Source organism: Zeus faber, assembly GCF_960531495.2.
Source record: "Zeus faber genome assembly, chromosome: 9".
Lineage (NCBI taxonomy): Eukaryota > Metazoa > Chordata > Actinopteri > Zeiformes > Zeidae > Zeus > Zeus faber.
This window is the reverse complement of record NC_137197.1, coordinates 17979584-18114583: the sequence shown is the minus strand read 5'-3', so window position 1 is coordinate 18114583 and position 135000 is coordinate 17979584. Positions and strand designations below refer to the sequence as shown.

Genomic DNA, 135000 nt, shown 5'->3' with positions numbered 1-135000 from the left:
ACAGTTGATATTAGGTCAACATTGTGCCGGGGGCGATGCAGCAAAGAGAATGAGATGTGGGTGGGAGAGCTTTTCACTCTCTGCTTTTATTCCTTGCCCAACAGTTGAAAGGGTCTACTGTGCATTTAAGCAACACAATAGAACACTACTTCTCCAGCTTTTATCCTGTCTTAAACCACATACAATGTGTGTGTGTGGCGCAGACATGCGCGCACACTCACACGCACATGCTTTCGCACCAATGTAAGGGTCAGAGAGCCAACAAGCCAGAAAAGCTCGTAATGACGAGCGCTGAAGGGTAGTAATGCAGCCCAAATGCACCGCTGCTCCGGCTCCAAATGTGATCATTTAATCAAAGTACAGATGTACAAAGTCGTCTTAAATAACCTTTGGATTTGGCTGTATTTGGGAATTATAAAGGCAAAGCTAGGGGCCATGTGCCAAAGCAGATCACAGGCTAGGGATTTTCTACATAGCCTGATACAGTTAGAGCAGCAGCGCTTTATGGCCAGAGGAAGCACCCTGTAGAATTATGTTATTAACCAATCCACAGCAAAGAGCTGCTGCTGCGCACAAAAGGTAAATCCTTGCATTTTGCCATCGTGGACGAGCGCCACAAAGCCCAACAGAGCGCAGCCACAGGGAGGAGCCAGAGAGCATGCGCACACACAGCGTACAAACAGGACCCACACACACACACACACACACACACACACACACACACACACACACACACACACACACACACACACACACACACACACACACACACACACACACACACACACACACACACACACACGTTCCTTTGTATCTGGAAAAGCGACGGGTGCACACAGTGACATCAGTGAGGACTGCAGGACTTCTGAAACAAGCCCACGGCCTCTGAGCCCCTACTGTACTTCCTCCACTCCAGACAGTCCTTTTCATCTCTTATCATCTTCTCTCGCACTCCTTGCCCCTTTTCTTCTCGAACCTCTCTCTCTCTCTCTCCGACACAGTCCCTCTCCCCTCAACACCCCTTTCTCCCCCATCTCCACTTTCCTCCTTTCATCTCTCTTCCTTCCACCTCCCCCCACCCCACCTCCTCCTCTCATCTCTCTCCCTCTGTCCTTCGTGCCAGCAGGATATTCCCCCGATTTAGATTTTCATTTTCCTCTTCTATCACACTCTTATCCCCTCCTTCCTCACTCCAGCCAGCGCTCTGCCCTCTAGCTTTCTGCACTCCATTCCTCTTTCTTTCCATGGCTTTTTTGACATTGTGGCTTACCTCCAGGATTTCAAGGAGGTTTAGAATACAAGCTATGTGTTTGTTGCACAATCAATCGCTCAAAGTATATTAAACAATTGGGAACAAACTCTTTATCAATTCCTCAGAAATCTTGTCCTAAATAAACACGTTTTCCCCCAAAGTAACATCACACTTTTGTGCACAAAAATCACGCACACACACACACACACACACACACACACACACACACACACACACACACACACACACACAAATGCACACAGGCAGCTTCCTGTGAGGTTGGGGATCAATATATCATTAATCTTTAACAGTGACTAAACGGGCTAAATGCAGCCAGCCAGACCCTGACAGCGCCAGCACAGAGAGGGGGCTACGCTACATCTGCAGGCCCACCCCCTCTGAAGCTCACACATCCCCGACACTGCAACATCGGCCAAATTCTCTGTGTGTAAGTGTGTGTGTGTGTGTGTGTGTGTGTGTGTGTGTGTGTGTGTGTGTGTGTGTGTGTGTGTTTTAAAAGGCAGATTACCCAAATGCAGAAAGAGGTTGGGGGATTTGTCACGCAATGTCCTCCTTAGTGAAAACCGAAGTTCTCTCAGTGTGTGTGTGTGTGTGTGTGTGTGTGTGTGCGCGCGCTTGTGTGTGTGTGTGTGTGTGTGTGTGTGTGTCTGTGTGTATTTTCGCGAGTGTGTGAGTGTACATACCAAAGTGGATGACATGCACGTATGTGTGTTTTGTACCACCAAAATATATGCATTCAAAGGGTTAAAGTGGTGTTCAGCCGAACTCTGGCGATCTGCTCAGCCAAGCAGTAAACGGGGGAAGGACTCAGAGGACTGGGAGGGTGCAGGGTTAGGGAGGGTTTGTGTGTGCTTTAAAGCGTTGCATTAAAATTTCAGATCACAGCACGCCACATAGTCAAGGACCCTGACTGCCTCAGGCTCATGATTGAGTGAAAGAGAGTTTCTGTGTGCGCGTGTGTGCGTTTGCGTGTGTGTGTGTGTGTGTGTGTGTGTGTGTGTGTGGGCGGCCATGTGTTTATTAGCCCCTGTAAAGGAATGGGGCCTGCTATATGTGTCTTTTCCAAACACGTTCATTTCTCTGTGACACAAAAGGAATAGACAAGGAAGGAAGGAAGGAAGTGATGGGGGGGGGGATGAGCGCAAAGTAAAAGAGGAGAAGGCACTAAAATAAAAAAGGGGTAATGTAACGGGCACTGGGCACACAGAGAACTGGGAGGGAGCCTCAGACTATGAAACCAATTGATTAGTGACGTTACACCGTGTGAAGGATCTTCCTGTGGCCTTTCTTCCGTCACTCTTTTTCAACCCCCCCCCCGCTTCCACGCACGCACGCACGCACGCACGCACGCACGCACGCACGCACGCACGCACGCACGCACGCACGCACGCACGCACGCACGCACACACGCACACACGCACACACGCACACACACACACACACACACACACACACACACACACAAAATAGACAAGCGCAGCAAGACAGGTGACATATATTACAGCGCTACATGGGATGAAAACAAGGAGGGGAAAAAAAGAAGAAAAAAAAAAAAGCAGGGATTTTAAGAAGGAGAGAACATGGATCGATCTGTTTTTAACAGCCAATCAATCTGACAACGCTGTTAATGGAGACAGTCCGTTAAGAAGACAGTGAATGAGAAAGGGGGGGGGGGGGAGGCTTGAGAGCCAAGGTGACACTTAACCATGATTTGTGTACCATGTGCAGGCAAAGCAGACTACACCAAACTAGACTATAGATCACAAACTAGACCATAGATCACAAAAAAAGACGATAGATCACAAACCAGACTAAACCAAACCACAGATTCCGAGCACATTCCAGATATTGTCAGAGGTTGCACGAACCTTTAAGAAAAAGAAAAAATACCATTCTTCACAGTTGAGAGAAAAACGCGTTCCCTTTCTGTAGTTAAGTACGCCTATTCACGGTTAAGGTCCAAGGAGGGCCTTGGCTTCCTATTCAGAAATCTGAATAGGTCTCTGTTGTGATTGTAGACACAAGCATGATTTTGCTTTTCTCTGCCGGCCTTGGGGATACGAGGAGAGGCGTGTGATTGTGGCTAAGTGCCACTTTACGGTGTGGAGTGGCGACATGGAAATGCTTCTGTTCTCATCCTCGCAGGCCACCGTAGATCAATAGTCATGGGTGCGCCTCTGGCGAAAGTATTTTAAGATACTTAATCTCGGAGGTCCAGTCTGTCACCGACGTGGCCTTGCGAGTCTCAAATCTCAAAGTAGCCCCCGTCAGCCCATCTCCCCCTGTCGCGTTGTCGAAAAAAAATGAGACTTTTACGTGCGCCAGGAAAAGAAAGTTTTGAGAGTTTTATTTTGACTGCAGAATTCAGTGAGGTGTCTGCGAGGCTCTGCGGCGCGTTGTGGTGAACGTTGTGGTGAACGTTGCTGGGATTTAGAGGTAGTTCAGCGCCTTGAGAGTTGACCCAGCTGTGTGTTTGTGTGTGTGTTTGTGTGTGTGTCTGTGCGTGCGTGCGTGCGTGCGTGCGTGCGTGAGTCAGTTGATCTGAACAGGCCGGAAAAGAGATGCCTCACACACAGTCAAAAGGAATGGAAGACACGTACTTTGCTGTGGACTCCTCGTCATACTTGGTCTTCAAATCAAAAAGCTCTGCCTGAGTTGTTTCAAGTGCTGAGGAAAAAGAGAAAGTGAGTAATGCTTGAACAAAAGTAGGACAAATGATAAAAAAATAATAAATAAATAAATAAATAAATAAATAAATAAATAAAAATACGAGCAAAGCCCGAAAAAATACCGGGGGCGGGCTTTTAAGGATTTATTCAAACAGGTACCTGTCTGTAAGGATTGGGACTTGTGTTCAGCCTCTTCCAACCTTGTGGACATGGAGTCCTGGCTCTCCTGAAGTTTCCTACGGAGACGGACGGACAGCAAGGAGCGAGAGACGGCAAGAGCGGAGAGGAGAAGAGCAGAGAGATCGAGAAATTCGGTCAATACATCTTGGTTTCGCATTCACCGGCGGCCGTAACAATTCCATTTTCCCACCATTTTCTAAAGTGTTTTCTCTCCGAAATCCCTCCAAACACAACCCACTTCTCATTAAGCAGGCCTATTAGGCAGGAATGTCTGGCCACTGGGGCAAACTGCACTCAGAGAGGAGGGGCGAGGGGGAGGAGGCAGGAGGGGATAGAGAGAGAGAGAGAGAGAGAGAGAGAGAGAGAGAGAGAGAGAGAGAGAGAGAGAGAGAGAGAGCGTTAAAGAGCAAAGGACACTGGGAGAGAACGAGGGGGAGCGAAGGAAAGGAGGGGGGGCAAGCGAAAAAAAACCACGAGGAGAAAACAGATTCATTGTCGGCGTTGGAAAAAAGTTGGGCTCTGCTGAGAAATTGTCACTGTGTATGAAAACATCAATAATCCGCCACAAAGAGGGTCTTAAAGACACCCTTTTGAAGCCCCCCCGCGCCACCCCCCCCTCCTCCCCCACACCCCTCCCTCTCCAACAATCTGTCGCCCCTGTCATCTCTGTTTTTCTGCCCGTTGCTTCATTCTTACTCCCGCGTTTCGCTCTCTCCGGGATCAAATGAAGCAGAGGTGCCATCTATTTACTGCCCTCTCTCATTACAGGAAGTCGGTTCTCAGCAGACAGGAAAGGGGCCTATGAAACTCTGACGTACAGGAAATACAGCGAGACAATTGATCTTCTACTTTATATCTACAGCGGGCAGCGCACTTTGGCGCGGATGGATATTACGCGACGATCGGACGAAGCGGAGGGGAGACTGCTGCGATTGTGAGCGCGCACTTTGGCGCGGATGGATATTACGCGACGATCGGACGAAGCGGAGGGGAGACTGCTGCGATTGTGAGCGCAAATGCCATCGGATCAATGTCAAGAGTGGGTTCAACTTAGAAGTCTTCCTTGTCATGCAGTAAACTGGGCTACTTTATATATCCTTAAAAGCCAAAAAAAAGGGCAGCACCGTATGTCGTTGCTGCCAATGGTAAAACAAGCCATTTAAATAAACACAAATGACAGAGAGAAAATATGTGAAATTGCTGTAGAACTCTTTTTTTTTGTCCAGACTTCTGAAAGACTATCTTAGGTTGTGATAAATTACAAAGATATAAGGTTCGTAAAAAATAATAAAATAAATAAGTTTAGGATTTTTAAAAGCTATATGTTTCAGTGGCTTATAGACCTGCCGTCTCCAGGAAAACTAATCAGATTACTGTCACTGCGTGTCGGTAGCTTAGCCGATCAGCTGCCGCCGCTCCGGCACGGCGGCACGTGCAGGTTTGTCATGCAGAAAACCATGTATCTTCAGGTCGGAATCACTTTTTTGACACGTGCCTCTCGTGCCACGTCTACCTGGACAGCTGTTCCTGAAATTAACCTGAGCTCGACAGCCGACGTGGCTAGTCGGTTCCAGATGGACGAGCAATCCATATTTGTTACTCGTCAATGTTTGTCTAATACATTTTTAATAGAGTCATATAAAAAGCACAGTATATAAGTGTATGTCTGTCATTTCTGCCTTGTTTTCTTGCCCATGTGGACCCCATACACATTTTCTTTTTTTTATATACTGTATATATATTTAAATATTTTTTAGAATTATAGATATCATATATAATAAATATAATATAAAATACATATAGTATAGGTTTTATTTGTGAGCCTTTACTTAGTAGTTCAATTTGTCTGTTGACGGTTAGACCTAACTGCACAGCTTTCTGTTAACAATATGCCCAATTCCCATTCCTTGTGTTCTTCTCTGTAATATGAAATATTCAGAGTAATCACTCATCAGTGTTGGTGGAGCCATGCTTCACACTCAAACAAGATTCACAAACCTCAGCCGCCAAAAAGGCAGGTGGAATCAGGAGTCACAACTGATTATTGGTCGAATTGGGTGGGCGTTCACTTCAAGCCCGGCTGGATGTGTTACAGCTCTGCAATGTAAAGGTACCTCAGGCCGCGGGGGAGTTCATATGGGTGGGACGTTGTCGCGGTTTTGAGAAATGTCCATTCAGACAAAATGATATCGCTCCTTCCAATCATTCCTGATGCTACAAACTGCATGTGGAATATTTCTAAAATAAAGGGTTAGGGGATCCTTAGGGGAGCCTTAAAGGTGCAGTGTGTAGAATTTATGGAACTGACTTGGCAGAAATGGAATATAATATTCATAAGTAGGTTTTAACTAGTGTAAAATCCCATGAAAATGAGAATTGAAATTGTTGTGTTTTCGTTACCTTAGAATGATGCATTATTTTCTACACAGGGAGCGGGTACACTTCAGAGGCCGCCATGTTGCACCGCCATGTTTCCTCTACAGTACACTGTACCTTTAATTACTGCGTGGCAACTCTTGACCCTATTTAACTCTGGTAAGACTATGCACAATTTAGGTTCTACAGCTACTACTGAATTTGCTTGGCTGATGTTATCTCAAATTACTGTATAATAATAAAAAAAAGGCACAAAAAAAATGTATGGTATGCTTTTTCTAAACTACAAAGCAGTATAATAGGAAACCCTAAAAAGATATCTCCTGAAAGTGGTGCTAAACCTATCTGATGCTTCATTGATTGAAGTTTATTTAATTCTGTTCAACAGTTCTAAAAAAAAACGAAACTGTTGTGAATTGAACGAAACATTGGGGAAATCAGGTGGCCACTTGAACGGTTTATGGACATGTATGATGCCACTGCCTGAGATACTCTCCTTTAGCGTAGGGACAGTGTGTGAAGTTTTTGGCTCGATTGGGCTTCTGTGTGTAGCCCCACTAAGGATCAGTACAAGGGATTCAACATCAGATCTTATGTATAGAGGTTTATTGGCTCAAGGCAACATATCAATGGGGACTGTGGGGCATGGCCTGTCCCGTTTGGTGTTGCCGTAAACACCGCTTCAAGTTCCAATCAAAAGAGCAGAAGTTAAAATAATTATTTCCATCAGATTTGGGGACAAACCAGCCTGGGAACCAGACGAATCGGCAGGCTCATGTTTTATTTGCTCTGGCACCCTCCCGTTCAGACAAATTTCCAGCCGACCTTCCCAGGGTCGGGGCCACTCACAACCTTTGATCTAATGTGGGGCGGGTTTGATACGATGACGATGCAGAGGAGCATCGTTGATTGGTTGTTTTGTAAACAGCCAAGATGGCAGCCGCTGATGTGGTACAGTCTGTTGAATCCGCCATCACGCAAGTATTAAACAAACTGGACAGTATATTTTCTCTGAGGCCTATCCAATGCTCTGATTGGTTGTAGGCCTATCCAATGCTCTGATTGGTTGTAGGTCTATAAATTTGGGTCCAGAGATATTTTGGTTTGCGCCTGTTGATAAGGGCCCTTGGAAATCAAAAATGAACGGTGAGAGGTTTCACACTTATAGGGATTTGCGAATTGGTCTGGCGATGTCAGGCGAGGACAAACCCTTGAAGAGCTACACAATGAATTTATACCGCAAAAAACGCCTGCTTTCAAATGTTTTTTGTAAGCCTAGTACATCAGTATATCTAAAGATGTAAAAGCTAAAAGTTCTAATCAAAATTACAAGTACTACTACTAATAGCATACAAATACTCTGTGTTGTATGCCCAGCATGCTGAGAGCACAGGTTTGAAAATAATAAAGAAACATTTTTTTATATATATATATACATACATATTATAAGTGCTACAAACTAACGAAGGGAGATGGCCGGCAATAACAATCCAAGATATTAAGTCAAACAAATACAGACCAGTACAATGGTGCTGATTATTCAAGTATATTCTTCTCTTTATGTACTCACAAAACAAGGTTTAATTTTTAATAATTACTTATCTGATAATGATTCTTATTATCCTTCGAACTAATCGTAGAACAAATATTTGAGTCAGTCATACAAGTCAGGATAATCCCTGCCTCATCACGTATTAAAATCCGAATCAATATTAAGATGTATTAATGTCACACAAATTTGCAAAAGTAATTCTAGTTATTCCTCGACTTAAAAGAGAAACACCTGTCACACGGCGGACGTACCTCTCCTTCTCTGCATAGTCGTTGTGTAGCTGCAGCTGTTTCTCCTGCGCCAGGTTCTCCGCCTGGTTCTTCAGAGATTGCTCGTACTCCCGAATCTTCTCCTTCAAGGATTTGATGGTGACCTCTGGAGAAAGGGAGAGGGAGAGGGAGAACAAAAAAAAAAAAAAAGGGGGGGTGATCGAGTGACCCAAGTGACCCGAAGTTGATCAACGTTAATGATGGTGGTATTACTTGGAACGTGTCATCAGGAGACTACGTTTTTGCTGTCCCATGCTCTCTCTCTCTCTCTCTCGGTGCAGATGGAAGTCAGAATATAATTTTCAACGTTCTCTCTCGGGTAGATACGCTGTATGTATTGGGGGGTGCATTAGCGCTGAAACTCCATAACCTGCTGACGGCCAAGCTCCATATGGGGCAGCCTGAAATAAATCTAACACATAACTGGGGTAATAAATAGGCCTGTGTGCGTCGGTGAGAAAGATATAAGTGAGTGAGACAAAGATAAAGAGCGCTGCTTGTTTGCCGCCTTTGACTGAGAGCTCTTAGCACTTTGTGTGTGTGTGTGTCTGCGCGCGTGCGCGCGTGTGCACGTGCTTGCAAGATTTAAACTCTAGTCTCACTGCTCTGACACATAATCAATAGAGAAGAGTCCCCTCAGAGCCCTCTTACCCCTTAACTGCTTAACTGAACTTTAAACATTTAGGTTGCAGGGATCAATGGCCCCTGCACTGTGTGTGTGTGTGTGTGTGTGTGTGTGTGTGTGTGTGTGTGTGTGTGTGTGAGGGTGCGTGCGTGCAAGCGTGTGTGTGTGTGTGTAGCAGAAGTGGGAGTTCCACGTGTGTTTTGGGGTTTAAATATCCCCCATCTATTGAGGCCGGAAGGAGGGATAAAGGATGGGGGAACAGAAAAATCAATGGCAGAATAGAACCCTGCCGGTATCGAGCTGTTCCAATTAACTCTCGCCGAGAGGGGGGGGATTCCACGACACTCCCTGCTGGCTCACTCCCCCCCTTCCTCCTCCTCTGATATTACACCGGTTTTATTACTGCTTCTCACTCATCTCTCGGCCTTTTGTCACTTTTGTTCCATCTCTCTCTGCACTCAAGTCTGTCATTTTCTATTTGTAAAACAATGCCTCACAGATGGGCTTTTATTTTTCACAACACTATGACAAAACTTTCTCCATGCACTCATTTGACAAGGATATTACAAGATTATCTTCTCACAGAGCATGATATACACATACACACACACACACACACACACACACACACACACACACACACACACACACACACACACACACACACACACACACACACACACACACACACACACACACACACTATGTGTAGACATAATTGGCTGTCTGTCACCAACCTTGGTTCTTGACATCAGCAAACTCCTTGTTGTAGTCCTCCAGTGTCTCGCGGAGTTTGGCGTTCTCCGTCTCAATGTCGTGCATCCTCTGGAGCTTCAGCTGCAGCTGCTGTGCCAGCTCCAACACCGGTACCGGGTCTAGGAGACGAGGGACACACCACGTTCACACTCAGCGCCAGCTACACAAAACCCAGGCTGCTGACTCTGGTATCGATTAGAGAGGCTGAGCTCCAACTAAGGAGCTGTGACAGCAGGCACCCACCCTGGCAAAGTGTCTTTGAGCAGGGCTTAAAACCGTACAAGGTCTATTGTCCATTTCAGCATTTCTTTTTTTTGCACGCGATGCCGAGTGGGCCAGTTCTGAAAAGGGAAATCTCTCCGACACCTTGTCACGATGTCTTCCTCCTTCTCTGTAGATTTTTTTTCCCCCTCACCTGTCTGAGGGTTAGGGTTAGGGGACGTAGTCAAACTACCCCTTTAATGTGGGCTTGTAAAGATATTTGAGACTATAACTATGATAAGTGGCCATATAAATAAACTTGTCTTCCCAGACACTAGGATGTAATGCTGTCGCTGTGTTCTGACCTCAGCCCCAGCAATAGGATGTGTTACAGCATCACGTTCCACATTGTAGTATCATTGTAATAATAATTTTTAAAAAAAGTGTAAAGTGTAGTCTATGGGTCTCCGTGAAGGGGATCTCTTCTGCCGACACCAAAAGACAAAGGCTTGTATCAATAGAAAACGGATCATGAGAGGAAACTACAGGAACGAGTCTATTTTATTTTAGATTAAAAAAAAAAACGACACTGTCACTGAGCTGGCTTTGCAGTAGTGCTGTGTACAAACCACTGGTGCAAAGGCAGCTGAGTGACTTAAGGAAACGTGACAAAGCCACAATTAGCTTCGGTATGACATCAGCAGTGAGCACCACAGTAGCTCTGCTGGGATGGTAAAAGCACAGAGAGAGAGGGGGGTGAGGGAGAGCGGGAGGGAGAGAGAGATCACATGGAGACAGAGAAGAAAGAGGAAAGAAAAGAAATAAAACATACTACAGACATAAACGGATCATCGGACCACGATTAATAAAATGGTTTATTGATATCAAACAGCCCCAACAAGAAGAGAAGCGAAACACAGAGACAGAGGGGGCGGGGGTGTTGAACAGACATCTGAAGAATTAAAAGGGGGGTATTAAAGAGCACCGCGACAGACAGAAGCGGTAACTTTCTACAGCTGTTTGCAGCGGCATCCGAGAACACACACACAGCAGGGTTAACTGTCACTGTGATGAAGAGCGCCCCGTCAGTCAGTCCAATCACATCTGATTGGTGCTCATGGGTGGCAGACTGGTGACAGGCAGCCAAGAGACGCGGGCGATGCTCATCAGCATGCCAGCTAAAAGAGCAGTTTGTGTGTGTGTGTGGGTGTGTGTGTCTGTGTGTCTGTGTGTGTGTGTGTGTGCATGTGTTGTATAGATAAGGGGAACTGACAGCTTACAGCTGGGGGTGAGGGCTGTGTGTGTTTGTGTATTTGTCATTTCTGACGCAGTTAGATATCTTAACTATGCTAATGACAGATCAGCAGAGAACGATTGGGGAATTTCATGCTGATTTTGTGTTGTCAAGGTGACACAAAAAAGCGCAAGCTCCAGACTGAACAGAAACTTAGGATACACAAATATGCATTCCTCACCCCCCTCCCGCCACACGCACAGACACACACAGACACACACACACACACACACTAGGGCTGCACAATATTGGGAAAAAAACATTGCCATCATTTTTGTTCTCTCTGCGTTATATATTGCGATAATGAAAAAATACAGGAATTTTCACCGGATGACTTGAACAGCTCTATTTGGAAAGAATGATTCATTCTCGAATGATTAGGGTGATTTTGTAGGGGGGTGCTTCTATATAGAGAAAAAAAATAATAATATCTTTGTGACAGGAAGGTTTCTTTTTGCCGTTCTATATATATATATATATAAAATAAATATTACTCTTTTTTATAAGGAATGATCAACAAAAAAAATTACAAACAAAAACTATTTAAATAAATAATTGAAAAATATTTTTAAATAAACAAAAAAAATTTATGAAGCTTAGCCAAACCTTTAAGCGTTTGCTGCGGTCAGCCATAGTCCAGGAAGTGTGCGCGCACCCCGATACCATAGCATTCAGTTGTGTAAAATGCCACCATCCAAATGATTTTCACATGAGTACATTTTGAAAGTGTTGCAAGTATTGAGGTATGTGACCCACCGCATACATTTTTGTTTTTTCACATAAAATTAAAGTGTAGAATGAGAGCTTCAAAACAAGATGAACACCGTGTTTATATTGACATTTTGGAAGCTATGGCTTAAAAAAGATTAAGGTTTTGGACCATGCTGTCCTGGGGAACCAGGTCCCCAGGAAGGGGACAAGTTCTGTTTTTTTGGGACTTTTTTGTTGGTTTAAGTTATGAGAGCCTTGTTTCAGAGTCCAGTGTTTTATTTATTTTAGGTATAGTAACCCTGTGTCAGAGTCTGTATATTAGGCACTATCTTTCTTTTTTTTTTTTCTCTGCTTGGTTTGCGGGGGGTTTGGTCAGGTATTCTATACCTGGCCTCAGTTTGGTGTCAGGGGTATATGCTGTGGGGATGAGTGTGGTTTGAGCATCAACCTGTCCTGGGTCCAGGTAATTGGGGCCCAGGATCAGAGTGGCTGCATACCTGTTGCTCATTGGTTGATCTAACAAGCAACAGGTAAAACCCCCATCCCCATACTCACTCAGGAGAGGAGCCCTTGTCATGGCAGGTGTCCATCTGCTCCTGGCTTATTCCATATAGCCCACTCTCTACAATTAACTGTGTCTGAAACCCCGTTGTCTATGTCTCTGTGTCGGAGGTCCCTGAAATCGCCACTTGGATGGCGTGTTGTAGGAAAAACTGCAACAGTGAGCCAATCACACGACGCAATAAATCTAAAAACGCTTGCTGCGATTGGCTGTGGCCATACAAAGTCTTTTTTTTTTTAGACATCTTGGTACAAAAAGGATTGAATGCAGGAATTGTTTGACTGGAGAAGTTTCGACACGACTTTGTATTGGGTTATTTTGGTCGATACCTTAAAAGGTATTGAATACCAATACCCAGCCCTAAACATGGCGTGTCGGGAAGCTACTCATTGGATGGATTTTTACAACATTTGCCCGTCTGCTACCGTGCCATGACAAGATAAGGTGAGGTGAGCGAGTTGCTAGCGCGACTGAAATACGCAAAAGTTAGGAACCAATAAGCAGAATCAAAATGCACGTGTCTTATCGAATCAAGGGTTCTTGGAAACTAGGAACCAGTTCTTGATACCCAACCCTCCCAAGAACCCTTAAAACGGAGTAAGTTGTGTTATATCAGACAAACCTTTGTTGTAGATTAGTCATGGGAAATGAAAACCGTATGTGTTAATTTGCCTTACTTGACATGGCACGACGACACAGCACACATCGCAATGATGATGCTGAAACGATATATTGCGCAGCACTCTCTCACACACACACACACACACACACACACACACACACACACACACACACACACACACACACACACACACACACACACACACACACACACACACACACACACACACACACACACCTATGTGCCCTAGATTTGGGCCCCTATCTGCCTCAGTGCCCTTGGAAATCAACATTCTCTCTTATCAAACCTTTGTCCTTCACATCGGCCCCTCCAAATCAACTGTACAGCCTGTTAAAAGCAGTTTGAATCGTGGGCCAGCCGTGCTGAACACTCCAGCCAGACACGTTTAATCTGAAGCAGAGCCCAGTCGGCTGACTAACCAGGCCCTGTGCTGATATAAGACAGAACAAAACACACTGTTTCCTCTTTCAAGACTGCTGCATTAGTCAGGCCGGTGTGTGTCTGCGTGTGCATCAGGCATTACATCATTGTCTCGCTGAGAGTTAAGAATAGCCCCGTCAGGGCTGGCGCTGACTTATTGGGAGCAGTACAATCCAAAGATATTACTGTAGGTCTATTCGCATGGGAATACGACGACCTCCTTACGCTATAGATGAACTCAACTCCACTCTCATTTCTACATATACAGCCCTCCAGGGCTCAAACTCTGCTGAAAATCTCAAACCAGTATCAATGTGACTGTGTCTTCCGTACTTTTGTGTGCTGCGAGTCCCCCTTCCCCAACCCACCCAATGTGCTCAACATGACTGCTCATGTGCGCACTTGTGCTCCATAGCAAGACGCACCCTTCTGCTCAGACCCTCGGAAGGCTACACCGGCAGGCATGAGGTCTCGTGGGGACATATTAAGGCGTTACACACGCCTGGATGCACAGTGAAGGAGCACCAGAGGGATGGTGTCACGCTTTCTCTCTTCTCCCTGTCGGTGCTGTCCGCATAGATAAGGAAGCCTTCTGATCATGAACTTGAATCTATGGAGTAGGAATGTATTCTCACACAAGCGCGCACACACACACACACACACACACACACACACACACACACACACACACACACACACACACACACACACACACACACACACACACACACACACACACACACACACACACACACACACACACACACCCCCCTTACCTGGAACATCGATTAATTTCTTGTACACGTTCAAGAAGGCAGCCTCAGCTTCTTTACTTCTTTTACTCAAGGCGTCGATCTAAGGGGAGAAAGGAGGAGACAGAGAGGGGGAGGGGAGGGGTTGTAAGATAAATCCACCTCACATCTGAATGTCACATCCATACCTTCTCAGAGTAAGCAACACATCCATCTCTCCTCACTACGTGTCAGTGCGTTGCATGTGTTCGGGGCTCCGTGATGACGGTGGCTGAGTTGGTGTTTCCTTCCCGTGAAGTCTGTTCAGCTGTTCAGCTGATGACGGACGTGTATCGTTTGGCGTGTGCCTGTGCATGCCTGTGTACATGTGCAAATGCTGGTCTGTGCACATCTGGGTGTTTTTGGCTCTGTCAGACTGTATGCTTGCGTGCGTGCTTGCGTGCGTGCTTGCTTGCGTGCGTGCGTGCGTGCGTGCGCGTTTTTCCCTCGGAGCGCTGACATCATTAAACAGCTGGCTCGGCCTTTCCAGTCACAGCAGGCGCAGATTATTCAGTCAGCTCTTAGCAGCAATACAGCGTGTGGATCCATTACTGGATGTGGTCATTAACACAAGAGGGCAAGGCACGCATTCCATCACTAATATTATTGAAATGGACAGCATTAGAATGGATCTATAAGAGATTAATTTCCTGAAACCTTACTGGGGAAACTTTAAGAGGGGTTGTTGATGCTTAACCATCAGGCACCGCAAAAGCAACGCAGGGCCCTCATTCTCTCACTGTCACACAAACACATGCTGCGGATGAAAGAGAGCGGGCTTAAATGCTATTGAAATAAAATCTACATCGGGAGAACCAGATGCTGAATGAAGACATTCAGATGGTGCTACTGAACTGGGCAGGGTTACAGCCTCGCGTTTCCCTTCCAACTCCTCCAGCACTGGCTGAGCGAAAGAGGGGGAAAAAGACAAAAGCCTATAAAACTCCAAATATAAAGTCTTCACATTCCTAGCCAAGCCAGTAGTGGAGTTGATGGGTGGTTTGAGGGGTTCTTGCCACTGTAAACAGAGCAGGCTACATGTAATACTGCCTGGGCTCCTATGGGAACCTAATAAAATCTTCACATGGCTTTGATTCCTCTACAGTTTTTTAACCGCAAAACATCTGGCCTAGAGTAGGCTGGTGCCAGCACCCCCCAGTCCAGCCCACCCCGCCCTCCTCCCCCTCCTCCCCCACCCCGCCGCTACCCCACCCTCTCCGAAAATCCTTTTCCCCTCTCTTTATTCTCCCCCCCACAGCCCCGCTTCATTTTCCTCCACCTACAGTCTCTTACACGGTCTTCTTGCCGGAGACGCATGTTTCTCTGTCGTGCACACATTCAGTTCACATGTCACTGGTATGCACAAGGGATTTACTTATGCTCAAATACACGCACCCATACAGACAGGGACACACACACACACGGACACACACGGACACCCACACACACGGACACCCACACACACCTCTCATTCTCACATCATATTGTACTGCATGGACACAGTGTGCACTGCACCCTTGTCCTGTACTGTGATACAAAGCGGTCAAGACCCCCAACTGCAAGGCCACTAATGGGGGATAACTGATTGTGCCTACTAATACCTCTAACACACCAGCAAACCTATCTCTCCATGGATGTGTATGGTTGTGCGTGTTATGGCAAGGCCATATTCACAAAATCCAATGTGATAATATTTATTGAACAATACCTTGATGCTGATATTTCGGGGATATATTGGTGCTTTCATAAAGACATTTACACGCAAGACATTTTTGAACTGGTCATAACATCCACATTGGTAGTTAGGATACTGTGACCAATCAGGTAGACGCGTTGATTAGAACAGCCTAAGAAGTTCAGAAAGTTGCATTACTTTACAATATCTTTTACAATATAAATATTATATGTTATATCAATATACCAACTCTAGTGTGTGTGTGTGTGTATGTGTGTGTGTTTGTGTGTTGAAACTAGAGGACGAGGCAGGATATACAGCGATCAGCATGCGACCATTAATAACCGTAACACAACACGCTTAACACAGAGATCAAGTACGCATACACGCAAACACACATGTGCCACGCGCACCCAGTCCCACACAAAGGCATTGAGGAGAGCCAGCGGTGTGACTGCAGAACGTCTGGGCCAAGGTCAGTGGTACAGCAGCTTTATATAGCCCAACATGGGAGGCAGGAAATAGACATTTAATGTAGGACACACCCTACAGTTAAAAGGCAGGTTAACTGAAGGACCAGAGCCATTAGAAGACCACCCAGTATCTTCAACTGTGCCATGCCAAGTGCGGCTTTCTAAACAAACACCATTGGGTTGCCATCCGCACATACACATAGGCGGAGTGATACAAATGAATAGACAGAAATGATACCTCACCAGTATCAGTACGCATCCAAAGAGAAGTGCTTGCAATTGCAAACTGTATTCTTGCCCTCCCTTGCTCTAACACACACACACACACACACACACACACACACACACACACACACACACACACACACACACACACACACACACACACACACACACACACACACACACACACACGTCAGCACCTTGTGCCACCATCACTCAGCACCGCCTGGCTCCCCTATCTACCCATGGTGTGTGAAGGGCATCAGGCTGACCTGTGTGCGTGCGTGCATGCATGTGTGTGGCCCCAGTGGAGGCTGATAAGGCGAGGCTATGGGAAGCAGAGACTGAAGCCCGGGATAATGGAAAAGCTTATCTGATCGATGGACCAACAAGGAACACTGAACGAGAAACATGCGTGCACGCGCGCACACACACACACACACACACACACACACACACAAATTGCAACATACGTGCACTCACAAACAGAAGTGCACGCTCACGTGCGCAAAACTCCTTTCCTTAAGTCAGGGTCTCATGGGAGTTGCGCAGTTATTGGAAATTATTATAACTGGAGCACAACCACTTTTCAATGACAACGTTTCAACTGGCTTCGAGACTTTCTGGGCATCGCTGGGCAAAACAACTTGGCCGGCATCCATCTCCACTAAACTCAAACTCAAGCAACTGGTTGGAATGATCCTGGTGGATGAGTTAGCCTCTGGCTTCATTGGGGGAGATTGAGGTTTACAGTTCTATCTTGTCCTTGATCAAAGGATTTGAGGGGTAAGCAAACAAAACCAGGCTATAATTACATCTTGTCTGACTCGTTCGTGTTACAGCATGCCAACACACAGAACAGGGGCCTATGGTGGTCGGCGGCCTCAGACAACGGAGCGGGTATGTGGCGCTATCTCAAAAACCATAGCAGTTTCTCGCCGAGCCTCTTCAGTCTTTCAGAGAGACCACCCACAGCGGCGTGGGTTCGCCGTGCCCGGGTGCGCGCATGTGTTGAGGTGTGTCAACATAAGAACAGTGGAAACAGCTGACACAGCCTTAATTATATCACAACCGTTTCTATTCTCCAAATAGACTCTGGATCATCAGCAGAACATGGCGGAACCACAATAAATTACAGAATTTTCAAATAACCACTGGCTGTGGTCGCCACGATAACACGGAAACGTGGAACTTACCCAGTGTTAAACTGTAATATTCTAAGGCTAGTGGCAAAGCAGGCCTGGCACTATCCATCGGGCTGATTGTGTGTGTGTGTGTGTGTGTGTGTGTGTGTGTGTGTGTGTGGGGGTGTGTGTCGTGGAGGCGAAATTGCTGGGTTGAATGTCCACATTCTCCACCCTCAAATAACACCCCAGTCTAAGCTGGCCGTTTCCATTCCTGCCCTTTGACTTTCACATATGGGAGGGAGTCAACTGGGGAGTGTGTGGCTGCCAGACAGCGGGAGTCGTGGTGAAAATAGGCCCAAATGATGAAGGAGGAGATATAGTGAGAGGGCAGAGTATAATATAATTCAAACACACACAGGCACAGGCACAGACACACACACACAGAGGAAAGAAATCCTCATCAAGGTCAAGCGACATAAAAATTCAGCACACAATATTCACTTCGACCTGAATAAATGTGCCAGCGATAAACAATAAAGGCGTGTGAGTCATCCTACCGAAAATAAATAAATAAATAAACGACAACAAAAAAATACATGCAACCCCACCGAGTCATACAGACAAGTCAAATCAGAGGAAATAGCATTTGATACGTTGTGATTGGCTACAGCCAGGGTTTTTAGGTGGCATTATTATTTATTTTTTTTCGCAGGATGCAATTTAAACACATCCCCAGGCTACAGGACATCATGAATAGGACGGGGGGAAAAAAACAAGAGCAGAGCAGAAGAGAGCAGAGAGGAGCAGAGGACAGCACAGAACAAGAATGAGGAAAGAGGGAGTGAATTGGATAGTGGTGAGAGCCAAAGCAGGGGACACGGGAGTGGAAGAAATAAGAAGAGAACATGATTTAGGAGGAAGAATAAAAAGGGAGAGCGTACAGAAAGGGTGTAGAGAGGGGAAGCATCAACGGTCAATGAATGCCAAGTAGTCTGTGGAGGTCCATTGTTTGAATGCTGTGTTTGAGCTCGAGTTCAGTCTATCACTGTGTCAACACACACACACACACACACACACACACACACACACACACACACACACACACACACACACTACACACTACACACTACACACACACTACACTTACCTCTCCCTGGAAGCTCTTCAGCAAGGGGGCTACCTGTTTCCTCAGATCCTGAAAAAAAACAAAGAGTGTAGAGGTTAGAGGAAATAAACAGCAAATATGGAGGAAATGGAGGTGATGTAAAAATGGGTGGAAAACCTGTGAGCCGACACACTTCTGCCGAGTGCGGAAAGCCTATTTTACAGTGTTAAAAAAAAGAAAAAACTGAAAACTACAGCGAGCAGCCATATATTATTTTTCCAATGAATAATGAGCGGTGCGTGAGCCGGGGACAAACAGGAGGGCAGGAGAGGAGAAGCAGGTTTGTACCCCAAGGTGCTCGGAGAGACCATGTTCCTCATATGAACAGGTGCAGCACCACCTGGGCTACCCAGAGGCACCGCTCATGCATGTGAGAGGTGGAGAGCGACGGGGTGGGGAGGGGAGGCGAGGGGAGGGGGGGAGGGAAGAGGAGGATGAAGGGGAAGAGTGAGAAAACAAAACAAAAAAAAGAGGCTAAAGAGGAGGCTCACTTAAGATGCACGTTTTTGGTTTTTTTTGTAACGGAAAAAGCAAACGCTTTCCATCCCTGAAGTCCCATTGCATGACTTTCCAGTGCGAGTCAGCGCTTTCAGATTAGATAGCTGGCCGAGTTTGTATCTGGGGAACATGCAAATCACCACACTGTGTGAACTGAACCCGCGTCTATACTAACTGAACTGGAGCATATTGTAAAAGCAGAATAGGACATTCTGTACAAGCGTGCCTGCTCTGCACGGCAACTGGAGATATATACGCGCGCGCGCACCCTAATGAAGATGTGAACTAGGGCAATGACAGATGTGTGGTGGCGAGGCTGCGCGCCCATTGAAAACCATCATTTGAAAGCCTTTTAGTCTAAATCCCGGGCCGCGTTTATAGAGCACATGCAGCCTTAACTGACCCGCGAGCAGCGTCTAGGGGAGCAGCCTAATCCCAGGCCGGTCCAGACAGGCCACTTGTCTGAGGCCCAGGACAGGTCGTGACCTTGCGGACCCCCTCTCCATTGTCACCTCATCAGGGGTCGCTGTGGCCGTTTGTCTAGGCCAATTCAATATCCCCCCCGCTAGAGATAATGACCTGAACTCCCCCCGCTGCCCTTTCTCACACAGACGCATGATCAGCATGCACATTAGACGCCTACGCACCCTATGGTGACTTCACTTCGGTCATTCGGATTTAGACGTCCTTTCATTTCGCCATCGGCTTTTATCACTATCGGTTTTTGAGTAAAATGTTTTTTTATCATTTCAATTGTATTCTATACTGTCATTTTGGAGATGGGGGCACCAGGACGGGGTTCGGGGTTATAATGTTAACTTTTTTTTTTCTTTCTTTTGAAGGCAGTCCATTCTTTCCACAAGTATCAATATCATAACATATTAAAAGCCACCCTACACCATTGATGATTTTACACCATTGATGATTTTAGTAACCTTTGAGGAGCAGTCTCTCACTCACACACACACACACACACACACACACACACACACACACACACACACAGATAAATACGTACTAATAAACTGTAAAGGCCTGGCCATGAACTAAACCCTGAAGCTCCCCCCTTCAGTCCACTCACTACTGCTTCAGCTCCCCTCCCCCCCTTCTGAACCAAAGATTTATGACCGTATAACATAACAATGCACACAGACACCATGGACAATGTGTGTGTGTGTGTGTGTGTGTGTGTGTGTGTGTGTGTGTGTGTGTGTGTGTGTGTGTGTGTGTGTGTGTGTGTGTGCGCGTGTGTGTGTGTGAGGGGGGCCCAGACAGCGGGAGATGGATGGCTGGTGTGTGAGCTGCCGGCAGACAGCAGACAGGCCAGCCTAAGGAATCCTCCAGGGAGTATGGAACTCCCATTCGCTGTCTGTCTGCCCTGCAGCTAAACACACAAACGTGTGCATGCACATACAAACACACACACACACAGTTGCGCATTTTAGTATGTTTGCCCCTGGCCAGCAATCTTGGGGATATTTTACACGGACACACGGACACACGCACGGACGCAGACACGCACGGACGCGCACACACACACACACACACACACACACACACACACACACACACACACACACACACACACACACACACACACACACACACACACACACACACACACACACACACACACACACACACACACGGAATCCTTTGGACATTTTACAACTGCTCCAGCCCTCTCCTCCCTAACAATATTGGAGAGATGCCCTCACTAGCAAAAACAGAAAATTAAGAACTGAATCAATAATTCAGACAACTTCGGAAGAGCAGCAAGAGACGCATCTTGCAAAAAATTTAATCTACGGTGTGTTAGTCCTTCTGAATTATGAACACTTTATTTTCACGCTGCATTTCTTTGCACTACTTTCAAAATGCTACGGAGCCTGTGTGTTATTATGCAGACCATGAGTGCAGTTCAGGCCGAGTACGGCTCAGCAGACGGGGTCTGCATGGGGCTGCTCTACTGGCTGTTGAATAATGGATCAGAGACGGACTCCCATTCAGACTAATGCAGTCTGATCTGATGTGACTGTGATCTCCACTGAGTGGACGAGACCACAGAGAGCTGACAGAATGCTCTATAGGCTGGCCAGTGACACACATGCACACACACGCCTGGCTGGGCAATAATTCCATTTGATCATTATCACCTTGCAGTGGCATCGTATAGTTAGGACATTGTAATGTTGTGACCCACAATTAGTTTTAGTCTGATTGTGGATTATATATTATCATATGCAGCTGTGGCCAAAAATATTGCCACCTTTGCTTTTTTGATTTTTAAATAATGTAGCTGAAAATGTCCTCTTAAAAATAGTTGAAATCAAAACATGTTATGGCATACACACAAGTAAATGTTTTAATTCTGGATCGTGGCTTATTCCAATACAGAAATCCTAAAATGGCCTGGAAAATATTATTGGCACCTTTATCAGTAATTGAGTCACAGCCACCTTAAATCTAATAATGACTCATTCAACCAGTTTGAATGGAGAAAAGTGCTCATTCTGCGTCACTCTGTGAGCATGGAGAAAAGGAAAGAATATTATTTTTCCAAGGAGGTCACACACATAGCGGATCTCAAGGCTCTCAAGTCCCAACGCTCTCATCTCAAGAGACCTTGACGCCGCCGTGCCTACCGCACGCCCACCCAATGTTATCAAGAAGTTTAGGGCCCGGGAAGTGGCCGCAAAGAGAAAGGTTTGGTTAAGATTGAAGTTAAGGAGTGTTCTGAGGGAGAAAAAAAGAACCTTGGACAACTGTAAAACAGATTCAAGCTGACCTTCAGACACGGTGCAACAGTTTCAACTCTCACTACCCAGCGCCAACTCAATGAAAGGGGGGTTCTATGTTAGGCGAACCAAGGCGAACCCCGCTGCTGAGAGAGAGACACAAGAAAGCCAAAGTCCTTCTGGGAGAATGCCCCGTGGACAGCTGAGACCAAATGGAAGCCCTTTGGTAGACGATCAAACCCGCCTATCCCAGCGATCAAACACCCAGGGATGTTTTTGGGGGTTGCTTTGCTACATCGGGTACTGTGCGCCTTAAATCTGTACACGGCATTCCGGAAATCAGGAGATCAAGGTATTATAGAGACCGATGCGGAACCCGCTGACAGAAGGCTCCGTCTGTGGTGCACAGGTCTTCCAGCGGGGCAGTGACCAAAAACACACTTCAGAAAGCCCCCAGGAATGGCTCCAAAACAAAATGCTGGACCGCAGCGATGAGTCTAGATCTAAATCCCACTGGACACCTGTGGAGAGATCTGAAGGAGCAGTGGGGAAAAGCAACCACTTCAACTTCTGAGAGCCGGAGCAGTTTGCAAAACACAAACGGGCCAAAACTGCAGCGGAGGATCTCTTCGATGGCTACAGGGAGCACTTGATTGCGGTTCGTTTCTCCAAAGGCTGAACTACCATGAAATATTTTGTCAATGCAATTTTTTTGTTTATTTTAGCATCTAAAGCGATGTGTTAAGCTCTGAAGCGATCCATCCTGTGAACAGTGGAGTAACCTTTGACAATTTTCAACTTGTTTTAGAGAATATTAAGAGATTAGAAGATTTTCCAGCCATGACCGTAACCGAGTTTAACATAACAAACCAGATTAAAAGGACTTTTTGGAACACGTGACGACATGATTTACATAAATACTGTGTAAACTTCACACCTACACGCATGAAAAGAAGACATGTGCCGCGCTACAAATATGCAGCAGAACGTGGCCATACTTAACTAAAACGCAAAGTGTTTTCAGCACTGTTTCACCACGAGCCCGTGAAGCCCCTGTAATGAAGCCTGTGGATCCCCTGGCCTGGCTCAAGTTCCTCCTCCACATACCAGGGAGATGCCAGGGGCCACACAGACGCCAGAGGAGCCTTCCTAAATCACAGCCTTGTTACATTGATGAATGTGTGTGTCCTGTTCTCTGTGATCTCGCCTATCTGGCTCAGCTTATGTGTTTGTGTATCTGTGTGTGTGTGTGTGTGTGTGTGTGTGTGTGTGTGTGTGTGTGTGTGTGTGTGTGTGTGTGTGTGTGTGTGTGTGTATGCTTCATTGCCTCTACATGTGTGGTTTGATTGTATGTGTCTCTGGCTCTCGGTGCCACTTTATTGTGCTTATATGTTTGAGCTTGCATTGAGAATGTTTGCGTCAAAATGTGTGTGTGTGTGTGTGTGTGTGTGTGTGTGTGTGTGTGCGCGCGCGCGCGGGCGGCCTGTTGTAGGCACCAGTCTCCTGCCTCCCTCTGTGCGTTGCCAGGTATGTGGTTTTGCCGAGGCGTGAGATGCATGTTTAGAGTAAGGGGAAATTAGCGCCTTTCGTATGCAAGTACTGTTTTCTCTGGTGTGTATTTCTCTACACAGGGTGGGCTACACTCTTAAGTCAATAGTCAAAATCCTCATCCTCTGGTAAAAAAAAATAATAGGCCTACTGTCTACTCCAGAGGGTTGACAATTTTCCATACACGGTCTAGTCAATTCATACATAATTCATTTATTCATCAATAATTCACCATGGTGACATTACCAATAATAACACAACAATACTTTGTTTTCACTGTGCGGTTTAGAATGAATGTGTTGCCTTGGTAACGGAGATGAAACAAATATTCCCAGGAGGAGGGATGGGAACACAGGAACAGGACAGAATTCCCTCCTGATCCCACTTAGCAGTGCTGTCAGAGTCTCTCTCTCTCTCTTCCTCTCTCCTTTCTCACACACACACACACACACACACACACACACACACACACACACACACACACACACACACACACACACACACACACACACACACACACACACACACACACACACACACACACAAACTAGGTCAGATAATACAAACTCCGGAGGGGTTTTCTGTTTTGTCTCTTTAGGATTTCAGGAAAACTAATGGAGAGACTATTTTTGGGGAGCTAAGCTTGCATCTCCACGCTGACTACTCCTCTCGTGCTTTCTCACTAAATATTCACGGCTAGATTAACGAGGAGGACAGAGGTACGGAGAGATATGACGGCAAAAGATTCGACACTCATAAAGGGCCCAAACATTATGCATTTTCTTTACGTTTTTTTATGAGTCTTTTTGTGCGCGTGTGCCCGTCTCGCTCTCTCACCTCTGGCGTGTTTTTCTTGAACTCGCGGCTCAGGTCGATGAGTTTCTTTCTGGACTGTTCGCTCTCATCCTGTCTGTTGGCGAGCTGCGTGGCGGTGGCATCCAGTTCTTTCTGCAATAAAACATATATATTTTTTTTAAATTAAAAAAAACTTTGTTTGAGAGAAGTGCGACACACAAATGAATGCCGATAACGTCGGCGACAGGAGAACAAGAGCCGTGTTCTGAATATGCAGCAAAATAAAGATCCCTCTGAAGCAGTCGAATATTAATATGAATCGTCAACAAATTCGAGACGGGACAACTGCAGGTTTTGCAGACTAACAAATATTCTAATTTTTTTTTTTAATTGAACGTTGCACGTGCAGAATTGAACATACATATACCAATGTATTGCTGCAACATGTAACACAGTAGTGTGTTTATTGACTTGTGAGCAATCTCTACATTGTGAGAGAAAAGCACCAGAACCTGAATACCGTGTCAGTGAAAGCTGACCAGGACAAGTTTGGTTAATCTTGTAACGAATCCCCAGATGATCTTGTAATCATAGTTTCTGTGAGAGAGAGAGACAGACACACACAGACACACAGACACACACACACACACACACACACACACACACACACATACACACACACACACACACACACACACACACACACACACACACACACACACACACTAATTGCATGTCTCAGGTAACTCCTTCCCCTGCATAACAACAACAATATGACAATGATATTATCAACAACAGTGTTGTCAAGGGTTGAAGTAGAGCCCCCTTTTATCCCCATCCATTTTAACTTTGTTATTAATAGAAGTTTATGGGAGTTGCTCCAGACAATGGGCCATGCGCTAACATTAACAAGACATTCAGGGCTTGTGAAAGTGCATCTCTCTGCTGTGTGTGCGTGTGTGTGTGTGTATAAACTCTGCTGGATTATGTTTCAGTGGAGTCTTCACCCTCTATTCCCATCACCCTGTGTGTTCTCTCTTGAGTTTCTCCTGTGCCAACAGTTCTACCAATACCATCCCTTCATCCAGCTAAATCTCCCTCTCTCTCCCTCCCCTCCTTTTAGCCCCCCCAATAATCAACCTCCTGTGAGGCCGCCCACCCCTGAGAGTGATTAAATGCTGCTGAAGGGCCGTTATGCTAACTAACACACTAATCATTTAATACACACATTACCACAGGGGCCCTTGCGGCCCAGTCTGCTGACAAGGTCCCAAAGCACACGTGTACGCATGCTCCCCAATAGCCCCCCTACCCACTAGCCCCTACCCCTCACCCCTAAACTACACACACGCAAACAACCCAGGGAAGAAATGGTGTGATCAAGTACTAATTATACAAGATCCCTCCCCGCCCAATGACTTTACATTCCCAATGATGAGCGTGTTCTGGGGGGAGAAGAAGTTGAGGGGCATGGGGGTGGGCTGTATTCTGCAGAGGCTTTTTTTTTTTTTCCCGAAGACTGGGTTAAAAGAAAAAAAAAAAAAAAAAAAACCTCTCTTGCTTACATGCCATCTTGCTCTCTGTGCCCATAGAACAGTTGATGTAGCAGCCTGTCTGCCCGTGGCCACAGAGCAGCTGCAGGAGCAGTTAGTGAATTGTGGCGTGCGCAGAAGCTTGTTCAACACTGGATACGGGGGAAAAGTACCTTATAAATTTTAATCATATTAGATTTACTGATTTTACTTTAAAGGCTATTTAGGCTATTTAAGGCTGCATGTATTAGCTCTGGCAAAAAAAATAAACAATAAACCTCAATGGAGGAATAGATGTGGGACTATGAGGGATGTAATGAAGAAGAAATACACTTTATTCGGTGTACAATATAGTATAAATAAAACATTTTTAATATTAAATAATAATAAACCCAAAGTAATGAGTTTAATCACTTGCAAGTTGTGTATTAATTTAAGGGGTGTCACCATTCTCCAAATTCACAATTAGATATAACTTTCCATTTTAAGGTCACAATTCAATTCGATTTTGGATTTAAACATTTATATATATTTTTTCCCAGCTATGCCATTGTGAGACTATGGAGTCTTGATTTGTAAAGAAAAACACTTGTTTCTCAATAAGTAACTTTGAGTCCAGTCACATTAAATCAGTATTAAAAAAAAAAATTGTAGTGGAATAAATATAAACAAAAATAATTTATAGATAAAAGAAATGCTTGGGAGCTGTATGATTCGGCTCGCTGAAAAGAGACTCGGCGTCTGTGTGGGATCTGCACGTTCGTCTCTGATCTGACTTTTTTCCTAATTCTACTTATCACATCACATCGCATTATGTTCTGTTTAACATTATTAATTTACCTTTGACATCACAACCCAAATCATATCCATAACATTAACGACTCTTATGGGTACGTACCTGCACCGGTACACACCGGTGAGACCGCACACGGGGAGAATCGCGAAAAACGCTGTGATTTCAAAGTTCGAGACGGAACACCCCTTGCGATCGTTTTTCGTTTTTCGGATCGGAACTGTGACACCCCGAATTAATTCCCAGTAAATGTTTGCTCTTGCTCGGTGAAACCAAAACAACAATATATAATTTAATGGGAATTGTTCCGTGCAAAATAGGTTACACTTAACCGCACCTAATGAACTCAAATCAAAATGATTTGACGACACAAAAAAATGATCAATTTCATTATTCAAATTAAACTATTTCAAATACTGAAACTAAATGCTTTACATATACTCCTATTTCGACTTTTAATAAAAAACCTCAAGATAGTCTTCCCACCCTGTGATCTACATGTATAGTCTCATTTCATCCTGTCTACAGCATGAACTACTCACTCCCCACTACCCAACTTGACTTTGCCGTCTTCCTCACTCTGTAAACATTCAAAACCATGGGTGGACATAAGCTGTGATTAAAAACAAAAAAGAGATCAACTTTTTAACCGCTAAAAAGCTCTCCTGTCAGAGTGATGTTTGGAACGGAATGGAATGTGACTCACCACTGACCACATTGTTGTCATTTACCAGTTCATACCAGTTAACATGTTGTGGCATCCGCTTCACATGTGACGCTCTGCTTTATTTTGTCGCCCATTTGCACCGGTGTACTTTGTTAGGGATAAAATGTTTGACTAATGATGGAGACTAATGATGTTAGAATAAGTGTTATTTTTATTGCCCGTTTAGACACAGCGTTCCATTCTTGATTAGTTCTCTTCTAAAATGGATATTCCCCCCCATTTATATTTATTCATAAATGGAATACATAATGAGTCAAACATTGAAGAAGTTTTCCCGACGCTGAGCCGAGTTCATCCTAAGGCTAAAACCCCGCCCCATTCAGTTCACCCGAACACTATGCCACATTTTAAAAACAGATAAGACCTGTATATTTAGTAATTATGGGGTTGGGCTGCATTAAAAAAAATTATCAGGACTGGTTGCCAATCAGCCTTCAAACCCAAACAGATGATTAATGATAACAGTCATTAGGCCATGTCTAGTTGGTCTGCAATGGAAATGTCGCTGTAATTATAATGTAATCCCCAATTATAGATTATTACTGCAAGTCATGCAGCAGAATTGGCATCAACCTCAGAGATGATTTGTGTGCTGTGGACGTTTTTCAAGTTTCTCCCGCCCTCGAAATATCTTTAGGATACGGTTTCTTAGGCGGAAAAAAACAAATGTACTTTAATCGAGATTAGGATTACGCACCAAAGTCGACAGCTCTGCTCTTTCCGACCTCCAAGTGCAAACTGCCTTTAAGTATCACTCCGTTTAATTGATAAGTTGAGCCTTTCGGAAGAATGTCTTCCCCGCGCCATCTTAGAACGGAACGGCCCATCACGCGAGGCAGATTATGAAGCGGCCTGTAATGTCTGTGCGAGATAGTCCTTCCGGCCCCCGGCTGAGCTCGACCGGCCGACCGCAGAGATCCCTGTCCTGGACTCGCTTGGTCATCTGGTCGACTGTAAACACTACTGGAACAGATTGCCAACACCCCCGAGAGAGAGAGAGAGAGAGAGAGAGAGAGAGAGAGAGAGAGAGAGCGAGAGAGAGAGGCTCCAACACTGAGTGAGCTGAGAAGTCTCCTGCACACTGCCCCACATGAGGGAGCTCGCCCATGAACGCGCGCGCACACGCGCACACACACGCGCACACACACACACACACACACACACACACACACACACACACACACACACACACACACACACACACACACACACACACACACACACACACACACACACACACACACACACACACACACACACACACACACCCTTTGGAGTGGCTCAGAGAAGCAAATTATGACACGAGAGGAGAAAAAATAAACAAAAAAAAAAAAAAAAAAAAGAGCCTGTTAATACATTCTTGCAGCATAGGACAAACTGTAGTTTGGGGGAGGGGGATGGAAATAGTCTCGTGGCTAAGAAACTTCCTCTTCGGTCCAAAAGTAAATGAGAAACTCTCGAGCCAACCACTAAGGCAGTAACACTAATCATTGATAACAGTCACGGATAAACAAATCCCATTTCTCTTGGCCATTCGACCCAAGCTAGGTGTGTGTGTGTGTGTGTGTGTGTGTGTGTGCGTCTATCCTAATGAAATTCCTTCCACTCCTGCGCAGGCAGCGCGCGGCCCACTAAGTGACTAATTCGCTCTAATTACTCTAACGAGCCACAGGTGATGATACAGGGAGATTGATTAATTGAGAGAGAAGCACCAATCGGGCATGTCTGATTATGGCGATCATATCGACGACGGACCAAACGAGATAACGAGAGACGGGCGTGCTTTAATTGCGCTATCAAAACTTCATGGAATTCCTCCTGCCCTCGCTCCCAGGAGATGCTGAGACAGATAGTCTGGAGGAATGACAACAAAACTGTTGTTATGCACACAGCGCTGAGTTCATCTGATAGTACAGCTAGTCCCCCCCCCCCCCCCCCCCTGTGCAGCCAAGGTGACCAGGAGTGCTCAGAGGACAGTGGATTACAACAAAATGTGGCCGCTTCGGATCTAATATACAGCAGAGCGGTCGCTGCCGCGAGAGCTCGAAGCAACTTTGTTTCTGTCTCTTACGCCTGTGCCCACACTCCCAAGATTTTTTCAAATCTTCACAAATGATGAAAATGTGGAGCGGCCCCACACATAGCAACGTAAGCTTAACCGTTTTGTTCCTATAGTGTGTGGAGAGCGACGCCCCCCCCCAAACAGCACACCACACACTAACAGATTCCATTCACTAACAACCAGAGTCCAAATGCCGCCAAGACAGAGTCTCCAAAGCGGAAGCCTCCCGCCATCAAATGTGACTCTAGAGTAGACACACACATGACTTCTTCCGTTTCAGTCGGCTCGGCTACCGGTTGCCTCTCGGTCTTTCCCGCGTGACAATCCAAGCCTGCGTCCTTGGCCATCCTTGGGATATTTCGTAATGTTTTGCGATTTTGCGAGCGGTGCCTCCGGGACGGCCTTCCGACCGAATCGGGGAAGTAAAAAAAAAAAAAAAAAGGACACTCGTAACAGACTAGGGCTGCCCCTTGAAAGTCAATGAATCATCAGTCGGAACCTGTGTGTGGACTGAGTTTCTAGTCCAGCGGTTGTTTTGTTTTTTTTCTTTTCCCCTGTCGGTGAGTATCACAATAACAGGGTAATCCAACGATCCCGGGCGCCCCATCACTGGCGTGCGCACCGTCGGAGAGATGTGGACAGGTGCGCAAAATGCAGCGCAACTCGCTCCCTCTCCGCTCACCCCCACCCTCGTGATGGTGCCCTAGGTGGCTGTCCATAGGAAGAGCCGCCCGCCCCCACGCCGAATAGTCGAATATTCGCATTGAACAGCCAAATCTGATGCGACTGACAAAATTCTGAGTCGGATACAGCCCTACTGTTCTACATGCAATGCATGTTTTAAGCGATAATATAATGGAACGGTGCCCATGCATGGAGTCGAACAGACAAAACGTATACATGTCTACACTAGAACTGACCGATAAATCCTATTTTCATCGTCATCGCCATATGAACATGCGCAATGAACATCTCGCTAAAGACTGCCTGAAACGCGATGAATAACAAAACTCATTTATTTACACACTGGCTACGTGGTTGTTTACTAGGGGTTCTGGCATTCTAAGACTCAAGATCCATTTTCAAATTCCAAAAGCAAAAAAAAACTAAAACAAAAAATCTTCCGTGTTTGTGTCCTTACACATGGGGTTCACTCGCAACAGAGCAATTTTAGTCCCAAAAGTTTATAAAGTTGGTAAAATGTCTCCGAGGGCTTTCACGCGCAGTGTTTAGTCCGTTTGAATGGAACCTTGTTATTGGGAACTTGACAACAACGAGTGATTTCCTTCCACAGAGACCCTGTTTGGCAGTACTATCTGCATTCATTTGAGGGCAGGCAGTAGACGGCCACGTTCACTTTCAGGGTAAAGTTATAACAGGCAACAAGTGTATCGTCTCTCATCAGCGTTCCCTCCGTCACACACATCCTCCTCTAGCCACGCTCCAACAGGGCGCCTCCATAACCCAAAATTCAACGTCTTAAAAAAAGAAAAAAAAAAGAAAAAAAAACAGTAACAAATTAAGATGAGGGTTTTAAAAAAGTTGATTTTTTTAATAAAATACGTGTGCGTACTTTGCCATAAAGAACACTGGACGGAGTGCCAGTGCTTTGTTTTGTATCATTTGGGTTATTTTAGTTAATTATATAAATGGTTCAAACTGATTGAATTTGAGTTAAGTAATTATTGAAAATTATGTTTTTGATGAGTTTAAAAGAAAAGATTTTAAAGGGAGCGTGGGGAAATTAAACTTCGATTTCTTATTGTTATACTGTATGTCTTATCAATCAATGTTCTGTTTAATTGATTGGGTACTCATGTGCAATTTGTTCAATAAAAGAACGTTCGAAATAATTTATGGGCATGGGCGATTCAACGGTTTTTGAGGTCTCTGTTAGCAGTGTACCTATTAAAGTAGAAAGACAGGAACTGTATAGCTAATATGCACACTTCAATATTTGTTTATGTATCGCAAGTCACATCGCCATCGCAATATTGAACAATGTTATCGCCCATCACAGATTTTCCTCATATGACGCAGGTCTAGTCTGCACGACAAGAACCCTATTAAATTAATCATATTACAGCAGGGACTAGTATCTTTTTTTTTTTTTTTGAAGACCGAGTTCTGGGCACTTCATTAAACTTTTCACAGCCTCCAACTCAGCAGCAGCTGATGTCTAGGTTCTACCCCCTAATCTTACCCCCTTATCTCTCGACAAGTCTCAAACTGTTATGTGGTTATGACGGTAAACAGTGGAGGCGTCAGTGTCGATGGCTTATCTGCATCCTACCAGTCCTACCTTTACTCCTCCATTCACCTTCATTTGGTTTGACTTCCTCTGCAGCTCGGCTCGCTGCGCGCCCTTCCTTACTGTGTGTGCGTGCATGCATGTGTGGAGGTGGAGGTGGATGTGGATGTGGGTGCGGGGTGGCGGGTGGGGGGTTGGAGTCGCGGGGTGGCAGCTCACTCAGGAGCGACAGCCACGCTTGCTACAATGACACGGTACATGATCACAGATCACAGGCACGCCCCCTCAAAAACACAGCACAACAGCGGCGCAGATAAGAGACTACAATCCCGCCCGCCTGCCTTTCCTTCCTGTGACATAGCAGGGTGCACAGCTCTAAATGCGCCCAGAGATACCATATTCAGAAAACCGCACAGCGCTGCAGCCGGCGAATCGTGTCCCGCTGAACCACTGTCGACAAGTTCGCTCTCACCCGTGGAGTAGAACGGGTAACCTTTTCTCTTTTTACCGCAAGAACACAACACCTAAGCTGGGGCGGGCGGGCACATGCATGCACGCGTGTGTGTGTGTGTGTGTGTGTGTGTGTGTGTGTGTGTGTGTGTGTGTGTGTGTGTGTGTGTGTGTGTGTGTGTGTGTGTGTGTGTGTGTGTGTGTGTGTGTGTGTAACAGGGTTTCAATCCGCCTACCATTCCCCGCAGCCTAACAAGACAGTTGTGGTCCCCAAGCGTTTTGCTCCATTTTTTTTTTTTTTTTAGGAAAAGAATAAATACACAGATCCATATCTACTAACAGCACAGAAGCTGTCAGGTCTCACCTCACTGACTCACATCACTGACTCAAGCCCGGATCAAAAAAACAGCCTTTTTACTCTGCACTCCCGCTCCCATTGATCCGCGTTCCTCTGGCGAGAGGACGGCTGTTGTTTTATCTCGCCAGCATCCAAGCTCCAACTCTCCCGAAGCTTAGCGAGGGCTACTCATTATTTTGCCTGACCTATTGTCTGAAAAGGAGGGTTTTCAGATGCTCGGCCTCCGCTTTAAACACAAACATAATGAGATCGAGACGCCGGCCTGGTGTAGAGGAAGTGGATCACTTGGTCTCATTTCATAGAGTTTGAATTTAGCTGGAGGCCCCCGTGTCACAAAGGGTGAGTGGTATGGAGTGTGTGAGAGGAGGAGAGGGCCGCGGCGATATGCTAGGGTGTAATGCATTGGTGAAAGGGCAAGATTTTTCATCCCTGCGTTTACAGGGTGGAACGGCTGGGATATTGAGATCTGAGATAGGATCAGAGGGTAGTGAGCTGTTTCAGCTGCGATAAAGGCCACGCATTACAAACCGAGCGAGAGAGAGAGAGAGAGAGAGAGAGAGAGAGAAAATATCACACCTCTCATCCCTGAATTAATGCCTCCACTCTGCCAGGAGGCCATTCTGTGCCAGTGAGAGGAGATTGGGGAGGGGGATGAGTGCACAGATAGGGGGTTAAAAAAAAATGGAAACTATGATCATGGAAAGGGGCGATAGGGATTTATCAAGTCTGGAGGAAGGGTAGAGCACTCCCAGGCCTGGGGCACACATACAAACCCTGGACCCCAAGCAGTGTCCGGTGTCTAATTGAAATCATTGCCATTACCCCAAAATCACACGTCGCGACACCCCACAAGCATGGATGATAGCCTACCGTCCAATGCTCGGAGGAATAACAAACGGGCATCGCCCACAACAACACAGGCAGGCGGGCTACACAAATGTTCTTTTATTGTCTAATATATAGCAGTTAGCCTACATGGCCCAGATAGGCTTCGCAGCCAAACAATGGAGCACTGTTCAAAGCTGTTCTAATTCTGTTAGGATTTGATCTGTTCTCATTAAGTTAACCTACTATTCGATTTGTTGTAATTTGCTGAGGACACCGTTTATGGAAAGCCATCCCGCACAATCAAAGGGATCGGCATCGGCCGCAAGCTTTAACGAGGTGTCTCTGGTTCTATACGTGTCTGGTGAGCACGAGCCCCAGCCCCCTCCCCGTTCTCCCTGTGCGCTTTGGCCCCGTCGACATCCTGCATCGAGTCGTTTCCTCGAGGCATGACGATGACACAACACAGAGACCTTTGGAGCACACAAAGAAAAAAAAAAGAAAAATAGAAAAATAAATAAATAAATCCCGAGCAGACGGGAGAAGAACATAATGACAATAATTAATAGGATTAGTACTCTCAGGAATCTACGTGTGTCCAACCCCCGGCTGCTACGTGCGTTTTCCGACTCGTCCGCCTCCTGATCAAGTTTGACAACGCCGGTCTATACAATCAATGTCGACGGATCTCCGCCCTCGCCCCCCGAGGCTAAAGCTTACTCAGCCTGTATGACGAACATTTTTCTCTTTCTGCTCACATGATTTTATTTTTTATTATTATTTTTTTTTAAAGCGGAAAGTGCCGAGAAAGACAGAGGAAAGGAAAAAGGGGGGGGGGGGGGTGAGCGTGGCTAATCCTAACAGTAATGACGGAATAATTAGCTCGCGTTAGGCTAAGTAATGGCTTGTAATGATATCATTTGTTCTGTATGGTGAGGATGTGATATGAAGCCTGAACAATGGAGGAAGACGAATCAAGCGCAGTTGGAAGGCGGCTGGAGCATGTGTAAAAAGCTCGGGCTCTCGCTATTGATTGATCCAAACATTAAACGAACCGCTGGAGTAATGGGCGGGAGCGATGGTGGGGGCGGTGGGGAGGGTGGGGTGGAAGGACAGCTAAAAGCTATTTGGAGCCTTCAATGCATAAAAAGACTTGACCTGTTCCAAACAGCCTACATATCAAAACCATCAAACAGCAATCAATAGACCAAAGCGGTCAACTCAACAAACCATCACCCTCCTAAAAACATCAAACCCCCGGCTTGAGCGTCAGAGGATAGGCTACACTCAGCTTATCCATTACCATCAGATAAAGAGGAGATAAAACGCAGAGCCTAATCCTTTCATGTGTCGTGACAGCCACCGCAGCCTCCAAGGCATTCCTTCAGTCTGGCTCTCAAATAGTTTTATGGCGGAAGGCAGCCATTCGGCCCAAGCGCATCAAGCCAGCCAGGGCTGTTCTGGTCTGTTTGTCTTATTTCACAGTTTACACGCTGTTTTATAGGCAGTTACCGCGGTCTCCATGGCGATGCCGTTGGTCTCGAGGTCTGGGGGCTAAAGAGTGCGACGGACAGGCGCAAAAAAAACAAAAAAAAAAAACAAATAAAGTGCACGCAGTCCAGAAACAAAAGACTTGCAAAATATAAAAACAAAAAAAAACACACTCCTGCTGCGAAACGGGTCTTTCTCTTCCCCTCTCCCTCCCTCCCTCCCCCGGTCTTTATCAGACTCCTCACATGCCTATCTCCCTGCTTTCTGTTTCATGTGAAACATGGATGGGCTAACTTAAATTGTCCTCTCCCATGCCACATCTGGAGTGTATCAGAGGGGCTCCTCCAAGTGGAGGCCTCTGAGCCTATTAATAACCATAAGGCTGAGCGCCGGGGTCAGACAGCAGTCAATGGATGGGCTAAAGTCTACTAAACAGATAGTACCCTCCCCCCCTCCTTTCTCCTAACCTTGAGAAGGGAGCGCTCAACTTTTTTTTTTTTTTAAGAGAGCGAGGAATTCGCAAAGCCCCGAAAAATGAACGCCGGCGTGCCTGTCATTCGGCGCCGCCATTAATATTCCGCACAGCGCTCACCTGACACAACCACCCCTAAATTTATTACAAACGTTGAAGAGGGGGAAAAAAAATAAAATAAAAATAAAAAATAAAAATAAAAATGAAATTAGCGTGTGGTGAGGGAACGTCAGAATGTCTGCAGTCCTTTTGTGAATTCAGCTCCGGCCACCTCCCCTTTAAACAACAATAAAAATAAAAAAAGCTGACTAGGGCCGGGTATCGGTGGTCGATACCCCATCAAGGCATCGAGCGAAATAAACCCATGACCGAGTGGTATCGAAACTCCTCCGGTCAACCGATACCTGCAGTCGGTCCTTGTCGTACCCTGGCCCAGGACAAAATGACGATTCGTATGGTTTTGCTCTCGGCCAATCGCGGCAAGCGCTGTTCAATTTAAAGCGACGTGTGATTGGCTCATTAGATACGACAGTCTGTTAAGGGACTGATTCACAGTTTTTCAAGTGAATATGAACAGTGAAAGAGGTTTCCCTCGCTCGAATCCTTCCTCCTGTACTGGCTATTTGTTGAAAATTCCACTGCCCACATTCTTGTTTGTACAGTTTTGTACAGTTATTGAATAAATGTTTCAAAAAATGTGAACACTTTCAAAATGTATGAGTGTAAAAATCATTTGGATGGGGAGGAGTGGGGGCATTTTACGCAGCCGAACACTTCCTTTCACGTGATGAGTATAGTAGAAATAAAAAGGTACGGAATGAAGTACTCCATTGTATTGGTATCACTTCGAGGGTATTGGGACCGGTATCGCCATTTTTTTTTTTTTAACAATACCTAGACGTTTGTTGTGAAAACATTTTCTCGGCCTTTCCTGCCTTTTAGCAGCAGGCCGTCTATCTGCTCTCCGTGCTCCAAAGCTGCAAGTTCAAGTTCAAGGCAGCGAGACACCATTAAAGGGAAGACAGATGGCAAAGTCATCATCTGTTAGCTCCAAAGGTTGGGCCAGTCAGACAGCCCTGGTCATATTGAGGTCGGCGGGGTCAGACAACCTCCGAACCCGGGCTCCGGTCTGGCAGCTGCTCGGGGTCAGAGGTCGCAGCGAGGTGAGAGTGCCGTCTGAGGTCAATTTGCGTCGTTAACAGATTTAGAATTCACTTACGTCTATAGAACTGTAGAATTAGCTATTAGTTCGCGAGCGATGAATATTTTTTTGTGTGATCTAAGCAGGAATATTTAGAGGCTTGGGAGTGGTTTAAACAGTTTGAACTCAGGGCCAATAGAGTTTTTGGCAGTTCAGAAGAACCGGTACACCGATGCAAATTCGCAGAGATTAAAACGCGAGGTTTTTGTTTTTTTATGAGGTATTTTATCTTTCCGCTACAACTAAGCGGAGGCAGGTCGGAAAACCAACGGCATTCCACGCAACTGGGCAACGTTGAAACTTATCTGGCTATTAACTTAGACAAATATAAAACCGAAGCAACGAAATAATGATCTCAAACCGACACCGTAGTTCCCCACGTCCGTTCAACACACACACACACACACACACACATACACACACATACAGACACGCGCGCGCGTTGAATCATCGGTGGTAGTTTTCTGCTGAGCCGTGCCATATTTTTTAGGGGATCTGACAGAACCGAGCCAGTCTATTTAGTCTCGGAGTTGGCAGTAAGAAGCTTTGGCTGAATTAGCTCAACATAAACATTGCAACAGAGTGGATGGTGGGAGAAATAACGCCCGCGAAGATATAGCAAAGGACCGGTGTTGACGATTTGTTTTAAATATTTAAACTTGAATTTTTTTGCATTAATACTTAACAAACTAGGGCGTACTACTTGCATACGAGTTCTTTAAGACTGATCCTTGTTTGTCTGCGTTTTAGACAAACAGAGATTGTTAAGATCACGCTTTATTGACACCCATGGGGGGAATTCAGGAACGTTGCAGTTGTTTGTACACTTTGAGATTAATTTTGCCGGTTTTAAATGAACGAAAAAAAAACAAAAAACGTGGAATCTTTTTTTGTGAAAATTTGATCATGAAAGACAATAAACATTAATATCCAAGTCAATTGGAGGATCAGACCACCCACCAACTAATCCATGATTAAAGAATAGTTTTTTGGAAATGGCTACCAAAGATTCTAAATATATACACATGTGCTGCATCCGACTAAAGATTTTCCTGTGTGACTACGAGTCAGTTCCAGCCATTAGTCGACTAATCCTCGAACGTTTATGATATGAATTAAATTATTTAAATATATGTTTTTGGGGCATCACAAAATGGTTTGAGCTCCAGCGCTGAGAAGGAAGTTTACAAGCCCTCCGCGCACAAAGCAAGCCGCCTGTTCATTACACCGGTTAAAAAAATGCATCGGTTAAAATTATCAGGCCGTTATTATCTTATTAATGTTTTATTTTTTTATTTAAATAATCACATTTAAATTACATATTGACATAATTTGCACCGAAATGCGGCGTATGGCACATCGTTTTCCCAGTGTCGGCGTCCACTTGTTGGGGACCCCCCCATCGGGCACATTTCCCGGGGCCACGGAGTCGCACTCGCTGCATCTTCCCCACCCCCGGTGCGTCGGGGCAATTAAAACACAATCTGGTCATCGAAGAGTGTTATCAACGGTTTCAAATGGCCCTTATAACATACGCAATATTTTTTCGGACTTTGAGACTAGTCGACTAGTCAGAGTTTAAACGTCGGGGAAATTAGTCGTTAGGAACATCCCTATTCTGAATGCGTCGGTACAACCAGCAAGGGGATGGAAAATGTTGTTAATTTATCAGTAACATCAACGCAATAACTTAGAGCCAGTCTTAAAAATAGAAATTTCATTTACAAGCGCACATGAAGCGAGCCGCCTGTTAATCACCGGCAAACCAACAAAAGCGGTAATTATTCTTCTGAATGTGTCGGAACACCCAGCCAGCAGACGGAACATTTGTTTTTGTTAAAATTTGTATCAAATTAAAAAACCCTCGAGCGTTTCATACACGGGTCCCACTACGTAGGTTTTGAGGTTCATTTTGACAAAGAGCTGCCCCTGAATGGAGCTTTTGAATTATTTTTTTCCCTGCAACCAACCGATCAATGAAAAACTTGGTCAACTAAAGACTCTTCTCTCGCCGACCAACGTTTGGTCAACTATTTGGGGGCAGCCCCAATAAATACTTATAGTAAGACCAATATAAGATGGTGTTTGTAAATGATACACTATCAGCAGTATTTTTATAAATAGGAGGATTGAACTCAGTGCACCTGAAACAAGATCAGCCAGTTAACACAGCTTGTTAAACAGCATTATGTCCTCTTCTACTTGTACTGCAGAGGATTAAAGGCCTGGGTTTATTTAGGAATAAAAACCTAACCTAGAGTGTCTGATATGGTGAGTTAAAACCCAAACTGGGCCTGCCCTGGTTTTGACTGGTGATTTTATTACTGGTTAAAAAAAAAAAAAAAAAAGGGGGGGGGGATTGTTTTGTGGACTTCCTGACTGTCCCCACTCAGTTTCCAGATGTATGTACAATAGTTTGGGATTAATGAGTTGAAATTCCAGGTCGGACTGATCGGAAGACGAAAAAGGGCAGCATAGAAAGGAAAACAGCAGAAGGAGGGACAGAAATTAAATCCATTAAACTAAAGGAACACTCTTAGCATCTTGACTTGATTGATGGTCCGAGCCTAAAGGCCAGTTATGGATCCAGCAACTGAAGCCATGATTGACATTGAAAATTACACAGTGTGAGCTATTAGCAGATAGGGAGCCATATCATAATTCAATCCCTACACCATCAAAGTACGCCAATATCATAATTCAATACCAAGACCATTAGCCTGCAGTGCACCAATATCATAATTCAATCCCAAGGCCATCACTTCTTGCCAATATCATAATTCAATCCCGAGGCCATCACTTCATGCCAATATCATAATTCAATCCCGAGGCCATCACTTCATGCCAATATCATAATTCAATACTTAGACCATTAAGGGTGCACCAATAGGCCTATTAGAATTCAATACTTGTGGTCAATGATCTAACAAGACAGTGATACTGGAGTCTTGGGCTGACATGGGATAAGGTCTGCAGAGAGGGATCCTCAAACCTTATATAGACTGGATGTCTTGATAACAGATATAAACAGAACTAAAATTAGTATTAGTCCTCAAACACGTCTTCCTAAATGAGTCACAAAGCATTGTCATAGACAGAAGTAGAAAATACATTTAAATAACTCATCAGGGGGGGGGGCGTTCTAATTATATAATTATGAACTTATTTCTTAATATATGTTGCAACACTAACATTGACGTAATTGTTACTGTCGGTTGGTATTACTTATGCCTTATAATTTTTTGTTTTATTTAACCATTCCTCATCATTCGCTTCGCCATTTATTCAAGCCACACCAAAGCAGCTATTCAACCATTTTACCCGCAATCAAGAAAGACAGCATTAGCGTTGACTAATAAGTTTGACTAAATAACATATTCACTGTTTTTCAGTGGATATGTGCCAATATCAGAGGTCTTTTTTCTTATCATTATTGTTGTTGGCATTTTGTGAAAGGTCACACGAGGCTGTGGTAAACCACACAGTCCTTTTATTCAGACAACTAAGAGAAAAAAAGATATATATATGCAGTACATAAATCCATTACATTTAAACGTAATCCAAAGCAATTCATTTGAACTGTGTGTTAAGTGGGCTTCAGACACTTCACATTTTACCCTCACATACAAGCAGGGGTAGGTTTTCAAAGTGAATATTTGTGAGAACAAAAAAAACAAAAAACAAAAAAAAGACTAAAAAGATTAACAACTGCATCCGGAGCGTACGTCAATGTTTCCACCATATAAGAACAGTCACGGAGTTGAAAGAAAACTAAAAAGTTGGGTTTTTTTGTTTGTTTTTTTTTCCCCCCCTACACCACATAAATCATAAACCCTTGAATATAAAAACGAATCGTTGAAATCGGTTGAGAAATGTAAACATTACAGTGCTTCTTAATCCAGAAGAACCGCGGCTCCCTCATTTACTTGTATCTGTTTGCAAGCCAGTGTTGCCTGTTCCAATATGGCGGCAATGTTGACGTAGGATTATTTTGGTTTTAAACCGGACGCAACCGGCAAGCTGAAGGACGTATCTGTGTAGTTTTTACTAGTCAGCCGGTGATTCGCTTCAGTGTGGCCCCTACATGAATAGAGCTACAACCCCCGGCGGCTCTGGCGCCGCATATTATATACGTTGGAATAATGACGTCTTATTTTGAGGACCAACACAGCTGAATGGCTGCTTCAATCAGTGTGCGGTTTTGCCCAATTCCAACTGCCAGTTCCTATTCGTGCATTGCGCTTTACAGGTTAATTATTTGTCGAGTTGAATTCTCATGGAGGCAGACCATTAAATCAGCAAAATAAAATGACGGGTTCATGATCCAGTGCAAGCTTTGGAAAGGAATTCTGATCGTCGACGCCAGTACGATACCGGATGAGTGAATGACGTCAGTATCGGCACCCGATACCCGTCATACATAGCGTTTCCCAGAGATCAAGATACGATTACAGTGAAAATGGTCACTCTGTTATTTTGCTCAATATTGACGCCGTGTTTAATAATCGAAATTATAAGTTGGTTGTTTCAGGAGAAACAAAAACCACCTACATTTTAGCATCTTTTATCCACATATGGACAATTCTGCTACGGTGCAATTTTGATAATTCACCATTGAACCTATGCGCACCCAAATCAGATGTAAATATTTGCGTTATTATTTCCTGTGGTATTTATTTGGGTTTTTTTTGTGACACTCATTAAAAAACAATTGAGCCACCAAATTGATTCAGCAGACTTTTATATCGTGCGTAATGAGGGGATAATGTGGAAATAGGTTTTTATTTTGTTTTTTTAAACCACATTAATTAACACTGAACTCATTCACATTTCAGTCTGGCTTCTAGGTAATAATACCGCACAATGCACTTCTGACGGCTCTCCTCTGTTTTGGAACTTGTGACATCATTTATTGGTCACAGATAAAGCTAATTGGTCCAGCCCTCATTTTCCCATAATTTCACAAATTCCAAGATAATTGAATTTTGTGACACCCATACAGACAAAATGATGTTTCCAGTAGTAAGGAAGCAATAGGAACAAAAGTATTTAACCACTACCAATTTTTTATGCATGAAACCCTGTGCAAACAGAGTCGCGGTTTGGTGTGCAAAGGTTCTTACGCTCGGCGTGTCGCGTCCACGCACCGAACGTCGGGCTCCGACAGTCCTGGAGGCAGTACTGGTCGAGAAATGAAACCTGGAGAGCGAGGTCGGGTTTAGACCACCGGAGAGCGGAGGCCCACACCGTGCAAGACAGCGGGGCTGCACGGCACCGGAAGTGTATCGAACGCGACGCGTCCCCTCAAAACGCCGAGCGCCACACACACACACACACACACACACACACACACACACACACACACACACACACACACACACACACACACACACACACACACACACACACACACACACACACACACACACACACACACACACACACACACACACGTCTCAGGCTTAATGGGTACGGACCTCATGTGGAAAGCTTTTTGCTGTTTTAGTGTCACAAGCTGGCCCCAGCCGACTTCGACTTAAGACAGACTAAAGACCTAACGTGCACTCGTCTCTCTCTCTGACTCACGCTAAGTCACTCGCCGCCCACCGACACACAGTGAAACCTCAGTCCCCATGCCAGGTTTTGTCACTGGGCAGAGAACTGGTTGGCTACGGACGAGGAATGACGTGATGCCCCTTCCCTCCATACTCTCCTAGCCTGTGCAGCAACAGTGGGGGTAAAAATATCGCACCAGGGAGTCCAGACAACCGACTCATAAATTACCAGTAAAACTCCTGCAGACAACAACAGGCCAGCCGGTGAGAGATTTAAACCACTCGGATTGCCGCTAACCAAAGATCCGGGATCAGCTTACAAAACCTTTCCTAAATTTGCCCATTAGGAGGTGGTGAATAGGAACAGGCTCTAGATCAGTTTCCATCCCAGTGACTATTTAGATGTCCACGGAAATAGTGTACTATTTTTTCTAAATGGCTCTGGGGAACTTTGTTCCAGGAAACACTATGAGGTGAGATGCAGGCAATTAGGCCTAATTTGGGAATACTGCGTAACAAAAAGGTCTGTTTCTAATTTCTCGGGCCGATACCAAAACTATTAAATCCACGTCCAGCCGAGGCTACTGACTCACTTTTTTTTTTTTTTCCGCAAAGGCTCGCCTTTAATGAAGCCCGATTGTCTATTTTAGAGAAAGGAAAAAATGTTCCCGCGGGACCGGGTCAAAGACAAATAAATAAATAAATAAATAAGCTACACAACAGGAGAGAGAGTGATGATCCCTTCTAAAGAAATTCAACTCTGTAATGGATGAACAGGGATTACAAACGTTAAAACCTCCTCCCATCTGTAATTCACTGTCTCCCTGCCATCATCTCTGAATCTCTGATCCATTTTCCAGGGAGTGAGACCTTGCTAAAAGCATCAATGCTGCTTCCATGTGGGTTTGCAACGGTGGTGGAAAAAAAAAACAGAGATGAAGACAAGTTAACAACTTACTTACTTACTGTGCCTTTTCAAAAGCACTTGCCTTCCTGCGACAACCTTGGAGCCAGTTTCTTAAACGGGTAATGGGACCCGCTGATCAAATAGGATTTTAATGAATGCGAGCTCTTTGAGCATGAGGAATTGACGCCATGTTGGCCTAAAGCTATAGATATATAGAAGTAGGCTGCGTTTTCTTTTTATTTTATTTTTTTTTTATCATCGGAGAAAACAAAATCATTTCAAAAAAGCAATTCTGCTGTCGCCTTTCCGGCGTATCCCAATTGCGAGCGTAGTAAAAAAAAAAAAAAAAGAAACAGAAGTGGTGTCCATTTGGTCGTAAAGTAGCAAATTCGATTGGAGCTGGCTGACGAGCCTGGATGCGATCAGATCATACAAGCCCCGAATTTGCTTCAGAAGAAAAGCGGAGGAGGGGGGGGGGGGAGGAATCTTCTCTGAAGGCTATCCTCTAGGAGTCTCGGTGGGAGGGCGAGTAAATAAGATGTCATCAATAATAGACAGTGAATGTTCTGAGCAGTGCTGTGCACATGGCCCGCACGCGCACGCACACACACACACACACACACACAAAGAGAAAGAGAGCGCCGACTGATTCCTATCCTGCAGACAGGCCTGCCAACCGCCAGCCTCTTTGCACACGCTCAGATTCACTGTCCTGACTAATCGCTTGTGATAGGGGCCTTTGCCATAATTACCCAGGGCCTTATCACAAACTTATGTGATGCATTTTTCATGTCCCGGCTGCTGGCAGTGCCTTCACTGCTCTGGCAGTCAATCTATTAAAAAGACTGATTTCAGACAAATTCACACACACCACCAGTTCAAGCAGGGAGAAGCGGTTGAGGGCAGGGTGACGGGGCAGCGGAGGAGTGGGTTGTTGAAATGGGGAGGGGTGGGGGTGTGGGTGGTGAGGGAGACACAGGGTTGGGGGTGAGGGGGGCCAGCAGAGGGAGGGAGACTAGAGATTAAAGGAGAAGTCAAATGTCTTTTCTTTTTTTTGTTTAACATAGTGTACGTAATGTACAGAGGCATGAATACGAGGACCAATCAGGAGCAAATAAGAAGACCTTGGTGATGTGGCATGAGTGCATCCAATCCTAATCGCTTGTCCTTTACGAAAAACCCTGCAGGAATAATCAGTCTACACCACATACAATATTATGTTAATCACCACCGCAATACGGTCATAACCTCGATATAATCATCTTTCAAATTCAGTATGCGCATCAAAGTAAAAAAACAAAAAAAAACACAATAGCGCCTTTGTGTACATTTTGTGTAATAGGTCACACAGGAGATAATGGACACAGGCTATATTCACTTGGGGAATAGGCCGGTTCCTTGTGGCCGAGCTGCGGGGTGACTCCATAGCACGCCGGGGATTAGTGACGTGCGAGAAGCGGAGACATTTTTCGCTTTAAGTCCGCGAGGACGGTTCGTCCACTTCCACAGACGTGGCACTGTCTGCACGAACCACGGCGGGTCGAAAAAGGTACAAAAAAAAATAAAAAAGAGAGAGAGAGAGAGAGAGAGAGAGACCGAGTTGATTGTTTTGATCAACCTCGAAACACTGAAATATAAACGGTTTGAATCCCCGTCTTTTTCGTCCATGGCGACTAAACTTGACGATTCTGACAATAAACAATTTCACGTTTCCATTTTTACTGAGTGCGAATCGTTGATACGGAGGTTTATTGTTCATTTTCAGGTTTGTTGTTGTGTTGCCATTTTTTTTTTTTTTTCTTTCTACGTTTTCGTTAATTATTTTGGTTTTAGCGTCTGTTGCCATTTTTATTTCGGTATTTATTTTTTGGCATGTAGCATATTGGCGGTTTTTGAAACATGATTTATCGTTACTACTTTATTATTATTGCCTATTTGTTTTGACGTAAGCTGCCGTGAACGCTGCAATTCCCTTCCGGGCGATAAATAAAGTACCGATCTATTTCTCAAATAACATTATAATATATCCACTCAGACAGCGCCGGGTCTCGCTACGGTGTCGCCACAGCGCCACCGTACCGAGTCGCACTTCTTTCCCCCCCCCCCGCCGCCGAACCATCCGACCGTGCGGCGGACGAAGCGTCGGGGCGAACTACGGCGTCGCTTTCCCATAAAGTTGGACGAGAGGTTACAAAAATAAAAAATAAAAAAACCCAAAAATGTTCCCGGCGGCGTGCGCCAAGTCAACGACCGTAAACCGCCGGGTGCGCGCCCCCCGCGGCGCCGCCACGACAGCCGGTCGCGGCGTCCGATCGATGCGGATTGAACAAAGAGGATCAATTTCTGATCAGAGCCGCTCTTATCGATGCGAGCGGCGGGGCTCGGATTCCCCCCCTCTTCCCTGCCTGTCCCCCCCCCCCCCCCGCAAAAAAAAAAAAAAAAACAACGCCGCAGCGGCCCGCCGCGGCGACGGACACCGGGGACCGGGAGCGGAAAACGGGCGGCGAGCGACGCGAGCGCCGGCGATCCGAGCGGAATTGAACTAACCTGTAGTTGCTGCAAGTCAAAACGCTTCCAATATTGGAACATCGATCCTGCGCTGGCCGCCATCTTGAGACATATTGAGACGGGAGTGAGATGCTGATAGAGAGCGCGAGGGTTGGAGTTCAGCGGGGAGAGCGGCGGGGCGGCGCGCAAAACCCGGAGCGGATCGCCGGGGCGCAACGCGGCCGCCGGCGGGACGCGGGCGCGGATCGGGAGTCACGTCGAGCGGCGGCGGCGGCGTCGACGCCGGTGTTATTGTTTTGTTTTGTTTTTTTTGGGGTTTTTTTTGGGTTGTTTTTTTTAACGGCGCCGACGCCCCCCGTTTGACGGTGCGGGGGGGGGGGGCTGCGGAGAGCGTGTCCGTTTCCCACGATGACTTTTATCTAGCGCGGGGGCAATACGTGGTGGGGTCGTAGATGTTGCGAAAATCGACGCGCTATTGCGACGCGCGCATTTTTAAAGGTTCAGAGCGTGCTTTTTTTTTTTTTTTTTAGTATTAAAACAAAACAAAACAAAACAAAAAAACGACAACAACAACAACAACAACAACAAAAAAGGCAAGGTTTAAAAGCCCAGATTATTTATCAAAGCGGGGACGTAGCGGACCGAACCAGGCGAACTGACCACTGAGAATATGGTAAAACGCGGGCTGGATTCGGGATTTCACTCCATCCGAGTACTGATGCGTCTGGCTCTAATGTGAAAAGCCCACACCGTGGAGCCCACACACCCCTTTGTGTCATTTCGGCCAAATCAATATGATATCCACCGTTGCTGGGAAAAAAAAAAAAAAGACTTATTGCTTGCTATTGCTTATTGCTCGCTAAGTATTACACTTGTTATATTACACTTGTTATATGTTATTGAAGGAAAGAAGAAAGAAGAAACAGTCTTTATTCGTCACACAGCACACCACTCTGCAGCACATGCTTGCGCACACACACACACACACATGCGCATGCTTTGGATGGTGGCCGGTGAAATGGTTCCTCTGCATTTAACCCATCCTGGGCTTGTCCTTCCCCCGGGGGCCACGGCCAGGAGCAGTGGGCAGCGTACGTGGACGCGCCCGGGGACCAGGTGATGAGTGTCCATCGCTGGTCAGAAGATGATGTGTGCATGTTTTTTTTGGGGGGGGGGGGGGGTCCTTACTGACGTGAGGTGGAGGAAGCCCCATGTGAGCACGGGGAGAACATGCAAACTCCACACAGAGAGGCTCCCATTTGGGAGATAACCCGCCGGGGGGAAACATTTTACTGCCGTGGCCAAGGGGTTGCATTTGCTTACTGACCCCTTAAGCAACCCTGAAACCAAGCGGCGTGCATGGGTCAACTGTGCAAAGACACCCGTTCCGACTGAACTTTTTAATCGTACAGATGGACAACATGATATGGGCAAGCTTATCTGCAGTAACCCAACATTGTTATTCTTAGATTTCTATAATTGTGTTTTCTTACGCTGACTGACTGACTGTGTGCTGTGTCGAGTTTTTTTTTTGTTTTTTTTGTTTTTTAGTGCTTTGGCCCCACAAATCTTTCCATCAACTCAACATAAACGGACCGTTTTGCGATTTCATAATGTCGATTCATTTCACAAACCATTACACTTTAATTTAGTTTGCTAAAAATATATATTTTTTATTATACCCCAGATAATCTTTCTGGTCTTTCATTTTATTTTTGTGCCTACAAATGTGGGTTGTTTGGTGCTTTGAATTACCTCAACTTCAAGTCACCTAATTAGATTTCAGACTGTTGGTTTTCATATATGTGATAGGCCCAAGGGTTCAACTTATTTGTAACCTAAATAACATCGGCCAATTTCATACTTCATTTATGGGCATAATTTGGAGAAATAAAGATTACGCTTTGTGTGGCTATCATACTGTGGCCACATGCTTTTAATAAGATGTACTGAAAAACCTACTGAGTGGCTCGAATTGGTAATCACAAATAAGGGTGAGTGTTTTGAAAGAAAAAACAATAAATCAAAGCAATTACCGAAATCACAAAAGCATGATCCAGAAAAAAAGTTCAAGTTTCTATTATTACATTATCAATGTGAGTTGTTTTTTATCAAGACTATGATGGACCTGTGCCGACATCTGTAATGAGTTCATTGATTAAAAGGTAAACAGGTTATGTGCTTTTCCTGCAACGATATACAGACAAACTTGGAAGACCAGACTTACACCCTGTTCTTTGTTCCAATTTCAGTAGTTTTTAATTACATCCAGGGTGTGGTCAGTGTGATATGACATGGTATACCTATAAGCCTGAACCAGAAATTCCGGTTTCAGGTAATGCATGCAGGTTAACTCGGCTGAACACTGCGTTGAAGACGTAACATCGGCGGTTGTCGTTTAGCATAAGACAATGGAGCTACTCGGTACAAACGGAAGGAAAACGTATAGTCATTTTCGACTGACAGCCACATTTTCAATTAAAGGTTTACACAAAAATATATGCAGGCAGACATTTTTGTATAATGGTTGGGATATGGCTTAATAGCCCTTTTTGTATGTTCCTTGTATGTTCCTTCCTTACTACATTTTTAATCAATGTTGTACAATCACAACATGCATTGACATCAACACAATGTATTAACACCTTAATGTCAGATAACTGGTTCTTGGTTATCCTGCTGCATTTTTTTTTTCTCATTAAGGATTTCGCCGAACATTACCACATGGTGGGAAGTACTTCTCGGGAGTATGGACCACACAATTATTGTGGTCGCGAACAAGGAAATAAATGTCAAAGCCATTAATTTGCGATCATTATGTTTTTTTTCCTTAAGGTCTCAGACTGAGTGTTACTTCTCTGCCGATCTATATCTTGTGCTATAATGGAACAGACAATATTCATTATTCATTCTGCATTAGAATTTGAACTAATTTCCAAAAAGGGATTGCCATATAATTGCTTTTATTAAAATAATCTTAAACTAAACATGTCTACCATTTAGACCTTTCGGATAAATGTTATTTTGTGATCTTTCGCTGACCTATTTCAATGTATTTCAAAACGTTGTTATTCTCTCAAAACGCTTTATGGAAGGCATTGAAATAACAATAATGATAATAATAAATAGGGGCAGTAGTAAAGATTATTTGAGTCTCAAAGCGCTTCATGAAATGCATTGAAATGATAATAATATTAACAATAATATTAATAATAATGATACATAGGAACAGTAGTGAAGATTAGAAGTTAAAGTACTAGTAAATAAACATTATTTCTATCATTGTCATTATGATGTTGAATCTCTAATGGTAATATGGACTACATGCTTACAAAAAACAAAAAAAACCTGTCCTTAAGCCGTGTCACTTTCTCTGTTTGCATCCCGTGGCCTCCTGCTCATTCACTGTGCCTGTAAGGTGCTTTTAGTGTGCCTTGTGTGGCTGTGGGGGCTGGAGATGGATGTGCGGCCCTTGGGAGCCCACGGCAGAGAGAAACACTGATCACGTCCGACAGGCTGGGGAAGCTGCATAAGATCATCATCACCCGGCAGTGGAGTGAATCGCCGCGGCGGCACTTTCACACAACCTCTGACCCCTGGGCTAACCTCAGAGGTCATGATCAAGGTCAGGGGTCATTGAGGGCCTCAGCGATTGGGGCTCTCTCGAGTTCTCCCCTCCCTCGCCACTTTTATTATTATTTTTTTCTCTGGGGGTCTCTCACTGCATCCTCACTGTTGGATTTCTCCACAGTCTTCCTCGATATGCATATCTTCTCCCTCCAGAAGTCCCTCAGAATGGAGGGGGTTTTTTAAAGGCGGTGGGGTGGGGGGCAATAAAAAAATCAGGAGGGATGAGTGAATAAGTTGATATGTGACACAACAAGACTCGTAAACCTGTAATTTATCTGTTCTTAATGTGTATAGGATACTTGCGTGTAAAATTCACTGTCTATATATATATACACTGAAGGAATGTGTCATGTACAACCAATTCAGAGGCAGAGTTGCGCATGGAGTTGAGAGGTCAAGCCCCCATGTCCACGAGCAGGAATGTGACTGGATGAATTGTCCTTGTGGAGACATTGTTCCAACAGCTCTACGGGCGCTGTTCTGAACTTTCAGCTTGGTAGGGGGGAAAAAAAAAAAAAGTGTAGAAAATAGATCTTGTACTTTCTTTATAGCACATACTCTAGCAAATATAAATTTTCTTTGCTATAACACATACACTATGTGTGTGTGTGTGTGTGTGTGTGTGTGTATATATATAAATAAAGACTGGGAAGAAAACATTGCACTCTATGCCATTTGAGCAACACACCTCAAGGCACGACCGTAAATGATCGGCTGAAAATATTACCGTTTAGATGTGGGAAATGATAAATAACACAGAAAGAATACACCTCATCTGGGGGTGGCCATCTATCTAGATGCAAGCAGACACACTCAAAGAAAACACACATACACGCACACACACAGAAAACCACGGGTACACAGCCCACAGTCAGACGGAGAGAATGGATGTGACAGAAAGGAGGGGGGACTCCACGGAGACCCATGTGCTTCTTGGTTCATCTCCTCCCATTCCTCCTCATCTGCCAGTTTTTCACCGCACAAGTGGGAGCAAAGGAACTATGTACATGACACATTGGTTTGTGGAGAGACGTCTCCCGTCCCACTGAGTGTGCCCTCGCTCCCCTCCGGGCCTCAAAAGGCTCAGTCATAACGCAAATATTTTCTGACTTTCCTCATACTTTATTAAGATAACACTTGATCAATCCCCTGTGGTTGGGGGTTGCAATCGGGAATCTAAATGTTACCCGGTGAGGTTATCAGTACGTCTACGACATGGGTCGGTGTGTCTGACTCCCAGGTTATTCCACTAATTCTGTTCCCTGGGTCCCGACCCTATGGATCCAAACTCGACCAAGTGTTTCGACCGATCTCCGCAGGGGGAGACGGCCCGGGGGAGACAGACGGCTGCCTGATGCAGGGGGTTCTTCAAAGACTTTGTGCTGTCACGTTGGAAGGTTACATCATCTGAGTTTTTTTTTTTTTAGAAAATGAATTTCAGGAAGTGCCCATGCACAGGACAATTTAGAGTGCAACATCTAGCTAGTGTAGGGAGACACCTAGTGGTCAGTTGTCAGAACTGCGTTTAATTGCCCAATTCATGCCGGGCATAGAGCAGTGATTCTCAAACTTCTTCACATCAAGGTAAGGACCCAGATGGAAGCAGTACTAGATGGAAAAGAACAATACATGAATGTTTAATAAAAAAAAAATATATATATATATATATATATATATATATATCAAGGCAACTCAACTGCCTTCTAAGTTTATGAACTCAAAAGTTACACTCTCAGAGACTCAATATTTGGACATAGATTCACATGTTTCTCTTGATTACAGTTAAATTAAATAACTGATAAATTCAACTAAAAGACTTTCAGTAAATGCCACCTATAGCTTTCATCCGTTATCCATTTAAGAGAACGGAAAACATTTACACCCAAACAGTATTGTGGGTTTTTTTTCAGTAAACTCAGTATTTTTATTCTCAAAAAAGCATTTTGTATCTTAATCTAAAAAAATATTAAAGTTTGTGGATTTTTTTTTAGTATACCATCAGTTGAGACCACCCAATGCAAAATAATTGATGTGATTCCAAGGTGCGAGCCACTCGGCCACAGTGATCCTGGGCTGAACAGGCCCCACAAAAGCTCCATTGAGCAGGAGCTGCGCCCTGCTCCACCCTGCTCCACCACTGCCACGTCGATGCAGGGCGCACAGGATGTTTTCCTCCTGTTTGCCGACGCACAGGTAGGCGAGCAAAAAAAAAACCCCCAAAAAAAACCCCAGCGCGGGTCGAGAGAGGAACCAGGTGATAAAGGGAGGAGCGGAACCTCCTCGTTCCACCTGGAAGGGGACCGTGGCGCGTCGATGCAGGGTGGGGCCGCCCGCGTGGAGGTAGGGGCGGAACTTTCCCTGCCACGTTCCGGGAGTTTACAAACAATTCAGGATATGAATGCGAATTGAGGGCGAAGTTCGTTCTGACGGGTGCTTGTGTTTAGCGCTTGATACGCCCGCGGAGGAGGACCGATGTGGGACCCCACGGGAGCCACAGGCGTCCGTGGAAGTGGCTGGTCACCGGGAAGCTGTCCGCCATGTCCCCGTGCGGCTGGAGGAGGAGGCGGCGCGGTGACCTCCTCGGGAGGAGACCGTGCTCCCTCGTGTGCGCGGCGAGCGTCGTTATCCTCTTTTTCAAGATGTGCCTCCTCCGCACGCCGGCCCCGCTCGGCGCCGGGCCCGCGGCGAAGCGGACCGACCGCGCCGGGGCCGTGACCGTGCTGCTGTGGACGCCGCCGTTCGGCCACCACCAGCCGCTTCCCGACTGCCAGGCGCGCTTCCGGGTGAGCGGGTGCGCGCTGACCGACGACCGGGGCGCGTACCCGCGGGCCGACGCCGTGCTCGTGCACCACCGGGAGATCGCGGGCAACGCCAGCGCGCTCCCGCCCGAGCCGCGGCCGCGCGGGCAGAAGTGGGTCTGGATGAACTTCGAGTCCCCCACGCACACGCGGGACCTGTGGCGCTTCGACGGGTTGTTCAACCTCACCATGAGCTACAGGGGGGACTCGGACATCTTCCTGCCCTACGGCTACCTCGTCCCCTCCCCCCGGACCGCCCAATACGGCCTGGCCCTGCCGGGTCAGAGGTCACGCCTCAGGCCGGGCCTGGTGGCGTGGGTGATCAGCAACTGGTCCGAGTCCCACGCCCGCGTGGCCTTCTTCAGGGAGCTGAGCCGCCACATCCGGGTGGATGTGTACGGGCGCGCCGGCCGCCCGCTGCCCCACGACGGCGGCCGCGACAGCGTCGTGCGCGTGGTGAAGCGGTACCAGTTCTACCTGGCGCTGGAGAACTCGCAGCACACCGACTACATCACGGAGAAGCTGTGGAACGCCCTGCTGGCCGGGGCCGTGCCCGTGGTCCTGGGCCCCACCCGGGACAACTACGAGCGCTTCCTGCCCCCGCAGGCCTTCATCCACGTGGATGACTTCCCCTCGGCCGCGGCCCTGGCCCGGTACCTGCTGCTGCTGAGGCGGGACCCGGCCCGGCTGCGGCGGCACCTGGACTGGAGGAAGAGCTACGGCGTCCACATGCCCCGGTTCTGGGCCGAGCAGTACTGCATGGCCTGTCGGGCTGTGGCCGGCGCGCGCCACAGGACCAGCGTGGTCGCCGACCTGGAAGACTGGTTCCAGTCCTGAAGTGGGCACGACCCTCCGCCGAGGTAACGCCGACGAGGACCCGGAAAACGCCGCCACGCTGACTCTGCTGACGTCACCTGGGGGATGCTGTCGGGCGACGTCGGCGGAGGCCTGTTTTTCGGGGCTAAAGCAATGAATTTTGCGGATTTTGAGCACTTTTTTTTTTTTTTTTTTCTTCTCTCCTCCATGGAAAGCCAAAACAAATTTAGAAAAACAATGAAGTCTGTGATCAAACAAAAATATGAAGCTACTCTGAATTTGTGATAATCTTCACTTGGATCCTCCACAACCAGCACCTCATAAAGACTTGCCTGTATTATAGTGTGTTTACATACGTTTCCCTTGAAGGAAAACACAAGATACCTACTGATGAGCCCCTTAAAAATCACTGAATGGTACCAATCTGAAACCTTTCCCCGTTATTTATTTTAAACCACGATTGTCTGTTTAAAAAATAAAAAAATGGGATTCGGTATTTATGTCTTGGAATGTGTACATATACTCTATGTGAATGCATGTGTTTAACTTGTTTGACACGCCTTCAGATATTAAAGTCTACTCTTGTATATCCCGCAAGCCTCTTACCTTAGGTGGCCTGTGACCACAATGTTAAAAAAGAAAACCAGCACAGAACACCCCCGATGCCATCAAAGAACGTGTTCTTTGTTTGAGACTTTCAGGAGCAGAACAGTGAAACCAGTTTACCAGATTGGTCTTATCCAATAACACGCCCGACTAAGCTCATACCACCGGCTCTTCTTGGTTGTGTGGAAAAAGATAAATTTATCATAGCTAATTTCACAGAGAATAAAACATCAACTGGTTTTTTTTTGTTGTTGTTTTTGTTTTTTACGGTGATTTTCAGTTTCTGGAAAAAGGAAAAATAAATATTTGGCGAAGTTGGTTTTACACGTCCGGTGCTTGGTATTTGTCGGGGGCTGTGGTTTGGCTGAGCGACATCGTGCCCAATCACACTCCAAAATGTGATTGTAGCCGGGTCGCCGCATCGCGTGATTCCTTGAAGATGGTTAACCGGTCGGGTGTCTCGTGACAACACCTCTCTTCGGCGGCAGAGAAAGACCAACTGAGACACGTCAAAAAAAAAAGAAAAAAAAAAAAAAGACCCAGAGGCGTTCGACAGTAGATTGATTCAACGTTATTATATGTCCAAGCAACGTGTTTAATTGATAGGGGTTCCCAATGGTTTAAGGTGTCCTTCAACCTTTCCGAACACGCCCGTCAGTACGATATGTCCTTTAAAAGTCACGCACACCTTCCCACGGTGGATGCTGCCCATTGTCTTAACAGAACGGGGGCTAAATGCCAATTTTTTTGTTGACTTTTTTGGGCGGGTTCCAGCTGATCACAGGTTACACGCCGCATAAATACACCCAGGCTCCAAATTTGATCATCTACTCTTTTAACTGTGACATAGAATATACAATTCTCGCTGTATGTCACTGTATGTTTACAAACTATAAAATAAACAGATATCTCGATGGGGCAAAAGTTATTTTCTTCGTGGCCAGTCAACATAATCGTTATAAAGAAAAAGCTCAATATAAAAAAAAAAAATCCTCGAAAATGTGAAAAACTATTATATAAAAATGTTAAATAATCACATAAAATCCCATCGAGCTGCAGGCGCTAACAGTGGCAATCTGTGGATGATTGTCCGAAAGGGGTCGGTCTGGCCGTCTGGCTGGCTGGCTGTCTTTCTGTCTGTCTGTCTGGCAGGCTGTCTCACACACACCCTTGTTTACCAAGAACTTTCTCTTCCGTAGCTTTTGAAGAGTCATGTTCATGTGTCACATGACTGAAGTCGTAAGATGTGTTTTCTTTTACATCATGTTAACGTAAAAAAAAAAAAAATGGCAGACACATTCAGTGAGTAAAAACTAATATGTACAAAAGAGCGTTTGCCCAAAGTCTTTCAAAGTGTTGAATATCCTCCCTTTTTAATGTTGTGTTGCCACGGATAATACTCCGCCTCAAATGCTGGACTTCTTCTAATGCTCTGGAAAGTACATGATGCCAGAATGATAAATTGATAAATACTTTGCTGATGCCTTTTAAAAAAAATTTTTTTTATTTTTTATATATCCTCTTATGTAAATGTTGGGTCTCATTAGAATGAGTGATGATGAGCGGGACGTCACGCTGGAGGAATCCGCAGGCTCCGCCGGGTTTCCACCGTGGTCGGCCCGAAAAGGTCAGTTTCTCCTCGTGCCGCATCCCGAACCCCGGCGAGCTGTATTGCCACACGAAAATGTCTCCTTATAAAAAACACACTTGGCATTAATGAACCCGTGTCATGTTTGACCCCGTATCACCGGAAGCTGTGGAGCTACTGGAGGACGTTTGGCCCGCGCAGGCTTTTCTTATTGGTAACTTTACCTTTTTTCTCTTTTTTTTTTTAACTTTTTAGGAATTTACCCCGAGGGGAAACCGTTTGAAATGCATTGAAGATTTCGGGTCCAGAGGGAACGGGGCTCCTCGCGGGGGGCCGGGGGGGGTGGGGGTGATTTACTTGGGCTCGGCGGCGATGAATTTATTACATGGATGACACTAATGTAAACATAGCACACAATCTCAAATTTACTTTGGGGGATTCTCGTGACGCTCTCCCGGGCGAGGTGTGATCACCGACCGCGTTGCAACTAATTCCCGACCAAAGTTATCCTCCCCCTGCGCGCCTCATGTATATAGACTAGAAAGGAGTTAAATACCTTGTCGTAAATGCTCTCCTCTCTTTCCCCTCCCGCGGAGTGAAACGTCACCTGGTGTCACGGGCGGGGCGAGTTTCAACGCGGGCCGAGGTGAGTCGTTGCCAGGCAACAAGGCGAACAGCCGAGTGCATCTGGATGCGCCGGTGATTTAAAGGCGTTTCCCCGCGAGAAGACGGCGTCGCTTTTCGGGGCGGGACGTCCGCCGGCGGCTCCCGTTTGATCGGGATCTCTTAACTTACCGGCCGCCGCCCGTCACAAAAGGACCTTCTCAAGAGCTCGGCGACTCGGCGAGGGCCCCCGCCGCCCCTGCCGCAGTGCCATTCAGGGCCGACAATAGCCCCTGGCTTACAGACACAGTAATCTCATTTGTACAGCAACAGATGTTTCTCTTAAAAGCATCCGTTAACTGGGGAGCCGGAGTCTGTCTTTCATTCTCACAGGGGATCAAAGACGCCGCTCTAATCACTATGAAATCCGTCACATTTGTACTGGTTCGAAGAGACATATTGACTTACAGTAGGCTTATTTAGTTGCAGGCTGTAAAAGATCTTTCTCTTTTTCCTTCTCTCGCTTACGCGCGCGCGCACACACACGCTGCATTACACATATTTTATAGAGCAGCTTTCATGTTGTGCACATCAAAGAAGCGAAAGAAAACCCGAACCCAAAAAGGAGAGGGGGGGGGGGGGGGGAGTGTACGAAACAACAACCCCTCCACCCCCCTAGACAAATAAACAGAATGGTGTTCCCATGGCAGCAGGGTGTAGTAATCTGATGGCTGGCTTCCCATGGCTGTGTCTCACTGCCCCATAGACCTCCACTCTGTCTCACTGATGGCTCCTGTGATTGCAATCATCCATCTTACTGTCAAAGGAGGAAAAAAGGGCAAGAAAGGGGAAATCGCACACGCACATACACACACACACACACACACACACGTCTCTCTCTCTCTCCCTCTCTCGCTCTCTCTCCCTGTTCGCCCATGTGTCCGACAAATAAGCCCCGCTGTGCTAGTGCTGTGAACAGAGCCGGCACATGGACCACAGGCCCGCTCTATTGGGGGGCAAAAAAGGAGTGTGACCCGTGTGTTTGTTTGTGTGGTTTTGGCTGCGTATGCCGCACAGAGAGAGAGAGAGAGTGAGAGAGCGAGAGAGCGAGAGCCTGTGTGTGGGTGTGTGTTTTGGGGCTGTTCTGTGCCTGCCCATTATGCTGCATGATCAGTCATGAGTGTGGACGTGTCTGATCTCGCAGCCGATCAAAAGCACCAGAAACTTGTCCCCCCCCTCCACCCACCCACCCCGTGCCGCTTTCACACAGGCCTCCCAAGGCCTGAGAGCACGCAGGGAGATGAATGGAAATCCTAGAATGATAGGCCTCCTGATGTCACACACACACACACACACACACACACACTAACGTCTTGATGTCGATGCGGCGAAAAGTAATTGAACGTTGTAAGTCGGTCGTGTATTAAACTGCGACTGTTTTGTTTGTGATCTCTTTTCCTGCTCGACAACCCTCCCCCCTCCCCCTCCAACCTCCAGGGAGGAGTGGGGGGGGGGGGTCCTCCACAACAAAAGGCGGCGCGGAAAGAAAACCTTCTGTTGTCTGTTCTGCTCTCCTACAGGTAAACCAGATGTTTACTCCACCCACCCGCCCCCCCGCAGGGCAAAGAACAGGATGAAGGAGTGGAAAGATGAAGCAGATAAGAGGAGGGAAAAGAGGGAGATTAATCGCATTGACTTTTTTTTCTCTCCCCGTTGAAAAGGCGGCGAGTGAAGTCGAGGTCCCCGTGGCGATTGCGCGGGCGCGACAAACGGAACGATGAGCGGCAAACCCACCGCCCGCGCCTTGATCGACAAATGTGCATTTCCACGGTTTCCCCCCAGATCTCGGAAAAGTAAACAATCTGGGAGATGCGCGGCTTGAGCGCAAATCATCCAGGACCATGCATCTTGCACTTTGACAGCCTTTCCATTTGACTTGTCTCCCTTTCTGTTTCAGCGCGGCTCCGCGACGGGGCCCGAGACCCCAAAAATAACATTTTCAGAACCGGCAACTTGGGGAGAGAAGGGGTGGGGGGTGGAACACAAACGCAGAAAGGTTTAACACATGTGCGTCTCGCCGAAGTCAAACCGCCAGCTGCGGCGGACAAAGTCATGCTGTTTTTGAGGAGAAGCAGATGGCCTCGCAGGGAGCTATTAAACAACAATCACGGTGGGGCTGGATACAAATCTCAGAGGTCTTAATGATGAAGCGAATATAATCTTGTCAGGTTAAGTGATCCATCAGCGCGGCCGCGCGAAGATGCAGCGGAGCCGGGGGCCGGGCCGGCCAGAAACACAAGCCTCCCGGTGTCTTTCACTTCCTGTTCCAGACACGGGCCTCCCCATCCAGATGCCTTTTCCTTTTTTTTTTTCTTTTTTTTAACCTTCTGGGATTTTTTATTTTATTTTTTTTTTTTTAGGCAGAGATTCCTGGCCATTTCAACCAAGACGGAGCGGAAACAGAGACGGGGGGGGGGGGGGGGGGGAAGAGGCGAGAAAAAAAAAAAGCAGAGGAAGGGGAATAGAAGAAGGTCGAGCCAGCGCGGTGGGTCGTCCAAGACTGCGGTCCAGTCGTGCTTTTCTGTTTCTTCTCACACCGTGGCCTGAGTAGGGAGTCCTGAGTGGGGGGAGGGCGGAGTGACGACTGAGCCCTCTCAACGATCTCCGAAATTATTATTTTTTTTTCTTGAATAAAGTCACCTAAGGTCCGCCATTGGAGGTCTATAAGGACAAGAGCGAGGACCGCCCATGCCCATATGATCGCCGATGTGACGGTCGAAATGTTCAACATCTCCTACATACAAAGATCTTGATTTATTGAACTGCAAAATACAACAAAATACAATGGGAAAACAGATTAAATACAACGGGCAAATAGAACGACGGTGATAAAAATAACAATAATATGTCATGTGTCATAAACGTGACTAATAATCATAACCGCAATAATAATAGTTATAGAAAATGCCATGAAAAACAATAAAAAAAGAATAGAAAAAGAATTCTCATTTGGCAAATTTGTAAATCATTCATTCCTCACACACACACACACACACACACACACACACACACACAAGCGCGCGCACACACACACATACACACACACACACACACAGTACACTTTTAAAAAGCCGCCCTTCTTTGCTTCTTGCCCGGTCCTTGAGGATTCGAGGGCGTCTGAGGCGGCTGGAGGCGCTTGGTCTTAACGGCGGAAAAGGACAGAGGGTCTGACAGAGCGCCGAGCCCGGAGCCTTCCGGGTTCTCTGTGTGGGGAAGGCAGGAAATTGGCGAGCCATTAAAACGACGCTCCGGAGCGGATGAATAACCATTACCAGAACGTCATCAATCTCAACGTTTCGGTCGGGAGGAAAAAAAAAGTCTCCGCTCTCTCCTTTCTTCCCCACCGTGAATTCCAATCATGTGTTCCAGGATCAGGACCCTCTCAGCCAGGATCTTCAGCGCCTCCCGCAGCTGCTGGACTCCTTCACCCTGAGCGGAGGAAAGCGGGACACGTGGGAACATCCTTCGAAATTAACTCGCAGGACCAGATACATTAACGGCGTATTGTCTTACCTCCGGCAAGCCCTCGCCCGGCTCCCCCTTTGGCCCCCGCGGCCCCTGCGAACACAGCGGTGGAGGGTGTGTGTGTGTGTGTGTGTGTGTGTGTGTGTGTGTGTATGCGCACGTCAGCGCTCGCGTGTGCGTGTCGTGTCTGAGAGACGGCGCGAGGAGAATAAGCAAATACTCACGGGGAGGCCGTGCTCGCCGGTCAAACCTGCGGGACCCTGGTGAGACGGAGGGGAGAACAACGCAATTAAGGGTTTATGGACTCGCACCCGCTCCCCCACGACAGCGCATTGAGGGAGCACGCGCACAGTATTTCTGGCGGTCGCGCCGCCACCTCGCTCGTTCTCCGAACGTTCGATCACGTTAGCAGATGAAGGGGATCATGTTAAAAGTGAGGGGCCCGCAGGAGGCCGCCGCATGGGGGAATTGACGTGTCGGCCGTGATGGGTGAGGCCCGGGCCCCGAGAGTAAGAGGGAAGGATTAGTTCTGGCTCGGGAGGACCGTGCTCTTTGATGTGGAAGCGTGCTCGCCTCTTACATGTCCGACAGGAAACATTTGTGGAACGCTGCGCTGAAACGTAGGAGCGGTTTGGTTTGTTCGCGTGTGTGTCGAAACGACCGGTTGGTTTCGTCTTTACAAAAGTCTCACCCGTTCTCCTGCATCTCCTTTTGGCCCCGGATCCCCGGTCTTTCCTCTGAGTCCTCCCTCGCCCTCGAGGGCACAAAAACAGAGACCGATTAGTGGCTAGATTATTCTTATATTATAATATTTCCATCATTAAAGGGTTGAGACGTTGATATATCCATACCATTATAATGTTTTATAACGGCCACATAGTTTGGAAACCACTTACATCTCGCCCAGGTAGACCTGGAATACCTGGAAGCCCGATAGGTCCAAGGGGTCCTATAATGTGACGAGTAAGGGGATGTCACAAAAATGACACATGGGGACATTTTTTTAAACGTAACCCGTTTTACTGTGAAAACAACCCTTTTTCTGATCATTCTTACATGACACCTCAATCATTCATTAATTTGTGATTTATATCGATTAACAAAATGTTTATGGCCTATTAAGGGATTACACATTAACAAATTCAGAGTAACAGGCTATAATTACATAGAAAAAACACAATGAGAGCATAGAAACATCGATAATATTCAATGTAAAATAAATATATATAAATATATATATAATAACATGAATAAAGCATTTTAATACAACACAAGACGAGGGTGCTTGGATTTCTACCTGCAGGGCCAACAGGACCGATCAGACCTGGAAGTCCGGGAACGATTTCGGGAGCAGAGACTGTTGGCTTCTCCACTGTGAAACACAAATTCAACTTGAATCAACCCGTTCCTCGGCTCAACTAAATGATGGCGACAAAAACAGGGGAATAAATGGAGAGAGGAAGGGGGCCAAAAAAGAAAAAAAGTCGTATTGACATTTTTATTTCATTCTACAGTAAATTGCGTTTCATTGGGGCTTTTACAACCCCTGACCAGGGTTTGACTTCATAACAGTGTGAACATGGAAACCCGTGCTCGCTGCCAGAAAAGTGTTTGACATGGAGAAATACTTGCCCTGCAGGCGCACACACACACACACACACACACACACACACACACACACACACACACACACACACACACACACACACACACACACACACACACACACACACACACACACACACACTCTTACACCTAGATGCAGAGACACCCAACACCCTCCCCTCTTTCCAGACTCTTCAGCAGAAAGCAGGTGTGACAAGAGAAAAGGCCATTTCTCACGGCTTATTAAAACCTGTGGTCTGGCGGAAAAGAAAAAAAACACATTACGAGAAGAAATGGATTTGCAGATCGCTAGAGTGGAGGTAACTGCCCCCCTGCTTTCTTCCATGAGGAATTGCAGTTGATTATTAAAATTCCATCCGATTTTTAATATTATTGGGAATATTTATCAATATTCGAGACTCCAATCAGAGTATTCGTATGGTTTCGCTCGCAGCCAATCACCGCAAGCGTTCTTTGTTTGAATGCGACGTGTGATTGGCTCACTACCGCAGCAGCAGACACGACGGTCTGTTAAAGGACAGATTCACAGTTTCTCGAGTCCGTCTTCAAACACTCAGTCAGGTGTCCATATGAACAGTGAAAGAGGTTTTCCTCGCTCTAATCCCCCTGTACTGGCTATTTGTTGAAAATTACACTGCCTAAATACTTGTTTGTACAGTTTTGTACAGTTATTGAATAAATATTTCAACAATGAAATAATAATAATAACACTTTCAAAATGTATGAGTGTAAAAATCATTTGGATGGGGAGGAGTGGGGGCATTTTACGCCGCCGAACGCTTTCTTTCACATGATGAGTATAGTAGAAATAAAAAGGTATGGAACGAAGTACTCCATTGCTATCGGTATCACTTCATTGGGACTGGTATCCTAAGTCTTTCAACAATACCCAGCCCTATTTGCAAGGCACCTTGAGCTAATGCTGAGGTCAATAAAGCTACTACATAGAATGTTATAGGGTTGAAATATGACCGTATGTATATGTATGCGACAAATAATCTCTTGAACTTGAACTTGAAGCTGACTAATAAATGAGGAGGAACACAATTGCGTACATTTCAGCTCCACTGAGTGTATCATATATGTGTATACTGTATATTTGTATATTTAGTCCTTTATTTGCGGGAGTGTCGTTCTTCTTGCTGCCAGGACCAGCTCCTCATGAACACTATAGTGTGTGTGTTTGGATTTATTCTCCATCCTCAATAATGCTTGAGATAATCACATCCCGATCCTAAATATGAGCTTAAAGGGTCACCTTCGCTTAAAGTTGAATTAAAAACATAGGAGATCGTAGGTCAAGTTATACAGTCCATGGGCACGGGGCTCCAGACCGTAGCAGCATCGTTTATTTAATGCAGGGGGTAAAAGACCTTTCGCACCTTAACATTTTCACTGTTAAGTCACTGCACATTACACTTTGCATACGCTGTGATGTTAATGAGTCATTAATACACACGTCCTATTATTTCGGTGCTCGGCTGAGACTTTCGGTTTGGAAGTTGAAAGATCGCCCGTCCCGCGCTATAAATAAGTGAGTGGGTTCTTTTTCAATTTACCGTGTTGTTGAGGTTGCAACGGCAGGTTGTAGCTACAGTCCGGAGAAGGGGTCCAGAAGGAGCAGAATCCCCACTGGAACTAATTTTCTAATGTTACACTCCCCCCCCCACGCCTGGCTCCTTCCCCAGGAAAGTCCACATGAGTGGCAGACTCTCCTCCCCTTCGCAGAACCGGCCCATTCTGGCTCCGGGCCTCGGCCCGTTCCCCCAACACAGACTGTTGTGCTGACAGCTTACAAATTAGGCCTGATTTACAGCCAGTTGGCCCCCACAGCTACCATAGTCCCACAGACCCAGATCTACATAGTTCCAGACCCACAGACACGGGCTCAGAAAGGCAGACCCAGCCAACAGCTCTAATCAGAGCCAGGAGGCCTCATGAGGTAATGATTATGGGATGGACATCTGCCGCCTCCTGGTGGCCAAATGCGGGCATTGGCTGTGAGAGCCGCGATCCGCTTTCTTTACCTGCTCATTTGTGTTTGGGGGAATTATAATATTAAGACAAAGAAATGCTGCGGAATTTAAGCCTGAAACAATGTGATTTGAAATATGTATTTGTAATATACTAATAATAGTTGGTGAGGTGGGCTTTTTTCAGGTGGATCACTGAGGAAGAGGCGGGTATACTTCCCTATGTTTCACTGGACATGAGGCTGACAGGTAATTATACTGTCAACTAATTGCCAGAGAAAGACGGAATATACTGTATATCCCTGTAACATGTATTTGAAGACTGCACTAATCTTCAAATGCATGTTTCTAAACAACCTCAAAACACAAGAGACAATTCAGAATCAACTCCATCACGAGTAGTGTTGGTTAAAGCCGCATATAGTAAACAACGGCTCAGCACAAGGAAACGATCATCCGCAAAATTCAAGCCGGTCCTTTTTGAAGTAATGCAGAAACAGGAGGATGATATCGCCATTACCATTTCAATACTGTTTTCAAAAATTCCTCAAAAAGTTAAAGACAAGCATCTCTCGGTTAGCAAATACTATCTTTGCTCCATTCAATGCACCTGTGCCCCATTTTCCAGACACACAAAAAATATATAATAATAATCTGGTTCGCCAGTGATCCTGCTTTGCCTGACAACATGATTGAAAAGGTAACAGAATAATCTCACGCATGAGAAGGAGATGGCGAACGTCTGATAATTGTATTGGATGAGTCATCTGTAAAGCACTCATTAAAACGGGACCTGTGGTTTTGGCATCTTCTCGCATGATTCAAGAAAGTGAATTACTTAAAATTTGTCAGAGTCAGATTCCGACCATGTGTGTACCAGGGTATGTTTATTTAGGGTAGCACGGGAGAATGACAGTTGAGCACGTATTGTATAAAATGGAATTGGAAGATTTGGGGTTTGCACGGTTCCCTTACCTTGCTCTTCCACTTCAAACACATCGCCCCTCAGTGGGATGGAGGGGAAGGCAGGCCCAGGGGGCCCTGGGGGTCCAGGTGGGCCGGGGAGACCAGCTCCCCCTTCTAAACCTCTCTCCCCCTTTGGTCCTGAGCATTAAGATGAAAGGTAAAACGACATATCGAGATGACACAGACGTTTGCAGCAAAGCATTGTGGGGTGTCTGGTGTGCAGCCGTGCATTTCATTGAGTGTTGAAAAGAACAATACATTCCCCACACACTCAAAGGTGGGGACTGGATTCATCTTTTTCCTTTATAATTTCATTTATTCTGGGAGTAAGGCACACGTTTCATATGATCGAGTAAATGGCGTTGTCAACACAGAAAATCTTATCTATTTTATAAATAAAAAGATTATAAATAAAATAAATAAATAAAAATAAAACTGGACAGAATCCATCCTCCACTTGTTGAGCGTGTGGGAAGCTGATTCTTTTTTTTTTCTTTCATGTGTTTATTTGTGTTTCATTGTACATTTCCCAAGCTAGGGGCTATTTCTTTATCACACATTGGCCGCTCAATGACTCTCCTCTCTGGTTCGAGGTCCCAAGCCCCCAACCCCAAGGGTCCCGTTAGAATCTCACCCGTCGGTCCGGGCAGGCCTCCTCTCCCTGCTGGTCCAGAAGGTCCAGTGGTGCCAGGAAGCCCTGGTGGTCCAATGGGCCCCGGGGGACCCCTCTCCCCTGATACTTCCAAGGAATCAAATAGTCATCAAAACCTAAAATCAATCATCGGCCGGAGCAACCGCACCATTTCTGGTCGGACACAGGCTTTTTGCAGTTTCTGTATCAGATTGGCACAAATTGGTGCCCGGTGATGTCACTTGGCATCTTTTAAATGGCAACCTGCAGATGGTGCTGTCCTTACAGTCAGATTCAAGGGGTTTGGTTGGTCTTTAAATAGAAATGCCAGGATTTAAAATTAGACATTAGATATTAAACATCACAGAATGTTCAAAGCTAAATTCTATTTTTAAAATAATGAAATCAAGAATAGATCAAATGCGTTGAAGGTAAAGAGATGAGAGGTGAGATTTCTGGAGGCAGATCCCACCTGATGGCACTACTGAGGGCGGCGCTATGGGGGTGGGGTGGGACGCGTCCACCTCGTTGCCCGAGGAGCCTCCGGGTAAACTGTCGGCGGGTGACGTCGAAGAGGCTGCCTCTTCCAGACTCTTGATCTAGAAAAAGGTTGTAAAGGCATCTGTAATTTGCAGAAGATAAAAGTGATCTCAATTGTTCCCATGTTTTCCAGTCCCAAGTGCAGCGGCGTACAGGGTTTTACCGAGATAACGACACACACAGACTGACGGAACTTTTCCATTTTATTTTTTTTACCTTAGATTCGATGGTATTCAGTCTGCTGCTCATGTCTGTGAAACCGGTGCAGTTCATGCACTCTGAAAAAATTGAGAGAGAGGGAGAAAAGCAGTTGAGGACAGATTGAGGATTACAGACAACTAGAGATTGTTCTAATGCTTTCCCTCCCTTCTTTCTCGTAGATGATTTTCCCACGTGTCCCGCGTGTCAGTCTGCATTTTATTCTTATTTCTATTTCCCTCGTGGCCGCACCAGGGCCACGAGTCGATAATGCATTGAAAACCAGGCCAAGAGACGCAAGAATGGTGCCCATAAAATATGGCTACGAATTTATTAGCAGCTCCTCAAGAATAAATTCCACTTACTCAGACAGACAAAATAATATTGGGGGGGGGGGGGGGGGGGGGGTTATGTCTCTACGTACTCTTTTGTCTTTCTACACAGACGCACACCTGCACACGTTGGGATGGTGCATGTATTATGTCTGTTTAGCCGCTTCAGCCACTTAAACACACACATACACGCACACACACACACACACACACACACACAGACACACACACACACACCAAATGCTCCCTCCCTAATGCAAGTATGCAAGTATCTTTCTGAATTGTATTTACTTTTTGCCATGTTTGATCAACTTGTCGCTGAAATGTGCACGTACACCCGACACCCGAGGCACTGATTTCACCAACTTTGACAATTTTTCCTACGTTTATAGCATTCTCAATTCATTCTCAAACGCCAAACCCGGTGTGGCTAAGAACTCCACATGTCTATATTCAATCTAGGAACCCATCGCCGGCCTGGATGCTCACGGCTCGCATGTGTCCCGGAATGTCAGCTGTCAGTCTCGGGGACGGAACCCACCCACATTGTGGTCATAGCGAGGATACCTTGAGGGAGAAAACAACTGGTGTCCATAAATAACACGACAGCCAAATGAGCCAAAAAGACTCCGCTCTGCCCCAAATGCCGGTATGTGACCAGAGCACAGAGGGTTCCAACGGCAGCCACTGAGGTTTCCACTTCACTGAAATAGGACAGGGTGCAGTGTGGTGGCGTGTGTTTTTGTGAGCGTTAGTGTGTGTGCCTGAGTGTGTGTGTGTGTGTGTGTGTGTGTGTGTGTGCATGTGTGCGTGTAAGAATGTCTGTGCCTGTCTACGTATGTCACCGGGTGTTGGGGTACGGCCGTGCATGTCCACACGCTCTCAACGCCGTGTGGGTGTGGTTTCCCAAAAAACATGGGTTTACTACTGCTGAGGCCAAGGAAATGTCCACAAACAGGAACAACAATCAAAAGCTCAACGCAAAACACATTCCCTGTCCGAGCGGCGAGCAGATGCTGGGCCCGGTTTGAAGGCTATGCTTATCGCCGACCAAAATCCCCCTCCTGAGAAGCCCGTTGTGACTAACTGCACTGAGGTTTCCTTCACGAGGTCGCTCGCATAAAGAAAGATGGCCGGAACACGCAAACGCGCTCACCTCTCGCCACGACGCCCGGAACGAGAACGTTTTAACGCAATGCACGACCAGCGGGGACCGAGCACCAAGAAGGACCAAGAACCAACCCCTCCCATTGTTCCTCTTTCCCACAATGCGCCCAAGGAATGAGCCCGGGAGGCGGCCGCCGCTTATTATGTCATAAACGGACACCGCAGGAAAACACCAAAGCTGAGTCAATACACTATAAATGTCCGGCAGAGGAGGACGGCAGTGTTTTCTCGGAGAAGCAGGACGGGAGTTTGGAGTCGGAATTTAATCACACCGGGGAAGAAAGCCAAACTTCCGTAGCGCAAGAGTTGATGCAGGGTTTTAGAACGGTACCGCAATGTACGGACGCTGTTTGGATCAGTAATTACACCGCAGCTACATGAAGACAGCTATTTTACTTGGACTGCACTCAGATCATGGGAAAGGGCCAGAATCATGTTGTCTTTATTGGCAAGCAAATAAACAAGTGCTGAGGCACTTCTGCTGTTCCGAGAGGAAGGGAGGAAGTGTGTGTTTACAGGCAATTTGACGAAACAAGACTTTTTTTTTTATTTTTTTTTTTATTTCAGGAGTAGAAACACATCTATTTGAAAAAGTGTCAGCAAGATTTATTTGTTTCTACTATTAAAATGAAAATGAAATACACTTGTATTTTCTTTTTTTTTTTTTATTCTACAATGCAAGAACAGAGTTTATATATATTTGTAAAAAGAAATAATTTGAAAACCACAACGAAATATGTACCAATATACAATAGCCTCTGAGTGATGATGAGCCAGACAATTCAAGTGAATTAAATTAGATGAAATAGCAGTTAGAAAGCAGGACTGACTCCAATCGTGTTAAAAGGACCTGAGGAAGTGATGAATCAAAGGAGCGCACACAAACTGTCACAAAGCAAGATTAGATCTCCATGGGAATTCAACAATATACTGTCACACAGTAATGAATCCAGTGCTTATCATGTGATTAACAGTACACCGGAAAACACACATTTTAGCAGGGCTGCAGGACGGAGAGCGGCCGTTCTGCAGGCGGCTGAGGCGGTGGGGTTCTCTACATCGGACCTGGATACCCACACCACAGAAATGACTGTCTCGGATCCGCAACCCACACGTCCACATGAAAACGAAAAAAAACGCAACGCAAAAACTGACGCACACGACCGGGGACGGTAATTTTCATAGGCACTAAATATTGTACTTAAACATAGTCTGTATATGTGCGGAAGGAAGGATGATGTATCGAAAAACGTCTCCCCGGACAGTGAGGAGTTCCTGTCACGTCCCCAAAATACACAATTCAAGGGTGTGCCCGGTAAGTGTGCCCAGTGTGTGTGCGTGTGTGTGTGTGTGTGTGTGTGTGTGTGTATGTGCAATCCACAGACAACTTCCTAGTGCTGGCTGCATCCCAGGACCATGTTATGTGTCTAACCAGGGCCAGCAAGTGGTCAGCTATTGCTGGCATGAAAGGCAGCTGGCAGAGAACACCCACCCACACACACACATACACACACACACATGCACACACACACACACACACAAAGGCAGACAGACACACAGTTAGTCTGTCACTCACTAAATTGGAAAACCACTTAGGCCGTGGTGGTTGAGCTGCTAGAGGGCGGTGTACAGAATAAATTCCTTCTTCACAAAACAAGGGTGCAAGCGGTCCACAGTGAAACCATTTGACCATTTCTCATGATTTCGCCAGCCAACACGTCAGGCACAATTATGCGAAAAACAATTCCAGCACTTCACCAGGGAGGCATCGGTTATAGCAATAATGGTTTCATTGTTTGATAACAACGGCGGCGCGGTGCAGGATTACATAACGAAGCGCAAAACCACTTCAAGCAGTTATTATTAATGCGCCGTCCCCCCCTTCCAGGGTCATACCACCTCACCTCGTCACGGAGCAGCCCGAGGCCAACGGAACCGTCCGCTTGGAGATAAACCAGCGACACAACAATCACGGCAGAGGTGGATGACTTCACTGATGCAGGGACGTACAATAATAGTCAGGATATGAAGTGAAACTGTGTGAATTTGGTGGAGAGGCCAAAGAGTCAAAGCGGTGTGGTTACTGAGATAAAGTAAAGGGGAAAAAAAAGGAAAAAAAAAAAAAAGGTCCAATCTATTTGCACGGGGGTGTCCCACCAACCGAATGAAGTTTGCCGGACATAATGAAGAAATTAAGAAACACGCACGCACGCACGCACGCACGCACACACACACACACACACACACACACACACACACACACACACACACACACACACACACACACACACACACACACACACACACACACACACACACACACACACACACACACAGTGGTCTGTCTAGACTCCAGAAGACAGCAACAACACGCAGATTTCTCCAGCTGTCCAAGGTGACCAGTGGCTAAGGGAGACGCAGGCATCATGACTGACAGCGACACTGGGGGGGGGGGTGGGGGTGGGGTGAGGGTTGGTTGGGGCAGAGAGACCAAACAACCAAGAAGGACAAGAAGGGAAGCGGAGCAGCGACGCGGAGAGAGTGCCGGCCGTCAGCCAGCCAGATAGGACCGCAACTGGGGAACAGCTGATCCATCCCATAGCTCCCAAGCGTGGCAGGGGTCAAATGTCTGGCCCACATTTGAGGATGACTAAAGAAGTAACGGAGACATCCAGAGTCGGTGATTTGCGCTGTAATGGCTGCGGCAGAAGAAAACAAAGTGAGTGCGGGCCAGCGGTTCTGTTTTATCGCTCTAACGTGAAGGAGGGAAGAGCTAGCGGGCAAGAAAGAAGCAAAGGATCTGCGTTTATAATATATAAGAGCAGTGGTACTCGGTACAAGAACGAATGGGCGAGGCCTGAAGGAATTGAGGGAAATGGGAAGAAACCTGGGTTTAGGGTATAAGAATGCGGAGAGGACAGCTCGGCTAGAACTTTCTACGTGTGACAAAATGAATTGGGGACAAAAAGAGATAAGGTGTAAAGTATGACTATAATGTCATTGACAGTTGAGCACATGTTTTTCTTTAACGTTGCTGCTGGAATTCCACATCAACTTCACAGATTAATTTTTAAGGGCAAGAATAGTCAGATTTGGACTTTATTAAAAAAAATATTGATTATTATAATTGTTGTTATTATAATAATCATCATTTTTAAAAGTACTAATAGTATGAAAAACAATTATAATAATGATAAATAAACAGAAATAAAATAAAATAAAATAAAATAAAATAATAATAATAAAATCATTCTCTCAGATTCTTTGTTCATAGTTCAAAGTTCACTTCTCCCACCGAACTCCGCCGAGGGAGGTCCTTGCATTAATTCCTGTTAGTTACTACCCCAAACTCAGACATTTGCGGTTTGATGGCTGCGTGTGCAGATAGGCATCGTGCTGATGCTGTGACAGAGCGGAGAGGAGGCCGGGGCCAACGACAGGAAAATTACTAACACATTTCTCCTCAATGTGTTCCATTCCGTCATGTGTTAGCAAAACTTTACTCAACGTAAACTGTAAACCTCGTGATGCACTGTTCACAGCCAGCGCAAACCAGAGCCATACCCTTGTTGTTAAAAATATGTATGTACGGGTCACGGTGTCAACTTATTCAGAAAATACCCACATTCCTTCAGGGAACACTTAAATGTTCAGACTTTGCAATAATATAATTATGAGGCCACACACGGCAAGATATATAAAAATCTTATATTCATGGGATTTAAATACCAAGAGCCAGAAAGCCAAAAAGGCAAAGTCTAACTGTTCAAGGTATTGCAGGTTGTATACGACAGCAGAATAATGGTTGAGAGTGAAAGAAGAGGTTGTGAAAACAGTGTGATGTGGTTACATCTAATGTCAGCTTTCGGTTTAAGATGACGGAGCAGCGAGAGAATGTGCGGAGCCGGAAAAGACGAAGAGAAGCATCGCCTCCACCGACAAGGGCAGGCTTGAGCGCGGCGACTTCTTTAATGCGGTCGCTGGAATCCAGCCACAGCCCCATCGAACCGAGACCGGCGGTGACGCCGCGTACGGCGGGTAGAGGACCGTACCCCCCGTCCCTCAAAATGGCTCTGCTCTGCCCGCTCGCCTCGAACGCTCCGTGAGGATTTTTTTATTCTACCGCAAAGGATTGCGTGTGAAGACGAAGAATCGGGAAAACATACACACGGACACAAACACACACATTCACGTACACACACTCAACAGAAGCCGCTTCTACACAATTTCCCAATTTTTGCATCTTCAACCAGAACAATGTAACTCTATCCTGAAAAGATGAGATACTTTCCAACATGGAAAATAAGCCCAATTTTGTTTGCTACATATACTGTCTGGACGTACATACTGTAGGTGAAGTGACGAGAAATTAAAACGTGAACTAGATTCCCACAGGGCATATTTTCACTGGTGACCGAGATACTGAGAGCGGAATTATGATGTCACCAGTCCAACAGTCATGCCGATTTCAAAAAGGCACGGTAGATATCCTGACGAAATAAATTAGTCTGTCTGTTCCAAAGGATTCCTGACTAAGACATCATACAGAAAGAGAAACTGGAAACTGCATTTTGCACCGTGCGAATGCAATGAGGCAAAAGTGTCTGTAGCAGCATTTGAAAATGATAGGAACGCTTAATCTAATTTGATGAATTTGAGAATGTTTGGGATGATGTAAACGCTTTGGTGCAATATAAATGCATGTGCTGGGAAGTTCCTATTTCCAATAAAGCGAAGAAATAAGAAGTTATCATACCTTTTTATAGGCGGTATGAGTCTAATTCCATCAGTCGTGCAGCTATAGTCTCAAACATGTTCTGTGTGACTCCATAAAATGTTTGTTAAAGACAACGTTGTGATAGGACCTCGATGAAATCCTCTCACAACACGTCAACAAATCAACCTCTATTCGATTTACTGTGAAAGTTCTTCAGTTCCACCCCACAGTGACTCATCGTCGCAGGGGTGTGTTCATGTCAAAAAGCTTAAAAAAAAAAAAAGTTAGTAAGGGAATAAGCACAAACTTCACACACATTCTCGCTTCCTTCTCCCGCATGCACCCGGTTGTCCTGTCCCTTTAAAGTACATTTTTGCTGCAAGTGGGAGGCTCACGATGGGAGATCGGTGATTTACAGCGAGTGACCGCGTTTCCTGTATTATTAGCGATGCTGCCGACATTCTGTCCAGTTATCTCCCTCATTCGTGTTCATCCGAAATTCGGATCAATGTTTGTGGATTCTGTTAATCCTTTACCAGGATTTATTTATTAGTCTGAGGACTCCAGCTCCAACCCTCAATTATTTTGTCCATATCCGGTGAAACACTCCATCTGATCTCGGCACGGTCGCATTAGTTCCACGGGTCCAGTTGAGGAGTGTCATGCCTGTTAATTTGGGAGGGAGCACTTTCCCACAGAACCAGCGGTGTTGCTGCCGAGCAGCAGCTGGAACCCTCTGGGACGTAGCTAAGCTCTGCACATTCATCTGAGAGAGGGCAGAGAGGGGCGCATTGCAGCCTTCTTTCACTCAAATTCCTTCTTTCCTTCCTTCCTTCCTTTCAGTTCTTCACATCACCTTTCTCACACCATCACCCACTAGTGTTGTACAGCCACCCCCCCCCCTTTTTCTGCCAGGTCTCGCACCTTGTGTCTCGTGCGCCGTTCCATCTATCTTCCCTGTTGGTCCAACCTTTCTGACCCCTGCCAGCTCCCTGGCCTCATCGCTCCTTCCCTCCTGAATGTAAAGCAGACTTTTTGTGACATCATGCTCCGTCTGCAAGGTCTCCTTACTGAGCTCAGCGTAGCCCTCATCGAGACCATATGGAGGTGATTTCTCCTCCTGCCCCAGCCATTAGAATGTGAAAATGCATTTCAGCAAAAGGTTAAATAAATAGCCAGATTAGCTCCTCACACTTCTGCAAGCACTTTGGTCTCAAATGAACCATAATCTTTGGCATTACTGACTTGGCGGATATGGAAATGTGTTAATCTTTATGTGGAATAATGTGCATGGGTGGGCAAATAGCGGTTTCTGAAAGCGCTGGAATAATGTGTTTATTTCATTAGTATTGATGTTTGTTTTCTTACTTCTTTCTAAATCTCAGCTATCCAAGTACAGCAATGTATAATTTCGCAAAATGGAACAATGTGTGATAATTATGACCAACAAGCATGACTTATTGACGTGACTGTTGGTCTTGGAATGGAGGAATATAGACAAGGTATTTTTATTGCTTTTAATAGCATGTAATTTACTGAACTGCCCTCCAAAGAGACTGGGCATTATATAAGTTAATATATAGATTACTTAACTACAATACAATAAATTCCTCTGTATTGTCTGCGTGAAATGAAATATGCACAACTCTATTTGTGCGGTGAGTGAATGTATAAATAAATGTATATAAGAGCAGAGCGGAGGCCGCCTTCCCTCCGTCCTCCTCTCTGGTTCTTCTCAGTCAGGCTGACTTTGGTGGCTTGCCCCTGGGTTGAAAAACCACAGAGTCTTTACTAGGCTGGAAGTCTGCGGTCTGTGGTATTCAGGAACAGCACTCCCCATCAGCAAAAGCCCCACACCACCTCTCACTTTACAAGAGCTTCTTTTGGATGCTTCTCTGTGCTGTTTCTTTTTTCTTTTATTTTTTTTCCCCTTTTATTAATTTGACCGAACAGCCATGGTTATATTCGTAGGGACAGACTAAACTGCGGTGCTGCCAGTATAGAGTGAGCGGTGTGGATAATTGTATACATACATTCAGACACACACACATGCAGGAGGGAGGGAGAAACGAAACTGTCTACTTGGCATGGAGCATCTTGAAAACATTGCTGTAAAAGAGCAGGTACAAGACCATGAAACACAGCTTCCCTTTTAACTGCTGTTTCACTGCTGTACACGCTCCAAAACATAATTTGAAACATGCTTTGAATATCAATCCGAGACAACTTTACGGTCTAATCTAGAGACGGCACAGTAGCACAATTACAGTTTAAATCAGCTACAAACGATCGCATAAAACGGAAGAGCGATGCGGTTAAATCAGCCTAAGAGAGTGCAGATGCCTCGGCGGAAAGGTTGTGTTTCAAGATGTGGGACGAAGAAAGCCCTCCGCCGTGTTGTGCGTTTACCTTGACGACACTCCTCCCCTACGAAGCCGGGGCAGCACCTCCACTCCAGCGAGGTGACCTGCCTGTAGGCCACCTTGTAGGCCGGCCGCACCAGCGCCCTGTAACTGGAACGTAGACACACACACACACACACACACACACACACACACACACACACACACACACACACACACACACACACACACACACACACACACACACACACACACACACACACACACACACACACACGCACACACACAGCGCTGCGTCACACGTTTCCTTGCTCTGATTGTTCGCAGGTCCATCCTATAGCGTCCGGAGACCTTGTGGTCCGTGCCCGTTGATAAAGCCCCTCGGAAATCGAAAATGAATGGAGAGATTCCAGACTGACGCGCATTTGCGACAAAATCCGGCGACGCCGGGCTCGTATTGTTTCCTCGTTCTTTTAAAAGATTTGTGCTGGTCCGTGCAGCCAACAGCTGAGCGGTTCCCATGCTCAGCTCTTAGCTTCGACGTAATGCGAGCGGGTCCGGTGCCAGGTATTTTCTGAGCCTTGCGTGGCGTTACTCAAACGGGGGGCAGTTCCAATTCTAATGAGCCCCCGTTTGACGTAGGAGGGGGAGGGAAATCTCAACGGCTTGTTTAATCACACGTTTTCTCCGGAGTTGCTCCGATACCGACACCAGCATCGGAATCGATACAGACTAAGTCTATGCGCCGATCTGATATCACGTAATTTATCACGTGATGATTTTTATGTTGAATAACGCAGACAGCAGCCGGAGCTCACTCAATTTAATCAACACCGTTCACAACAGAAAACCAGGCCCGTAAAAAAGCTTCTACTGTTTTATACTGTTACTGTATTATTTAACATTGTCGATTTATTTTATTTAACTAAATTGTGGCTGTGCTTTTACTGTTTTTTAAAGGAATGGTTATTTATTCCTTGATTTATTTTTTCATGTTCTTTTTCAGTTACAACTCACTGGCAAACTAGATAATAAAAGAAAGTTATAGGACATTCATATGTATGTATTTGTTCATGTTTTACAAAGGGTTTAACCTGAGCCAGGCCTTACAACAATGATAGCAATCATATCACATCCATACATAGTTAGTAGTATAAAGCTAGTAAAAAATGTATATATATATATATATATATATATATATATATATATTTATTTATTTATTTATTTATTTATTTATTTATTTATTTATTTTTTAAGGGAACCTACTAAGATTTTCCTCATTTTCTGTCATGCAACATATTTATTAAGAAACAGAATTTAGAGTACTGATAAGGTGAAATCAATGAACGTTTACCGATTAAATAAAACGGAGTGCGGAGTAAAGCTCAAACGCCATTGGCTCACAGAACCCGGAACTTGCTCACTGAAACAACTCGTTTTGGAACGATCAGGGTTTAGAGGCATGTCACAGTGGCTTGAATGCATAATCTGAGTGGTGTTTTCAACCAAAAAAAAAACTTCAAAACATGTTTTGGGGAGCTCAGAGCCCTAAATTAACATGTGTAAAAAGGAGCATAACAGGTCCCCTTGTAATGCACTGGTATCAGATCAGTAATCACTATCTGAATAGAGAGGAACATCTCTAGTTTTCTGAAACAGGGTGCCCCCATAAAAGTACTGGGTTGCCTTATTTCCCAGTGTGTGTGTTAGTAGTCCCACCAGAGACCCAAATGTATGTGCACAAGCACTGAAAAGTGAGTTGTTCATAATCGGCCCCCTTTAAGTCAAAGGTCTGAGTACCCTAAAACGTTCCCCACCGTTTGTTCGTACAGGTACTGAGTCAAGTTTCCTTTGAAGGGTTATTTGAGTCGATTATTGTTTGTTTTTCGGTGTGATGCCCTGAGTACTTTATTAATAACAATAATAATAATAATAATAATAATAATAATAAAAGGATCACTACCTGATGAGTTTGGCGCAGGGTCCGGGCCACCGGCAGCCCTGGAACACTCTCTGGACCGTGGTCTCGCTGCCGTTGTGCACTTGGCAGCTCACCGTCCTGGAGACCGTGTACTGACACCAGTTCCTACACGACAGTCACAGTTTCCACACACGATCGCCCGCACAAAAGCTGAGAAGCCGAGGAAGGCGCGCGGCGCTCACCTGCTGTGCTGCTGGCCGTGGGCTCCGGTCCCCGGGGCTCCGGCTCTCTGCTCCGAGTGGATGCGCTGCACGGTCACCGCTGGGAACTGGTAAATAAAGCCGGTCCCCGCCGACGGCCAGACCAGGCAAAGGCACACGCACAGCTGGTGGAGGAGCGACGGGGCCATTCTTTCCGCCCGGTGCACGGTGTGTCTACTGGAGGCGGGGAAGAGGAGATGGAGCCTCGGTAGAGTCCATGTGGTGTTATGAGAGAGAGGGAGGGGGAGCGATGGGGGGAGAGGGAGAGAGGGAAAGAGAGAGAGGGAGAGGGAGAGAGAGGCTCCAAAATAATGTCGCTTTCCCTGAAGTTATCCTCCCAAAGACTGAAGCATCAGAAACACGCTCTGCGCGTTGGAGCGCCGGGCGCGTGTACGCGTGCGTGTGTACAATCACGGGCGCCCTCGACGAAACTATAAGTAACTGGTAAAAAATGAATGTGAACGAATGCCAGGTTGGAAAGCCTCATTATATTCCGATCACAATCTCAACTAACGTGGCGTCCTTAACAATTGGACCTACTCCTATTCACCAAAGTTTTGTCACATATTGAGAAACTTATGGTGAAGTTAATTTATGTGGTTTAGCAATGTCGGAATCCCCAAATAAATAAAATACCATATATATATATATATATATATATATATATATATATATATATAGTATACAATCGTCTGCATGCGTTAAATAACAAAACCAATATTGATGATTTCGATGTGTGAATCAATATCGACAGCGGTCGATACAGCTAAAATACAGCGCCGATAACAGCGCCACCCGCCGGACAACAACCGGTACTGCAATCACAATCACAAGGAAGGATTTTACGAGAGAAAATGAAAAGCTGATAAAGCGACGCGAAACAGAAACCAAAACAATGGAGGCACAAACACATTCAGGGGCGACATAAGAAACGCGGATTCTTGAAAGACGGTGCAATATGCGGTTGTTTACTGCGACATACATTTGACGGCTTCAACAGATCTTCCAATTCTCACTTTTTTTTTTTTAATACTTTTAATTAAGTACAACTTTCCAACACTTCAACCCTTTTTCTCTGTCTGCGCTCAAGGAGGAGGCCACGCAGCACATTCTCCCGCGATAATATAAAAACAAAAACCTCCATATAAAGTCCATGAATTAAAAATCTAAATATATCTTTCCATGATGTTCTCATCTGGGCAACAGCCTGACGTCACGTGCTTGTTACGCGACGACGTTTGGTCACGTGGTCTTTGGCCTGCGGTGGCGCGGGGTGTCAATCCCGTCCAATGTCTTCTCGCGATACCTCGTGCTTCGTAAAGCACCCGGACCACTGAGCCGCGTGACGTCACGAACTGGAGACAGCGCCTCCTGGCGGCCACACGGCGGAGGTGCGTGTGTACGTGTGTGTGTGTGTGTTGCAGAATCGCACACGTGTCCTGTTATTTGGAAGCCCCGCACCCCGGTGCGCACCGAGCAGGGCAGCGGCTTCCAGCTGGAGGAAGAGTCCCCCCCCCAAAAAATCAGCCACCATGCAGGAGAAAAGAGACGCGGAAACGCCGGACAACCCGTTCGAAGCGTACGCCGAGTCCTGGCGGCGGGAGCTGGAGAACCAGGACCCCGTCTTCCTGGTCGGGGTGGTGGTCGCCCTGGCCGTCGTTATCGTCACGTTCGGTGAGAATCGTCCGGCGTCAGCCTGACGGCAAATGGGTTCAGCGAGCTGGGTTAGCCGCAGCTAGCGTTAGCCTGCGACGTAGCGGCGGGATACGGTGACAAGCTAGCCCCCCCCGGGGTTCGCTAACAAGTCAGGCGGAAGTGTTCGGCAGGACTACCACCGTCTCCAATACTTCACTTAGAAGCCATGACGCTGCGTAGTGTTTAATCCCCGTGGTCCGGGTCCGTATGCTAAACCCGACTAAAGCTAACAGCACTAACAGGTGGGTTAGCTTGTGGCAGCGGTTCTCAATTTGGGGTTCGCCACTCCCCCCCCCCCCGGCAAAAATCACACACAGTTAAACTTTAACGTCATTATTTAATTTCCAAGACGTCAGCACCGTTAGAGGTCGTACAACGATGTTTGTTTTGATCGTAGTTGCCCTGTTTAACCTCCCTAAGCGTTGACACTAGATCATCTCTCACAGTAGAAGCCTCCTCAGATTGTCGCGGGGACACGGTCTTATCAAACGGGCGATGGGGAAACAGCCCGCAGGTTGTGCCGCCGCCTGCTGCGGGGAGTGGTGACGTGCTCGACATTCACACACTCACACACACACACACACACACAAGGCTTGAGCCGCCTCGGCCCGGTAACGGCTGCTTCTCTAACCGTCTGTCGCAGTTTTCCTGAAGTACTTCCTCACGAGCAAAACCGTGAGAACCGCCGTGCTGCTGGTCGGCCTGTGTGACGCCGGGAAAACCCTCCTGTTCAGCAGGGTGAGTCCATGGCACACCGTGTGGCTGCGTGGTGTTGGTGGGGTGGTCGTCGTGTTGTGATCGGGCTGACGTCTCTCCCAATTTAACGAACAATATGCCCTCATCTCTCCGCAGCTGCTCTCGGGAAAGTACAAAAGAACCCAGACATCCATCACGGACAGCAGCGCTCCCTATAAAACCAAGGGCGACAGGGTGCGTAAAAGGAAAGGTGCCGTTAAACCGCGGCGTCATGCGCTCGCGGGTGGGGGATTAAAAGTTAAAAGACTCCTTTCCTCGTAAAAGGCTCGTTTTAACTTTGATGTTCCTTCCAGGGAAGCACCTGGACGCTCATCGACCTCCCCGGCCATGACAGCCTGCGCTCCCAGTACATGGAGAAGTTCAAGTCTGCGGCCAGGTGAGGTCATACAAACCCAGGGGTGTTTTCTTGTACTCGTATGTACTTTTTCTGGTCATACTCATACGATTTCATTTTAAATTTAAATTTTTATCTTCAACTGTGCTCCGTCCCCCTTTCCTCCCGCCTCGGCAGAGCCGTCGTGTTTGTGGTGGACAGCGCCATTTTCCAGAAGGAAGTGCGAGACGTGGCCGAGTTCCTCTACTTCCTGCTCACGGACGTCGTGATCTCGAGGAACACACCGGCTCTGTTGGTTGTGTGCAACAAACAAGGTGAAGCTGCTCCTCCTCCACTGTTCAAAGAGGCAGCTTGATTCACAGTGATGTGATGCTTTTTGCTGAACTTTGTTGGCTGTTCTATGATTTTATTTTCTCAATTATTTCTTGTGTGTAAATATCGTATGAAAACACCAATATACTTCCCCCGATATATCATCAAATAGATATAGACGTCTAGATCAAGAAAAGAAACATATTTTTAGCCAAGACTGCCAAGCCCCTGTCTCGTTAATATGAAATGTAGTAATTCTCTTGTGGGTTTTTAACAGATATCACCATGGCAAAATCTGCCAAATTGATTCAGCAGCAGCTGGAAAAGGAGCTGTGAGTATTAAATATAAACTTAATCTTCAGTCTGGGTACAATATGTTCCATGTTGGATATAATGAATGTACTGAGTTACTGTACTTTTTAATGGCTGTTTTTTTATTTCAGTGTTGGTGTTCGTTACCATGTAATATCAGCATTTCATTAGTGAGATAATTAAACACACCTTTTTATATTGTTTGCTAGTAGTTAATTTAATTACTAATGTAGTCACACTTGATCCTCTTCAAAGTTTTATTTACTCCTAAGGGGGTTATTAGTTGCTGGAATACAGTCAAAGCATACACCAATTAAAAGTGAGACAGGGGGGTTTCAGCAGGATTATTCTGTTATTAATTTATGTAACAGTGTTTATTTTGGAGCAGTACTCTTCAGTTTAGTTACCTGAAATAACCTTTTATTTATTTATTTATTTTTTTGAGACTAAACCAATGCATCCCCTCACCATTTGTCTGTTTCCTCACAGGAACACGCTCAGAGTGACCCGCTCGGCAGTGCTGAGCTCTCAGGATGGTTCCGTGGGCGGCAGCGTTCACCTGGGGAAGAAGGGAAAGGACTTTGAGTTCAGCCAGCTGCCCATGAAGGTGGAGTTCCTGGAGTGCAGCGCACGCGGCATCAAGGGCGAGGATGGAGACGCCGACATCGAGAGCCTGGAGAAGAGCCTGGCCAGGCTGTAAAAACAAAAAACCTTCACTCAAGTTTCACTGCAGACTTTTGACTATTAAGGATAGAACAAGTTCCATCTTTCTATCTTGTCAATCGGGAAGAGGAGAACAGGCTGACTGCTGGCAATTTCAACAAACGCCTTTTGGTTCCACTCTGAAGTTTGTGATGTAATCGCAGATACAAAAAATTGAATGCCTGCGAAGACGGAAGGTAGAAATTTTATTGAGTCAGGTGTACAGGAAAAACTTTTTGTTGCAAAAAAAAAAAAAAAAAAGGCTGAAAGAAATGCGTGAGCGTTACAGGCATGGCAAACAGCATAGCGGGGTGCGCGTGCGTGTGTGTTTTATCTGCAGTGCTGTCAAATGTTTATTTTCCCCTTAATGGGTAAAACAAAGACCTGTGAACATCTAGTGCTGAATTTCTTCATGAGTGCATTGCTTAAAACCTAAACCGCAGACTTGCTGTTGCAGAAGTTTTTTACTTTAAGATAGAAATTTGACCCACAAACAATCTGAATTGTTGGCTCCTCAGTGAAACCCATTCAGGTGGATTGTATTTAATCAACTGTACTCAAATAAGCTGTGCCTGTTTTCTAATGGCTTAGAGCACTGTTTTGCAGCAAATGGGAGCATTGTGTTGTGATTACAGTGCATTTTCTATCAATGTTTGTAGTGTTCCAGGGAAGAATGTAGGCGGAAAATATTTTGATTGAAATAAAGTCAAGACACCCCAAAATACTTCTTATGCATCATCCGATGAGTAATTGTCTTGTGTGTAAAGTACAACACTTGTCTAACCGCTTCCAAACCAAATAGAATTCCTCCCATTTATTATAGTAGATTCATGGTTCAGAAATTTAGGATTGAGTATAAAATACAACTGATCAAATGTGATATTGTGTACATAACTATTGTTTTGGTAAACAAACTGACTGGAATTGACACTGCTTCAGAAAACCTGATGGTTAGCTATACAAAGTTATGTCTCTATATGAAGCCAAAGGATGTTAAGATGCAAAAGTCCACACTTCAGTTAGGGATGCGTATTGTACAGAGTAATCTGATAGTGTCACAACAGTACCGTACTTAAGGTACAGTAGCGCTGTCACAGCTCACACAACCTGTAATAAAGCTGTTTCAGCCAGTGCGGAAGAGCACAGAAATTACAGCTTTTTGCATAGAAACTACAGCTTTTTGCACAGCAAAAACCCTCTATGAGGCAGTCAGTGTATTTACTAGAAACCAAACAGGAAGTGGATCTACACTCCAGAAAGAGAGTAGACGCTGAGGCTGGAGGTCTGATCTGCCACCACCAGACTGGGCACTCCTTTGAGCAATGCAGGGCACACCCAGTTCACCTTGTCCCCATGGCTGAAAGACATCTGAGGACCGGTCTTCAACACTTCCTTTTTGTCTCCTAACAATAGTTCTGTGCTGCTGCCCGCTTCCACCACATCCTCTTCCTTCTCTTGCTCTGTCTCAACCTCCTCTTCATTTGTCAGGACTTTATGTGCGGTTGCTGCTTTACTCTGGGAATGCTGCTTGGCCTTCGTCCTGCCTTTGGCCTTCCTGCGATGGGTTACCAGTGCTCCTGATTTGGCCTTGCCTTCGGGGACGACTACCGGGCTCTGACTGAGGTCCCAGAGGGCCACCTGGCCATCGTTCCCTCCAGTGGCTAGCCAGTATGGATGAGAAAAGAAACTCAGGAAATGAGCCTGTGAGGCGCCTTGACTATGGGCCTTCACTACTCCATGCTGCTCAATTTTAGAGCCACTACCGACACGCAATAAATACACCCTTCCATCTTCAGCTGCACACGCCACAACATTGCCACAACTGGCCACAGAGACACAGTGGACTAGTGGTGGGTTGAAGAGCTGACCGGCTTTTTGTTGATGGTCTTCCTCTTCCTCTGCCACCTCTTGAAGGTTTATTGTCCAAAGAGGACGGGTCTTCTGCAGACCCCACAGTATAACCTGAATGGATAAATAGATTGGGACAAATTTGGATCAGAGATATACAACATATGACAAGTCGTTTTCAAAGCAAATCAACATATTTATATTCATTACTCATTTAAGTCCATGATTCCGCTATCTCACCTGCATGTCCAGTCCAGCAGAGACCAGGTTGTTCGGCCTCATGGGACGAAATGCCACAGAGGAACAGATATTAGTATGTCTGCGTAGGGTCCTGCAGACCTTTCCCCCAGGGAGCTCTAGCATCCTAACGGCACCAGAGTCATCAGCCACAGCCAGGGCAGAGCCGTTGTAGTTCATTGCCAAGGAATTTATCTCTTCTTCCCCTGCCCCTTGAAAATCCTCTACCACCCTCTTCAGGTTACGCGGGTCAAGCACACTCACTGTTTCCCCATGGGACACGTACAGAAGTCTTGATGGTGCGGGCAAGAACACAACACTTGTATTGTCCTCCTCACCAGGGAGGGTGAGACGTCCCAAAATAGTTCCATCATGGCTCCACACAGTCACCTCTCCACCCTCAGAACCTGAGGCTAGGAGACCTTCGGGGCCTTCGGAAGCTCCCACACAGAGAACGGGTGAAGAGTGGCCCGCATGCCACTGCCGTGCCATGGTTTCCTGGGAGATTTAAGTCAAGTTTGAGTGTTTTTCATTCTGTCCCAGAATGATGAGATTATAATTGATGTATTGTTACGGTTATCAAATCAGACACCGATCGATAAAACATTTGTTGTTAGAAGACAATTTGTTCAAGAAATAATCAAAATATTCAGGTAAACAATTCATATAACTACATCTGTCACAATTATATAATATGCTGATCGCAATTTTATGACTTTGACCTGCTTGTTATATTGTGTCTCAGTGTCAAAAGAGAATTGGTAGACATTTATGATTACACTTTAACTATAATCACACATTATATTATTAACACACTATTACACTGTTGCATGAAATGATTAAAGAAAATATTTCTATGACAATTATTCATCAACATTGCTTTCCCAATGTGCTTCATTTTAGTAAATGCTTCTTCGCCAAAAACTCGTCAGATGCTAACAACACACTGACTGCTGCCATAGATTGTTTTGATGACTGTAATCCTGGTGAGCTAGCAAGAAAGTCTAGACAAAAGACGACACGCCTTTAAATAATGTCAACACGTAACGGACAAAAACTAGTCAGGGTTACTTTAAAAATCACCAATAACACAACAACGATGACCGTTCACTCTAATCATGTGTTGGAGAGTAATAAGTAAATATATTTTACCTCAACTGCAGAAGCCTCGGGTGTGCGCCATGTGAAGCGATGTCGCGCAATGATTGCGTCACAAGCCAAGAACACGCCTCCCCTCCGATGCCGCATTCCTTTGAGCTCGGAAAGAAAGATGCGACCTTCCTACTTCGCTGGCTCACACCGTTAACCGTGAACAAAGTTCCCACGGCGTGGGTTTTGATCTTAAAACACGTGTTTCTTTTATTTGAACTACCTTGTTGTTCTAAAGTTTTCAAGCTTGCCAAATAAAGACATCTACTCCGGGCCTGTACATCTCGGCAAAGGGGACTAACCCCTCAGAAGGGCAGATTTCCGAGTTCAAAAGAATGCGGCACAAGCAGCATAGATGATTCTTGTAAAACAATTCTTGTTTTTCTATTTTCTTTCATAATTATTATCTTCTGGGTTAGTAAGATACTTGTGTGTAAAATTATGTGTCATAATGCATGCTACAGCTACATGCTGCAGACAATTGTAGATCAATCATTTATTATTATTCTTGAGAAAGTTACAGCGTTCACTGCATTAGAATGAACACATAGATCACATCATAATGCAGGACACAGAACAGAGCCTGCCCCCCCCCCCCCCCAAAAACAAAAAAACAAAAACCCATTGTTGAACCAATTACACCAAGAACAGGCCTGGGACCTCCACCAAGCCTTTCAAAAGGCCGTGGGCCGCTGATTCATCCAGAGCTGCAGATCTGATGAGTGTGGTCCATTTCTGGGTCAGTGAGCACTGTGCAGTACTGACACTGAATAGGGGATAGACAGGGTGCACCATGACCAGCTCCACCCCCCAACACACACACACACACACACACACGCACACACGCACACACACACACACCTCAAGCCAAAGTGTGTTCAAATGCTGACACATAGATTCTCACAAAGCTCATTTCACACGGCCATCAAAAGATTTGACAGTAAGTTACCCTCATGCAGTTGAGCAGCTTTGTTTTTGTTTTGTTAAAGATCATTTCAAGATGTTCGATTTTTTTTTCTGTTCATTAGCCATTTCTTTTAGAGAAGTATCTGTGATAAATTCAACAAATGGCAACAACTGCAAGCAGTGTTAGCAGAATTAAATTTAGAACATTTATAGTAAGTCGTTTATATAGCCTACAGATTTTCTTTGTCATTGACAATATTGACTGAAGAGCTAAAACTACTGTTTCGAATAAGAGATACTTAGAAATATATATATTTATTTATTTTACTCAGGTTACAGCTTTTAAAGATCACCATTAAAAGGACAGAGTCCAGGGTCCAGCCTGAGATTTTGAATACGTGATTTATAAACTGAACAATTCAAACAAGTTACGATAACTTTCTTGATTTACGAAATACACAGACAAGAAAATGAGTTTGCGTAAATTACTAGTGCTTTATTTATTTTGTTTGATATTATCACGCAGCATGGCGTTCTTCTGACACAAAAATACCCCCAAAAGAGGCTTTAGAAGCAGGTTAATCTATTCAGGTATTGTCTCGTGAAATTACATAATTGTTTTTATTTTTATTTTTGGAAGGAAGACCAGCCCAGTTATCATCACACACACCAGAGACTATGAGGTCACCATATTTCCCAGCACGATCCGTATTATTCCGAAAGGAGGCCAACGGCGTGACCTACAGGGTTCCGGCGCTCCTGTACCTCGCTCGATCCAACTCATTCCTGGCTTTCTGCGAGGAGAGACTCAGCCCCTCTGACTCCCAGGCTCACCTGCTGGTGATGAGGAAAGGAACCTTCTACAGAAACTATGTGGAGGTTGGTACAGGCCACACCGTCAGGAACGGGTCCTCAGTTGAGACCTGAGCTTTAACTTATTGTTGAATTTTTAAAAGCTCTGCATTTTGTATTACCATTCTCAGTGGGAGGACATGCGTGTGCTGGGCACCGCTCACCTTGCGGGTCACCGCTCCATGAACCCATGCCCGGTGTATGACGAGTTTACGGGGACCCTCTTCCTGTTCTTCATTGCCGTTTTGGGCCACACGTCCGAATCATACCAGCTGGTGACGGGGAAGAACGTCACTCGTCTATGCTACGTCTCCAGCACGGATTATGGAGACACCTGGTCGCCTGTTACGGACCTTACAAAGAGGGTTATAGGGGACACCATCAAAGGTAGCTGTGTAGGAAATAAAGTCATCGGCAAAGACTTCCTTTACAGTGATAATAGGAATGTGAAAGAAAACATTACATCACATGAATGTCAATAAAAGGCTCCTGCAATCTGCCCGTTAATTACACGATAACTTTTCCAATCTTTGCAGAATGGGCCACTTTCGCCTTGGGCCCTGGCCACGGCATCCAGCTGAAGTCGGGTCGTCTGCTGATTCCAGCCTATGCCTACCACATCGACTGTAAGCAGTGTTTCAGTCAGCTCTGCCAGACGACCCCGCGGGCTTTCTGTTTCCACAGCGACAGCCATGGGAGCACCTGGCGTTTCGGAGAGGCGGTGCCAGGGCCGGAAAGCGTGGAGTGTCAGATGGTGTCGGTGGACGAAGAGGACGGCACCAACATGTTGTACTGTAACGCTCGTAGCCCCCTTGGCTGCAGGGTTCAGGCCCTCAGCCTCGACGATGGAGCGGCGTTTCAGGAAGGGCAACTGGTGCAGCGGCTGGTGGAGCCACAAAATGGTTGCCACGGGAGCATTATGGGATTCCCCGCCCCTCTACACCTGTTTCGACCCCACGCCGTTCACGGCCCCGACTCTCTTTCACTCTCGTCCGACCAATCCAGACACTGGACGTCCTGTGCGGCCACGCCACTCAACCCTAGCCCCATTAACTCTCCCTGTCCCTTCCACTGTCGAGATCCTCCCTGCAGCTCCGCGGCTGCGTCCACTAAAGCACACACCTCCGTACCATGCAATGCAACCGCCCCAGAGAACTTCCTCACCCCAACATGGGTCATATACTCCCACCCGACATGGCCTAACTCCCGGAAGGACCTAGGGGTTTTTCTCAGCCTCTTCCCCCGGGACCCAGACAGCTGGTCAGGGCCCTGGGTGATCTACGAGGGGCCCAGCGCCTATTCGGATCTGGCCTATCTGGAGCTGTCGCCAACCCCTGGAGCCCCGCCGGCGGTGGCCTTCGCCTGCCTGTTCGAGTGCGGCACTAAGACGGCCTACGATGAAATCTCCTTTAGCATCTTCACACTTTACGAGCTTATTGATAACCTCCCTTCAAATGTGGCGCTTGCACAGAAAAATCAGTTCAATAAGAAACCGCCGCAGCAGAGCACAAAACAACTGGCGGGAAAAATCCTGCGAACAGCCCAGAGTTTTGGGCGCAGACATGTGGCTGAATCCATGGCATCGGGCGTCAGAAAGGTCTCTCATAGGAAAATAGATAAGGAAAAGAATAAGCTTGGTGAGAGGCTTTGCTCGGTTTCCTAACGGCAGCTTGAAAACTTTGTGAGATTGTTTGAAAATCCATCCATGCTAAAAAAAAAAAAAAAAAAATGTGTTCTAAAATGTTCTAAAAGCACAAGTAACGCAATCTTGCCTGTATCTTAGCTCTTCTGAGGAGGCAAAGTGGCTGTGTGCGTGACTGCTTGATTTGTTTTTAAATTGGAGGACATGTATTACTTTGTCACTCTATGCAGAGACAAAATTTAGCCCAGTGCAACTTTCAAAAAAAGAGTAATTTAAAGTAATTTTTGTTTGCCTTGTACACTATGATTCTATTTATCTTGTTATTCATTTTCAATATAATCAATATATTGTTATTAAAATTATTGTTAATGCCATAAATTGCATTGTCGTATGCCATTACAGAACAGAGTGCAAACAAGCACAAAAAGCTAATTAAAAGCACATGCGGGACATTCAGTAAGTGAGACTCTCAGACCAGCCACATTGGCACTCTAACTTTAACAGTCCGTGTTTTTTTTCCCTGTTTCCATTCCTATGAATTATCAGTTGTATTGGAGAAGATGGTGGAATTATGTTTGGAAATATGTTGACATTTTTGTGAACTTCATAATTTTTCTCCCAGACAACTCAAATTGAGAAAAGGAACTTTATTCACTTCTACGGAAAATATTTTGAGTGGTAGCATTTTCTCTCATATTGGTAATATTAGCCACTCCTAATTTTGACAATAACTGATTATGGCCGTGCCCATTTGAATAACCACATTTGGCAACATCATCTACTAAATATATATCACTCCAATATCAATTCTCAACTAAAGATATATAAAAGATTTTCAGACGATCATCAAGGCACGGGGTTGCCACAACCTGCCGATTGAACTCATTACCCGCACCTGCAGCAAATCTAACAGTGTTCTAAGCCCCTGTTGTTTTAGTGAAGGAGTTTAAATTCATACTGGATTATGTGGGGAGTGAGTTTTGTGTGAGAACCAGATCAAGATTAAGCGGAACGTTTTGTTTAGACAAGGGAAATAACAAACAGAGTGTCTCCGGAGGACAGCTGGGTCTGGACAACCTCTTCCCTCGCCTTCCTCTTGCATAACGGCGAGGTTCGCTTTCCCGCCTACGTCGGACCGGGGGGCTCCAGCCTCTTGACGCCTCTCTGGCAGCAGTGTTTCCACTTCACGCTTACGTGTTCCTGCTCTGTGCAAAGTATGGACGCGAGGCTTGTCCTTGTCCTGGCTGCCTTGACTGCGGTCAAGGGGGCGGCTGTCACTCCGAGGCCTGGATCCGAAGTGACGGCCACGTCAATCCATCCCATCGGTAGAGCAGTGGAGAGAACAGAGGCTCCTGGAGAGGTGAGGAGCGTCCGTTTTGGGGAGTTTGTTCCAAGGAATGTGACCATTGCCATACACCCGTACCAAATACTGGTCCTGTACTAATTGAACTAATGAGGTATTGTTTTTTCCCCCATGAATGAGAAATATTTAAAAAAAAAAGTGTCTATATACGAGTATTCAACTTCTTCGAAATGCACTGACGTAAACACAACTTAATTTTGATACCACTGTTTTAAGAACATTCTGTACATAGTACAAACCATTTACTGCCATGTCCTCATCAACTGTGCTCTTGCCCAAGTGAAAAAAAGTATACTCAAGTGTGTTACTGTAACATACTTAGTATATTTAGTACACTTTTGATGTATTCACAATATAATAAAGTTGCGTTTAAACTATACCACTCGAATTCTACATAGTGTATTAGAAGTCGTACTTTAGATGTGCCTAAATAGACAAAAAATATATTGTAGCTACTTTTGATGACCAAAATAACACTTAACAAGTATACTAACGTACACCTTAAGTTAGGTTGTTTCAATATACTTTGTTTATAAGTGTAAATTCACTACACTTGCAGCATATTATTGACAAGTATACTTTATATACTAAAACATACCTCCAGTAAGTAAAAAAATATACTTTTTTCCACTTGGGTGCCTCAAATATTCACATTACTGAGCATCACATGATGCTGGCGAAGGACAGAGAAGAAATGACTGTGAATTCAAATTAATAAATATGTTTTGAAACGGGTTGGGCAGAGAGGGAGACAAAGACGTGAAAATCTGTACAATGTGTGTTCAATACAAATTATAGTATTATCCCAAAGCAAGAGTCCGGCGCAATAAGAGAAGAGGGAGGTCACAGCAGAGTCATGTCAGAGTTGAGTAACTTGCAGTGCAGAGGAGCGTGTACAGTTTTTAGTTCTTCCACTTGTTCTTCTTGGCAGGGAGCTGCCCCGTGGCCTCCAGGTATTTATGGATGAGCTCCTCTTGCGTGTTGGGCAGACAGGGCTGGTATCTGCTGTAGTCCATTGTGTACTCCCCTTTTCCCTGGAGACGAAGAACATTTGCGCCTTTTTTAGTTTTAATCCCGTGACATTTCAGAGGAGCTGTACAGGGAGTATGCAACCACTTGGTGTTTTTAAAATAAATAACTTTTGCTCTTCCCCTTTTCCGCCCTCTCCCCAGCTACACTTTTCCAAGGCGTATATCCTCAGATACCTAGACTATTCCATTAATATGCTGAATATCATTTAGACACTCCGCTAGATGGCATTTTTGGAGTTATTCCAGTTTTGCCTTACCTCTGTGCAGGACCGCAGCTCTGTCGCATAACCAAACATGTCATTTAGAGGGACCTGTAGGGGAGGAGGACATTGGTCAAACACAATGCTGAGAACTTGTAGGGGGCTACGGAGATGACGCTGTTCTCCAAACTGTACTCACGTCAACGTAGAGTGTGAAGTAGCCTTCTGCCCCGTCCTGTCCTGTGATGACACCGTGGCGACGGTTGACCCCTGCCATGACCACTCCCTGGAACTCCTGGGGCGCCACGATCTCCACGGACATAATGGGCTCCAAAATGGCGGTATTGGCCTTCTCCATGGCTGTATGACGAGGGAGAGCGAGCATCGAAACCAGCAGTTAGCAGTGTGTACAAGATACAATTATGAGTAAAACCATAATTCCAAAACAAGCTATTCTGATTTGGGGGCAAGGGGGCCACATTTTGAATGATCTGAGCCTTACAGTACCTTGTTTAAGAGCGCCCTCTCCTGCTCGTATGAAGGAAAGCTCATTGGAATCAACCATGTGATTCGCTCCGTCTTCCAAAACAAACTTGACGCCGGAAATCTTGTGTCCACTTAGGGGTCCTTTCTCACAGGCTTCCATGAATCCCTGAGAGGACACACCGGCAATTTAGGTGAGAGAGAGCAGGAGAAACAAAGAGACTGTACTTTCAGCGCTGTTTTTGAATTTCCAATAGGTCTGTCGTTTTGACAAAACGCAGAATTTGTGACAATGTTGAGGTTAGGGAAGTGGGCCACACGTACCTTTTCAACAGCTGGCACAAACTGCTTGGGGATGTTTGTTCCGACCGTCTGGTCGTCAAATTCCAGTTTGGTGAAGTTCTCTGGCTCCAGCGGCTCCAACATGCCAATGACTTTACCGTACTGCCCGGAACCTCCAGACTGTTTCTTATGGGTGAAGTCGAACCTGGCAACACGGAACAAAACACCTAAGTTTTCAGCGGATCAATGTAATTAGCGGGAAAACTAAACCGAAGGGTCCAAGTTCAAGCTCCACGGACTGGGATTCCCCTACCACTGGGTCTTTGAGCGAGAAACCAGACGCTTTCTAACTTTCGGGACACTGGTTTGTAGAAGTCGCTGTGGAAAGTGGTCAGTAGGTGTATCAAACTATTGCAGGGATGAACTATCGAGGCTCTTATGAACTGAGGGATTCCAAAGATATTTCATTGAGCTGAAAAATAAGCCTGTCTCTTTAAAAGGGGGCAGTGCCTGAATGTGGGTGTATAAGGAAGTCATTTTTTATTATTTTTTTACATGCGTGACAGGGGCTTCACAGTATATCTGAAACGCCTTTCCACTCGGAAGTAAGACTTTTGGCACTCGCTTAATAGGCAACATCTTTTTTCCCACCACATCCTTTGTCATCTATACGCTGTGCTATTATATGCTTATTTTATATGCTTATTTTTAAGTCCAGACAGCTTCCTCTAGGTTTTGTTTGCAGAGACCATTGCTTATCTCTTCTTAGAAAAGGGCTCGAGACGGAGCCTCCTCCCTAGCAACAGCAGGAGGTCAAAGTTCTAATGGCGATAGAAGCTTTTTTTTCCAGGTCAACCATGTCAGTTTTTCCAGCCGCTTCCTCACATCAACTTGATCTCGCAATTGTTTTTTTTCATCTTTGTTAAAACAGGAAGGGGTGACAGCGGTGGACGGGATTGAAGAGGATATGATGGCGACTGGAGTGCTGAATCCCAACCATTTCCCTGCCCAGAGAGCGGCCAAGGTGGTGCAGCACTACCTCAACACGCGCTACGGCTTAACCCACCGCTGGGTCGAGCTGCATCGGGTCCACAATGCCACCGCAGAGGTCAGTGGATTTCAACTCTAGTGCTATTAACACATACTACCTGAATTCAATAATAAAAATGAGGAAACTGATATAGCACACACTCATAAGGTAACTATGAATTTGTTGCCAGGAGGTGGAAGGTTCTGGGACGAAGTACCATGTGGAGCTCTCGGTAAAGGAGATAATCAGCAACGTAAGATCTGGAAGAATGCCTTTCAAATAACTTTCCTGAGTTTATTATTAATTACTGACTGAGAATTTTCCTAGATTTGTAAGTCTTGTAGTTGTATTGCTCTACCTACTGATAGTTTCTCCCTTCGTAAACGGCCGCTGCTTGACGCGTTTCTGCTTTTGGTCCGTCCAGACCACAGAGAGGTGCTCTGCAGAAGTGCTGTTTCCAGGGGGAGAGCATCAGGGACCCCCCCAGGTCCAGGCTTCATGTGAAGGACTTTCAAAACTCAACACTACTGCTCCAGAGGACTTGTACCGCCAGTACAGCACGGGACAAAATCTAGTGTCAGCGCACAATTTACCAGGTATGTACAGCAAAACGCTGCTGAGCTATTAAACCAGATATTTACAGAACTAAATATTTCAATCTGGATCATATTTGAGTCCTAAAATATTAGTCTAGTTTCATACATGTTGTGTTTGTAATATTACCATGTAAATGTGTATTAACAGATAGCTATGGCCACATCGACCCTGCTATGAAGCCATTCTGGCACCTCGGCGGCGTGGCATCCAGCTTTGTCATGTTGAAGGAATCCAATGAAAACACCCTGTACAACATGGCCCAGGTGGCAAACGTAACTCAACTGGTAAGTTCACAAAGGACACTGTGGCTCAAAAAGCCTAAATTGGTCTACAGAAAATTATGATTCTTGTGATTATTTGATACAGACTCAGTTCACCTAATATAGCCGACATTTTCCCCTTGTCTACCACACAGGCAAGTGAGGGCAACCAGCTGAGATTCAACTATGAGGTTCTTCTGCATGACATGGTATCTCAGGTAATTGTCTGACAAACTTGACATTTTTGTTGGCCTATAGGACAATTTTGCGTGATCTGCCTGACATTCACGTAAATGAGTGTCCATTCATTTGAACATTTGATCATGATATACGTGACTTTACAGGAGATCACCCACTGGAAGCTGCTGGTCAGTTTATCTCCAGAAGAGGGAGTGAAAGTCTTGCAGATGGAGAAAGTGCCTAAATGCCATAATTGTGGAGCACCTCCAAGCACAAAAAGTTAAACAAAAGCCAAGGAACAACGCAGATTCATTGCACACCCAAGGCACAAATAAAATTTCCCTGTAGCAGCGGTACTTACATTTTGGGGTATTAAATAATTGAGGACTCTATATGTCTCAAATACAATTTTGCTCTTTGTGGTGAACAGCAACCCAATTTAAAAACATAGAGACTCAAAGACGTAAGAATGGTGGTTTTGAGCAGTACTTACGGTACAGTATTGGTGATCGTCTCTCTGAAGGCCACTTTGGGCTTCCCCATCACACAAGGACAGTTGTACTCCCTCTCCATCCTCTATAACACAAAAATAAAAGGGGAGAGCTTCTTTACTACTCGGCACAAACATTTTACCTTGCCACATTTTCCTGATTATAGAATCACATTTTTGTTGTGCTGGAGGCAAAGGTTGAACCTACCCGATTATGACCTTGACATTAACATATTGCTCTGTGTTTGTATTATCGTGCCCACCCCCTGTATATGCCATAATACAACCATGCTATAATACCACAATAAATATACTACCTATGAACTAATGACATTATTCTGCGAAGGCATAAGGTGGGGTTAGGAATGGTGCAATTCCAAACCTGGGAGTAGATCTCCAGATGTAGCTCTCCCATCCCAGAGATGATGGTTTCCTTGCTCTCTGTGTCAAAATGCACCCTGAATGTCGGATCTTCTCTGGTGAAACGATTGATGCCTTTAGAAAATTTATCCGAGTCATTCTGGTGGGGGGGGGGACAGATCACAGATTGAAGCTGCGCACTTTAAATTAAGCACCTCTCCAAATGTGTTTGTTTTATTACCTTGTTTGTCGGCTTCATAGACATAGAGATGACAGCCTCTGGTATATGAATGGACTCCTAGGAGACAACCATAAATTGGGCCATTATTTTTTCCCAATAAGATAAGGAAGCATATCTGCAGATTACAGGCCGCTACATCTTCTACATTCTGTAGAATGTAGAAAATGGCTCCGTAGAAGACAATTTTTTTTTCTGCCTGTCAAATTAAGTTACAATTTGTTGATCCCCGGGGAGAGATTCCTCATCTGCATATACGATCCATTCTTCCTCGCCACGGTGCAGTGTCCAGGGAGCGACACACATCTACTCACCATAGAGAGGTTGCCAGTGGATCTGGATGTGAAAGTGTCTCCGCTGGCACAGTCTATACCAAACAGAGCACAGATATCTCCAGAGTAAACCTCATCCACATCCTGAAACGCCAGAGATGGAAGGTAAAGAAAAGAATATGATGGTTCAGTTCATGATTGACACCTAAGGTTTGTTTCATCAAGCGACTCCATGAGAAGATTCTTTATTCCTCACACAGTACGCACTTCAAAGATCTGCGTAAACATAAGTGGCAATTTAAAAACTTTATACATGGGTATTGTGCATTGACACAGAATGGGAATTTGAAATTATTTTCAGAGTTGCTATTCAACCATGAACCACAGCGCTAACAAAGACATCCGGTGCAGTTCATAGAGTACACACATATACAGCGTATACAAACCTCCATCTGGTCGGCATGGAGACGCACTAGCCTCTGTACTCGGACCTTCTTGCCTGTGCGGGTATTGTATACGGTCTCAGACTTCTTCAGACAGCCTTGGTACACCCGCACATAGGTCAGTTGACCAAACTTCCCAGCCTTTTTTAGGGGGAGGGTGGGAGTATGTTAAGAGAAGATTTAAACGTTTCCAGCCAAAGAAATCACCATGAAGGTGCAGAGCCAGAGAAGAACCTGACAGATACAGCAGCAGTAGTGCATAAGTGAAAGTGCTAACTGTTGGAGTATGAGAATGTTTTACCTCTAGTTTGAATGCCAGACCAACAAAGGACTTTGAGGGGTCTCTTGCAGGGTCCATAAGAACCTTCGACGTTTCATTGGAATCCCTGGGGAATTAAACATCAGGTTGATTTCATTGATCTGGTTTCATTATTTAAAAAAAAAATTCATAATTGGGTTGAAAAAAAAAAAAAAAATGGTGAACCTCCTCTTGCTTCAAAGTCTTAATCTTTATCAACCTAGATTAATTCAGTTTTGTATGAGTGCTGTCCAAACTCACTCGTCATTTAGGATGGCATAGTTTTTGACCTCTGTGGGATTGGGCAAGTACTCCAGCACGGCATCCAGCAAAGGTTGGACTCCCTTATTCTTCAAAGCTGTGCCGACCAGCACCGGGGTAAAGAGACGCTGCAGTGTAGCCCTGCGGACCGCAGCCTGAGAAGCAGAACAGACAGGGGACAGTACATTAAATAACATACGTTACTTCTAGCTTCTATTAGTCATCAACACAGAGTATTCTCTCTTCAACCCATCTCCAAACGCAAAAAACCTTAACGCTGGCAAAGACATACAAACCTTTAGGTCCTCGATTGTTGGAACCTTTTCCTCCAAGAACATCTCTCCCAAGGTTTCGTCAACATTGGCCACACACTCCACCAATTCCTGCCTCAGCTCCTGAGCTTCGGCGCGGAATTCTGCTGGGATCTCATCATACCGGGTATTCTGCCTGCAGGGACGGGAGCAGGTTAGGTGTAGGGTACTTGCAAATGAAAAAAAAAACAAAAAACGGCAACAGCAAGTTCATTTATTTGAGTAAAAATATTTTTCGGCTGCTTTCCACATCCAAACAAGATCAGATAATAAATTCTCAGAATAGCAGCAAAAAAACATGGTGTGTGATTGTTCATATTGGATAAAGACCTCTTTTGTATGTGGCATTCAATTCTAATCTACATTGAACCTGAATTAAAATGTATCTCTGTGCAACAATATAACATCAAGCATTGCCCTGCACAACAAGTGTGTTGGTGGGAAAGAAAGCACAAGTCATTTGAGCACATCAAGGTCCCACCATTACTTCAGGGCTCCAGACCGCGACCAAAGCGGTTGCATATGCCAGTTATTATTTCTCTTGGTCGTATTCATGCGAGTGCATGATGATCATGAGGCTGTTTTGGTGCCCCCTTCAGCACAGGTAACGCGATCTTAATCGTATATTGACGATCAGCGTTTGTTTTTTCCTACGCCGATATTAAGGATTTTTTTTTAACTAACTAATTATCAGAACTAAGATATAAGATTATATACAGAACTAAGATTATAAATAAAATCTGTAGAAGCTGCACCCTACTGGGCATTTTCAGCACGATTGACAAGTAAATTTTAAATCCTTAATTTGCTCTGCTCTCTATAACAGGAGTTAACATTATGGACATGATTTGGATTGTGATATTAAAGATAAGATAATAATGTAAAACAGAAAATGATGCTGTGATATTGTTATTAAGGTAATAAAGTCCCTGAGATGTGATGCTTCGGCGCGGGATAGAATATGCTTGTTCTCTGCAAGGGGCGTCAATGCCAATGGTCACCCACAACTACCAAAAATAAGACACCCTTTATCTATGATACTTCTCAGATTGTGCGTGTGCGTGTGTGTGTGTGTGTGTGTATGTGTGTGCTTTTCAACTCTCCCTCCCCTCTGCGACTCCGCTGCTCTGGGTGGAGGCCTTTTTTGGTGGATGATCACACTAAAACTGACATGGTTCTACCTCTCCCTCTTTCTCCACCTCTGTGCCCTCTGGGAGCTGGTGTTGAGTGGGAGTTGAGGACAAAATCTCGAGTAGCCACGATTTGATGATATGAAAATAGAATAGATCACCCAACCCTACACCCTAACTGCATTATTGTGGTTGAAAATAGTACTTTTTCTTTGTCACTGACTCAGTCGGCCTCTCCCTACCTGCACTTTTATCATCAGTGCGCGTGCGTACATGGCAGCGCTGATGACGAAATGTGTGAAACAATCCATTCAGCTGTTACTGTGTTCCAAAGATGAAGCGTCTATAGCTGATTATTTTGAAAAGCAAAATGAGGAGAGAGAGTAGGAGGCTGGTGGAGAGTGGAAAAAAAAGGGTGCGACCAAATTATGTGCTTGTGCGACCAACTGAGCAAGTTGGCAGCACCAGTGCTACCAGTGAAAAAGTTAGTCTTGAGCCCTGGCTGTTCATCAAAAAACATCTGCTGATGTAAGTACAGGTCGTAAAATGTAAACATAATAGTCAAAAGATCAGAATTAAAAATCAAAACCTGATCAAAACTAAAAAATGTGGAAACAAGCATCAAGCCCTGCAGTGTGAATGCATTCTCAGAGTATCGACTTACCCAAATGGACCTTCGAAGTATATGCTTCGTTCCTCTATAAGGTCAATTAGGCCCCTTATATTTCCCTCCAGACCCATAGGGATGTTCACAAAAGCTGCATTGTGGCTCAGTTTGGTTCTACAGGAGAGACAGAAATCATGCACATAACACACAATTGACAAAAGATAAATATAAGTGATTTATCCTGCAGTATAACAAGGCCATTCACTCTGATGAGATTTTAAGCAGAGTCGGCAAATGATGAGTACCAGTGTGTGGTACATACCATATTATAGCAATTGCACCTTCGAAGAAAAGTAGAATACGCTATCCTACAGTATAATGTAACTATTGGAGTTCTCTAACACAAGGTGCTCCAGTACTGTACCTCATCTGCTGCAGGGCTCTCTTGGGGTTCGCGCCCATTCTGTCCAGCTTGTTGATGAAGGTGAGAAAGGGCACATTGTAGCGTTTCATCTGCCGATTAACTGTCATCGTCTGACACTGAACCCCACCCACGGCACAAAGAACCAGCACAGCCCCATCCAGAACACGCAGGGCTCGCTCCACCTCAATGGTGAAGTCTACGTGGCCTGTTCAACAAAAAGTGGGACAGTAGATTCTAATAAGGCTGACAGCTGTAATAGCCGACTTATTGACTGCTGAATAGGCAACATCCAAATAATAACTCAAATGATGAGTGAATCTCATTCGTAGTAAAATTGACAAAACTGCTAAGTAAAACCAACCGGCGATGTGACATCATGATTTGTTTGAATGAAAAAAACATTTTATTTGGTCTAATCTCAATGGAAAACTGTTGGGAACAACTCCAAATCAGCACTCATGGATTAAGCATATAAAAGGGGATTACATTTCTTTTTCAGGGTGTATACAGCAGTTAATACAGCGGTTTGGGTAAAGGTCAACTCGGATGTGAAGCACCGTCTCACAACTCACGACAACAATCTGCTGTTTAACTTCTTCAACGGCCTCTGCCTCGGTCATACAAGGCCTCGCCAAGAAAATGTAGACTAGATGTCATCCCATGTATCTACACTTTACCGCATGGTTGAATACTCCCCGCTGACTGCACCAATGAGAGAAGATTATGCAATTTTACCCAGGATGCGGAAAATACAGAAGCTAGCGCCAAGTAGATGGGGGCCTACACAGAAAATTTTGAAATGCGTCCATTCTCCCTCTCTGACCTGGGAGTCCATCCATACCTGGCGTGTCGATGATGTTGATGTTGTGATTCTTCCACATGGTATATGTGGCAGCAGACTGGATGGTGATGCCCCTCTGCCTCTCCAGCTCCATGGAGTCCATGGTGGCCCCGACGCCATCCTTCCCCCTTACCTACACGCCACACAGGATAGCATTGCCGCGCGTTAAGTTGAAGACAAGCTGCAATGGGGGAAATGCAAGCAGGTGAGAGCCGAGAAAGCCCTCTTTAACGGAACACCGAGTCAACTCCCGGGGCGTGTTTACTTCGTGGATCTCCGTTATCCTGCCGGTGTAGTAGAGGACACGCTCGGTCAGGGTGGTCTTGCCGGAGTCAATGTGCGCTGAGATCCCGAAGTTGCGGATCCTGTCGCTGGGAAAGATGCCGGAGGAGCATGTCCGACAACTGTTGATGAGTACCTGACAAATCAACAAGGAAAACAATCATTTTCTCTGCGGAAGTGTTGATGAGGCTCAGGGATGTGTGCGACACATCTGGTGACTTGAATGTGTTTGAGTTGAGTGTTTTCAGTGAACGTTACCTTTTTTACAGTGGTTGTCCCCGGCACCACAAGGTGTGTTTTTGCCAAATTGAGACCGGCTTTGAGTATTCGCATGTTGTCGGAACAGTACCGTCGTTTGTTTTAACGCAACCCCCAAACGGTGGACGCCAGAGAGACCGTTCAAAGTCACGCCGGTCCAAGCGAGATGTAACGACACTTCCGGGTCTACGGAAAGCGAGATGCGTCGAATTGTACGGAACGCGAAACTATTTACATGAACATTTGGTATACTAATAAGTTGAACAGTGTACGAATGGCAGTTTCTGCTTTGGTGACGTTTCCTTATTCTATTATGTTCTATAATTTATGTTCTTATTCTAGTTATATTAAGATTTAATAAAAAAAGGAATGGTTTAACAACGGTCTATATGTTGGTTTATAAGAAAGGGGGTTCGAGCCAGAATGTACAATGTAACAGGAACTCGCGTTGGGTTTTAATAGTTCAGTAAGTTCAGTTCAGTAAAATTCTGAATACAAAACGACAAAACGGTACCACTTCAAAGTCAGAATTGACAACAATAGTGTCATTATGTGATTGTGAGATTATTCAGAGTTAACTTTGTGTATTATTAAAGCAACCCAATGTCACGTTTTTTCAAATCTTTTTATTTTACCTTGAAATAACAGCTTCAAAATCATTTCCATGTCACACTGACTTGTGACATGGAAAATAGCACCTCTTTCGGGACAGTTGTGTAACACTTAGAATCTGCGGGGGGGGGGCAAATCCCAGAGGTTACATTAACGTTACATTCGTCGTTACATGCTGGGAGTTCGATTTGGTTCACCTAGCGTGTATACGGGCGGTGCTTTTAAATAATCCGTATCAGCTGTTTGTAAGCGCCGCCTGCATAGAACGTTATTACAAGAATAAATTCGAACAACGCACCAGCAAGTACTGTGCGTTGGGGGGCAGATGGGGCTGGTTAAATCCACGGGGGTCCATCTGGTGAAAGTGTTGCGCTTGTGACCGCTTCACCGACTTTACATGAAATCAAATGTGTTTTGATTTGAACCCATGTGAACTCGATCCACGTCGAGATGAGCTTCGGGGCGTGTAGGTGTGTAGAGCCTCGATATTTGTACCGTATCCGTCAAGATGACGGGTCTTTAATATTTCCACACATGCTTCCTCTTTTATTTCCACCGCACGCTGCTGTTATCTGGCTCACAGTGTCGCAAGTAGGCAGAGCAATGGCCCAGCGCAGATGACATGTCGGCCGTTGTTTTTGGGTGAAGAGTAGACTGTGGTAAGTTTATATGATTACTTATTTTTATTTCCCCCCCTCTGAAAGGTAATTTATATTTAGGACATGTATTGTCAGGTCAGGTCGGGGTCATACATGGTAACAACCCCGAGCCTAAAACTTTCGGGAAACAACAAAACCGGCTGGAGACACGTCTCTCGGTTCTCCTTTATTCTCTCTGAATACGGTCGCGCACGTACCCTTAAAGATCGATGGCGCGTTTACGTCGCCTTATACGGTAAAGCCATTTACCGTACACGTATTACATTTTATTCTTTCACTTCACCATTTTTTTATAACTAGATGTTAAAGTCATACGCAATACGCATGCGTTCCTATATAGGCGCCATGCATAGGCATATAGATGACATAGGGTTGGGTGAGGGTGGTGATGGTTAGGATGCTGCCAGCCCTACACCCCTTTCCCACTCCACCAAAAACCTGGTGACACCCGCTAACATTCGGCATTTGTCACCAGTGGGAAAGGAAAAACCCATGTCAAATGACCCGGTAGTAGACCCGAGTTTTAATCGGCATCCCCTCCTATCGGCTCTAATCTAAATAAAACAACCGGGTCGACCCGCCTAAATCTGGCCCCTTTATCGGCGAGATGTGACGCGCATTGAATTGCCGGTCACTGGCACATACATAGACATGAATATCTGCGTATCGTTCCATCATTTCATATTCCGTTTACAATTCGATATCAGAAGTTATTGACTTTTTTACGCATGGAGGACCGTGAAATGTTGTGAGTGTGGGGATCGCGCCGCGGGGAGCGCGCCGGAGAAATCCGCCGCTCCCCGTCGCCGAAGGACCGGTACGCGCAGTATCCGTGCGAGGGTGCGCACCGGCAGCACTGCTCCACGCTGCTCCTACTGTAGTCTTGAGTCGTCCGATTCTTTTGAACGGCTCAAAATACTTTTTTATTCAAGTTCTACAGTTTTATGTCTTTGTTTAAGTTGCTGTCTCCTCGACTGTTTTGTTCCCAATCACACTGGAACCACAGCACGCCCCTTTTTCGACGACTTTGTGACGTGGAACGTGACGCACCAGAAAAAAAACCTCTCCTGGCAATGGGAAAGGTGTCAATCGCCTATTTTTTTCTTTAGCGGGTTGGCCCGGGTTTAAAAAAAGGGGTCAACCCGCTAATTTTGGCGTGAAAACTGTACTAGCCACGGGTACCACGTATGGGAGGAAAAACGCTTTGTCTTGTTTGTATTTTTTTTAAAAACAGTCACAATCGTCTCGGGCGGCGCTAAGTCCAGGATGCGGCGACGGTGTCCTGGCAAAATAGTGTCGGGTGGGAACTTGTTTTGCTGGAACCTTTGCAGGTGGGCAGGTTGAGCCTGGCATTTAGAAAGGCTTAATCCCCGCAACGACACATAAAACAGTAAAATACGTGTGTCGACTACGTGATACGACTTAACCAGTAAACAGACAAACGTAAATTGATCGGCGTTGTAGCGACGGGGACTTTCATAATGGTAACACGCAGATAGCGGAAAGGGAGGAGGATGCTGATTGAAATAGTCGCCCAATGGCCGCGTTGATACCGACGCCCTACATCCGGTGAGTCACACTAATGCCGGGACCGAACGCGTCACGCTGAGTCACCGGGTTCCTCCGTTTATGCTGGCGGATGCCGTGATGTGGAGACAATGCGCGCCTGTTTATTTTAGGGCATCATGCATCACATTCTTTCATTACATTAAGAATGAGTTTTCTTTGTGTGTGCGTGTATGTGGGGACATCACCACCACCACGTGGGCTACTCTTTCCACTGTTGTCCTTCCTGTCCCGTTTCCCGGCTCCAGGCAGTCATTCAGTCCGCTGTGAATGGCAGTACATTCCATTCATCTTATGAGCTGGCAAGGTTTTTCCAATAAGTGTAATGCTTAGAGAGCAACATACAGACTTAGATATAGAGCCTGTGTTGGCTGCAGTCAGTCCCTACTACTGTTTAAATTGAAGCTGCTTTGAGACCCAGACACAGGAGGGCAGTGTTATGCTGAAGGCGAATTGTTTACTGGTTGTGTAAAGCACAGTGAACAGATTTCCCCTCTTTGTTATGCCTTGAAATTCCTGTTATTTTAGTGCTGTTTCAGTGTTGATACTTGAAGGTAATTTAATTCGTGGTCCATGCTGTGATGGTTTTAGATAAAAAAAATTATATATATATATTCTGCTGGGAAAGTGTTAAACGTTACTCCTTTTGCATTCACACCGTGCTTATAATCATGCTCTGAGCCTTGACCAGAATCAATTTCCCCACATTGTAGGGAACAACTGCGCCGAACCGAGACTTCCCAGACTTATTCAACAGCCGTGACCAACATGTTTCGGTGCTTTTAAATCATCGCCGTTGTGAAGGGCGTGTCCTGTGCACTACTACGGCGAGCGTGATGGGCCAAACCCGCTCCACGCTACCGCACGCCGCCGCCGACGTTCCGGGACCAAAGAAAGCGAAGTGGAATCCGAGCGAGGCGGCCAGCCGACTTCGAATACAAAGGTTCGGCAAAGATGCCCGCTCGAGCAGGAGTCAGATGAAAAACAAGGAGCAGCTGTGGCTCGAAAACAACCAGCAGTACAGCATCCGACCCCAAATAGGATTCGGAGGCGAATCCGAGGATCGCTGTCGCGGCTCGGTTGAAGAAAAGTTGCCGAGCTCCGTCTGCGTGTCGGGGCCCGGAGAGGAGCCGACGCGCCCGGATCGTGTGACCCCGTACGGCCCGGGCGAAGATGGCAGCACCGTGACGGGAACGACCGGCACGCCCGATGCCCAGAGAGCCAGAGAGAGTAGAGAGTCACAGAACAATAGGAGGGACCATGCAGCCAGTCCCCCCGAGGGGGCCATGGAGGATCCGCCGCTGGGAAACGCTGTCCGGGCTGCTGGTGTCTCTGAAGCCGGGACGCCGCCTGGGTCTCTAGATCCAGTAAAACGAAAGGACTCAAATCATCCGCAGTATCGTTCCGGGGGCCGGGGCTTCCCCGGCACTATCCCCAAGCTGATCATCACCAGAGACCCCAGCCCGGGTGGGACGCAGGACTCGCAGGGGACCAGCGGGTTAGGGTCGGAGACACTGCGGGACGACGAGTCGCCCTGTTCGGACAGCGGCTGCGGAGGCTCCCCGGCACTGATCCGCTCCCCCAGGAAGCTGTCCAACTCCTCGTCCATCGGCCTCTCCTCCGCCTCGTCCTTCGAGGAGTCCGAAGACGACTTCACCGGGAGCGACATCGAGTCCAGTCTGTCCCCAGCCCGGTGCCAGTCTCTGGGAAGCCCGGACGATGGGAGTGGGGTGAGTGTGGTGCCTTCCCTGAGTTAACCATTTATTATCTCCATCCCTCGGTGAAATGCTCCAGAGTAAAGCGATTCAAACTCTCGCAGCCCTTGTCCCCGAAGATACCAATGAAAATAGAAGACACTGTGGTCGTCTCACCCAATTGTGCTTCCCAGAATATGATGCATTCCCAGAGCAACTGTTAATGTATCATGGATTTCGTTTGAAAAAAGACAACCATACTTGAATTTAATCAGATAATTCAATGCATAAGCAACACAGCACAATTACAAACAAGTACCCATGCCAGTAATACAATGAGCATTCCTTACAGCAGTGATTCTCAACCTTTTTTCCACATAAGGACCCTCAACTTGATGCCCCTCAGGCCATGGACCCCCTTTGATAAGATTTAGTCTCTGGGACACCAATCTGAGAAGATTTTTAGTATTGCTAGCATTCAGTTCAAAATGCCATACCTGTCTCAATATAGTTGGGAAGAGAAGAGGGAAATTATGATTAAAAATTAAATAAATAAATAAAAAAGCAGTCATTATTGTGCATTCTCTCCTGGTGCTAATGATTTGTAAATTCAATAATAAGGAAGTTTAACTATGAAAAATTTAGCTGGGGACCCCTGGAAACCTCACATTGGGAACCACTGCTTTGAAGGGTACTACCACTGTCATGAGCTGTTGTACCCCTTCTCGGATTGTAGGATTTCACAATAACATTTGTTATAAAGATGGTGACATAAGCTTTAATCTCACAATAACATCGGTGTCAAGGTAGGTGATCTTTTGCCGCTTGCCAACATTTATAATAAAGATAGTGACTAAGTTTTATCTAACATTGACATCTACCTATTTACTTAGTACAAAGTGATTTAAATATTAAAAGTTTCTGGACCATGAAAAACTACCATTCACAATTATTCATCCAAAGATAAAGCACACGTTACAAATCACACTATTATTTTTAATGCATATAAAAAGTCAAGTCAGTCATTCATCTTGCATTATAGATACTTGGAAGTGCAACGTAGGAAAATATTCAAAGTTCCAATAAACACAAATTGAAGGAATCTCTCATAATGAAAACATTATTTTCAAAGTCTGCTAATCACTCCAGTGCTATTTTGAAAGCGGTAATTATCAGACACAAACCACAACCTAGTCTGTTGATACAGATCTTACAATGGAGGTTGCGTGTTAAACTATAAGCATTTATTTATTTATTTATTTATTTAATGGAATAGATATTGTCACTTTTGTTTGCTAAAATCCAATGTCATTTTTGATAATATAAGGAAGTTAAAACCAATATATTTGTGACCTGGGGGGGAAATATTGATGCAAAACATTCCTGACAATAACATCAATTCAAAGTACAGGGCTATCAGTAAATATAAGATGACTGTTATTACTAAAGCATTCTCCCTCTGGGATTCTCTTTAGGTCCATTGTTTAAAAACTATTGCAACTATTTTTAGGCCTCTATGACCTTGCATTGATATACCATACCAGGGAAAATCAGCCTTGAAATTGTCTCAAAGTCCTTCAACTGGAGTTTCTTTCCGTCTCGGTACAGCTCAGAATTACAGTTCAAAGTTTCCAAATAGGAAGTCATGTTTCCCTCCTGGCTCAGAAGTCTTTGGATGGAAAGAGCTTAAAAACAGGATGTGTTCACTAGAAAGTTCCCTCCTGTGCTAGGAGTGACACCGCGCTCAAGTCAACGAAGTGGGGGCTGCATAGCCCACAGTCATTTATTTTTCTAATTTGGACACTTATGCAAAAGTGTCAATGTATGGTTTGAGAGAGAAGTGGTGAAGGATATTCTGCATTCATTCTAGAAACGGAATAAAGCAAACGGTGAAGACCTAATGGTATTGAAAGCAGTATCTCGGGGTGAAAGAGAGACGTCACCTTCAGCATTCTCTCAAAAGGCTGCTGCTTACACCCTTTTTTTATGGGGCATAGAATGGAACATCTAGACAACATTACCAGTTTGACTGACTTTATGACCAGCCTAAAGGCAAGATAACCATTGGATAAGGCATAACCACTCCTTCTCCTATTATGATTATTTTGGCTCGACGTATCAGGTGTTTTTCGCCTTGATCCTTCATTACAGCCCAAACTAACATTTGGCTGTTATTCTCAATTTTGTGGTCTTCGGAAAATCATCCTAATGTAAATCTTCCCAAACATGTCCACACTTTATTTATTATATTTATCTATCTATTTTTTTCAAGAAAATCTTTTGTTGAGACACGTCTTGGATGAAATTTTACTGTGATGATGATGGTGTTTGCAGAACAGTGCATGTGACTTCCTCACTGGTTGAGCAGAAGTGGGCAACCTGGGGTGTTGCACTGGACATTTTGTAACAGGGTTCCGCTGTCCACTGGTTGTGACATGTGTTGATTGGTAAAATTGTACATTTTTATCCCAGAGAGTTGTGATTGTACAGTTACTATGTGTGTGTGTGGGGTTTTTTTTTGGTTTTTTTTTGTCCGTGGATAGAATGAAGGTGTGTTGTCGAAGCTGTGTCCTCGCGGTGAGATCGCAGCCAAACCTGTTGCACTTTGTATGCTCAATGACGTGAGCAGATACCTGCTCAGACATGCATACGCGAGGAGAGTTGTACACACAGGCGCATGCACCCCGATGCCATCTTGCATTCAGCGTCGAGTGTGTCATGGAAAATTGGGCTGAAGGCAAAATTCGTTGCTAGGCGACACCTTTCCCATATATGGTGCTCAATCTTTTTTTTTTTTTTTCCTTGTACTTTCTCTTGCTGTCTGACAATATCTACTCTGTCTCTGACATTTCAACACTGTTAGGCTGAAATATCTACCAACATCTGCATTGCACGTTGAATTTAGAAATAATGAAACGCCTGTTGTCTGCCTTTTACCACTTATTTGCATGCCTCTGCATTTTCGGGCCTGTCTTGAAAGGCTAATATTTTCTTCTGATATTCCTTTTAGATGTAGACATTGAAACAGAAAACCAGTTGAAAATGGAGATAAGCTGAGGGGGGGTAAAAAACCCAGCCAGACAAAAATGCCCATTGATTCTTTGAACATGTGGCCCACACAGAAACTTTTAGTCTTTCCATGTTAATTCAGATAATCCACAATTGAAAAAATGTGCTCACTGGCAGTCATTATACAGACCCCCGCCCCACACGTCACTCCTACACCCTTTACACATGCTTGAGAATATAGTCCAAGCTGTGTTGTCCTGCGCTATACTGCTTGGCTTCTTGCAAGAAAATGCATTTGTGCGTAGTGACCCGTGGTTCAGGTAGTCTGAACTGTGTAGCATGGTGCAGAGAGAGGGGATGTGGGTTTTATACAAAACACGTTCTGAAAACAGAGCTCTGCTACAGATGTGAACGCACCTGAAAACACTCCTGCAGTCAAACAATAGTTGACCAACAGGTTCGGCTTCTGTTGGTCAACTATTGGCTCAGCTTCACTGAGATGTGCGTACACACCTCTGTATTTTTTTTGCGTATCAGTAGCAGAGAGGAATCAGTCAAGCAGACTAGAAATGGAACATTTGTGATAAGGCTGAATGATTAATCAAATTCAAACCGACATCGCAATCTAACAGCAGCCTGCGGTTAAAAAGAAAAGTGTTTTTTGTTTTTCTAATGTTACACAATCTAACCAATGGGGCTGTGCAGGGCTGGCTCTTCCTATAGGCGACCGCCTAGCACCTATCGAGCTAATGAAACAAAACCATGCGTAATAGGGACGCTTTCTCCGTGCACCCCCCCGGCCTATAGCGATTGTTTTAACCCTCCACCCTGCCGCCCCGGGCCAAGGTGCGCTATGCGCGGCAGCGCCTGCTGCCAGCAAAGCTCACAGCACCTCTAGAGAGAATAATGCATCTCTTTGTTTTGTTTCTAATGAGTGTAAAGCTGTCCCTGAACACATGAAGCGGCACTCTGTGTATGTGGATGTAGGCACGGCAAAATGTTTAATCAAAATTAGTACATTTCTGCTGAAACACTGTATATTCTTTATAATGTTAGTTTTCATATTCAAACAATTACAAGGCTTGACGTTAAATCAATGGGTCAATATTCTATTGTGATTGAAGGTTTTTCTTTTTGCAATTCAATAGTTAAATAAAGATATGTTATTCATCTCAATTCATCATAACACGTGGGCCTTACCTACAGGAAAGAGCAGTTTATATGTTGACTGTATCCATTTTGGGTTGGTCACACTATAGAATGATTTCATGCTTGTGTTTAGTGAATAATATGGAAGATTAAGAACTGAAAAAAACAACATACTCAATCGTTCAGCCCTAATTTGTGAGGACATAGGATAAATAAGGCCTGTAGGGCGTAATATACTACCACGGCACATTTCAGTCAGCCCGGGGAGAAGACATCAGATATTACAAATTTCACGGACTGTGAAATTCCTCTTTCCCAGGAAAGAGGAACGACACAGAATTTGGGGGTGGTGAGGTTAGGGGAGGGATAATCAAGGGGTCACTGTGAGAGTGAGATTAGTGTTACTTCACAAGATTATTTCCTTGGCTGAACAAGCCTCAGTTTGGCTCTGTGCTAAAGCCGTGCGTGACACACACGCGCTAAAACTAGCAGAGTAGGGCTGAAGAGTTCCCTACGACCAATGCTTGGCCTCAGCCAAATTATAAGGTTGTCAGGCCCCCAGGGAGGCAGGCGTCACTAGAGCCACCGTGAGACTCACTCGGGGGAGGACCCTGCCCCAATGGTGCAAGATGTTTTGAGCTGGTTTCGCTCTCGCTTTGTCTCTGTGGCAGTGAGCGCTTGTTTGGGCGCCTGCTTGCTCCTTCACTACAGCACAGCTTGCCAGGTAAGAAGAGGAACATTGCAGAAAATAGTACATGATCTAAGAGGACAAATTGATGCATTTGGGTGTGAAACCATTTATTTCCATGTATTTATGAGTCTATACTTCAGGAAGAGCTTATGGGTCTCAGGTCTAATATGATTTATAATTCTTGCAGAAAGTGAAATATTTTATAATTCCTTCCTTTTTCTTCCTAATACTATCTGTACAGGGGTTATGTACTTTTTTTTTTTTTTTGCTGCACAGGTGTGTTTTTTAGCTTTGTGCTGTAACATTCTCTTCATCTGGATTAAAAAGGAAGTCAGCCATTATCCAGGACTTGTAAATCCTGCTTGTTACACCTTCACGACCTTTGCCACAGCGGACCAAAGGCTGCCTTAAAGTGTCCCCAAGGCAGCTCTCTCCTATTGTTTTATATGGTGGTTAGTGCGCCCTCTTTTTGTTTTGTTTGTTTTTTTTGTTGTTTGTGGGTTTGTCGGGATGACAGGAGGGAGTGTTTTGTATTGGATAAGAGTTGTCTCTTGGTCAGCTTGACTTCAACTCTTCCCTCTGCTGCTGTAACGTGAACAACAGGTTGGCCCCTTCTGCTGTCAAGTCAAGTACAAGGTACATTCCCAGCATTCCAAGTCTGAAGTCAAGGAGAAAAGACAATGGGTCTATAATGGGGAATTGACAGTGGCATTGCAAGAGAAATTATAAATAATATTTCGGCGAGGACACGAATGAAGACGCTCGTCACCGGTCGTACATTAGAACAAAGCAAAACAATGTCAGTCCAGTGGATGAAATTCATTGCAGATTATTATTACTTCAAAAACATTTGTAGGGAAGGAATGACTGGAACAGGGACCACTCATTCTGAAGGCTTAAAAGCAAGGTGGAGGGGTCAGAGAGAAGCTTGATTTATAAAAAAAGAAACAAAAAAAAAACTGGGGTGGAATGTGATCTGGAGGATAGTTGCGTAACCTTAATGGAAAAATTAAAGTGTGATGCATCAAGGCGCAGCCAAATTTTTTCTGGGTCCTTACATATCATGTACATTCCAGGGCATGGAATGAGAATGAGTTGCCAAAGCTTGTGATATTTCCAGGAAAAAAAATGGTTTAGACAGACTGTTGTGACCAGAGATGTCACTCATTAAACTTTCAATTAGCAATTAGTGGTAAAGCTTGTGGTTGAGGGAGCTGAAAGGAAGGAGTGGCAGGGGACATAGGATCTGGTTCATACATCTTCTCCTTTATCAACCCCCTGGACTTGTATTGGTCACTGAGGACATTTCTAGATCTACAAAAAGAAAAAGATAGTGCAGTGGCAGGTTGTTTTTGTCTGATTGTTGTCGGAAGTCGGAATCCATATATGCAATTTGAACTTCTATGCCTAATGAGCTACATTTAGGACTACAATGTACATTTCAATACAATACTACATTTCTACAACATGTAGAAATGATTTATAACATATATAAATCTGTGTACACCAATCAGCCACAACATTAAAACCAATGACAGGTGAAGTAAGTAACATTGATCATGTTGTTACAATGGCACCTGTCAAGGGGTGGGATATATTAGGCAGCAAGTGAACAGTCAGTTCTTGAAGTTGATGTGTTGGAAGCAAGAAAAATACACAAGCGTAAGGATCTGAGCAACTTTAACAAGGGCTAAATTGTGGTGACTAGACGACTGGGTCAGAGCATCTCCAAAACAGCAGGTCTGTGGGGTGTTCATGGTATGCAGTGGTTAGTACTTACCAAATGTGGTCCAAGGAAGGACAACGGGTGAAACGGCGACAAGGTCATGGGCGCCCAAGGATCATTGCGCGTTGGGAGCGTAGGCTAGCCCGTCTGGTCTGATCACACAGTAGAGCTACTGTAGCACAAATTGCTGAAAAAGTTAATGCTGCTATGATAGAAATGTGTCAGAACACACAGTGCCTCGCAGTTTACTGCGTATGGGGCTGCGTAGCTGCAGACCGGTCAGTGTGTCCATGCTGACCCCTGTCCACCGCCGAAAGCGCCTACAATGGGCAAGTGAGCGTCAGAACTACACCATGGAGCAATGGAAGAAGGTGGCCTGGTCTGATGAATCATGTTTTCTTTTACATCATGTGGATGGACGGGTGCGTGTGCATGGTTTACCTGGGGAAGAGATGGCACCTGGGTGCACTATGGAAAGAAGGCAAGCCGGTGGAGGTAGTGTGATGCTCTGGGCAATGTTCTGCTGGGAAACCTTGGGTCCTGGCATTCATGTGGATGTTACTTTGACACGTACCACCTACCTAAACATTGTTTCAGAAGTACACCCCTTCACGGCAGCAGTATTCCCAGACAGCAGTGGCCTCTTTCAGCAGGATAATGGGTCCTGCAACACTGCAGAAATTGTTCAGGAATGGTTTGAAGAACATGACGAAGAGTTTAAGGTGTTGACTTGGCCCCCAAATTCCACAGATATTGATCTGATTGAGCATTGTGTGGGATGTGCTGGAGCAACAAGCCCGATCCATGGGGGGCCCCACGTTAAAACTTCCAGGACTTACAGGATCTGCTTCTAACATCTTGGTGCCAGATACCACAGGACACCTTCAGAGGTCTTGTGGAGTCCATGCCTCCACGGGTCAGAGCTGTTTTGGCAGCACAAGCTACACAATATTGGGCAGGTGGTTTTAATTGCTGAATGGTGAAGGTATGCTATAGACTATATACTGTAGGTATGCTTTCACTCCTAAGGCAGTAAAGGTCATGTTTGGATTCAAGGGTTAATCTGATTAAAGGTTCAATTTGCAGTCGTCTGGTGCTCCCTTTCTCTCTCTGTTATGGATCTTGACCAGACAAAGCTTTGTCACGTTGTCTGGGATGCTCTTTCCTTACGATAAGCTACACAACAAGCGACTGCACTCACATATTTTATGTAGCCAGTTACTCGTATAAAAACGTTCTTATACATAAACAGTACAGCCAACTTGCGTCCAATACTGGTTCCTAAACTGTTTTTTTTTTTCCTTCATCATGGAAATACTGATTTTTAAAACTTGTATACTGCTTACTGTAAAACATTCCTCTTTTTTTATGAGAAGCTTGGATGACGCATTTAGTCATAATATTGAGTCATTCAATTGATCTTGAATGAAAGAGTGTGGTTCAGTACTTGATAGGATTAATTGAGATTTCCTACCTAACCCTCGTGGTGGATTAATTGAGAAATGTTGTCAACTGCAAAAAATAAAGAAATTGAACTCTGTCTAAAGTACACTGCCCAAGTACTCAAACTAAAAAAGTAAAGGCAACCTTTGTCATTTCATAAAAATGTGCCGCCTTGGCAAACATACACTTGATGTTAACTTGCCGTTTACATTCCAACGAGAGGGCTGTTTTTATTGTGACAGGATTTCAACATTGCAGCTGTGGAAAGAACGCATCCGAGGATAGGACACGTAAACACGGCAGAGAAGGACGATGATCCATATCGGTGACCGTTTAATGGCCAAAACCATATGGATTGGTATCACAGTTATAATCCCTTCAACGCCTAAAATTCGCCACTCCGCTTATCTCTCCCGCTCAGATTTCGTCTGAGCCTGTGATAATGTGTGACCCGCGTTTCTCACGTCCACTTGAGTGAAGCGCACACACACAGCCTAAACCTTGATTCACTGGCTGCTTGTTTTGATCTCCCAGATGCACAATCTCATAGTCATGTGTTCCTCTCCCAGATTACTTGCGTCAAAGACCCTGTTGCACACTGTCCTTGCTGTGGCGTTTCCCAACACAGATAACTCCCACATGTACACACACGTCTCTCTCACACACACACACACACACACACACACACACACACACACACACACACACACACACACACACACACACACACACACACACACACACACACACACACTGGGAGTTCTGTTTTATGACACCACAGCAGTAGCTTGGGTAAATGTTTCATGAATGGGTTTTGTCACGTACGTTGTGCACCTAGCCTTGGCCAAGAGGGGTTTGTCCAACGTCTACATCTGTCTGTAGGTATGTGAGCACACATTTGATTGGGTTAAATCCATTGGTTTGTTTGGTTTACTCTTAAACCTTTGAACATCTGGGTATGTCCTTTTTTTTTCTTTTTTTTTTTTTCTACATAACTGCAAAATCTGAAAGCTTTAACTAGAATATGCTGTCATTGGTCCCATATCACACTTTTTTTTATAAATATATTTTTATTTGTAGATAAGTTTGTCTTGGATATAAATGTGGATTCTTTGTTTTGGTCTTTCTAGAACAAGCCGTGGCAGAAGTTGAAAACCATGGTGCACTGGTCGCCTTTTGTTGTGTCCTTCAAAAAACGTTATCCGTGGGTGCAACTAGCCGGCCATGCAGGTATATACAATTAATTTGAAACACTCCAAAGTCATTGTGTCCCGTGTTAACTACCTGCAGGGGATTTGTTCTACTGTCCTCACTGACCTCCTTTCGCTTTTCCCTCTAACCAAGGAAACTTCCAAGCTGGTGAGTACGGGCGCTTGTTGAAGCGTTACTGTGAGTGCGAGCAGCAGTGCCTCCAGAAGCTGATGGGGGACATTCTGCGTCCCCATGTGCCTGGGTATTATGGTGTGGTCCAAAGGGACGAGCAGGACTACAACCTCATGGATGACCTTCTAGCTGACTTCGACTCGCCCTCCATAATGGACTGCAAGATGGGCAGCAGGTGAGCTACGATAACACGTGTCTTAACTGATCTCCAAGGGGAATATTCGGGGTGAGGTAACCGCCTGCATAGATGGGATGCTGGAAGGATTGTGGGATATGTTTTTCAAGAGCCTCCCGCTCAGATGTACTTTTTAAGTCTTTCCTCTTCGACTCCCCTTAGGACATACTTGGAGGAGGAGCTCAGTAAAGCCAGAGAGCGGCCACGTCTGCGGAAGGACATGTACGACAAGATGGTGGAGGTGGACCCCGGGGCGCCAACAGTGCAAGAGAGGGCCCAACAGGGGGTCCTCAAACCCAGATACATGCAGTGGAGGGAAACACTCAGCTCCACGGCGACCCTGGGGTTCCGAATCGAAGGAATAAAGGTTAGCAAAGCGCTCCGAACTCAGCGGGCCTCTCCTCCAAAACTATTTTAATGCTTTGCTGAAGCAGCCAAAAGTTGTTTTTAATGAATGGCACAATGAGTTCCCTTTGCAAGCCAAGCAAGCCTCAGGTATAAATATTTATAAGCCCATGAACAGCAAAGACCAATCACAGGATTAGACTTGTCTAAATGTATAAACTCCTCAGTCGTCTTTCTAGCTGCTGTGTTCTGCTACGTGAACCGTGGGGAAGAAAATCACAGCTGAGAATCTGGGTCACTAGCTTTCTAGAAAATATTTGCATACCACTCACATATGAATGAAATATATGATGACACATTTGAATAATTCTTTTTTTTTTGTTTGTTTGTTTTCCTGGACAAATATGAGACATGTTTGTGTCAGTACCCAGAAAAAATATGGAATTGTTTAATTTGTTTGTCTATTATGCTGATTGATCACTATTTCCCATGCAATTTATCTAAAAGTCTTTATTTTCAGTGTTAGGAACGGGGGTCCTAAGTTATACTGGTCTAGGTAGAAGAGAACCACTTTAACTGCTTCATGACAGATGGCTTGTTGTAAATAACGTATTCTCATATATATATTTATATATATAATATTATTATTAATTTTTTTTCTTTCAGAAAGCGGACGGAACTTGCAACACCAACTTTAAAAAGACCAAGAAAGGGGAACAGGTGATGCAGGCCCTGGAAGACTTTGTCGACGGGAATATCCCCATTCTGGTACGTGTACAATGTTATCTAACTGGATTATTCTGATTACACATCTAGGATACTATCGTAGTGCAAATGTAATAAAAGAGGTTTCCTCCGGGCAAAGTTCACTCTGGTGGTGAGGAAATGTGGGGAAAATAAAGGACATAGTGTATTTTGAAACCCCTTCTCTATCTACTGTGTTAACCCAATTATTTTGTTCTCACGCTCTACTATTAGAAGCTTTACCTGCAGAGGTTGGAAGAACTTCGCAGTGTACTGGAGAAATCGCAATTCTTCAGGACACATGAGGTGAGAAATGTACAAACAAACCCCCAACAGTGATATGAGCTCTTCAAATTTACTTCTTTCACTTCAACAGTGGATTTGTATTGGAATATGTTGGAGGATCCTTGTACTGAATTTATTTATTTATTTATTTATTTATTTATTTATACCTGGTTCCCATGTTACCATCTGTACCAGCCAGAACATTACAGTGTATGTCTTTGTCATTTCGGTCTTGATATTTCTTTGTGCGTGGCATCCGCAAAAAGGAGGAAGGGAAGGAGCTGGTGAAATCTGCATTAATACTTAGAGAACAGCCTCGTCTTGTTCCTGGTGCTTTAGGGAGTTTTTGGCAGTGTCGACGCGTTTCATTACTTTGTGGGCCAGCCAGACCTGACAACTCAAGATCAACAAAACAGGATACTGAAATATTTGTTTAGATTTGGATCATCACTCTGGTTGGAAAAGATAGGCAAATGAAGCGAGGGGAATTATTCTTGATGGTTACATAAAAAGTTTTGTGGACGAATTCCAATAGAGGGGAAAAAGAAGAAATTATATGAATACTTGTGATTAAATCCATAGAAACAAACTGCAAAACATGCAAACTGCCATTTACATGCAGATTGTGTGCTATCCCATCCACAGATGTGTTAATCTGTTGAATTACTTGCGCGCACCTTATCATGCCTGTCTCACCTGTTTTCGCCCAAGGTCGTGGGGAGCTCTCTGCTGTTTGTTCACGATGCTACGGGACAGGCCCGGGTGTGGATGATTGACTTTGGGAAGACTGTTCCCCTACCCGCCCCTCTCACCCTGGACCACAGGACTCCCTGGGTGGAGGGCAACAGAGAGGACGGCTACCTGTGGGGACTGGACAATCTCATAGACATCCTGAGTACTATGCTCCCTCAAACACCCTGAGACAATGAGTGGGACGTCAGGTCGGAACCATACAGGCTCCATGGAATGCTGTCCCGGCAGCTGGAGAGATGCGGGTGTCTCTCAGTTTGGTACCATTAGCTTTTTCCACACCTCCACCACGAAGTAAAAGGTGGGACTATCCACTTTCACCCATACCAGTCTTTGGACACTGTGCTTTGGGACATGCTAGTAATCGCCATCTCTACCTACCTGGTCCATTGGTGGAACTTCAGGTCAGACTGTGTGATATTGTGAAACCCCGAGGGAAAGTGGGGGGAGAGAGAGCCCAAAGAGCGAAACTAAAGGAGTTTAGCATTTTTCTTTTTTCCTCTCTGGATGCAAAGGTTTGACTGTAATACTCCTCTCCCTCAGCAACTCCCTCTGTTCGATGATATATGCATCTAGAGATGCATATATGCAATTTATTTTCCCCTTCCATAAAAACCAACTTTATAAAATTCAAACCCTTTTTTTTTTTTTTTTTTTATAGTGGCCTTTGTAGAGCATTGGATAATGGTGTTATTTTTTTCATTGACTACTTTTTATTATTGTTTATAAGCAACACTACAACACTGGTGTAACCAAGTGTAAAATAATCCAGTTCATATTCTCTGTAAATAGGTCTATTTAACCTTTTTGCCTTTTATATGGTCTCCTTACCCTGTTTGAAGTGTTTGTGCCTGACCATTAACGACGGGAACGTTTTGTGACCATTCCAATCCATAAATTCCAGATTTTTTTTTCTTCAAATATTTTGATAGCAAACGCTAATAATTTACTCCCAAGTACTGCAATGCATCTTTTTTTTTCTTTTTATTTTATTGGTGTGCAGTTTTACAGCCATAACCATCTGTAATGAATTGCACTATGGAAGCCATAGAACAAACACAAGCTCTGCCTTTTTCTCTTCTAAGGTTGGTAGATCAAGTCATCACATAGAGGCAATTAGCGGTATAGCAAGAGCTAAATATGGAAGGAAATTTCAGTCCTATTAAATCAATGTATTGAATTTTTCTTCAAGTTGAAATAATTATGCAAACGGTAAATGTAAACTGGAACTGTTCCCTGGCTTTTAATATGCATGTCATTGATCTGCTTGATCTTACTAGACATTTTCCGAAATCCTAACATGCTAGAAAGGTATCCATATAATGCTGCAACTCTCGATTTAGGTACAATAGCGGCAGACTTGTTTTCATTTGTACTTTTCAGTATACAGAAAGTTGACGGTTTACAAAGATGGCATCTTTGCCTCGCAATATTGACAATGAATATCAAGTCCGAGCTCAAGGCCCTATTTGGAATAGTCTTGCAGGACACGGCATTCCTTGAATGGAATCTGTCAGGGAACATTCCAGTCTCAGTCTTCCAGACGGCCTTGTCCTTGGACAGTGTCAGGCAGCACTGTCTAAGTACACTTGTGCAAGCAGAACTGTTTGCACAAATTTGAAAAGGGCTGCACTGTAATGCGTGCTCCAAATGTGACACAATGGAATCCGAGTTTGTTATCAGGATTCTCAGTTGTCAGCGGAACTCCCGGCTCTGAACACATACTGGAAAACGGGAGAAGTTTTGTGTTTACAAAGTAATTTTTCCTACCCACATATGCTTTATCTAACAAACTACAGAGTTTTCAAACACAGTAGTGGTGAGAACCGAATTATAGTGAAGGGTGGTGAGACTTGGCTTCTTTAACCGTGACATGTGTACTCTATTTTAAAGGGGAAAATATACAAATTTGTGAAATGAGTTCCCTGTTTGGTCTAGACTGCAATAAACTGGAACTAAAGGCTTGAGTTGTTTTTTTACCTTAATCCTGCTGTTTTCATATTTCCTAACAAAAGTTCACTGTACACCAAAAACAAAAAATACTTCTCTTGTGATTTAATCAATTTAAAAAAATAAAACCATGCCTTTTATCAAAATTGTTTATTAGTTTGGGGTTTATTATAGAATAGCATTGAATTTGGTGCCATTCTGTTAAAATTTCATACAATATATGGAGTTTATAGTTGTTTTTTTCAATTATTCCTTTGAAGTGCAAATCATTTTCATCAAATTAGGGCCTAGCTTCATTTAACAGAAACAAGGCACAGAATATTCAGTTTGATAGCTTAGATTAACCGTTCTCCTGGTTATTGTGCTGACTTTATCAGTCAGAATCCTTGTACAGTTCATCTTGAATCCAGCTCTTAAAAAGCGTTACATATCTTATACGTGTCCAAACGCACATGCGCTTTAAATCCATTGTTATTCCGGACAGCCGGATCTTCTCATTACAATACACGACCCAGACCGGTCACTGTGTCTGTCCTCGTGTGGAGCAGCACTACCTGACCAGCCAACCCAGCTTCCACGCCCCCTTGAGGTAAAACATACGCGGTCCCATCACTCATCCGCTGGGGATCCATCTCCCTCAGTTGCTCATTGCTCTGAGAAACACGGTCTAAATCCCACAGCTGGTAGCGTAGGCTTTTTCCCTGTTTAGCCAGGATGTAAGCTTCTCTGGCCACTGTGGAAGGACATGGGTCAGTGTCTGAGGCTAGGGAAAGCCAAGGCAGGGCTGGATCCGGCAGGGAGTGAACTTTGATGAGACTGCCTGGGTCTACACCTAGAAGTACACCTGGAAATGAAGTATATGGTAAATATGTAACAAATGATTAAATGCCAGTGTCAAATTGAGTTTTAGCCCATTTACTAATCTGTGGCCACACATTTTACTTTACTGCTGACATACTTTCTGCTCCTGATACAGCTATTTTTAATATTGTATATTTTTTGTATTGTATTAACTGACAAAAATACACCATACTGTATTTGTCAGTGTGACTAGGACATTATTTATAGGGTAAATTTCTCACCCGGTTCAAATGTCCCAAAATAGAGACAATAATAAAAATCTAAAAACATGAGCTATCACCAGGAAGGAGTAATATACAATGTGTGTGCCCTGGCGAGTAAACTGATTAAAATCCATTTGACAGTGGGATTTTGAGTCTATGAGAATGCTATCCACACTTCACCTGACGCAACAGCCCAGTGTGCTTTGTGGCCCCGGCGTTGGCATGGTTCATGGTTAAAGTCTTCATCATATCTGAACATAGGGTCAAGGTCTTTTATCCTTCTAGCCAGAGGGATTGTCTAAATCAACAACTTAAAGAAAGACACTCATTTCATGATTTGTTCACAAAAGATACGGGATAAGCACGGGTTGCCCATTACAAATGTGTGCAATGATCCTTGTGGCATTGTTGCTGCTTATCCCCCCCGTCAGGAGATCTGCCTTGCAGGTGCACACTTCCTCTGCCAAGAGAGCCATGTTGTGGGCTGACAAAAAATTGATGGAGAAAGTCTAAATGAGCTCACAGGGATCATGAGGTGGCTTGGAATTTCTGCTCAAGAGGTTGGGAAGGTTTAAAGAAAATACTACCTGAAAACATTTCACCCTGAGCAGTATAACCACATTTCAAAGCTGTCCCCACGATGGTCTCCATACCAATACTCAGCAGCGGCTGTCGTAGGTGGGCGGCCATCCACAAAGCCACCAGTCCACACCTAAAAGCAAACATACATCCAAGTAGAGCATAGTAAAACATAAAGAGTGCTCACTTAAAAAAAGATAAATAACACCGGCCATTCCAAACAATAGTACAGTCTAGGCTTGGGCAATAACGCTGGGGGGCAGCGTTCAGCGATATATGATTTTGACGGGTTTTATCGCGCATAGAACATAATGTGGCAAATGCGGTCTCCCCGTTCCAGAAATGCAGAATTTATTATTTACAAGTTTTTACAGAAATACATCCAGTTTTTACTAAATGAAGTCCCATAGCAACAGGGTCTTTTGGAACAGAACGGAGCGGGACAGTCCCTTAACTGAGTTGTGTTTCAATAATCAGTTTCATACATGTAGGAAACAAATGAAAATCAATAGGATTCAAATTTAAAGAAGACCGGCTCCAATTCTTTGAGTTAGGTTTACGTTTTTCATCTTCCATACAAGTAAGAAACTAAGGAAACTAAATAAATGAAAATCTCTCTCTTTGAGATTATATTATACATTGCTATATTATAATCAGCCTCTGCCTCCGCCTCCGCTATGCTGCTCCGTTTGCCCAGAGCGGCAAAATGCCTAGAACTGGAGCTGGGGGTCCATGTGCCTTTTCTTGGAGCACCTGCCCTTCAAAGTCCCTGTACGGAACTGTAGAGTGGGGAAGTGAGACCCGAGCACCAGTGGTTATTTGACAGCTCTGAGCGGCGAGGGAGGGCCTTGGTCCCCTCTCTCTCCCCGTCTCCCTCTATGCTCCAGCTGCAGAACACGGTAGACTGCACTTACAATGCTCGGTTTTTCTTTCTGACAGATAAATAAAAAAAAAAAACATAAAAAAAACCCCATCTGTCATCAATGTCAATACCAATCGATGGAGTCGATCGCTGAACGACGATTTAATCGTAAATCTGCCTGAGCCTAGTACAGTCTGCTCTCCTAGTAGGCTGTGAAATGTCGACAATTAGTCTTTTACTTACTGTGGACCGTCTTGAATGAGAGAGGGCACATACTTGTTGAACAACACCCACTGCAGGTCCTTCCTAAAACTGGTCAGGGAAATAGTACATTTGGTTGGCAAGCCGATGGTCATACGATGGCAGTCTATAATACTGAAAAATGCGACCACTACCAAATGATGTACTATAATAATCGAGCGTACTCGCCTGCTCTCCCTGTGGCGGAGCAGCAGGCAGGGCTCGGCGTGGTCCCCCTCCACAGGCCGCCTGCCTGCAGATATGGCCTGGTACAGCTTCTGTTTGCTGGGCTGTGAAGCTGCAGGAGGTGGCGGTGGTGGGAGAAATGGGGGCGGCGGCTGTGGCGCCGGGAGATCCATGGACATGTCCTACGCGTCGTGTTCAGCCCCCCGCTGCGGTAAGGTGGCCATTTCAACGTTTGGACGGAACGCGAGTGCACAATAACAAACTGCTGTGACGGCTCCCCCACCTCGGGGCTACGTTGCTATGAAACAGCTAGTAGCTCAGAAGGGAGGGCGCTGAGGAGCCTGACAGCTTGTGTCGCTAAAGTTCATATGGATACTTGATTATTGCGAGCTTACGTTACGCCAAGAATTGTGTCAAACCGTGGACTGCTAAAAAAATTACAAATAACCAAACACCAATTCAGCGCAGTTTGCTGGCGCTCACCATCCTCAACCATATTTGGTAGCCTCCCGCTCGACCAATGAAATCGCGCTGTTTGGCCGGAACGGGAACTTGGCGAGCGTCGTGACGTCACGTTCCTTTTTTTTTTTTTTTTTTTTGTCAACGCGAGAACGGAACGTGTGCGTGGGCGTGGGCGTGAGCGCGCCGTTTCGTTGAGCGCGGTGATCGCGGCGGTCGCGGCGGTCGCGGGGAAGACAATGTTTTTCCTCGAACGCTGAACGGTTTTCAAGCGGGTCCACGGCTCCGAGGCGTTCGATACAGTCTAAATGGCGTCATCAGCTGGACGACACTCGGTACTGCGTCCTTATCGACGGAAAGGGTTAAAAAAAAAAAATATATATATATATATATATATATAAATAAAATGCGGTGATAATATTGGGTTTCAGGCGTGGTTTTTTATTTTGATTAGGTGATGACTGACTTGAAAAAGCGGCATGAAATTAAGCAATAAACATCTGTCAATACGTGTATTTAAATACAAATGGATAGATATAGATAGATAGATAGATAGATAGATAGATAGATAGATAGAGAGATAGATAGATAGAGAGAGAGATAGAGAGATAGAGAGAGAGATAGATAGATAGAGAGAGAGATAGAGAGATAGAGAGAGAGATAGATAGATAGATAGATAGATAGATAGATAGATAGAGAGAGAGAGAGAGAGAGAGAGAGAGAGATAGATAGATAAATAGATAGAGAGAGAGATAGAGAGATAGAGAGAGAGAGAGATAGATAGATAGATAGATAGATAGAGAGAGAGAGAGATAGAGAGATAGATAGATAGAGAGATAGATAGATAGATAGATAGATAGATAGAGAGAGAGAGAGATAGAGAGATAGATAGATAGATAGATAGAGAGATAGATAGATAGATAGATAGAGAGAGAGAGAGATATAGAGAGATAGAGAGATAGAGAGATAGAGAGATAGATAGATAGAGAGATAGATAGATTGCTTCATTAATATATATAGATCGGTAACTTCAGATTTAGATATTGAAAGGATAACACACACACACACACACATATAATTGCACATATCTGTACATACAGAGGCATGTTCCCTCTATCTATTCCATTTTATTTCATTTTATTTTTATTGTATTTTATTCTATATATTTTTATCTTATTCTATAAGTATCCAACTTACTGTATTACGTTTTAGGAGTCAGTTAGTCGGTCTATTAGAAAGGAATTCTTTACTTTTATTTATTTTTTTCCTAGGACATATTGTGTGCTATCACCGGGTGCGTTGCATTACATTTCACTGCATATATGTATGAAAGTATGTACATGTATGTGACAAATAAAAAATCTTGAATCTTGAATCTTGAATATATATAATTGCTCTCGTTTTGGGAACCAGGCACCTTTATCGTGCGCGCGTGACGTCACGGATCGCGTCTGTGGTGGTCACGTGATCCCCCCTCGGCGTTCTGAAAGCGCGCTGTCGTGTCCCACGTCTTCTCGCGATACTTGCGCCCCAAGCGGTCGATAGCGTGTCTGTCGAGTAGTCCGCCTCCAGCGAAACATCGCCACCACGCCGTAAGTATGTCCTCTCTAAAATGTTCGCAACAGTACGGAGTTTAGTCCGTTTCCATCTTTTAATATTCACTGATCACCGGAGTTGTTTTTTTTTAACACGCGAAGAACAAGCTATCTGCAACAGCTCTGCCTAGTCTCGTCGCTACCGTGTGCTCCTCGGGGCTAACGTTGCTAGCTAGCTGTTGGCTTCTGACCTGCGTTCGAAAGTTATTCGTGTGCTTTATATTTCGTGCGATCAGCCCGTTCTCCACGGAGCAAGAGGAGATGACGTCCCCGGACCTGAGACTCAATCACACCATCTACATCAACAACTTGAACGAGAAGATCAAGAAAGATGGTGCGTGGTAGCCGTTCGTAAAGCGGATGCTAAGCTAACGGTGCTAATATTGCCTTTGTGACTCCTACACGCACGAAGTTTACTAGCGCGTGTTCTCTGCGTCCACAGAGTTGATGAAGTCCCTATACGCCATCTTCTCACAGTTCGGGCAGATTTTGCACATCTTGGTTGCGCGGAACCTGAAGATGAAGGGCCAGGCCTTCGTCATATTTAAAGAAATCAACAGCGCCTCCAACGCATTAAGATCAATGCAGGGATTCCCCTTCTATGACAAGCCCATGGTACAGCACTGTTTATACATTTTGACCCGATAACATATTTTAAGTGCAAAGAAATTGTACATTGCAAATTAATCACGATCCAATAATCCAAGATTATTGACAGACTAATCAATTGTGGAAATTATCATTAGTTCCAGCCCTACTGTGTTATAATTGAGTAGAAAATAAAACACTGTTGTCTGATCAGTATTCTCATTTATATGGTTAGCTCCCCATATTACGTAACGGATGCACGGGCCACATTTGACCCCCAGTTGAATAGGGGTGACGAACACCATCACTGCTTCCTTAAGTAGGTTGGGGTTGTCTCATATCTTTCTCCAGCATATCCAGTACGCCAAGCAGGACTCTGACATCATAGCCAAAATGAAGGGCACCTATGTTGAACGTGACCGTAAGAAGGAGAAGAGAAAGGTCAAGGGGGCTGAAGCAGGTGGCGCCAAGAAGGGTATACCAGGCGCAGCCACACCCATGGGCCCTGGAGTACCAGCAGCGATGCCGGTAAGTGATCTCAAGATACTGTAATGCCAGTAAACAATGATAATAATCGTTTGAGATTCATTCATGAGATGGCTCACAATTTAGGCTTGTTGGTGTGTATCAAAGATCACCATCAAGTAATTTTATTAATTGTATTATCAAGGAGCATTTTTGCTCCAGTGGTCTAGAATCTGGGAAGGGTATGTTTTCCTTGTTTTCGGTGAATTAAAAACCCTGTTTTTCAGGATATGTCTGGTGTCAGTATAGATATGGGCGCTTGGAGAAACTTTTTTTTTTTCCCTCCCAGTCGTAACTGACTTAAACACCCGGGTTATACTTGTTACTATAGGGAATGCCACCAATGAACCAAGCGCCCCGTATGATGCCCATGCCTGGCCAGCCACCCTACATGCCTCCTCCAGGGATGATGCCTCCTCCTGGGATGGGGCCCGGCCAGATGCCCCCTGGAGCCATGCCTCCTGGTCAGATGATGCCTGGACAAATGCCAGGACAGATGCCGCAGCAGGTGGGAAGCTCGTCTTAGCTTTATTTTAGTTTCTGTGTTGCACACACACACACACACCTGAGCCATGTAAAGCTTTGTGACATGCCAGGACGTGTACTCCGTGAGGTAAGTTACGGTAAGTTTAATTTAGGAGGATTTAAATGTATATTTAAAACAACAGAGACAATTGTAGACTATTATATATTTACAGAACCCAGAGTCGCGATTGTGGCGCTGATTTTGGACGTTAGTATTTTTAGAGCTTATTGTGCGTAATCACCGGGTGTCATGACATTTACTGCATATATGTATAACTGTATGTTTATGTATGTCACAAATCTATTGAACTTGAACTAACCATAGGTGGTTGGCACACTTTGTTGTCCAAAGTAAAAAATTGGCATACTCAAGTATGGCGGGTTAATTTGAGTGAAGTGAAAGTGCAGGGGGAGGCTTAGTACATACAGTGAAATGTATGCAATTTTTCGATGCAGCACCTCATTTTGTGCCTTCTCATTCCAGGTTGCAGAAAACCCTCCCAACCACATCCTCTTTCTCACCAACCTGCCGGAGGAGACCAACGAACTCATGCTGTCTATGCTCTTCAACCAGTCAGTATCAACCCCAAGTGTTTTTATATTCAATTTTAGAAAGTACATGTTTTCAATTTATTGTTTTGCTGCTGTGTAGGTTTCCGGGATTCAAGGAAGTGCGTCTGGTCCCTGGGCGCCACGATATCGCGTTTGTGGAGTTTGACAATGAGGTGCAGGCAGGTGCTGCCCGAGAGGCTCTACAAGGCTTCAAGATCACACAGACCAACGCCATGAAAATTTCCTTTGCCAAGAAATAACACGTCGACCAGCACCCGGAGATACTTGGCCTTTTGTTTTGTTTTGTCTCGCACATGCTTGTAGCTGATGAGCTTTGGTCCGTAACGGCTGTCAACATTTATAGGGTTTTTAGATCACCAGTGTGGCTGGAAAAAGTCTTCGAGGGGTTTTTCTTCCAGATCATCTCTGGTGTCGAGCGTAAGTATGCGTCATTCACAATTGTCGATTGTACTCCCCCCCCCCGATAAACAGAGGTTACAAGTTCAAAATCTAGTAACCATACCCTAATTGGATGATGATTTGTGATTATACACAGACCCTTGAGCTACATGATGTGCCATTCCTTTTTTTTTTTTTTTTTACTTTGTCATAAAGCATTGCACCCAGAGTCTGGTTTACCAGACATTGTACCTGGAGCTTTTAGTTTTTAATAAAAAAAAAAAACCTTTTCTCTATCTCATTGTCTTTGTTTCTTTTAGTCTTGAACAATAACTGTCCTGGTTTCCCTATGACTAAAGGGAGACACCTCCCTCCCATATCCAGCAGGTGGAGCGTAAAACAAACATAACGACAGCGTGCATGTACTATCTCCACCTGGTCCAGACTCCACTAGTCAGACTGCTTTAGATCAAAGCAGCGTTTAGAGAACTCGCTGGGCTCAGAGCGCCATGGGGCGCCGCATAAACAATGCTACCGTAGTATGGCTGCCTAATCCTAGCTACCACCAGCTGCAGCAGTGAGCATCTTTTTAGCAGTGGGAACAATACGAGCAGCGGAGAAGAAGCCATCCGGCTGACACTTTAAATGCAGAATTGATCTTTTCTTGTGCTTATTTTTGGCATTTACAAACACCTGACATTGTGCATTCTCAGCGGGTTATCACAAATCAGTTAAGTCAATATTGTTTGTGTTGCAAAGTGTGCCATACATTTTTGGCTATTCGGCTTAGAGAAGCGCTTTCATTTTAATATAGTCCCCAATAGAGTGCTGCAGGGATGAGGTATTTTCGGAGGCCAACCCGGAAGTCAGCATCGCCCTGGTTCCCTCGACCAGAAGCCGATGGGATTTTTCCATTGGATTTTTGATTATTGCCGAAAATAAACTCTGTGGCAAACAAAAGTTTGATACTCACAGGTTTTGTTAAAGATAATCTTCACAAATGTAAACCACTTTTATGACTTTCAAGTTCAAGTGATTGTCACATACATATACATACAGTATATGCAGTGAAATGTCATGACACCCAGTGACCGCACAAGCGTAAATACAATCGCCAGGAGTAAAAGGCTGACGTTGGGGTATAGGGGAACTAAACCGCGATCGGATTACCTCAACGCCACCACCACGAAGCTTCCAACTCGTCATTTCATTTTACTCGCTTACCTCTTTGACAAAAGCCTAGAATGTTTGTCAGAATAGTTTGCCAGAGCACGAGTATAAACACAAGAGGCTGTGAAGGCGGACCAGTGAGTAGATGACTGTTTGTTGAACGTCCACGACACCGTCTGTAGTCTCATGTAGCCACTTGTCAGCAACCACCTTTTTTAAGACACGTCAGAGCTTCAAAATTCAGAAAGTGGGGTATTTACTGACGTATTTTATATTGTAGAACGAAACGAGAAAATCTCTTAAGCTTGTGTTAACCACGGACCTTATCTCAGGCACATAACCAAAAACCCTTTGCCTTTCAGACGAGCCGGGAGTGCTGAACAGACCTCCGTATTCATCAATCTTAAGATTTAGCAAACTCTTTATGGTCTCAACCAGACTTGAAATTTCACAGTTAAAATTGTCACTTTTCCTAGACTACCCCATCCCTTCAGAGAGCGATCCCTAATTACAGGATCATTATTCCTTCTGAAATAGCTTTTATTTGTCAGGGAGAGGCTTGTGAATTAATCATGAAATATATAATTAAGATGTGCATTAGCACCTCGTCCAGGGCAGACAAGTGCCCACTGTTGTGCATTTAAATCGCACCGGCGAGTAGTTGTCAGATCAGCTTAATAATGTACACAAAATGTGCATTCTGTTTTCACTTTCCCAAGCCTTTCCACACTTCCCTATTTTGCCTTGAGAAAGCTTTGACCTTAGCACCGAGGGCGCCGTGTGCGTGTGTGTGGGTGTGTGTGTGTGTGTGTGTGCGTATGTGTGTGTGCGTGCACGCACACTTGTGCGTGTACATGCGTGTGTGCATGAGTGTCGCATGGTCTTGGCAAAATGCCACCTCACTCCCTTTTTCACTAACACAGTGATCTTTCAGTCCAGGGACTAAACGGATACTTATCTGCTGCCCTGCTCTTGGGATAGCTCTGCCAACGTCTTTCAATGGTTGAATGTATAATACCATGAGCTTTGCATTCATCATCTCCGTCAGTGACACTCTTGTGGCTTTCTTCATGGAAAACGACAAAATTAATGTTCCGCCAGCCGGACTGGCTGCTGACTGGCAAGTTAAAGTATTTTACAGTCTGTTGTGTTGCATGTTATTGTAGTGACATTGCACGTGCGATATGTCATTCTTTTCAGATAATATAGTTGAAGTTCAAGAGACATGTACTATTATAATTTAGACTTCGCGTTACACCTTTAAATCCACCAAAAATGTCCAAAATGAATAGCGTCTGAACTTTGAAGAAGCCCTGAAAATCGAACCTGATGGGAAAAAAAAAACAACTACTTGTGTTTACGGGTGCTTCCCTCATATGTCGAGCATAATGGTGATAGTGTTTTTGGAATAATATCTGTCAAGGGGACATGAGGGTGCTGCCAATAGATGGTGCCAAAGATCTAAATCTGAACATTGACAATTTAGCAGCCAGGTGTGTTCGGGGTGACGCAGCTCAGTCGAGGTGGCATCGGCCGGATGCGGTCGCTTGACATCTCCATGGGGCTGGGTGGGAATTCGGCTCAATCGGGGGACACCGATGCGAAGCGGCCTCCCTCCCCGAGGGCCATCTGCTCCGTCCAGGGGTCACGGCGGCGGGGCGGCGCAGGGCCACGGAAACGCCACTGGTTTCCAGGGGAGTTGGTTCTGCAGCGAGCCAGGCCCGTGGGGGTGGGGACGGGGGCGGAGGGGGGGGGGCTGAATAAGAGTTGGGAAGAGGGCAACGGGAATCTCATTAGGTCCCCGCCGATAAAGAAGACGCATTGTGCGGTGGCCTCGGGTGGAGGCCCGGGAGCTGGACGTGGAAAATATGCCGGCGGGACCGACGCCAATATGCAAAGAGCTGCAACCCACTCCCGTCTTTCATCTTCCCCCTCTTTCTGTCGCTCTTTCCGTCCGTGATTCCCAAGCTTTTTTTTTTTATTCATGTGAATGACCCGCAACTTGATACGGTTTGGGCCACAGGCTCCATATGATAAGATTTCGTCTCTGGGACCTCACCCTGAGCAGATCTTTGTTGTTAGATACTGTTATATATCGAAGTTCAAACTTCCGTACCTGTCTGTACAATGCCAATGGAGCTAAGGCCCACAAAACAGTAAATACTGTACATTCTCTGATGGGGCCAACTTCTTCTTAAATTAAACGGTGTCCTTTTACTTGCTGATCGTTTTTTTTTTGTTTGTTTCGAACCTCTCGAAGGACCCCGGAGGGTCCGCGGACCTCACGTCGAGAACCGCTGGTTCTTGTTCACAGCCTAACGGGGCCGCGGCGTGTATTAACCTGACTTTTGGAGCCGTCTTTCTCCTGCGGTTGAACGCGCCCTTCCGATTTCTGACACGGACGTCAGGCTTCACTGCCGCGGCGCGCCTCTCGTTTGGCCGCACGTGCCAATGCGCGTGCGCGTGGCTTTCCTATAAGCCGGTAAAGTGGCGGCTCACCCACACGCACACGGGACGAGCCCGAAAGTGTTTTGCAAGACCATTTAAAACGTCTTGTGTTTTTTGTTGGTTTAGTTTTTTATTTAATTGTCATCCCACTCCGCTGTCTCCCATTTTCATTTTTAAACACAGAAAAAAACAAAAAACTGATGGAGAGTAAATAAATATGCAAACAAACACCAGTGGGTGTGCTGGGTCGCAGCTAAATAACCATTTAAAATAAGATAAAATGAAGACAAGTTTATAGAAAAAGACGGATATTCCCTGCCTCCGGAGTGACACACCCTCCACGCTCTCTCTCTCTCTCGCTCTCTCTCTCGCTCTCTCTCCCTCTCTCTCTCTCGCTCTCTCTCTCTCTCTCTCTCTCTCTCGCTCTCTCTCTCTCTCTCTCTACCTCTCCGTGCGGACGGATCTTGGTTGACCAGTGCCCGCGTAGCGTCGCCGGGATGAGCAGAAAGTGAAACGCAAAAAACAAAGAAGAAGAAGAAGAAGAAGAAGAAAAGCCCACCCACACACACACACACACACACACACACACACACACACGCACATACGCACTTTGGATTCAAATCCGAAAAGAAACAGCTTGAGGGGGGAACCTCGCGGGCGGAGGCGGTGAGAGTGTGAGCTAATTGGGATGAGAGTTCAAGTGAAGTGAAACAGCGGATTGGACCTTTAAAGCCTCTTAGCGCAGGTGGGAGGAAAACACGCGCAAAGGGGGAGTGTGTTTATACGCGTTTCTGCGCGTCTGTGTGTGTGTGTGTGTGTGTGTGTGTGTGTGTGTGTGTTTCCCCAGTGGGAATCGACGCACCGCCAAGTCCTGGGAGGGACAGACAGAGAGAGAGAGTGAGACGGAGAGACAAGGAGGGGACTGAAGAGCAGGTGGAGTAGAATCCCAGGTGGACCAGGACCGGTGATGTGTTTTTCCATTCGGACCCGCTGGCCCTGCGCGTCCAGGGGTTTCTTATTGGTGTAGATTGGAGGATACCCCTGCACCACCCGCCCCTCACCCCCACCCCCTCGGCCCAGACCCCCCTCCAAAGACGCGCGGATGGAGAGAGGAGAGGGAGCGACGCACGGCTCCGGTTCTTCTGGTCCCCAGGAGGAGAGGACCAGGACCGGGACCGGGACCGGGATCATGAGGAACCACCGGGGGCAGCTGCACTGGATCCTGGTACTCCTGTGCGCTCTGTCTGTGCAACCGCGGGTAAGCCGCCGATTAGGTGCTATTTTTGGGCAGCTATTTAACCGTGCTTCCACTTTTGATGTAACCGAGGTTCGTTTTTTTTATCACCGCAACTTAGTGAGGAAAAAAAACCCCGAAAAACCCGCAAAACTAACGATCTAATCATGCATTGCAGTGCAGTCCAAACTGTCCGTTGAATTCCCTTCACCCTCCCCACTCCCACGGCGCTGCGCCCACCTGTTGTTCGGCTCGGTCTCTGCGCTTGCTGCTCCCTGAGCAGGATTGCTCGGTTAGACATTTGATTTGACAGTAAAATACATTAGTCTGTATGTGGAGGCAACCTACACTAAGCCGCGCGGGTTTTTTTTTCTTTCTTTCTTTTCACTGAACATGCAAAACCATTTGAGAGACCGAGATGCCACCCTCACCGCCCCGACCCGACCGTCCATTGTTTTCAGTCACAGTCCAAGGATCCCTGTTCCTGAGTGTGAGGTCTAATTGCCTCGTTGGCTCTTGCTGCTTTGTGCCATACCACCCAAATGAATGCTAAAGATATGATTTAATTTCAAAGCAAAATCTTTATATCATGTGATGACCCCCTGGTGCTTGTGAGAGGTATCAGAACCATATTTTGCATACTATACACATTAAACCAACAAAGGGGTCCGCTTTCCCTATTCTGTCCCAATAGATTGACAAGGGGTCAGATCTACAGGTTCCCTAATGCCTCGGCTGGGAGGCGGGTAAAGCAGGAAGAACTTCTAGAGTTATTATCATCTGATATTATCATCTTAAATGGCTTATACTTTGTATACTTTGTAAACTAATAAGCAAATGTGTTTTACAGAGCAATAAATACTTAGCAGTTAGGGGAAGAAGGGCTCAACTTCGGTGTTTGGGGTGGGCAGCAGGAGAACTAAATGGGGTGATGCTCCACCTTGCCCCTGTTTTGAACCAGGCATGCCAAGGGTCATGAAGATACAGTCCTGATCAGATATGTTTCCCTTTTTGACCTGCAAGTGGTCAGGAACCTAACAGGAGGGGTATAGGAACAGTCCCAGGTGTGTGTGTGTGTGTGTGTGCGTGTGTGTGCGTGTATGTGTGTGCGCCCGTGTGTGTGTGCGCACGCAACGTTTCTTGTGCAGTGAGCACAGAGCCTGAATGTTTAACTTGGGTGTGTGTGGAGCCAGGGGGCACATCCGTGTAACTCTGGGGCGTGTGAATGTTAAGACAAAACTCCACATGTCTCTCTCTGTACTCCTCTCATCCCTCTCTGCCTCACTGCTGAAGAACAACACAAGACGCTCCCTCCGGTCAGTGTCCTCGCTGCAATGCATAACTCACAAGGCCTGGACGCTATGCGAAAATTTGCAATTTCTGTAAAAGTGATCTCCGACACTGGAATACAACAATAAAATGCAACCCCGACTGAATATTGCCAAAACAGAGTTATAGGTTCTGACAATCGGTCGGCGTTTGCTTGTGTGGTTTGATGAAGGGTAGGGATTGACCCGTGAAGGTGAATGTTTTCGTGATGGAGCTTTGATGTGTTTGGGTGCAAGGGCTTTGCCTGGGTGTAATGACACTCTAATGGCCGAGGCTCTCCTGCAGAGACGGTCCGAGCTGCGGCCCGAGATCTCTGTCTCCGAGCAGCCCAGTTAGATGGAGCGCTGAAACTCTGGTATGCACGGAATGGGCTCAGGAAGGGGGGAGATGGAGAGGAAGAAAGGAGGATGTAGAGTGATGAGCGGCACTGTATCTCCACAGGCCTTTTGATGTGGGGGAGTTTAACCACCACCCCGCCCCTCGGCTCGGGGACAGGGGCAGGCGAGGGACACACGAGCGCCGCGGCAACAATGGGCCGACTGATATTCGGCGTTGCCACCTTGGCTTCGTCTGTCCTGTCCGGCCAGGCAGGTTGACTAACACAGTGGGATTAGAGGTGCACGTGATGACAGTGAGAGCTCGATTCCCTGCTCGTACTTTGATTTAATTTCCAGGGTAACCCAATGTAATGTAATTTCATTTGACTCGACTCGACTCGACTCAAAAAGGTCTTGTTGAGATTTTTTCAATTTTGTCCATAAACAGAGATTTGAGTCTTCTTTTTCTTTGTTTGTTTAATAAATAGGAATAACAGCCTGTATCTGTGTCTGTTTGGGGAGCCACCAGTATGGCTGTCATGTCAGAAGGAAGAACACAACTACACACACTCCTGACCCTGATGCTCTGTCAGACTCTCAGGGGGTCTTGTTAGCTCGAGCCAAGTCTGTGTGTGTGTGTGTGTGTGTGTGTGTGTGTGTGTGTGTGTGTGTGTGTGTGTGTGTGCGCGCGCGTGCGCCTGTGCCTGTGCATGGGCGTCTGTCTGCACACCCACTCCCACCTTTAAATGCACTCTGGAAGGAAAAGCAAGGAGACACGGAGAGAGAGAGAGAGAGAGGAAGAGAGAGAGAGAGAGAGAGAGAGAAAGAGAGAGAGAAGTAACAAGGAAACAAAGAATGGCAACTGTCCCTAGAAACGCAGATGCCAAACGCCGATGCTGTGCGTTTGTTCCCGGATAGAGAAAGTGAAAACAGGGAGGGGTGGACCCGGGAGGATAAAGAGATGACCTGTGGCCAGGTGCTTAGCGTCCGCGTCCCCCAGGGAGAGAGGGATCTGAAAAAAAAAAAAATGGGAGTGGCACTATCACAGAGAAAGGAAGGGACGGAAGAATGGATGGATGAGGAGGGAATGGAAATACGGAGGAATAGCCTGGAAAAAGGTGTTTGTCGGGCGTGAAGCAGAAACACCCAGACAAAGGGAGCGGTGTAAACAAGAGGGAGGGGCAGATTAAGACAGCGATAAAGAGCTGGATAAGGGATTGTATGGATGAAGCGGTGGTGTATCTGAGTGCGATCTTCCCTTCTGTTTGGCGGTGGAGGGAGTCAATCTTATCTCCCTTTGTGTTACTCGCCCTCCGTCGCAGGACCCGGGTCGTAATTGATCACAACACACAATCGATGACGCGGACGAGACGCGCAGCACCAGCTCAGGGTTTCTAACCGTAACGTTTTTCAGATGTATTGACGTGACGTGGCTGTTTTTGATTGAAATGCACATTTATTGCTGCACCATTTGAAACGTGTGGTTATTAAAGAGTTAACACTCACACTCGGCTGAGGAACGGCCCTGATGTCTTTTTCTTGTCGGACATGGAAACATTCGCAGGATGTTCATTCTTATCTTGATTTGACAATTCCATTTAGCGACACACACACACAGTGTTAGATTACGTGTTTTGATATAATATTTACCGCCGTCTTTATGGATTGAATTGACCAATTGTAAGTGCTTGGCTGGTATAAAAAAAGATGTGTAAGATAAAAATGTACTTTCTAACTTTTCTTGGATTTTGCAGACGTGATTAAAGCCAGCTACACTTTTACTGACAGTCCATAAATTTGCCAGAAGGTTGGCAACCCTGCTCCTGCGTCACAGAACTCAAATCACAAACTCTGCTTTTTGCACAAACATGTTCATCCTCCTCCGACTACATTTTTTAAGCAGTAATGACAAGGCCTTGTGAAGAATTTTTCAATTTTATCCATAGACGGGAGGATTAAGACAGAGATAAAGTGAAAAAAAACCATTTTATTTATAATATGATGATATTAAAAATAAAATGTTTTTTCACTCATGTAAAAGTTACCTTCCTGTGAATGTTTCTGTCAAATGTTGATTGTAAACATTTTGTCGTGTCCACAATTAAGCCCATTGCCAGGCCACAATAATAATCGTGCACATACTGCAGTCTAGGAATTTAGAAGCCATCGGCTGCTTCATGAAACGCCGTCCGTTGACTCTTATTAGAAGCAGAAGGATAAGACAGAAGTGTAACATCTGGAGGATAGTCCGCCATGTTGCCTTGATGCTCTGCTTTTGGGCGTTCATAGTTTGATGCATTCATTACATCTTGTCATCACATGTTTTGTTTTGGCGTATTGGCGTGTGTATGCATGGGAGTCCAGGGAGTTGGAGTGGGAGTAATGGCTTTTCCTTCCCTGCATTTTTGTCTTGTTCGTGCATTGGGTGACATATAAAAGTTACTTTTTTCCTTCTCCCCCCCCCTCCTCTCCGGTTCCCAGGCTGTGTGCGCGGTGGGGATGTTTGAGCTGCAGATCCGTCACTTCCAGAACCCCCATGGCCACTTGCAAACCGGAGACTGCTGTGACCTCCAGGCCAACGGGGGGCAGCGTTGCTCACTCAGGGACCAGTGTGACACGTTCTTTCGGGCCTGCCTCAAGGAGTACCAGGCGCGGATCATCCCGACGGGCTCTTGTACGTTTGGATCGGGCAGCACGGGAATCCTGGGTGGAAACTCTCAAACGCTCCGCCACCGAGGTCACGACGGAGGAGGAGGAGGAGGAGGAGGAGAAGGGAGTAATGGACACATTGTCATTCCCTTCAAATACGCCTGGCCAGTGAGTATGGGAACAATGCTTTTTTATCAATATGGCCACCAGGGAAACACACTCGGCCAAGTATATCATGTCAATGCGGTTGCCTCAATTGATTGCAGTGTCTCTTAAGCACAAATTCACAGACTTTCAGCCTAGGCACACTTGGCATATTCTTTTGCCTTTTTACATGTAATTGGAGTCGTAAAATGTGAGGCGCTCAGCGAGACACGCTATGGAATGTTGTGAAACATCATCTGTCCTCTGCAGTTGTGTCTTTCATGTCGGCTCCTGGGTTCCTCGGGTCTTTCACCCTCACCCCTTACACCGTGCAGGCTCTGCCTTCCAGTCGTCTTCTCTCCTACACTTGTACATCACTGTATTCCGTTTTTTTTCCACCTCTTCTTCAATTCCCTGCTTTTGTCTCAAAACCGTAGTATGCTTAGTTAGTATGTTAAAAGTACCAGGTTGCCACACTACATCCGGTGAAATATCGTGGTACGCAAACTCTGCACGAGACACTGGCATTAACATCCCATAATGCATTAACATCCCATAATGCATTGCACGTCACAAGGACAACTGCAGATCATAGGTCAAGACTGAAAACAACAAACAATGGTGGAGGGCAGGTCAGACCAGTAGTGCCGGTATATGACGGTATATATAGTTTGTCCAAAAGTCTATAGATCTTTTTATTCATATACTAAGGTACCCTTGATAGTAGTATGCATATGTAGTATGCAGTATGTAGTATGCAGTATGTAGCATGCAGTATGTAGAATAAATGATGTAGTACACAGTATGTAGTATGCAGTATGTAGTATGCAGTATGCAATATGTAGTATGCAGTCTGTAGTATGCAGCATGTAGTATGCAGTATGTAGTATTTAGTATGCAGCATGTAGTATGTAGTATGTAGTATGTACTATGCAGTATCTAGTATGCAGTATGTAGTATGTAGCATGCAGTATGTCGTATGCAGTATGTAGTCTGCAGTATGTAGTATGTAGTATGCAGTATGCAATATGTAGTATGCAGTATGTAGTATGCAGCATTTAGTATGCAGTATGTAGTATGTAATGTGCAGTATGTAGTATGTAATGTGCAGTATGTAGTATGTAGTATGCAGTATTTAGTATGCAGTATGTAGTATGCAGTATGTAGTATGTAGTATGTAGTAGGTCAAGCCGGATGCAGCAAGTCTTTGATATCAAGTCTCTAAACTAACGGCTTCATCAAGACCATTTTAATTGCACGTTCACCACACAACAGGGAAGTCTCCCCGACACGCAAGGCCATCGATGCCCCAATTCCACCTTTCTTTCCGATTCCTTCTGCAACCTTCAAATATCATCCAAATAGTACAGGAAGAAGTGAGGGGGGGTGGGACCCCATGAGATGCAAGTACGAGGGTAATAAAGGAGTCGCTCAGCTGTAGTACGGAGCCTCGAGGCCTTATTGGGGAACGAAAAGTACTTGACTAAATAGAGAAGGGCTTGTTAGTTCTGGCTCATGCTGGATTTTTGCTGTTCACAAATATGTTGTTTTATTTGTCTGCTTTTGAGCCCCGAGAGTCTCACAGGGGGGAGGGGGCGGGGGGCGGGGAGACC

At 45.3% G+C, this 135000-nt stretch overlaps 12 protein-coding genes across 15 annotated transcripts in view; 7 read left to right on the top strand and 5 right to left on the bottom strand.

The window, feature by feature from the left end:
* Window positions 1-45865, bottom strand: part of cux1b (cut-like homeobox 1b) — a 76490-nt gene extending 30625 nt beyond the window's left edge. Inside the window, exons 1-8 of the mRNA XM_080007042.1 lie at window positions 45735-45865; window positions 24606-24716; window positions 18967-19014; window positions 14308-14386; window positions 9682-9819; window positions 8302-8425; window positions 4102-4178; window positions 3874-3940 (exon numbers count right to left, since the gene is read on the bottom strand). Coding sequence (XP_079863168.1) covers window positions 3874-3940; window positions 4102-4178; window positions 8302-8425; window positions 9682-9819; window positions 14308-14386; window positions 18967-19014; window positions 24606-24716; window positions 45735-45797 — 707 coding nt within the window. The 5' untranslated portion in view covers window positions 45798-45865. The remainder of the gene's footprint in view (window positions 1-3873; window positions 3941-4101; window positions 4179-8301; window positions 8426-9681; window positions 9820-14307; window positions 14387-18966; window positions 19015-24605; window positions 24717-45734) is intronic.
* Window positions 45866-51638: 5773 nt separating this feature from the next.
* Window positions 51639-52960, top strand: LOC307234790 (alpha-(1,3)-fucosyltransferase 4-like; the record flags this gene model as incomplete). The annotated part of the gene is made up of 2 exons (XM_080006654.1): window positions 51639-51665; window positions 51770-52960. 2 exons carry the CDS (start codon window positions 51639-51641, stop codon window positions 52958-52960), a joined length of 1218 nt encoding a protein of 405 aa, XP_079862780.1.
* A 5590-nt stretch (window positions 52961-58550) lies between these two features.
* col26a1 (collagen, type XXVI, alpha 1) lies at window positions 58551-76234 on the bottom strand. 2 transcript variants are annotated; one of them, XM_080006961.1, is made up of 14 exons: window positions 75938-76234; window positions 75738-75860; window positions 73821-73924; window positions 65214-65275; window positions 64930-65056; window positions 64461-64565; window positions 63836-63964; window positions 60559-60633; window positions 60158-60210; window positions 59953-60015; window positions 59486-59521; window positions 59310-59354; window positions 59141-59225; window positions 58551-58999 (listed from the first exon to the last, which is right to left on the bottom strand). In XM_080006961.1, exons 1-14 carry the CDS (start codon window positions 76102-76104, stop codon window positions 58860-58862), a joined length of 1314 nt encoding a protein of 437 aa, XP_079863087.1. In that variant the 5' UTR covers window positions 76105-76234; the 3' UTR covers window positions 58551-58859. The 2 variants fall into 2 exon arrangements, with proteins under 2 accessions (XP_079863087.1, XP_079863088.1); XM_080006962.1 differs by having other exon boundaries at window positions 64461-64559.
* Window positions 76235-77339: 1105 nt separating this feature from the next.
* Window positions 77340-81203, top strand: srprb (SRP receptor subunit beta). Its single transcript, XM_080007401.1, has 7 exons — window positions 77340-77629; window positions 78294-78388; window positions 78503-78580; window positions 78700-78782; window positions 78918-79054; window positions 79330-79384; window positions 79854-81203. The coding sequence occupies exons 1-7, from the start codon at window positions 77488-77490 to the stop codon at window positions 80062-80064; spliced, it is 801 nt and encodes a 266-aa protein (XP_079863527.1). The 5' UTR covers window positions 77340-77487; the 3' UTR covers window positions 80065-81203.
* On the bottom strand, window positions 80260-82643 carry wdr53 (WD repeat domain 53; the record flags this gene model as incomplete). Its single annotated transcript, XM_080007400.1, has 2 exons — window positions 80260-82028; window positions 82155-82643. 2 exons carry the CDS (start codon window positions 82641-82643, stop codon window positions 81312-81314), a joined length of 1206 nt encoding a protein of 401 aa, XP_079863526.1. The 3' UTR covers window positions 80260-81311.
* A 2235-nt stretch (window positions 82644-84878) lies between these two features.
* neu4 (sialidase 4) lies at window positions 84879-86721 on the top strand (the record flags this gene model as incomplete). Its single annotated transcript, XM_080006653.1, has 3 exons — window positions 84879-85085; window positions 85190-85445; window positions 85595-86721. Exons 1-3 carry the CDS (start codon window positions 84885-84887, stop codon window positions 86719-86721), a joined length of 1584 nt encoding a protein of 527 aa, XP_079862779.1. The 5' UTR covers window positions 84879-84884.
* Window positions 86722-88828: 2107 nt separating this feature from the next.
* On the bottom strand, window positions 88829-98508 carry gfm1 (G elongation factor, mitochondrial 1). Its single transcript, XM_080006389.1, has 18 exons — window positions 98342-98508; window positions 98067-98219; window positions 97802-97934; window positions 96961-97165; window positions 96594-96710; window positions 94785-94935; window positions 94489-94643; window positions 94231-94315; window positions 93933-94070; window positions 93529-93630; window positions 93218-93274; window positions 92999-93136; window positions 92620-92702; window positions 90102-90264; window positions 89802-89946; window positions 89494-89654; window positions 89352-89405; window positions 88829-89097 (listed from the first exon to the last, which is right to left on the bottom strand). The coding sequence occupies exons 1-18, from the start codon at window positions 98414-98416 to the stop codon at window positions 88966-88968; spliced, it is 2247 nt and encodes a 748-aa protein (XP_079862515.1). The 5' UTR covers window positions 98417-98508; the 3' UTR covers window positions 88829-88965.
* lxn (latexin) lies at window positions 90630-92940 on the top strand. Its single transcript, XM_080006390.1, has 7 exons — window positions 90630-90664; window positions 90991-91167; window positions 91280-91342; window positions 91514-91685; window positions 91834-91970; window positions 92102-92164; window positions 92291-92940. The coding sequence occupies exons 2-7, from the start codon at window positions 91027-91029 to the stop codon at window positions 92408-92410; spliced, it is 696 nt and encodes a 231-aa protein (XP_079862516.1). The 5' UTR covers window positions 90630-90664; window positions 90991-91026; the 3' UTR covers window positions 92411-92940.
* A 3488-nt stretch (window positions 98509-101996) lies between the features above and the next one.
* Window positions 101997-114780, top strand: itpkcb (inositol-trisphosphate 3-kinase Cb). The gene is made up of 7 exons (XM_080006515.1): window positions 101997-102908; window positions 112021-112120; window positions 112235-112448; window positions 112611-112815; window positions 113460-113561; window positions 113772-113843; window positions 114534-114780. Exons 1-7 carry the CDS (start codon window positions 102015-102017, stop codon window positions 114741-114743), a joined length of 1797 nt encoding a protein of 598 aa, XP_079862641.1. The 5' UTR covers window positions 101997-102014; the 3' UTR covers window positions 114744-114780.
* Window positions 114781-114795: 15 nt separating this feature from the next.
* On the bottom strand, window positions 114796-119960 carry actmap (actin maturation protease). 2 transcript variants are annotated; one of them, XM_080006517.1, is made up of 6 exons: window positions 119453-119960; window positions 119271-119329; window positions 118174-118298; window positions 117941-118070; window positions 117767-117837; window positions 114796-117366 (listed from the first exon to the last, which is right to left on the bottom strand). In XM_080006517.1, exons 1-6 carry the CDS (start codon window positions 119630-119632, stop codon window positions 117020-117022), a joined length of 912 nt encoding a protein of 303 aa, XP_079862643.1. In that variant the 5' UTR covers window positions 119633-119960; the 3' UTR covers window positions 114796-117019. The 2 variants fall into 2 exon arrangements, with proteins under 2 accessions (XP_079862643.1, XP_079862642.1); XM_080006516.1 differs by having other exon boundaries at window positions 114799-117366; window positions 119271-119339; window positions 119457-119960.
* Window positions 119961-121443: 1483 nt separating this feature from the next.
* Window positions 121444-124392, top strand: snrpa (small nuclear ribonucleoprotein polypeptide A). Of its 2 annotated transcripts, none has more exons than XM_080006428.1 (7): window positions 121444-121504; window positions 121744-121841; window positions 121950-122122; window positions 122447-122623; window positions 122952-123128; window positions 123630-123718; window positions 123798-124392. In XM_080006428.1, exons 2-7 carry the CDS (start codon window positions 121769-121771, stop codon window positions 123955-123957), a joined length of 849 nt encoding a protein of 282 aa, XP_079862554.1. In that variant the 5' UTR covers window positions 121444-121504; window positions 121744-121768; the 3' UTR covers window positions 123958-124392. The 2 variants fall into 2 exon arrangements, with proteins under 2 accessions (XP_079862554.1, XP_079862555.1); XM_080006429.1 differs by having other exon boundaries at window positions 121468-121508.
* Window positions 124393-128500: 4108 nt separating this feature from the next.
* The window catches only part of LOC307235316 (uncharacterized protein), a 40764-nt gene continuing 34264 nt past the window's right edge, over window positions 128501-135000 (top strand). The window contains exons 1-2 of the mRNA XM_080007351.1: window positions 128501-128972; window positions 133076-133411. Coding sequence (XP_079863477.1) covers window positions 128817-128972; window positions 133076-133411 — 492 coding nt within the window. The 5' untranslated portion in view covers window positions 128501-128816. The remainder of the gene's footprint in view (window positions 128973-133075; window positions 133412-135000) is intronic.

What these genes read in the sequence shown, in the direction of transcription:
- actmap (XM_080006516.1), bottom strand. Translation starts at nt 119,632, where the DNA reads ATGTCCATGGATCTCCCGGCGCCACAGCCGCCGCCCCCATTTCTCCCA. An exon ending in CTCATTCAAGACGGTCCACA is followed by an intron (nt 118,299 to 119,270) that starts GTAAGTAAAAGA and finishes GTTTGCTTTTAG; the next exon opens with GTGTGGACTGGTGGCTTTGT. An exon ending in ACACTGGGCTGTTGCGTCAG is followed by an intron (nt 117,367 to 117,766) that starts GTGAAGTGTGGA and finishes CTTCATTTCCAG; the next exon opens with GTGTACTTCTAGGTGTAGAC.
- itpkcb (XM_080006515.1), top strand. Translation starts at nt 102,015, where the DNA reads ATGGGCCAAACCCGCTCCACGCTACCGCACGCCGCCGCCGACGTTCCG. An exon ending in GCAACTAGCCGGCCATGCAG is followed by an intron (nt 112,121 to 112,234) that starts GTATATACAATT and finishes CCTCTAACCAAG; the next exon opens with GAAACTTCCAAGCTGGTGAG. An exon ending in ACGGGAATATCCCCATTCTG is followed by an intron (nt 113,562 to 113,771) that starts GTACGTGTACAA and finishes CTCTACTATTAG; the next exon opens with AAGCTTTACCTGCAGAGGTT.
- gfm1 (XM_080006389.1), bottom strand. Translation starts at nt 98,416, where the DNA reads ATGCGAATACTCAAAGCCGGTCTCAATTTGGCAAAAACACACCTTGTG. An exon ending in TCCATGCCGACCAGATGGAG is followed by an intron (nt 93,631 to 93,932) that starts GTTTGTATACGC and finishes CTGGCGTTTCAG; the next exon opens with GATGTGGATGAGGTTTACTC. An exon ending in AGCTGCGGTCCTGCACAGAG is followed by an intron (nt 89,098 to 89,351) that starts GTAAGGCAAAAC and finishes CTTCGTCTCCAG; the next exon opens with GGAAAAGGGGAGTACACAAT.
- snrpa (XM_080006428.1), top strand. Translation starts at nt 121,769, where the DNA reads ATGACGTCCCCGGACCTGAGACTCAATCACACCATCTACATCAACAAC. An exon ending in CCTTCTATGACAAGCCCATG is followed by an intron (nt 122,123 to 122,446) that starts GTACAGCACTGT and finishes ATCTTTCTCCAG; the next exon opens with CATATCCAGTACGCCAAGCA. An exon ending in GAGTACCAGCAGCGATGCCG is followed by an intron (nt 122,624 to 122,951) that starts GTAAGTGATCTC and finishes TTGTTACTATAG; the next exon opens with GGAATGCCACCAATGAACCA.
- lxn (XM_080006390.1), top strand. Translation starts at nt 91,027, where the DNA reads ATGATGGCGACTGGAGTGCTGAATCCCAACCATTTCCCTGCCCAGAGA. An exon ending in TGGCAAACGTAACTCAACTG is followed by an intron (nt 91,971 to 92,101) that starts GTAAGTTCACAA and finishes TCTACCACACAG; the next exon opens with GCAAGTGAGGGCAACCAGCT. An exon ending in TGCATGACATGGTATCTCAG is followed by an intron (nt 92,165 to 92,290) that starts GTAATTGTCTGA and finishes GTGACTTTACAG; the next exon opens with GAGATCACCCACTGGAAGCT.
- srprb (XM_080007401.1), top strand. Translation starts at nt 77,488, where the DNA reads ATGCAGGAGAAAAGAGACGCGGAAACGCCGGACAACCCGTTCGAAGCG. An exon ending in CGTCGTTATCGTCACGTTCG is followed by an intron (nt 77,630 to 78,293) that starts GTGAGAATCGTC and finishes CGTCTGTCGCAG; the next exon opens with TTTTCCTGAAGTACTTCCTC. An exon ending in AAGTTCAAGTCTGCGGCCAG is followed by an intron (nt 78,783 to 78,917) that starts GTGAGGTCATAC and finishes CCGCCTCGGCAG; the next exon opens with AGCCGTCGTGTTTGTGGTGG.
- col26a1 (XM_080006961.1), bottom strand. Translation starts at nt 76,104, where the DNA reads ATGGCCCCGTCGCTCCTCCACCAGCTGTGCGTGTGCCTTTGCCTGGTC. An exon ending in GTTTGAAGTGGAAGAGCAAG is followed by an intron (nt 60,634 to 63,835) that starts GTAAGGGAACCG and finishes TGTGTTTCACAG; the next exon opens with TGGAGAAGCCAACAGTCTCT. An exon ending in ACACATGATTGGAATTCACG is followed by an intron (nt 59,000 to 59,140) that starts GTGGGGAAGAAA and finishes TTCCCCACACAG; the next exon opens with AGAACCCGGAAGGCTCCGGG.